The sequence below is a fragment of the Aquila chrysaetos genome, chromosome 7 (genome assembly GCF_900496995.4).
Source record: "Aquila chrysaetos chrysaetos chromosome 7, bAquChr1.4, whole genome shotgun sequence".
NCBI lineage: Eukaryota > Metazoa > Chordata > Aves > Accipitriformes > Accipitridae > Aquila > Aquila chrysaetos.
Window position 1 is genome coordinate 36,727,530 of NC_044010.1, and position 144,179 is coordinate 36,871,708.

At 42.7% G+C, this 144,179-nt stretch overlaps 1 long non-coding RNA gene across 5 annotated transcripts; it reads left to right on the forward strand.

Moving 5' to 3' along the window:
• The first annotated feature begins 1,696 nt into the window (after positions 1–1,696).
• Positions 1,697–88,876, forward strand: LOC115344084. Of its 5 annotated transcripts, XR_003924410.2 has the most exons (5): positions 2,664–2,747; positions 4,442–4,547; positions 5,338–5,423; positions 45,284–45,344; positions 87,272–88,876. It is a non-coding gene; the product is annotated as an uncharacterized LOC115344084 (long non-coding RNA). The 5 variants fall into 5 exon arrangements; XR_003924411.1 differs by lacking the exons at positions 2,664–2,747; positions 45,284–45,344; positions 87,272–88,876 and adding an exon at positions 1,697–1,728 and having other exon boundaries at positions 5,304–7,358; XR_003924409.1 differs by lacking the exons at positions 45,284–45,344; positions 87,272–88,876 and having other exon boundaries at positions 5,304–7,358.
• Positions 88,877–144,179: the final 55,303 nt, after the last annotated feature.

Sequence of the window (144,179 nt, forward strand, 5' to 3'; positions counted from 1 at the left end):
CTTTGTGTAAGACCTGGAAGGAGTGATGACTTTTTTTTGTAAAGGGAACAGCCTGTGCAGTGGACATGCTTCAGTGAAAAAGACAAGAACTTTCTGCTAGAATTTAGTACATTGGTAACTGTTATAGGAAAGACACCTGCAGACAAAACGTTTAGGGAGGATTTAGTGGAAAATGACTGAATTCTTCTAGACTGGAGGCATGTCAGCGTTGTCTCTATTGCTGATGTATTGTTTGAAGAGACAGAGTTGGACAAGCCAGTCCTTGAAGTCACTGGCAGACTTTGTTGTAGGTAACTACGGAATTTCAGAGTGGTATTTACCGGTCAGTAATTTTCAATATCTGCTGGTTACATTTAATCAAAATCCAGCTCAGGAGGCAAAACTGGAAAGCCTATCATTTTTTTTTTAATATGTCTCATGTATTATAAGCTCAAAGAGAAAGAGGATAAACATTCAATCTAGAGTTAAAATATTCCACCTAGAGATAAAACGTTCTTCATTACTTATTAGGTATAAAAGTTTGTGCTGTATGTCTAACAATTGCCTTTGTAAGCAGAGTTATGGCACCCAGATTTTCAGTGTTCACGTTGTCTTCCGAATTATTGCACCAGTGTGCCACTAGGTTGTTAGGTTTTTGGAGTGAAAGACCAGAACTGTTTTCTTGGTTGAAGTAAAGTCAAAACGCTTTTTCTAAATGCCTGTATCAGTTTTTATCCTCATCTCTACAGGTTCGTTTATGCTTTGAAAGCTTTGTTTGATTTTGATCTTTTTGCATTATGAATAGCTTGCAGATGTGCTTATATATAATTAATGTTTATTAATTTTGTGAAATTAAATTGTTTAAACTTCTTTGAGATAAGTACCTGTCTGTTGCTATTAAAAAAATGTGTCTTACAGTTGCTACTTTTACTACACTCAGACTTCTGGTTTACTATTCATTAAATATTCAGATAGTCTGGTGTCTCGCTTATGAGACGTAAGAAGAGGAACTGAAAATAGCCTTAACTGTGCAGAAGGCTAGACAAAGGCAAGTAATTTTATTTTTGTAGCTTACTTCTTAATATCGCTAGACTACAGCGTGATACCAGAGTTTGTAAGACAACTGCATGGATTTCTGGCTTACCTTGAAAAGGCTGGGTTCCAAAATATAGAATTATAATAAAATGTTTGGGAAAGCTAAAGATTGTCTTAGCCAGAGCGGAACCTATTACGGTGAAAAGAATGAATGTAACAGATTTTTATTATACAAATTTGAAAACAGTATCAGTTGGTACAACGCCGCATCAATGCACTCAACTCCTCCCAACCCTCTCTTCACTCGGTTGGACTACTGGATCGTGCTAGAGCATTCTTTCAATGTCAGTGTCACAGTGAAACGCATTTGAACAAAAAAGATACAAACCCAATAATTTAAATACATCATTTGTTTCCAAAATGCGAGTACATCGGGAAAAAGACGGAGGATGAGAGAACTATTGGTAGGGCATGGGCCGTTCTTCCGTTAGCGCAGGAGCTAGGACAGCAGGTACGCAACCCAAAGTTTAGCTGCAGCTTCAGTTGCAATACAGACGTTTTCCTGACACTTACGTATTTACCTGCTGCTTTTGCAAAATTTGTAAGCATTGCGAAACAAATTTTTAGGAGCCGACCACCTCCAGCTAGGTCATCCCTCACCGTCAGCTGTGAGAGAGCCATCAAGAACTGGGCTTCCAGCACGTTCCTGAGGATGTACGTTGTCTGTAACGGGCCAAGACCACGCGCTTATTTGGGTGCCAGGGGAAGGAGGCACTCGGAGCCCCCGAAGCGCCTTACAGACGCCTCCCTGCCAGGGGGAAGGCGGACATCTCCGGCCCTCGGGGGCTAGAAACGCGGGTGGGAGAGGGCCGCGGGTTGGCAGCCCACCCCACCCCACGAACGCCGCCGTTCTCGCCCCGAGGCGGGGCGGGCGCCGGCCGCCTCCCTTTTCCCCCGCGGCTCAGCGCGGCCCCCGGGCTTTCGCCGCTCGTTTCGGCGGGAGCCGCAGAGCCCCGGCGCTACCGGAGGCCGGGCCGGGCCGGGCCGGGCCGGGCCGCGCCGCTCCCCCACGCCCGGGGCCGATCGCGGTGAGGGGGGACGGGGGACGGCGGCGGGGCGCTGCCGGCGGGCGCGTGGGCGGCGCGTGGGCGGGCGGCTGCGTGGGCCGCGGCGGCGGGGCGCGGACAGGTGGGCTGGCTGGGGGGGGGGGGGGGGGGCGGTGCGATCGTGTGTGTGTGCAGGCGAGCGAGCGCGGCGGCGGGGGCGGGCCGGCCGTGGGCAGGCAGCGGCGCGGCTGCCGATCGGCGCTGCCCCCCGCGTGGCAGCGGCGGCGGCGGCGGGAGAGCCCCGGCCCCGCGATAAAAAGGGAAGGGGGCCGGGAGAGGCGGGAGGTGCGCGCCGTGCGGCGGGCACCGGCGGTAAACGTGCCCGGGAAGGAAGGAAGGAAGGAAGGAAAGAGGGAGGGAGCCGGAGAAGGAGCGGGAGGCTGTGCCGAGCGACGAGCCGCCTCCCTGCTGCCCGCCCTCCCGCAGGAATCCCGGGCGGGCGGCGCGGCACGGCGCGGCGGCACCCGGGACGCGCGGCTCCCCCTGGCTGCGCGGCGGCGGCGGGAGAGAGAGAGAGAGAGAGAGGGAGGGAGGGAGGGAGGGAAGGAGCCGCGCTGCTGAGGAGGAGCCGCCGCCGCCTCATCCTGCGGCACCGGCCGGCGGCGCGAAGGAGCCCGGCGAGCGCAGGTGGGTGGGCAGCGCCCGCTCCCCGCGGCGCCGGACCCTCGGGGTTTAGCGGTGACCCCACGCCGCCGCCTCCGGCACCGTCCCGGCGGGAGGCACCTCGGCCGGCGGCTCGGCGTGTGTGGTTGGGGTGGGAGGCGTCGCGGTGAGGGGGCTTCGTGGGGGTGGTGTGGGCGTGAGGGGCCTCTCCTGGGGCCGAGGGGTGGCCGGCGTGTGGGGCTGTGAGAGGCTTCGCGGGGCGGTGGGCGTGTGTGTGTGTGTGTGGGGGACCGCGGGCTTGTGTGGGACCGCGGGGTGCCGCGGCGGCTGCGGGGGGGGCGGCGGCGGCGGCGGGTGCCCGTGGGCGCCGCTAAGCGGGGCGGCGCCCGGCGCGCACCTGAGCGGCCGCAGCCGGGCTGGGGGGGCGGCGGGGTCCCGGGGGGGGGGGGGCCCCCGCGGCCGTGGGTGCCTTCCCCCGCGGCCGTGGGTGGCCGGCGGTGGCTGCGCCGTGGCAGGGCGAGAGGGTTACCTGGACGTGTGCTTCGGGGCGCAGGCACCCTCACCGGCGCTTGGGGGTTTATTTAGTAATTTTTTTTTTTTTTTTTTAAATTTATTTTAAGAGCAACTTGTTCTTGGAAAATCGCGTTTAATTTCGGTCTCTATTGCAGTTTGAGATGTCTGGTCGTGGCTGCGATTGCCGTTGACGTAGGGTAGTGCAGGGGTGCAGGTACCCGGGCAGCCGTAGTCACCCGTGCGCTCGCAGCGCCGTGCTGAAATGAGTTAGTTGCCGTCCGTTAATGACTTGAGAGCGTTTTTCCAGATAAGAGACGTAGTGGGAGCACTCGGGCGGCTGCTTCCAGGCATGGTAGGAGCAATTCTTAACTGGAAGAAGGGGGAGTGCATGCACACGCAAAAGCCAGCGTTCCCCCAGAGCTTGTACTCCGAAACTTCGTTATTCGGTGAAACCCCTGTTCTGAACACCAGAAAGCTTTGCTTTTTCCAGGAAGGCTTGAATTTTCTGTTTTATCATATTTTCAGGAAAGGATTAACGAGAGGGCTGTGGGTACTCTGCGTTTAGGTCTTACTTTGATGTAAATGGTTAATTCGGCAGAATCTGTGGCATATGGCTCGCAGTGCAGTAAGCCTGGAATAAATTGAGTGGTTTTCATTGCATAAAAAAGTTCAAGATCACTTCTAGTTCTATGAGATGTTCTTCCAAATATTAGCCTTTTTTTTGTATGCATTTCTTTACAACCTATGTAAGGTAACTAAGCTGGGCATGGAATTATCTCTCTGTAAAACTGTGTTCGTTTTTCAGATGGAAGAACAAATCCAGTTAAGTTTTGTATTTACCAAGTAACTAAGTGCAGATGTTTTTTGTATTCCCACTTCAGAAGTCACCTTGCTCTGTCAAGGTTATGATGTGTCCACTAAACAACACGGATACTATAAAAACCTGTAAAGCCCATAGCTGTCTTTAAGAGTTTTAAATGTTCTCTCGGGTTAAACTGAGTTGGGATTGGGGTTTTTCTTCCTTCCTGAAATTTATGAAAGTGAAAATTACAAATAACTCCGTTTGAGTATCTTAATATACCTTTTACAAAGGGGAATGCTTTAGAATGGTTGTATAGAAAAACAAGTGAGCTGAAACGTTATGGTAATAAGATTTGCAGCATAAAGTATGGCTAATTTCTCTAATTTCTCTTGTATGACTACAGGTGGCAGTGTAGAAGCCAAGAATAAAAATTGGCAGAAATTATATTCTGTGTACGAGAAAATGAAGAGTGTACTCATGACTAAGCACAGGAACCTGGAAAACCACAGGTATGTAAAGTGATTCATACAACTGTCTATGGTGCTCCCAGTATTTACTGTATTCTGATGTTCCTGGCTCAATGGGTATTTTTGGACTAATTATCACTTAATGTATTCACAGTAAGAGCCTAATCAAAATGTCATGGAAAAATCTATATTTGATTACTAAAAGGAGCAAAAATACTTTGAAGGCAGTAGGCAAGGAGAAGTGGGATTTTCCCACCTTTTTATGGTTTATTTTAACTATAAAGAATCAGAGCACCAAGTTGCATGAAGGTACTAATTTTTTTTTCCCTTTAAATAAGTATATTTCATATTGATGAACCTAGCAGTACTGACAGACCTGAATATACTTGAAATGGAGAAGCTTCAGATGCAATAGAAAGATTTGCGTGTCTGGATGGTTTGGATGTCTTATCAGTACTATTTTTATGAGTACTGAAGAATCGAAAGTATGAGGAGAATTGCAGAGATGTAATTAAGAAGATGGCATTTCAAGTAACTGTCCAGTGGTAATGCGTATATGGTATTGAGGGTTAAATCTTGTAAGATTTAAAAAAAAAAAAAAAAATAATTTTACAACACTATTTTCTATTTTTAAAAAAAAGCTAAAATTAAGCAGTACATAATAAGAGCTCATGATTACCTCTCATATTTCAAAGCAAAGGGAAATACTAGATTACCTTAGTAATTATTTTTTCTCATTAATTAGCAACGTTACAGTGAGGCAAAGCTTTTCTTGTATGTTCACATCAATGTGCACAGGCTGTAGAAATTAGTCCGTGGGTCTGCATTCCAGGACTCCTGGGAAGCCATGGAGGATGGGACAAACTCAGAGCTGGAGCTTGAGGATTTTTTAGAACTGATGAGTGGGAAGTTATCCTGGTAAGAAGTGTCAAAGTGGAATTATCACTGTTTATGAATATATTTATACTTTTGCATTTGGCTGTTCTTATTCTAGTCTAAGAAGACATTTTGTCTAAACCTTTAAGTTGATTCCGAGAGAACGTGGTTATACCACAAATGACAAAGTCACCTTGTGTTGGCTACCCTGCAGTAACTGGCCTTGGGCACAGTTTTAGTTGTCCCCAGTTGCAAAATAAGTTGCACACAGAATGATTTATTTCACTGTTAGAATGGGCTAAGAGCATACATCCCATTAGGTATAACCAACCAGCTGTCACCAATAAACTGTTAAATTACAGTAGCTTGGCATCTTGAGATTCTGGAATCCAAATCAAAATGATTTTTTTCTACCCACTGTTTAAAAAAAACATCCAGGAAACTATACTTCAGGTATAGCCTTGTGGGTGCCCCAGCCCTGAAGCTGTAAGCTTGCTGTAGAGAGGCTGTATCTCTCTTGGTGAATAGTAAGCCACTGATCTCTGAGTGGGGTTTGTAAGTCCCACCGAAATGCTTTCAAAATACAGCGTGCCTTGGATAGAGTACCCTGAAGAGCTATCACAGTTCTTAACTTCAATTTAAAAAAAAAAAAAAAAAAGTGAATAAGTCTAGATCTTCAGGGCTATTCTGCAGGGGAGAGCTCTTCTAACCATCTTTGCCTGGCCATCATGTTATTGCTTGTCACCTGTTACTTCTAAGAGGAGACCCACTCAGGTATAGGTGGGGAGAAAAAAGCATCAGCACTAATTTCTGTACAGCCCTGTAGGTTTTTTTTAATTATTATTTCTTATTGAGCGAAGGAGTTAAGTATACTTTAAAAACTTACATTAATAGCCCTGATAAAGTCAATTGAACTGTATGTAGTACGGGTCAGCTTATGCTTATGGCTTTGTTGAACATTGTTGAGTTCATTAGTTTGTGCTAACACATTTGGAACAGAAAATGAAAATGTCATTTGTCATTGGCACAAAATTTTAATGGGGTCTTCCATTACATCAAGTGTTCAAAATATTAAATAAAAGAAAAATGGTAACTAAGCAGTGTGATGCTCAAGAGTTCAATTTACAGACGCTTCTCTGTGCTAATTATGAAGTATTGACATAAATGAATGAAACTACTTGTTAAAGCGCCTTTTGCAGTGTATAGCAGTTATGTGTTCACAAGATGATTCATAACATTCAGCAATTTGTGATGAGTTTCCCTGCCATTACTGGAGATTACTAAGTATCTAATGTATTTGCACTACACTGGGTTACTTTAAATTAGATTTGATGGTGGAGAGGGAAGGAGAACCATTTTCTATCAACTGAAAAATCAGGCCTGTTTTATGAATTGGTTAGTATGGCATTTCTCTTTACTGTATAGTACAATTTATCCTTTACAATAAAATACAAATGTTTAATCATCTTGCCTATAAATACAGCAGTGACAGTGTGTGTGTGGGAAACCCTCAAGACTTCTTTTGTGTTGAAAGTTGTGTACATTATAACTAATAAAATACAGCAGACTTGCTGTAGCTGAAAGTAGAATTCATAGTAAGAAATCTAAATTTGGAATCTAAGTATGTAAGGTCCCATTTTGAATCAGCAAGTCTTGGTTATATGGAATGCTATTTGATTTGATGCAGGATGTATTTGTAAGTACAGCTCCCATTAACAGTGCAACAGATGCTACATCTTGGAAAAATGTCTTCCGCTTCTGCTTTGAACTGAAAGTTGTGGCTGGTTATGTGTTCTGTTGTCTTAAGAAAACTGTGTTTAAGGGCTTGCACAATCAGTCATTTCACACTATCATAAAGATGGCTGTAATCTGTTAGATTATAAAGCATGATTGCCTGGTAGTTATCGGAAATGTCTGTTAATGTAACCAGGGTTTTACACAAGAAAAAATAAACTTTCTCACTCCTTAGTACTTGTATAGGATTGTCTTGAAAGTGGTTTGTGGGAACCTGGAGAAATGTACTAAGCTCATGGATTAATGATGCTAAATGGAAGACAGAGAAAAGATTTTTTTTTTTTTTTTTTTTTTTAATTTATATTTATTTATTTTGTGAAACCTTAACAGGCACCAACCAACCATTCCGGTATCAAAGGCAGATTTTTAGAAAACCAATAGATCATCTATCAGGAGGATGAGGATGGTTTAAATCAAAGTCTCTGGAGGGGGAAGCACAAAGTGAAAACTTCAGATGGAATACACTGAGAGTAAAGCCTAGAACACAAGCAGTGTGTCTGAGGCCATTTGGCTTAGACACTTTGACTTCTCAGACTAGAGGTGCATACCAGATCTCCAGTTAGAAGAAAGTAGCATTTTCTTAGTCTCAACAGTATTAATACAGCTGTTAAACCAAAGGGATAGTTACGACATTGCAAGATGCCTATTGTAGATTGCTATAACTGAAGTGGACTCTTGTGAAAGTCACAACGTGCTGAGCGTATGTGTAAGGAAAGTATCTTTAATTAGCAAATGTGTAAAGTAAACCTCCAGTCAGGTAGTCCCACTGCTGTCTTACGGCGGGCTGCCACTGAGCTTTTATGAGAACTAAGTCCTAATGTAGGAGGACATCAAACCTGTAAAGGAGAAATCATCCTGAAATTATGTCCTGTAGACACGACCTTGCTCTCAGGTGATGGCCGAGTATCCTTTTGCTCTAAGAATGCCATTGCATGGTGCTCATTCTAGATGATAGAAGGACATCTCCTGCCATGGTGGAGTCGTGCTCCACTTAACTAAGTGGAGTGCAACTAACTGGATTTATGATGCTGGAAGGGAGCGTACAGTAACCTTCCAACTACATGCCAAGGTGGCTTACAACAAAAGGAGTCTAGACTATCTTTTAGTGCTGGAGAAGCTGGTGGAGAAGTGCTGGTGACATAGAAAGGCTACCAAAATAGTGCTGGACGCAACATCCTTAACCTAGATGGAAGGTTAAGAGTAAAGACCTCTGCAGCATGTCTGCACTGTAATCCCAATACCCTGTGTGAGGACAAGCAGAAAGGGCACACAGGTCAAGATGACACAGCCTCTGGGATTGAAGTCCATAGCATTGCTGTACATAGGACAGAAGTTGATGAAGGTCATGTAGAAAACAGGGAAGAGTGCCTGAATAAATCAGGTCCAATTTAGGAGCACAGAATAGGCAGTCAGACCGAAATAGAAGTGTTTCTATGCAAACGCTAGAAGACTAGAAGATAAGATGGAGGGACCGAATGCCTAGTTCTAACGTAAGTTATTGACAGTATAGGCCTACCACAGAGAAAGTAGCTAGCAGGACACCTGTTAGGGTTTCTATGGAAAGCCTGCTAAGAGGAACAGTAAAATGCTTGCAGCCAGTGTGGAGAGACTCAGAACAAATGCATATCCCCTAACAACTGCTTCTCTGACCCTTTAAAAAGATTTAAGAAAAAACAGTTAGCGTGGTTGAGCAGGCTGTAAGGAACAGAAAGATATCCTTCAAAACCAAAAAGGTGTGCAAAAAAAAAAAAAAAAGGTGACAATTGGGAAAATTAAACATAAAATACACAGTAAAACAAGTTAAAGCCTGATACATCCCTTGTAAAAGGCAGAGAAGCTTGTCATAAGTACTCTTTCAAAAACATCAGAAACAGGAAGGCCATTGGGCCAATAGATAACTAAGATCTAAAAGAGTTCAAAGAAGACTGCACTGTAGCTGACAGAGTATGAGATACTCGCATTCACTGTGCAGGAGCTCAGATTCCTGGACAAAATCTCTTCTCTGTGGGGAGAGAAGCACAAGGTCCTATTGAGGCACCTGTTCCAAATCAAAGTGATGCTGGGACATTTATTTTAGAACAAAATGATAAAAATGAGTTACAGCAAATTGCCAGCTCTGGATGCAGCCAAGACCTCTAGAAGATGTCTTGGTATAAAATCGCTGAACTGGTAACGGTGGTGTTTGACACCACAATACTGCTGTGTCAGCAATGAAGTTGAGGGTGCCAAAGGCGATGCCAATTTTTAAAAAGGCTTCCAGAAAGCCTGAAGGAAAGAACAGGACAAGTATGACTGGCATCCATACCAGCCAATTTGCTGGTAAATATAGTGAAGAAGAAAACTAAAGGATTTGTGGACAAATTTGGTATACCAGGAAAGAGTCAGAACAGCCTCACAGGTCTGGTAGAGGTCTTTGAAGACAATGTTGAGGTTGTGAGTAAGTGTGATCTAACTGATGCAGTGCACTTGGGTTTCAGAAAGTCTTTTGAGAACTACTCACCAAAGGTGCTGAGCAAAATGAAACTTCTGATATAAGAGGAAAGTTCTGTCCTAGACTGATAGTTGGTTAAAAGATGGGGTAGGAATAAATGACTTGTTTTCAAAGAGGGGACAGAGGTCACCAGTAGAGTTGTGCATGGATCTGCGCTAGGGATGACACTAGTCAGCGTATGCATTGGTGGTCTGGAAAGTGAGTGCAGAGTGATTCTAAGTTAATGAGGGTAGCAAAAATGAAAGCTAATTATGAAGAGCTAAAGAGGGATCTTGTGATGCTTAGTAACTGGGGATGAAGCTTGCTGCTGATACTATGAAGTAATGCGTGCAGGGAAGAACAATCCTGCTATTATTGAGATTGTAAACTATTAGCACCAAAGGAAGCGATGTTGTAGAGAGCTTACCGTGGTAAATCCAAGCATTGGCTAAGTGATTAGGACTGGTCAAAAAAAAAAAAAAAAGTTAGGGAAGAGTGGCCAACAGAACAGAAGTCTGCTATGCCAGTCTATAAACTGCCTGTGCTTTTGTCATGAGCTCTGGGTGCAGTTCTGATCCCCACATTTAAAGGAAAGGTGAGGGATCAAAAGGAGAGATAATAGAACTAGAAATGGGTGGCAGTGATGATAAAGAGCAATTAAATAAATTAAGAATCTTCAGCCTGGCAAAGAAATAGCTAAAGATGAAAATGATAAAAATCTATATAGGAGTGTAATGGAAAAAATGAACGGGGAACGCTCATTAACTGTGTCTTGTAGTACAAGACCCAGAGGGGATCAAATAAAATTATCAAGTGACAGATTAAGAACAAGTAAGAGGTTGTATTTTTTTCATAGTGCATAGTTTAACTGTGAGCCACTGTACTTACTAAAGGTTTATCTGGGTGTGGGCTTTCAGTGCCAAAGCATCACCTCTTGCTTAGAAGAACACAAAGCCCAGTCCCTGAAGGTTGGGGGGGATCCTGAGGTGCATCCCTGCAAGCTTTCTCTGTCCTAGTGCTCTTCTCCAGACCTCTGCTCTCAGCCTTTGCTAAAGACACAATATGGGGAGAGATGTATCTTTGATCTGACTGAATATGGCTATTAGTATTTAAAATAAAGACAAATTGCAGTCCCCTAAAGAAAATGCTGACTGTAAGGACTAAAGCTATATTAGACTTGAACTTGGAGAAAATAGGTTATTAAGAAAAAAGGATGATTTGACCGTTAGACGTGAAAATGGCATTTAAATATTAAAAGGATGTAGAAGTTATGAAACAAGAGTTATGTAGTCATCCAACCCAGTGACAAATTAAATTAAAGAGTCTCCCAGTGGTAAGGCTTATGAACTTGTGTCAATACAGCCAGCCATGAGGTGCAGAATCAGCGCAAACACAGTGCTACGCCCTCTAAGGAATTACGGGAATAGATTTTGGGGTACATGCAAAAGTTAACTCTAACGCAGGAAAGTTAGATTGCTTGGGTTCCTGTGGTCAGTGACAATAAATGGGCTTCTGCAGTGGGTGATACGGAGCACCCCAAGCCGGTTTCTGCTCTGAATTACCCTCTAGAGGAGGCTTTGTCTGTCCATGCTGGCTACAGACTGACAAGGGAGACAAAGATGACTGGCCTCCTTAAGTCAAAGTTGGCCTTTGAATATACTCATTCTGTATGTTAGCGTCAGACCTGATATTTCTAGAGGTTTTAGTAGGTCACTTTTTTTTTCCAGTGGTACTAAGATAAAAATATCTAGCAAGACAATACTAGCTAAACCCATTTTTAAAGATTTCATGAAGAAGTGCCTATTTCGTACTTAAAGTTCAGATTGTCCCACAAAGTTTTCTATACTTGCCTGACAAAGCTAAGAGCTGTATTAAAAATGAGACTAAAATACTTTTCTGTTTAAGGAAAAAAAAAAAGTAAAATCAAAGACTTTTCTGAAATAAAAAGATAAATCATACAAAAAGAGATCATATAGAGTTTTGTAAATTACAAAAGGTAGGCAATAGAGCCTGTTTGAAAGAAAGGGTTAATTATGTACCCCACCAAACACCCCCAACACACTGTTCTTTCTCAAGAATGGGAGAAAAACCAGTCCTCTCGTTAGCTTAGATATTTTGATCATCTCCTTGAGAAGTTTTTAGAGTTTTCCTATTTGTTCAACAATAGCAAAACATACTTATAAGAGTAATTTTTTTCAGTTTAATTTCCTCTAATGGAATATGATACCAAAGAAAAAGAAGTGTAAGAAAAATCTTGTTTTCCTCTTTATTTGGTAATTAATGTAGTTAGGTAATGAAGCTGAACCACTGGCAGCCTGACATTAAAGGAGATTTTGGTCAGCACAGGTGATAGTAAGTTTTAATTTTTTTTCTAAAAGCGATTTGGTACCAGACACCATGGAACAGAACTTCACTAGTAGTGTACTCAGAGGGTTAGACTTTCACATCTATTAAAACCATACTTAAAACCATAACACATGGTCTTAAATAGATAAGAAAATGCACCAGCCATAGCACACTTCTCAAGCAATATTTATTCCAGTGTTATCTCAGGAAGTGGACACTGCTGTATATTTTTTTTATTGAATGAAATTAGTTCTTTGGAAACTATTTCAGTTATAATTTTCTAATGCAAAATGTTCTGAGGAGACAGGTTGTATATTTCAGTATTATGAAACTTTTGCATATGTACCTTTTTTTTCCCCTTCTTTTTAATATCAGCTAGACTTGGTGTGTATCTCTCTTTGATTTGGGGACGGTGTCTGGCTCTGTAGTGACTCTCTAATGCCTTACAAATAGTTGATCGTATTTGTTATTTTTATCTGGCTGGTTCTTAGTGTGCCTGATAATTGACATGGTTGTGCAGTCTATAATAAAAATAATAATAATTCTGAAGTCAAAATGAAAGTCACATGTTGTCCTTGACTCAGATTTCAGTTATATGAAGTCTGTGTTGCTCACAAATAAAGTTGTAAATTCTTATAAAACCTTGGATAAAGTGGAAGCCAGAGCCCACAAAAAACTGCTTATCAGGTCTCTGCTGAGCCCAGTGGCCAGGTACAGACGTACTTCTGACATCAGCTCTTACAGCCTTGCGTCCTGCTGGCTCCTGAGAATGCAAAGAAATTGCAAGTCCTCTAATTTCAGAGACTGAAACTGTTGCTGATTGCTTTTTCTCCTTTTAGATATGCCTTCTTTTCTGTTTTTGTTTCTCTGTTTTTTCTTTGCTTCTCTGCGGTTTTATCTTTAATCACTACCCAATTACACAAATGTTATAGTTTGGGGGTTTTTTAAATTTTGACCTATCTCGGTGTTTTCTGAAACTTGTAAACATTGTCACCCTTGTTCCTTTACTCCACGCACAAATAATTTCTAGTTGGAATGAATATTTAACAGCGTATTAAAGATAGACACAACAGTGCTATCTCCATTGACCCAAATCTGGTCACTTTATGAAGTTTAAAGAAGCTTTTATTTTGCTTGTTCAGTCAGAACAAGCTGGACTACCTGAAGTGGTAGTGCGCTGCATGAGTTTTCTGATGGCAAATGCCTTGTGAGGGTTATTCAGTTTAACACATTTTACCTCAACAGATAAACATGCGTATGATCAATTACAGAGACTAAGCCAGTACTGGCAACTTCTTAAACCATGTTATCTCAAATGCTTGCAAATGTGGGCATTTGCATGTTAAATTAGGAATCTGTAAAGGTGTAAGATTTTGTCGGGTATGGTGAAGATGCTTTTGAACAGGAGAGTTCTGTTGAATGGCTTGTGAATTCTAAGACTGTAGCATAAGTAGCTCATAAACTCTGTTGCACGCTTGGTTTAATGTAAAATGTTCCTGGGAACATGGTTGTTAGAAAAAGCCAAAGACCAAAGAACTCAAGAATCTTCTGATTTCTCCAGATTAGTGCCAGTCATGGCTCCACTTGCTCTGTTTCTGTGGTCTGGTTCTTTGCTGTACAGTTTCTGCAGTGAGTGAGTGAAAGGCAAGGCTGCTCGCCCCACAGAGCTGCTAGCCTGAGGGTTAGGTTAGCATCTTCAGAGATGTGGGACTGGACTATGATTGTGCTGTAGTCACAAGTCTGTCCTGTCAGGAAAGTACCTGAGCTACTTACCCATCTTTCCCTTCAGGCCATTTGGAAAGAGTCCCGCTCATCTGCTGAAAGGATGAGCAGAAGTACCCGACCTTGGGAGATGGTTCTGGGTTCTGGATTGCACGTGGAAGTATGGCCCTAGCCTACAGCACGGGGTCCAGGCTAAGGCAGGATTTAAGATCAGTGTCTACACTTGGTTAGGCCTGGGTTGTTTCCAGTTTTGGCCGGGCACTCTGGTTTGTCCTTCTGAGACTTATCTGTTTCCACCGCCTAGATAAGGAGCCCATCTATCTACTGCAGGGTTCCGGCTTTACTTTGGGGACCAGTCTGCTATCAGCTAGGAGCAGTGGTGCATGGCTTGTATCGGAGCCTTTTATTTCACCTAGTGTTTGGACCAGCGTCAGCAAGGTGGAATTTCAAGGAGTTGCAGCATCCAGAGACAGTAGCTGTTCTGGGGCAATATGTTTTGCTCATCCTTTTTCATCAGCCTTACATTTTTTAACTTTTAACTCCCAAAGACTGGTGTTAATTCAAGTCTCTGTGCTGTGTCCAGCTAAAACTTGAGATCTGCTGAACATTGTCCAAATGATCTTGTGTAAATCCTTGTCTGTTGCTGCCTCCACTGCAGCAGTCATGTTTTGTTTTACTTCATCACTACAGATTGACTTGTAGATGGTGACTGAGAATGGTAAGGCTAAGAACAGAACTGTAACCTCCCTTTCTACTTGAACGTGGTCTATATCTGAATGTTACAAAAGGAAAAATGACTGGTTAGGTGCAATTTTGTGAATTTAAACAGATTATTTTTTAAAATACTGGGCAGTTGAGGGGAGAGGATCTGATAAAATCAGAGATGTATTTCACAACTCTGCCAAATGTAACCTTTTAACTATACATTTAGACTCCAACATGCAAAAGTTGGCCCATTCCAGCAGAGAGCCATTGAGTTTTTGCATGAAATAGGACATTATGACTAAGGTGGATGGAGATAAGTATGTAAATAAGACTCTTAGGGCTTGAAGTCTTGGTGATTTCTGTAAAGAGTTCTGTGGCATTTGCCCTGTGTATCTTTTTTTTTCTTTTCTTTTTTTTTTCCCCAGTGCTCTTAAAATTGTTAAATCAGGAGCAGTTTCTTTTGGATGAAATACACTGAAATACACAGCTCTATTATTGAGGGAATCTTCTATTTAAAATAGTAACTTTCAAGTTTGAGTTCCAGTATTGTCCTACAGAGCCAAAAAATAATTGCAAGAATTATTAAATTGCTGAATACGATGCAGCAGTGTGCCCAGGTGGCCAAGAAGGCCAACGGCATCCTGGCCTGTATCAGAAATAGTGTGGCCAGCAGGAGCAGGGAGGTGATCGTCCCCCTGTACTCGGCACTGGTGAGGCTGCACCTCGAATACTGTGTTCAGTTTTGGGCCCCTCGCTAGAAGAAAGACATTGAGGTGCTGGAGCGTGTCCAGAGAAGGGCAAACAAGTTGGTGAAGGGTCTAGAGCACAAGTCTTATGAGGAGCGGCTGAAGGAACTGGGGTTGTTTAGCCTGGAGAAAAGGAGGCTGAGGGGAGACCTTATCGCTCTCTACAACTACCTGAAGGGGGGTTGTAGCGAGTTGGGGTCGGTCTCTTCTCCCAAGTAACACGCAACAGGACGAGAGGAAATGGCCTCAAGTGGCGCCAGGGGAGGTTTCGGTTGTATATTAGGAAAAATTTCTTCACCGAAAGGGTTGTGAAGCACTGGAACAGGCTGCCCAGGGAAGTGGTTGAGTCACCATCCCTGGAGGTATTTAAAAGACCGTGTAGATGTGGTGCTTGGGGACATGGTTTAGTGGTGGACTTGGCAGCGCTAGGTTAACGGTTGGACTTAATGATCTTAGAGGTCTTTTCCAACCTAAACGATTCCATGGTTGTATGAATTTCTTGCAAAAAGATCTTGTGAATCTTTTCTTTCACAAAGTCTTTCAGTGAAAAGAAACACTATTTTTTTTAAAAAGTTTGAACCATCTTTTTTTTTTTTTTTGCATAGACAGACCTGGAAAATTTCAACCTAAAAAAGGATTGCTTTGCATTTGTTGGGCTGGGGCATGGGGGAGAGTGGTAGTAGTGCTTGTAATGAGCTTTGAAATTTTCAGAAGGTAGCAGTTGTTCCAAGAAGTCTGCTAGAGGTCCTTTGATTCAGCAGAACGTAGAAAGCTTATAGGAATTTGAAGCTAGATGGACTACTTACTTGCTTAAGTACTTTACTGAGCTGTTCATAAACTGTGACTGGTTAAATAATTACTTTCAGTTTGATTTCATTTTAATGATTCGAGTTAGAAGTAAGTTTTGTCCCACAGAAATTTCCTTTTGTTTTACTTCTCATTAAGTGATGTCTTGGAACATAGTGAAAAGCTGATGAAGCCTGTGGATGATACAAAGCTGGGAAGCTGGAAAATTCTTAGGGAGTTAAATCAAACTTAGCTGTGAGGCTTTTGGGGAGTGGTATGGTGTAAAAAATGAAGTTTTAGAAAGAAAAACATGTAGCTGTTATCAAAAGCACAGACATTAAATAACTTGGTGAGCAGTGGCACTCAGGCAAGAATTTTGAAGCTAGAAGTAGAGGTTAAGTTATTCAGTGGGAAAGAGGAACGTGTCCATCCTGTTCTTTACATTTAATGCAGTCAGAGGTTGTGACAAAAATTTATCAAAAGGTCTAGGGAATAAAAAACAAAAGGAAAAGGTGTAGCCCAGGCAAAAGACATAATGGCTGAATAACTAAACAGATATTATTTAAAAGGTCCATTTAATAGTCATTTTGTCAAATGAATCTTGTTACACGATTCCTATTTTTCTTCTGAATTTTGACCGCTACCTGCTCAGCGAGGTTTTTTTTCCTATTGTTCTTCAGTGGCCATGCTCTGTCAAAAGATGTCCATCTAATTGTCCACATTTGAACTGGGGAATATTTTATACAGAAGCGTATCAGAATTGATAAAAAGTTTTGTCTCTTAGACCAAATGTTTCTGAAATAGCACAGGACTTTCCTTGAGTGGCAGTTGCATGTTTTTTTGGTTATGTGATGAAAGAAACGCTGCTATCTTGTTATTAAAATTCGTAGATGTTTTTGTTCCTGCTCTAGTTGTCTCAAATGTTCTTTTACCTTTTCCATCTCCAGCCTGTATTACTGTAAGACCCTTACGAAGAAGCTTCTCTTCTCTTATTTTACAAGCTGGTTACATGGTTACCATTTAGTCACTAGGTTTTCCACTAACTCTACTGATGAAGACATTTGGCTTGCATGACACCTTGAAAATCTAGCACGTTTTTTCTATTCCAAGGCAGACAGTTTACTGTGATTTTTTTCTTTTCTTTTTTTTTTTTTTTACACTGAATGTTACTCTCTCAGGCTGGTCTTACTGAAATGTTCATTATAACAATCCTTTTCCTCCCCCTCTGATAAATCCATTTTATGCACCACTTTGTCAGGCTAGGCTTTTTTCCCGTCTTTTAGGCAGTGTTATTTTCTGCTGGAGTATTAGTTGAAGGGCATTAGCTTTGATGACTTTGGTGGGGCATTCACAAAGGCTATCTTTAGTCTAGTGGGAATACTGACTGTGTTTCCTCCCTGGCTAATGGAAAATGATTGGGGTTTCTAGGGCAATTCTGAGTTTCCAAGTTAGGCTTTTTTTCTGAATTGCCCTCCAGAGAAAGCCATGGCTTTTGCAGATGGTGCCAGCTGAAGTATCCCTTCTGCTGCTTCTGTAAGCAAAGGGCAGAGGCTCTTTTCTGACTCCTGTAGCTTGCCGTAAGGCTGGATTTGGTGGCCACTGGTGAAGAGCTAGATCTCCCTGCCCATGGTAGCTGGTTGTATTGGGAGAGGAGAAATAAGATGAATGATTGAGAATTACGCCTTTCTGTTAGTTTACAGGGCCTGGGTGTTTATGTTGGCTTAAACTGTGTACACTTGATACAAAATATACCCTACAAGTGTTTCGGTGCTTGAGTTGTGTTTCTTTTTTTAGTGACTGTTGGAAATTAGAGAATGCAAACAGTTTAGCTGGGATTTTCTCAGGGTGCCTCTCATATAATTGGGCTGCAATTACTTGGTGGCTGGTGTCATTGGCTTCATAATATAGTCATGAATTTTCGTCATAGTTCTAAAAAAAATCTGTCCTGTTTTGCCATGTAGAAAGCTTTATTTCTGTCTTACCTGAATTGAACAGATGTTTGAAGCTAGTACGTGGCTAAAATATTATGTGGTGCTGTTACAAAGTTGTCACTAATGAATTAATTTTAACTTAAGAAATTTAGTTCTTGTAGTATGTCCCCATGTCTGTTCTTTCTGGAAAAAGTTGAGACTTCTACGGAGACAAAGCTGTCTTTGAGACCTCAGAGGCCTTACTCCTTATCCTTTGATGCGTGGTTGCATGAGGTCTTCTTCCAGGCTATTATTAAATCAATAATTATTGTTTGCTACTAAGGATATACATGATGCTTCACAATGCATAGATTTTGGGACATTTAGAAGAAAATGGTGTCTCTGCTCTAAACCATCTTTTTGTATAACACAAAAGACACTAAACAGCAGTTGAAGCCTTTGCTGTGTGCTCTTTTGCGTTCTTTTAATTAACTATTTTCTCTTTCCTGTCATACCAGCTATTAGTCTTTCTAATCTCATTTAGAAAGTTTACCTCAAATGTATATGTTTGTGTATTTTGAAGCTAAATTTCAAGATCACATTTGTAATATTTGTTATTTGTATCTCCTGTAATTCATGTAGAAACCCATTGTTGAAACATAAATGATAGGTTGATTAACTGAATTGCATTTCTCAGTTTTTAATGTGAGTGGGTTTAGTATCTGCGCTTCTTGACCTTGCTATTCTTTTACAGATTCTGCAGCGCCCCCCCCCCCCCCCCCCCCCCACTTCTATGTGTATTTTCATTTTCTTTTTTATGTTTTCATTTTCTATGTTAATTTTTCTTCATGTACTGGGAGGGGATTGAGGGTGGCAGAAGTATGCGAAGATGTGCAGAAAACCATGGCCTTGTGAGGCATAGAATTAAATTGTTTATCTGATGTTAATAATTTGCTTAGTACTATACCTAAAATCTAAGTTTGAAAGAAGAATGTGGGGAATTCCTTTAAAAAGTGACACAAAAGCAGGAAAGAATGTTAACAGACAGTGATTAATTACTTTATTGCAAAAGGGGAGCTTTTTGTATCTCTTCTTGGTTTGAAATGAGTTGCCCTATGTCGAGAAGGTAGAGGCTGGCAGAAGACTTTCCTGTCTTACTAAGTTGTGAGATCAGGAAATAACTAAATTTACCACGGGGAGTTTACCTAACTAACCACAACCTTTTACTAATATGTTCACTTTGTCCTCACATACAAATTTTGAAATAAAAATGCCAGTATTCATGTGTCACTGATGGGAAGTAAAAGGCAATATTTTGGTCATAATTGATAGGAGGCGAGACTGACATTCACATGAATTTTCCCCAGTTACAGAATGAACACAAAATATTTCATAGAAATTAAATAATTTCTTAAAATTTCTGTCATGCTAACCTAGCATTTGGAAATGCTTGTGCTTTCCCACTCTTAATGCTTAGGCTTTAAAAGTGGTTTTCTTTAAATAGGAAATACATTATTCATTTAAAATGTTAAATATTTTCTTTAGTTTTCAGTCTTCAGCTTTAGCACAGCCCTCAGAGTCTTGTTTTTCAAGGCCAGAAAGATCCTTATGCTAACTTTTAAAAATTCCTGTATGCCAAAGGACACAGCGATGTGCCCAGCAAAGATTCTGCTGTGTTCAATGTCTTGTAAAAACTTAAGGGGATGACAGAGAATCCATCGCTTGGCCTGCTACTCTGTTCAAACAAATTATCCTCACTGATAATTTATGCAGACTTAAATCCTTAAGTCTCACTTGAAGACACTTAGTTTTTATCCCTTAAATTACTTGGGGCTTTTTCTATTTCTTCTCCACTTTTTTTAGCACTTCTGCGTACAGTTCCGATGTCTATGTATTCTAGCGTTGATCTCGCCATACATAAAAAAAGCCAGATTGGCAAGTTTATTTCTGTTAGGTGTCTAGGGATTGCCCTAATCCCTTTTTGCCATAACACTGCCTGCAAGTGATCTAACACCTCCATGAAAGTAGCTTCCGTCCAGGTTACAGTCCCAGGTTTCAGACATGCACCGACTTTCTGTGTTCTTAGAGGAGTATGACCTTGCATTTGCATTACAGTTTGCCTTTACTGTGTGTTATTTGTGTATGCAGCTGGGACTTTGGGGAGATACCAGGCCTGACTGGAGATAAGCCTGCTTATACAGGGTATCTGAGTTTTGTAGCACTCCTTTAGACCTGATTCTGCTGTGTGAGCCTTAAGAGTAAGAAACTAGTCCTAAACTGTGTCTTCTCTAACTCCTTGCGTTTTGTAGTTATTTAAAAATGAGTCGTCTACATGTGTGCTTACTCACATTTAACCACTTTGCAATTAAGTCAAACTGTACTTTCCTCTTACGTAGGGAAAAGCTAGAAAAATTTTACCTTTTTTTCCCTACAAACTCTAGGAGCTCTTGGGAACTCCCCTGTTCCCAGCTTGCCCCTTTGCAATCTGTTTCCATCTTTCTGTTAAGTTAGATTATTGGTTTTTTCCCTAAGCTAGAGGACACCCATACAGGCTGCTGTCACTTTGTTCTGTGATCTTGACCACCTGTGGTCACGTATCTGGGGTGCCTTTGTTAGAGGGTACAGGTAGTAGCCTGGCTGGTTGACTGCAAAAGCAGGTTTATCTGGAGACCGCGAAGGAATGAGAGCTGCAGTGCTTGGCATTCAGGCCCCGTTTTGCCTGATTGCTTGCAGTCATGTCTCCTGCCTGTGGGAGGGGGAGAGTTAAAATGCCTGTTTGACATTGCATGCCTTCCGTTCATATCTGATACTTAAGCTGTATTTTGGGTTGCTGTCCTATGAAGTAACTCCGTGGTGTCCAGTGCCTTGTACTAAAGCAAGGTTATGCTCTGTATTTATAAAATCATGTTCTGGAGCCTTTCAAAACCTGCTCAGAGCTGCTTACAAGTCAAATAACTCTATTCTAAAGTTCTGGTTTATTGAAATGACTTTGGAAATGTAATGTCACCTTAAATTAAAGCAGGCAGGCATCTCTTCCGCAGGTCCTTCACCTCCTGGTTGATCTTGGCAGATCTTTCTGAAATGCCTGTCTGGTAGTTTGTAACTAAACACAGGCAGACTAAACCAGGCCTTCCAAAGCTCGCTCTCTCGTATAAGTGGTCTAGTATGTCCCCCTGATTCTGTGTCATGGATAGTGGCAATGGTAGGTAAACAGGTACTGGAGACTCTTAGCTGTGCAATGTCCTAGAAGTCCTAGCAGAGCTGCCTGACAAATTTGGGAGGAGATGCAAACAGCATTTCTTCCCTTACAATGTAGTACGAAATGTTGGCTTTTGCATGAATAAAGTTGGAACTATTGATCTGTTTTGGACAACTGACAAGTTGGGATCATCACAGAGCTGTTCAGCTTCCCCCACACGTGCACTTTCTGTCCACTTAAACCCCTTTTTTTCAGCCTCTTACATGTTGCAATAATGATTGGCTTTGACAGCCACTAAGTATTCCTGGTGTGTGGTGGTTCCCCGTAACAAGTTATGCTCCCAGAAAAAGGACTGTAGAGCTTCAGCCTAAAGACTTTTTTCATACAAAAACATATTCTGTATTTCTATCCAATATAAACTAGACAAGGGCTGCTCAGCTGCTAAAGTCTATATGTGGCTTGACAGGACTGTTCATGTAATCCTCTTTCCCAAAGGCTTCTTCAATGCAGACTGTGGATTTGGAGATAGCAGCCTGTTACTGCCACTGTTTTCCCTACAGCCCCTCCGTTGTCACTCTGTGTATTGCTCCTCAGGAAACACTATGCCTGCATATGGGTTGTCACCACCAGCATAATTCGGTTCGCGTGGGTCCCTTCCTTATTTATGTGTGAGTTGTTGCTGGGGCTGCTTACAAGTGGCCTGAATTACCTAAGCAGTAATTGCCCATTCCTGGCAGTTGTCTTCCCATCCCAGAGAGTAGATGAGGCTACAGACTGTGTTGTGTAACGTATGTTCAGGAAGTCTGATGCTTCAAGGGAGCATCCAGGATTTGCAGAGACTGTGTTGTGCTCATGTGAATTTGTGCTGCTAAGATGTACAGAGCCTCCATGTGTGAATGAAGGGTGATGCTGTTGGGGTCTCACAAGATGTACGTGGGGCTGGGGCAGGAGGCATAGCATCATGGTGTTTGGCAGTGCCATGCCGTCACATCTCTTTGAGTGTGGAGATGAGTTTTGAGAGGCTGGGGGCACTGTCTGTGCTCCTCAGCTGGTCCAGTTTGTTAGGTGGCCATGAACACCAGTTCTTCAGGAATTGTTGGAAACTGGAGAATCAAGTTATAGTGGGAATACTGGGACTCCCTCATCTGTCCCCCAGAGATATGGAGTTGCTTACCCTAGCAAACCATTTTTTGGATGGGTGGGGGAATTCAGAATTTCCAAACGCTGCATTTGTGCTTTGTTTTCGCCCTTTGGGGAAAGGAAGCAGAGTTGCAAAGCAAGAAACTGATCTTGTCATTGGGAGCTGGGAAGGGACAAAGACAAATGCACAGCAGGGGTCCATCGTGCAGGGCATATTCAGGCAAAATGGCCCAGAGTGACATTAAGCAAGGCACAAGGTCTTAAAATCTGATGTGGCCTGGGATGGGAGCAGTACTGTCATGGTGTAGTGGGTCTTCCTCTTTTTACTGTGTAGTTTATTGGTGTGTATGCAGAAGACTGGGTCACATGCAAACGAAAAGGAGCAGTTACCTTTCTCAGCAACTGAAGGATGTGTAGATTGCCCAGCTATAGATAATTTCTAGAGGAGAGGGCAGTGGAAAAGGATGATAACAAACAACGGAGTGAGCATACGTGATCAACTCCTGCAGTGTCAAATCAACTTCAAAATAAAAGATGTGCACTTTGAGTTATGTTACTTTGAGTTCTTAAGACTTAAGTGTGCAGCATACTAGAGCTCAAAACTAAAAATGGAGTGGGGGTGTGAAAGCTCAGGCATAGTTGTGACTGAGGTGAGGTCCATCTACAGACTATTAAGGCCTCTGAAAGTGGAAAACCAGCTGCAGAGAGTTGAATGGGTTGCTTCAGGTAAAATTCTGTAGAATATATTTTAAAATAGTGAACATGTTGATATTTTTCTGGAAAAATGAAGAGTTTGTTTCAGAGCTGAGTGTTTAAATTCGTAGAAGGGGGGAATCACACTATTGTATATGTCATGAAAAATAGGGGAACAATGTAGATCTGGACTGCTATTCCCAGTAGGTCTTTTCTTTTTTTGTGTTCCCTAGTAAATGCTAAAAATATTTTCAATATCTTAACATCTGCATTGTTATGAAAAATGGCATGTCTTTGTTTTGTTTTCAGCTGTGTCATTCTTACATTACATTTTGTTCCATGTGCTTTCTTCAGCTGGGATGTGAAGTCATTTTCTTTTGTCAGTTGTAGGCCTAATTGCCCTGACTCCAGAACTGCACTGTGCACCACTTGGAAGAAGTTATTTCTTTTGTTCTGCCTCAAAAAAACCCAATCTGTATGTTGGGGAATATGGAGTTATTTGATTGTGAAAGCATCTTCTGTTTGGCAGAGAGGGGCAGAAAATAGGGTAAAAATAAAGGGAGCTAAGCCTTTTCAAAGGTAGAAAACATGAGGCTGAAGAAAGACTGGGTACGCAGGTGTATTTTGCATGCTACTATGTATTAGGACGTCTAATCTTAAATGCACCAGCGTGTCCCATTGACTTCAGCTGGCGGATGGGATGCATGGATAAGGTAGACCCTCTCGTGCTTGTCCATGCCCCTGGCAGGCTCCTAAGCACCGTGCAGCGGAGGAAGATGGGTGAGTGAAGGCTGGCTGCAGTTTGATTCATGTGTCAAGTAGAAGCAGCAAAACAGGCAAGAAATAGGGCCAAACTTGCTGTGAACACAAGAAAGGGAAATGTTAAGACAGACTGGTAATGAGGACAAGATGGCAGTAGGTGAGGGACAGCCAGGGGGATGTCATTAGCTGTTGTATGCTGCTGCTTTCCAGTACACTGCCTGGAACACAAGATTCCTGGGTTCTTCTTTCTCTCCTAGTCTGGGGCACTGCAAGAGATGATACCCACATGCTGGTTTTGGTTTCTTTGACTCAAGCAACAGAGCTGAGTGTTATTGCTCTTACTCTGTCTCTCTGGTGTGCGATTGTCAACAGGTTGCCACGAAAAAGGAATTTGACTGCCTGGTTTGAATCCCCCCCTCAATAAAGTTGAAGAAACTTTGCATGTACACAATGCACTTCAAAAGACATGTTAAGGGGGCAAAGCCAGGCTGCCAGAACTGGGAAAAACTGAAATCACAGTTGCACGCGTTACTTTAATTCTGCTTCCTTAGATGTATGTGTTGGTGCAAAATCTTCTAATAAATGGTAAGTATTGGGGTTTTTTTTCCCCAGAAGAAACACACCTGTGATGAAATGATGGTGTTTATGGGATAAATCAGTGGATGAGATAATCACAGATATTCCTGAGATGGTTTGCTTGCACAAAGCTGTAGCAGACATTCGGCTGTGCTATGCAGCCTTCTCTTCCCAGGGGTTCTTGCCACCTGCCTCTATCTGCAACTCCCCTCTTCTGGGCAACAGCACTCATGGCAACAAGAGCCTCTGGGACGTAACACATGTCTAGTGCCCTCCCTTCGAAAATCCCTAGAGGTAGGGGGTTCCCTTTTTTGTACCCTTGCAGGGAGCCAGCAGTTCCTGCCTTCATGCAAGCTTCCCATGTACTTCAAAGGAGGTGCTGGGCTGTGCGGGCAGCCTTCATTTATCATTTTGAAGTAGCCAGCATCCCACTAATGGTGTGTGTGCTATACTTTGGGAACATCTCATCTCTAAATTTCTTCTTGTCACAAGAGTGGGAAAGTGTGAATGACATAAGGCATTGGACAAGGACAGAGGAGGGTCTCATGGCTAAGACATCAGATAGTATGAGAGCGCTCTGAATTTTGGCACTGCTGCCTGTACCACAGAGTTCCTGCATGAAGCTGTCATTTTGTGGCCAACTGCTCAAATGCTGGTGCGTGTCTTGTTTTCTGGATTTCCAAATCAACTCCAGGAGCCACATGGTCATTCAAAGCCAAAGCCAGTTTTAGATGATTTGCTGTGAGGAATTCAATAAAAGGCTCAACCACTATGGAGTAATAGGGAGTGAGACTTAACTATTGAATAGATTACGTGAGACTGGAAGAATCAGACAGCCTGAGGTCTGGAATGGTCTAGTGTTTGAATTTGCAATTTCAGGTCAAACACAACTTACTGGGATTCCCTGCCTCCCCTCCCAATTTTTATATTCCCCAGAGTGATAAAGTGATTTAAGTGATGCGCTTAAATAGAAGTGATTGAAACAAAAAAGGCAATAGATGTGTCAGTTAATCTATAGCTCTTTTCTATATTAAGTTAGTTTTAAATAGCATTAAAGGCTTAGTTTAGCAAAGCACTTAGTAAGGCATCTAACTGCATATTTGAATTGAGGCCAGGATTGATAAACTTGGATACTGTGTGATAATACATTCTAATAGGAACACTGCATCCACAATGGTTAATGTGTATGTCCCAAACAGGGCTGTATCTTCCTTCTGCTGAGATTCAGGGTTGCAAGTTGGTTTCATTTCATTTCAAAAGCTGGTTTATTTGTGGGTTTGGTTCTCATGTTTCCAGGAAGAATGGGATACAAAGAAATTTTTTTGGAATTAATGGATTTATAAGCAAAGAATATCCTCTAATTTCCCCAAATACCTGCTATCTGTCACACAGCTCACTCTCATTTTGATTCCTTTAGCACTTCATTATTTTTTCCAGTGGTTATTGGATCATTTGCTGTCCCTGTATGAGATCCAGTTACAGCAGATTTCCCAAAAGAGGGTTCTGAGACTTCAGAAAACTGGAAAGGAAAAAACATCCTTTGAGTAGGGTAGCATTAAAACAATACTCATTCTTAATTTGTGGGGAAGCATTTAAATTGTGTCCGAAAGCTCAATGTAGTGAGGCCTTTACAATTAAAAATAAGACACTATTTGCTAGTTTTAAAGAATGCAAAAAGATTAAAGATAAGACTTTCACAACTTCCAAAAGATAGACCTCTGGGCAGTTATCCTCTTAAAAGAAGGGTTAAATATTAAAGGTCTCTCAAACACATGAATGAAGAACAAGAAAGGGAAACTTCATGCAAGGAATAAAGACTGCAGTTAAGGACCTATAGAAGAGGCACAAATATTAACAAAATTTTTGAAGTCTTGCTAAACTCCTGTCAGCCAGAACTATCATAAACAGAAACAGAATTAAAAGATACATTGTTTTCACCTGAGTTTCCAGTGGAGAACTATTGACTTCTTTTTAATTCCTGCAAAAGTTTTCAAAGTTACTTCTTGTGGCTGGGGGAGGAGCACCTTGGCCAAATGTTATTATTTAAAAATATTGTAAATCCTTCACAACTGTATAGGAAATAATAATATATTAAAAAAGTGTATTTTCCTTAGCCTTGTGGATTGAGTTATAATTTCAAAATTTAAAATTAATCTCAGTGGCTCTATTCCCTTTAAGTGTCTCTGTAAATCATACAATCATAGAATCATTTAGGTTGGAAAAGACCTTTAAGATCATTGAGTCCAACTGTCAGCCATGCCCACTAAACCATGTCCTGAAGTGCCTTGTCTACGTGCTTTTTGAATACCTCCAGGGATGGTGACTCAACCACTTCCCTGGGCAGCCTGTTCCAATGTCTGACAACCCTTTCAGTAAAGATTTTTTTCCTAATATCCAACCTAAACCTCCCCTGGCACAACTTGAGGCCATTTCGTCTCGTCCTGTCTCCAGCCACCTGACAGAAGAGACCAGCACCCACCTCACTACAACCCCCTTTCAGGTAGTTGTAGAGAGCGATAAGGTCTCCCCTCAGCCTCCTTTTCTCCAGGCTAAACAACCCCAGTTCCCTCAGCCGCTCCCCATAAGACTTGTGCTCTAGACCCTTCACCAGCTCGGTTGCCCTTCTCTGGACACGCTCCAGCACCTCAATGTCTGTCCGGTAGCGAGGGGCCCAAAACTGAACACGGCACTCGAGGTGCGGCCTCACCAGTGCCGAGTACAGGGGAACAATCACCTCCCTGCTCCTGCTGGCCACACTATTTCTGATACAGGCCAGGATGCCACTGGCCTTCTTGGCCACCTGGGCACACTGCTGGCTCATATTCAGTCAGCTGTTGACCAGCACCCCCAGGTCCTTTTTCCACGAGGCGGCTTTCCAGCCACTCTTCCCCAAGCCTGTAGCGCTGCATGGGGTTGTTGTGACCCAAGTGCAGGACCCAGCACTTGGCCTTGTTGAACCTCATACAGCTGGCCTCGGCCCATTGATCCAGCCTGTCCAGATCCCTCTGTAGAGCCTTCCTACCCTCAAGCAGATCGACCCTGCCTCCCAACTTGGTGTCATCCACAAACTTACTGAAGGTGCACTCGATCCCCTCATCCAGATCATTGATAAAGATATTAAACAGAACTGAGCCCAATACTGAGCCCTGGGGAACACCACTTGTGACTGGCCACCAACTGGATTTAACTCCATTCACCACAACCTTCTGGGCTTGTCCATCCAGCCAGTTTTTTACCCAGCAAAGAGTACACTTGTCTAAGCCATGAGCTGCCAGCTTCTCAAGCAGTATGCCATGAGAGACAGTGTCAAAGGCCTTTCTGAAGTCCAGGTAGACAACATCCACAGCCTTCCCCTCATTCACTAGGTGGGTCATCTGGTCATAGAAGGAGATCAGGTTGGTCAAGCAGAACCTGCCTTTCATGAACCCATGCTGTCTGGGCCTGATCCCCTGGTTGTCCTGCACATGCCATGTGAGCACACTCAAGATGAACTATTCCATAATCTTCCCCGATACTGAGGTCAGGCTGACAGTCCCCAGAGCCTCCCTCCGACCCTTCTTGTAAATAGGCATCACATTGGCAAGTCTCCTCCAGTCCTCTGGGACCTCCCCTGTTGACCAGGATTGCTGATAAATGATGGAGAGTGGCTTGGCAAGCTCCTCCGCCAGCTCCCTCAGTACTCTTGGATGGATCCCATCTGGTCCCATAGACTTGTGAGTGTCCAGACGGCATAGCAGGTCACTAACTATTTCCTCCTGGATTATAGGGGGGGTATATTCTGCTCTCTGTGCTTGCCTTCCAGCTCAGGGAGCAGAGTACCCTGAGGATAACTGGTCTCACTATTAAAGACTGAGGCAAAGAAGGCATTAAGTACCTCAGCCTTTTCCTCATCGCTGGTGGAAATGTTCCCCTCTGTATCCAATAAAGGATAGACATTCTCCTTGGCTCTCTTTTTAACGTGTTTGTGAAAACATTTTTTGTTGTCTCTTACAATAGTGGCCAGATTGAGTTCTAGCTGAGCTTTTGCCTTTCTAATTTCCTCTCTGCACGACCTAACAAAATCCCTATACTCTTCCTGAGTTGCCTGCCCTTTCTTCCAAAGATGGTAAACTCTCCTTTTTTTTCTTGTGTCCTAGCAAAAGTTCCTTGTTCAGCCAGGCTGGTCGTCTTCCTCGGCAGTTAGTCTTGTGGCGCATGGGAATAGCCTGGTCCTGAGCCATTAAGATTTCCTTCCTGAAGAATGTCCAGCCTTCCTGGACCCCTTTGCCCTTCAGGACTGACTCCCAAGGGACACTCTGAACCAGTGTCCTGAAAAGGCCAAAGTTTGCCCTCCGGAAGTCCGTAGTGGTGGTTTTGCTGACCACCTTCCTTGTCTCACCAAAAATTGAGAATTCTATCATTTCATGGTCGCTAATCAAATGAAGAGTCAACAAAATGCCACACATTTCCAGATGAGGATGGTGACTTCTAGAAAATAGTGTCTTTAGGTTATGAGAGAACTTAACCAAAATGTGTGCATTCAAAACAAAATAGCTTTTATAGCAAGGAAGACTATATTTGATTATTTTAGCATAAAATGTAATTGCACCTGTTGTTAATAGACCAATGAAGTTGACACATTCAGAAAATCGTTGATGGGAGAGAATGGCATTTCCCACTCCTCATAAAACTAAACAAAGCAACTAATGTTTGCTTTTTGTGATGCATTTGATCAACATGTTAAAAAACCATTATTTGAATTAGAATTTAATAAATCTATTGCCGCCTTCATTTATGGAAAAAGAAAATGAAGTTATCTCTTTTTTGCTTATAATTTGTGATCCCCGACTGAAGGATTCTGTCTGGAAATCCACAAATTGAGCATAACAGCTGTTAAAATACTCTGCTACTCTGATACTACAAAGTAGTATTTTACTGTACAGTGATAGGGCACTTTTCTACTCTGGTAGTTATAACAGTCTTAATTTTGAGGCTTTCTGGGGACAAAATTACCATTTCTTTTCTGTATTTCTGCTAATCTTTTAGTGATCATAGCTAAATCATAGGAAACAGTAATTTCAGATTTTCACCTTTTTCTTTAAAAAGCAAGCCTAAGTAAATTTTATGAAGAATACTCATAAATATATGTCTCTGCTAGGCAAATTACTAAAATAACAAAGTATAACTTCCTTTCGTCTTTTTTTGAGATGTTATCATAAAAGTAATCATATCACTTCATTTCCTTTCCGTTTCCAAATCTAGACTCTTGTTTTATTTTCTGTATGCATAAAGACCTACCTCCCTTTTTTTTTAAAAACAAACAGGCAATGATGATGTAAAGATCCTCCCCCCATCAGGAGCATGATCCTATATTGGCCCATCTGACTAGGGTATATTCCTCTAGTGTGTAGCCCCAATTGGCTTATAGTTGTAGAAGAATTGCATATGTATGGATAGATGATGTGTCCATGAATTAGAATATGCTTTAACCCGACAACATTTAAAACAATAGACATGGAAGGGTAGAATCATAGAATCATAGAATAATTTAGGTTGGAAAAGACCTTCAAGATCATCGAGTCCAACCATCAACCATGCCCACTAAACCATGCCCTGAAGTACGCCGTCTACGCGCTTTTTGAATACCTCCAGGGATGGTGACTCAACCACTTCCTTGGGCAGCCTGTTCCAATGTTTGACAACCCTCTCAGTAAAGAAATTTTTCCTAATATCTAACCTAAATCTCCCTTGCCTCAACTTGAGGCCATTTCCTCTTGTCCTATCGCCAGCCACCTGACAGAAGAGACCAGCACCCCCCTCACTACAACCCCCTTTCAGGCAGTTGTAGAGAGCGATAAGGTCTCCCCTCAGCCTCCTTTTCTCCAGGCTAAACCACCCCAGTTCCCTCAGCCGCTCCCCATAAGACTTGTGCTCCAGGCCCATCACCAACTTGGTTGCCCTTCTCTGGACAAGCTCCAGCACTTCAGTGTCTTCCCTGTAGTGAGGGGCCCAAAACTGAACACATTATTTGAGGTGCGGCCTCACCAGTGCTGACTACAGGGGAACAATCACCTCCCTGCTCCTGCTGGCCACACTATTTCTGATACAGGTAATCTGTAGTCTTCCCTCTACTTCCTGGAATAATTGTTCTATAATTATTTTTTTTTACCATCGTTTTCTTTTGTAGCATTTCAGACTCGAAAAAAGCTAGGTAGCTCATACTGGCTTAATGAGTAACCTTTCTTTTTTTGTTTTTATTTTTTGTCAGCTTTCATAAATGTATTAGGCCATTTGAATATTTGTTTGATATATATCCCATATGTTTTATATATGTGCGCATATATCTAAAAATATGTGGGGTGTGTGTATATATGTATAAAAAGTATATGGGGGTGTGTATACATATATACACACACATGTATATATGATACCTATCCAACTTCCTCTGGTTGTTTCTATCGTTATGACTGAGACAAAATGTTTTTTCTTCAATGGTAATGTGTCTCTCAGTAGGTGATTTGTAAATGCAGTTCTCCCATGTATCTAATTCCTCTTCTGGAACTACCCGTACACAGAACATACTAAGGGAATATTACTGGGTGATTCATACAAACAAAGAGCGGGGATAAAATTTTCACACAGAAGTCAATGGGAAAAGCCCTATTGACTCCAGCAGGATGTGTGGGGAGAGGATGCACAGTAATACACTAACATATTAAACCACCATTGCCCTCAAATGTACTTTGTGCTGCTTCACCACGATTTGCTGGCTGTACCTTACTATTCAGCTTATGAAAACTAACTCAATTAGTAGAAAAATTCAGATAAATTTCAAAATACATGAGTGCTTTTGTTGTGATTATTATGCAACAAGTTAAAATACTATTAAAAACGTGTTCAACAAAATCAACCTCTGTAAGGTTTAAGTGGGTTTTTTAGGACCTTGTTCTGTTGTGTGCTTTTACTTTTTTGGAAAAAAATATTTTTCTTTGGTTATAGATTCTACAGTAAAGTAGCAATCAAGAAGAACATTGATAGTCCACTCAGACTTGAGAAGCTTAATGGGATTACGTGATGAAGAGTGGTGAAATAATATAAGGAATCTGGGGCTGTTTGACTTGGGCTTGCTGTACTTCTGATGCACGTCATTCTACAAATAACTACTACACATGTAAGCCACACTAGTATGGCTGCTTACATGTGTAGCATTAAAAAGTTACGCACAGGACTAAGATCATCCCTCTGTAGCACAGTCATCAAATCCTTCGTTACGTACTGTGACTTCTGTGGGCTGTGTGAGTGCTTAGATGTCAAAATTAAAGCATATGTCTCAGGCCTTGCAGAATTGGTACTGCATTTATGAACCTGAAGTCCAACTGGTTGAGCATAGATGGTATAGCTGGTGTTCCTTTACATGACTGCAGTTAAAAATGGGGTAGGTTTGAAGCGTGAACCTAATGTTTTGTTGCGAGTTCAGTGAATAATACTGAGATATTACAAAGCTGCTTATTGCTTTTTATCTAAGGAAAGATTGCTGCATTGCTCTGTAGAAAATGATAAAACTAGAAGATAGCATCTAGAATATCAACACCTAGTATTTGTGGTATTAGAATATCATACATAGTAGTGTTATGATTTTAAATACTCAGTTTATTCAGAACTTGTGTATTAATCTTGTTTTGAAAATGTAAAGCTGCATATTTGGTAGTTTACAGATACGCTAATTTTGCTAAGAGCTGCCAAGAAGTAGTTGATGGTTTGGACCAAGTATTGCGATGGTTGCTATGTGCAAAAGCCTAGAACAAGCCAGCGGGAAATAATACCAGGGTGGGAAAGTATCGCTATGGTTACAGAGTATTTTCTTTAAAGGAGAGGTGGATAACGCAGCAAGAATCACTGAAACTTAGGTAATACTGTATTATACAAAAAGCGAAAAGACTGAAAGATAATAACTGTCTTGTGCTCTTAATGGCATTTTGTTAGTTTCCAGCAAAGAGGGATTTAATTAAAGTAGGGATAATTTGTGAAAGCTTTGTTAGAAAAATATACTTAGCTTTTATTTTTTAAAAGTGGAACTCCAGCACAATATCTGGCATATTTTGGCTCCGTCTCTTTGTTTTTTAAAACAAAAAGATTGTTTTTGTCAAGTGGATTAAGAGTTCTTTTAAAAAGGATAAAAGTGTAATTATACCCAAATAATTTAATTCATGTAAACTTTTAAGTCAGCTTTTCAGTACATTAAAAACTGGAAGATAGCTGCATTTTGCAAAAATACACATAATACAAAATGATTACAAAATACAATAAAAATTGTAAATAATAAAAACCTGCTTTAAATGGTGCTGTAAATCTGAACTGTAAAATTCATCTAGGAAACACCTTTTTTCACTTACAGACATCCTCTAGGATTTAGTTGTAGCCACCTCTGTTGGTTTGATCCTGCAAATCAGGAAGCAGAAGACCACTATACAGCTCAGAGTCTCCATTTTGATATTTGGGAAGATCCTCTCTTCTCCCCTGCCATGCTTATCAAGAGGTACGGTGTGAAGCATTTAGATGACGTGGTCTGGACTGTGCCCAGCTCACCCTGCCCCGCCAGCCGTTCAGAAATGCTCTGCTGGGAAAGGTGGGGCTGGGGACTGAGCAATCTGGTGGGAGAGACAGGACAGGTCTATGCTCTAGGACGAGGAAAAGGGAAACAGTAAAAAGTGGCGCTTTTTCTTCATGGCGACTGCGCTCTGTTTATCCGTCCCTCTCTAATAGCCATGCCTCTGAACACTGCATTGTTCAACTCCACTTTGAGGCCCATCGCTGCAGTTCATTTGAGTCTGGCTGATGGAACCAGATGTGCAAGGCAAAACTTCTGAGCTGCATAACTGTACTACTGGAGGTCTACTGACCCGGGCTAATGTGCCAGCTTCATTCCTTGTCTGTGCTGGAGGGCATGGAGCAGAATTGATTGTGCTGGGGGGTAGAGAATGGATAGATGCATAGATGGACAATATATCTGCTCACAGGAGCCTGCTCTGCTTTAGAGCATGACTCCACCACACCACATAAATTGTCCATGTCACATCTCTGCCTTGGGCACATTTTGTGGGAGGTAAGAAGGGGGAGGATTTAAATTGTTAGCTGAAATATGTTCAGCTATTTGTGACTGTTTTCTGTAGTTTTAGCACTGTTTTGCCTGTACTATGAGATAGGGATTTGAAACTTGGAAGTGAGGCAATGTCCTTTTACTTTGCTCTTGACAAGTATACCTGAACATGGAAATAACCTGCTGTACCCTGGCAATTACAACTGAGATCAAAGAACCTCTTTAAGATAATCTTGTAGCCTTGCCAGAAGAATCCTGACTTTTATGAGGTGGACACATAAGATGGACTGTGAAGTACAGAGTGGGGAAACAATGGTCCCGGTGGGCACTGAGTATACTGGGGCTGAACATCGTCTGTGTCAGAACACTGAGACAAGGGCCCTGAGGAGCCAAGTCCGGGACAAAGACCTGAGATGGGGAAGAATCAAGGGAAATGAGATCAACTGGGGAGATGAGGGGTGGCCACTTGGGCAGGAAAATAGGGAATTTAAGCAAGAAGTCCCAAGAGGGACATGAGAACTGGGATTTGGAAACCTGGTGGACTAGAGACTGGGATGAAATGAGGAACTGGAGACAGTGGGAGAGCATGATAATAGTGATGAGGGCCAGTGCTTGGAAGGTTAAGAGTGAATGAAGAACAACTCTGGTAGGGAAAAAAACAAAGGGTGTAAAAGCAGAAGACATCAAGGCTGAGGAAATGGGTCAAAAGTTGTGTGCAACTCAAGTACACTGCTCTCTGCTGTGAAGAGCCAAAGATTTCTGAGCATGGCCTACCGTATCTTCCTAGATGTTTTTTGTAGCTGACCCACTGTCAAAATGATGGCTTACATGGAAGACAGCATCTTACTGCTGTGGTTATTCCCTCCATTAGTACAAATGGTAGAGGCTGTAGTGTGGATCCAACTGTTCTGTGCTGTGGTCAGGCCGCTTTGCTATGAATATTTATTCTACATTTTTTTCCTAGGGCTTTAAAAAAATACTGAATAAAAATACATTGAATAATAAGGTAGTAAAATAATAAAATAGGTGCTAAAAAATTATCCAAGGTCAGAATTAATTTTGGCAATGCTGTCTTAGTTCACTGTAATTCTGATTATATAGCCATGGTAGAGGATCTAATTACATGTTCGCATAATATTTATTCCACAGGCCTTTCTTCCTGTACTCACTACTTCAGGTAGATTCGCATGGGGATTTGACAGCTATAGACTCTGAAAGATGTGTTGTGAATGAGAGAAGTTTGCAAAGAAAGAATGACTTAGGGGAAGGACAACTGAGTGTTGCCCAGGGACTCTGTTCCTGCCTCAGTCACAGAGGTTTGCGAGACATCCTCCGTCAAGTCCCTCACTGCTGTTGAAAAGCTGGTTTCCCTACTCAGAGTGTCTGTGACTGTGCTTGACTCTTGGCAGTGCTGAGCAGTCTTTTCCTTCAGTGAGGTCAGTGATAGCTGCATTTTGAAGGTCTCTGACTCCTGGCTGGACACAACTGACTCGGAGATGATTGCCCCTAGCCAAGAGCCATTGGAGGGTCTTGCTTTGGGGATGGCTGAGGTGGTTTTGAAGCAGCTGTTGAACCATTGAAGTATACAGCTCAGCCTGTTAAGGTCACCTAGGAGTGTTTCTCATTTTATTTGCTATAGCTTAAATTGGGTGACCATAGTCATCCAGGCCTTACTCTCTTTACACTTCAGTTCCCCAGGTGTGAAATGAAGATAATTCTTGTTCCTTTTTTCATAGGGAGATGGTGCTTATAAATATTATTGAAGCAATTTTCACAGTATACATATGGTGGTGATAAGCCCATGAAGAAATTTGCTCTGTCTCTCAAAGCTGGAGTTAAATAGGATACAGCAGGAAAGCCTATGGCCAAGTGGTGAATAGCAGAGTAAACTGAAATATAATTTTGCCCATTGAACAAACAGCTAATGATCCTGTGCACTGAATGGGATGGACCTGTACAAGAAAAAAAACCACTAGGTTTTGAACAATAACTGAAGACCGTTATCATGGTGTGTGCACATGTAAAGGAAGATGGACTTAAGGTTGCACAAGGGTCCTTCAGTCTGGCCCCATCTGCCTCTTGAGTGCTCAACTTCACACTGTTTAAGATAGCTTTTTGTGCATCATACATTTTTAGAAGTACTAGTATTTTACAGACCTGTATGCCCTTTTACTTTGTTAATGATTCCATAAAAACATTTAAGTAACTGGGAATACTAATTCAGCAATAAAGTTTACTTAAGATAATTTGTTAAAAAGAGTTCTAAAAAGCTGGTCACTTGGCAAGTCTGCGTGTACCTCCATCTGGCTAACAACCTGAAAGATTTAGAAAGTAATTGACATAATCTCTCTAAAAATCATGGGTTTCAATCCTATTGTTTAGGTGCAACGGACATTATATTTAATAAAACATAAGTGAATTTTACATTCTGTAGGACCTGAAAACTCCTCTTCCTTCTCTCTGTCATAGAATCATGGAGTAGTTTGGGTTGGAAGGGACCTTAAAGATCATCTAGTTCCAACCCCCCTGCCATGGGCAGGGACACCTTCCACTAGACCAGGTTGCTCAAAGCCCCATCCAACCTGGCCTTGAACGCTTCCAGGGATGGGGCATCCACAACTTCTCTGGGCAACCTGTTCCAGTGCCTCACCACCCTCACAGTAAAGAACTTCTTCCTTACATCTAATCTGTGTCTACCCTCTTTCAGTTTAAAGCCATTACCCCTCATCGTATCACTACATGCCCTTCCAAAAAGTCCTTCTCCAGCTTTCTTGTAGGCCCCAGCTAGGTACTGGAAGGCTGCTATATAAGGTCTCCCCAGAGCTTTCTCTTCTCCAGGCTGAACAACCCCGACTCTCTCAGCCTGTCCTCATAGGAGAGGTGCTCCAGCCCTCTGATCATCTTCATGGCCTTCCTCTGAACTTGCTCCAACAGGTCCATGTCCTTCCTCTGTTGGGGTCCTCAGAGCTGAACGCAGTACTCCAGGTGGGGTCTCACGAGAGTGGAGTAGAGGGGGAGAATCAGCTCCCTCGACCTGCTGGTCACGCTTGTTTTGATGCAGCCCAGGATACGGTTGGCTTTCTTGGCTGCAGGTGCACATTGCTGGGTCATGTTGAGCTTCTCGTCAACCAACACCCCCAAGTCCTTCTCCTCGGGGCTGCTCTCAATCCCTTCCACCCCCAGCCTGTATTGATACTGGGGGTTGCCCCGACCCATGTGCAGGACCTTGCACTTGGCCTTGTTGAACTTCATGAGGTTTGCACGGGCCCACCTCTCAAGCCTGCCAAGGTCCCTCTGCATGGCATCCCTTCCCTCCAGCGTGTCTACTGCACCACACAGCTTGGTGTCGTCGGCAAACTTGCTGAGGGTGCACTCAATTCCACTGTCCATGTCGCCAACAAAGATGTTAAACAGCACCGGTCCCAATACCGACCCCTGAGGAACGCCACTTGTCACTCGTCTCCACTTCAACATCAAGCTATTGACTGCAACTCTTTGAGTGTTGAGTGACCATCCAGCCAATTCCTTATCCACCAAGTGGTCTGTCTGTCAAATCTATGTCTCTCCAATTTAGAGACAAGGATGTTGTGTGGGACAGCATCAAATGCTTTGCACAAGTCCAGGTAGATGTTGTCAGTTCTGTTCTTCTGTCCTGTTCTTCCTCTACACCCTTGCTTGAAAGCTGGCTTTCATTCAGTTTGTCAAGGTCCTCTCCTTGCTTTTGTTTTCCTGTGATTCTCAAATTAAACAGGATTTGATTTAACTAGTGACATGCTATTGAAAATGTTAGGCTTCTAGCCATGAAAACTGTGAACAAGCTATTTGAATTTTAATTAATGCCTCACATTTGTAGAGGATAAGTTTTTGAAATAAGCTGTTGAAACTTTTTAGATGGAAAAAATTAATGACAGTTTCTCAAAGATAAGAGAACTTCAACTCTCATGTCTTTTTTTTTTAAAAAGACAACTTTCTTGGTATTATGTAACATGCTTTAATTTTTTTGATACAGCACCAATAAAAGCAAGTGTAGTTCTTGTGCAGAACATCACTGCTTTTTAATTATAGCATTAAATAGCTATAAGACAGCTTGGTCTAACAAGTCCAGGACTAGAGTGCCTGATTGCTGGTCATCAGTCTGTGTTTATGCTGTTAAGTTTTTGATGTCCTGAATAATCCTGGTAAGGTAACACTGAACAAGAATAATAGATAGGGAGCCCCTGAAATCCACCTTCTTCTCTTCTACTGGGAATTACTGCAGGACTTTTCATTTTGAGTATAATCATTGCTTGAGATTTCATAACAAGATACTAGTATGCTGAAAAATACTGTTCCTACAGACAAATGTAAGACAAATATTCTTCCTGGGTTTGTATACATGGAAGAAATACTCACTTGCATAGGAACAGTCCAGGTATGAGAGAGATATTTTTGTCCTCCTGTTTGTGTGCTTACGTGCAGCAGAATGATATTATTCACAGACATGTCACATAATAGCCATTAAGCCCCAAAAGGAGACTTTAAGGATATCCATTCATGCCACAATCACAAAATTAGTGTTGTATATCAAACAGTGGATCACAACACCAAAAGTCTGAAACTACAGCATGCTGTGATAACACTGCAAAAGAAATGATAGTAATCATTGGTACTGTGTCCCTTGATTGGCCTTTCTGAGGAAGCAGAATACATGCCAATATATTTGCACTGCTGCTAGTCCCTGTGGAGCCAGTTCAGAGCTACAATACCCCTGCGCCTCTCTGAGCCAAGTGATCGAGTTTGTCTTTTCCCTAGGCGTGTTGGTCTGGAGATGCTTTTCATTGTTTTAAAAAGTGTATTGATAATAAGAAATATTTGAAGATACCTTTCCCTCTTTTTTTTTTTTTTTTTTGTAATTAGAAAAATCATGGCTCTGTAAATATTTCAGAGCATAAAACAGGAATTGAAAATATGTAGGGCACTGGAAAAGATGCAAGGAAGATCCAAGCCCTGGCAATGTAATTATTTTTGTGTGATAGATTCTATGAAATTTCATCGGTAGTATGAGGCACAGGTATAGGACCCTGTTATGTTTTGGCTGATTTGCTTGTGCTGCCAGTAGATAGTAGATAGCCTTCACCAAAGGTTCTCGGTGAACTTTGTGCTATAGTTTGTCTCCCTTTTTATGTAGTGGTAAGATGGCCTAGATTTGCCTCCCTTCCTGGTTCAATTATAAGCAGCTTCTAGTTTATTGTTGAACACAACTGCTCTTACTTTGGGACAGACAACATATACACTTGTGTGAATAAAGAGATTTTGTTGTCTTTTATGAAGGAAGGATTACTGCAGTAAGGAGGAAAGGAGGAAGTTGGTTGCAAATTGGAGCACAAAGCTTGAGTCAACTGATTCTTCTTCCCTATCGCTCTCAACTTCTGTCTTCTCTGGACTGTTTTGTTGATAACAGGACAGAGGACTGAGTGTTGCTTTACACGCACGTCTCACCCAACTTATTTAACTATGTGCATGAAAAAGAGTCACGTTTGTCATTTGGGGTGCTTAGGGTGGGTTTCAGTTGCCTACACATCATTGTCTAGTGCTCTTCGAGGTGCTGCAGCATGTCCCAGGCCTTTGCATGGGGCATGCAGGTCTGGTGCAGATCCTGAGCCATTTGGAGGACCGGCTGCAGGAGGTCGGGGGAGACATGACACCGGAGACCTGGACGGGAGGAACTGAATCACACCCATAAAATCTGAAGAGAATTTGTTGTTACTGTTTTTGTATCAGTGAAGTTGTTTGTTTTGTAACTAGCTAGCCCATTTGGCAGTAGATGTCTGATAATGAGACCTAAAAGAAAACATTCTCGACTCTCCTTAGTAGTTAGTTTCTACTCTCCTTACTCTTCCTATGACAGTTTGACACTTCAGAGACTGCAATGGGATGCTACTAGTTCATCAGCCAAACTCAAAGTCAAAGAGAGTAAGTGCTCTTGCTGCTTCCGTTCTGTTTGAAAGCACCACGATAAATCCTACAAACAAATACCCGAACAAGTTTACTACTTTTAATTAGGTACATTTTTTAATTTTGTTGTTGTTGTTGTTCTCTATTCTAAGCCCAGTCTCCCAAAATGCTGGAAAAGTGTGGAAGTAAGAGGCAGAAAGTGTCAAGGTAACAAAAATGAACTGTCACTAAAATCTTAACACTTCTACTCCAGGGAATAACTCTGGTATTTGAGAGAGAGAAGGTGAAAGTAATGAGCCTAAGGGATTCCTCGTCAAGGAGGGAAGGAAAGTAAAACCTCTTTCATAAAGTCCAGCCTGTAGTTGAAAGTAAGAAACAATGGTGTTAATGAAAGCAGCGTGCACCTTAGTCAAAGCATGCAACTTTTCATAACTTTTTGAAAGACCTGTACCTCTGAAGGACCTACATAGGCAAGTGCAAAGTCCTGTACCTGGGGAGGAACAACCCCATGCACCAGTACATGCTGGGGCCTGCCTGGCTGGAAAGTAGCTTTGCAGAAAAGGCCCAGGGGTACTGGTGGACACCAAGCTGAACATGAGCCAGCAATGTGCCCTTGCCTTGAAAAAGGCTAATGGTATCCTGGGCTGCATTAGGAGGAGTGCTGCCAGCAAGTCAAAGGAGGTGATCCTTCCCCTCTACTCAGCCCTGATGAGGCCACCCCTGGAGTGCTGGGTCCAGTTCTGGGCTCCCCAGTACAAGAGAGACATGGACAGACTGGAGAGAGTCCATCAAAGGGCCACTAAGATGGTGAAGGGACTGGAGCATCTTTCCTATGAGCAAAGACAGAGCTAGGACTGCTCAGCCTGGAGATGAGAAGGTTCAGTGGGATCTCATAAATGTATGTAATTAGCTGAAGGGAAGAGGACAGATCCAGACTCTTTTTGGCGGTGCCCAGTGACAGGACCAGAGGCAGTGGGCACAAACCGAAACACAAGAGGCTCCATCTGAACATTAGGAATTACTTTTTCACTGTGAGGGTGACTGAGCACTGGCACAGGTTGTCCAGACAGCTATTCAAAAGCTGCCTGGACCCAATCCTGGGCAGTGTGCTCTAGATGGTCCTGCTTAAGCAGAGGGGTTGGACCAGATGACCTCCAGAGGTCCCATCCAACCTCAGCCATTCTGTGATCTTGTAGTTGTAGTGAGACGTCTCCTCTACAGTATTTCTTTAATAATAAAGAAGGTGGAAGTTGCCATTCTGCTGCCCTTCATTACTGTTGCGTCTGCCTCTACTTAGCTCTCAAAATGTCTTCTAAAAGTTATTTTTAATTTATAACATTAATTTATATTAACATCTAAAAGTTAGTCTTTTAAAAGCTATAGTTAGTAGTTCTGCTGTTCCTCTTTAGTACTGAAAGGCATGTGAATAGTTCCTGTATTTGTGCTGGGTTGCACAGTCTACATAACTGATGCTTGCTAATACCAGTAAACAGCTAGTATGGCAGAACACCACTGCTCTGTGGAACGTAAGTCTACTCAATTTATAGACTCTTAGAAACAGCTATGATTGGAGGCAAAACAAATATCAAAACTCTCTAAACATATTTAAGCTCCTAGATATAGATTGTATACATTGCCTGTCCAGAATTCTGGTATACAGCGATCAGACAGATTATTCTTGGATAGTTGGACAGTTCTTTTCCCTCTGATTTCTTTAAATTTTTCTTTTGCATTTGACTGTTACCTTACTATTACTTTGATGTGTATTTATATATAATTGCATTCATTCTTGCTTAGGGCCGCAATGTAGTTTTCAGACAGTTGTGCATACTGAACAATGTACCAATCTGTACTAAAGTCTCCTTTGGTACAATGCTACTCCTCTCCCTTCCCATCCAGCTTTCCTTGCTTGTCTAAATAGCAAAATGCTGATTAAGTTCCTTGCACTTGAAAATTTTGTTCTGCTTATGGACATTAAGACTTTTTTTTTTTTAATCTACCTCTAGGTAGAAGTAGTGGTAATCTTTCTCTTTTGACGCTTGTTTTCTCTGAAATAATTTATTTGATGCTATTTGTTCTCCAGAACACTTGTTTTTAGGTAGTGACTCGGTAGTCTGGATGTCCTGATGGAGGTTGCTGGTTTGGTGGACATACTCATGCTGGTTTACATCAACAGAGAATTTCTCCTGTAGCGTTGATTCAAGATAGATATTTTGAGGAAGATAAACTTGAAGTGTTCATAACATTTCTTCTTTCTTTAACTGCTTTTTTGGGTGCAATTTTTAAAAAGTGAACTCTCATGCCATCTTTGGAAGAGTTTTTGTAAGTATTTTGTGGTTTTTCCTCCTCTTTCTTCCTGCCACAAGTTATCAAACCATTAATGGTCATTTGTGCTGAAATAGTCTATTAGTTACAGTAAACCTGTTTGCTGTAAGCTGGGCTATATTAATTATATCTAACAGCCAAGTGTGGCGTTTTTTATATTTGTTTTGTAGTTCAATTCTCCCCACAGTTCCTTGGGGACTGCAAACTAAAAATATGTTTAACTGTACAGATTGTTCCTGTTGCTAAAGAGCATTTCCTTATTCCTGTAAGGACTTGCTGTGGGAGCTGCTCTGAGTTGACTGAAGGGCACATTTCTGGCAGAACAGAAGTCATCCATCTAATACCAGATCAGGAGAGCATCTTTCTCAAATAGATGCTATTGGAATCAAAAAAATGTTCTTTTAAGAATTAGAAGTTTGAAAGTCACAATCAGAAAAGTGGCTACCAAGGCTCTGCAAACAAGCCAACTGGTTTAAAAATAAAAAGCCCAGGAGCATCAATAAGTTGACCAGTGACAGTGTCTGGTCTTACAAAATTGCACGTAATGTTATCATTCCATCCATAACGTTCCACCTTGGGGACATGTTTTTGTACCTCAGTATTAATAGGCTTGCTACCACATAATTAGTGAATTTGTTGCAGTGAGAGCGTTGGAATAAGAATTGCATTTGAGTTCATCTCAATAGTGCAAGAGAGTAGGACACCTGAAAGCGACCCATGTATGTAAAGCTATTTAGGATGGCTTTTGCTCAACATTATAGAATGCTGTCCCTTTGGCAAAATGACTTAGAGATACAATTTCTTGAATTTTGCTGTTTTAAGAACTACGTGTTGGTTCAGATGAAATCTGAGAAGTTTATCGATGTTAGTGTACCAATTTTTAATGTCTTGAAAAGTTTGAAAATGTATATTACAAATAAATCTCTTTCCAGGCACAGTATGTGCTTTTTCTGCAGCACTGAAACATGAACAGATGTACTTTGCTATTCTAAACCAAATTCCTTGAAAAATGTTATTCAAAACCTAAGTTTGTAAATTCTTCTGGTGTAAAGTTGGATTAGTGGATCACATTGTTTCCCTATCCCTGCAGAAAATACCTGTGCACCACGGTTCATTTTGTTAGGTTAAAACTTGCAGGACTATTGAACCTTGTGATGCTTGTTAGTATAAAGCAAGGAAGTTAGCCTTTTTGTTGAGCACAGGACTGGTAACCAGGGGATGAAGCTCTGTTCTTGCCTCAGTCTCCAAGCCTTCCTGTATGACCTGGAGAAAATCACTTCATCTTCTTGAGGCTTTATGTTCTGCACCCTTAAACAGGAGAAAAGTTCTGCAAGCACTCACTAATGAGGCCTTTTAATTCCTGAGCATTGTCATGATGCTTTGGGATCCTGAAAAGGAAGGTACCAGATAAAGGCAAAGGACAGATGGCTATGTTCTTCCTTTTCAAGATTCAAAAGCGCAATTTGGAAAAGCCTCTTGAAGTTTGAAGTCCTGTTTCCTTAATATATCCATCATCAAACATAAATTCTTCTTTTTTTTTCTCTCTGGCTCACTTTTCAGCTTTCATTTCTTACTCCTCAAGAGAATCTCCTAAAACTGGTCCATGTATTTCTGCTAATTACTACTCTATGCCATTTTAGAAAAATGAAGAATAATTAATTAGTTAGAGGAACTGGGCAGTAAAAGGGGTAGCTTTTGGACAATTCATGAAATAGTCAGTGCCTTTTAATGGTAGGGTACTTCCTCTGCTCATGAATTATTCATTTTAATGCTTTTGTTATAATGGCGACAGTGTTCAGTCTCTGAGGCAGTTCTGGATAGCCTTCCTCTGCTGAAATACCGCACAGCAGCAGCTACCATTTGTTTTGTAAACTGATGCATCTAAGTCAATAACATAGTGAGTAAATGTATTTTCACGATCAAGAAAATGAGAAAAGGGGAAGAATAGCAATATTATAACTAAGAGGGTCTGTTTTGCTGAAGGGTTCAGTTTGTTTACTTTTCTGGGAACTATTTAGGGAAATAATTTAAAATATTTTTACAGATTATTGAGTTTAGCATTAGATGCAAATTATATCTATAATGAAAACAGACATTAGTGTCTCTGCTCTGTATAGCATTGTGCAATAAAAGGCAGTTTAAAAACACTCATTGTACATAAACACATCAAGTTTTTCTTAAAACTGATGTTTAAAGGTCTCTGAAACAGTTTTTTAAGATGAAATATAACATAACCACACAACCCACACAGAAAATGTATCTGAGTCATGTGCATACAGAAATAAAAGTTTCTTTCTGGTATGTAGTATCAGCCTTTCATTAAAGCATGGACTTTCCTAAAGAGAAATTCTGGTGCATACGGTTAAGGGTTGTCCTCTCTCTTCCCCCCCCGCCTCCCTACACTTCTCTGACGCTGACTTAAGCCCCTGAGTCTCGCAGGGTGCATTAGGGACGGTCCCCATGCAGAGCGGGGAATTCAGGGCTGGGGACTCCGTGGTACTGGTCTCAGCGGACAGAAACATGTGCTCCAGTGCAGTGCGCTCGCTCTCTCTGATGTGATTTGAAAAGGGGTGTTTTCTCCTAAGTCATATATGTATGCCTAAAATGCCTTCAAGCAATAGAGAAGTGCGTGTGGGGGACGGAAGCAGTGAGCAGATAGATGAGCGATTAGGTCATTTGGATTAGGACGGAGGGTTTTTTACACTGAACTCTCTTCTCCTTCCTTGCTGATCAGATTCTCCGCATACACGGAGGGTTGAAACTGCGTAAGTAGCGAAAAGAAAACTCCATAGATGGATATAGTTGCAGAACTATAAGGAGCATTGAAGAAGAGAAAAGTTTGAATTGAAAGTATATGTGGTTTCGGGGAATCTGAATCATGCAGTATTACTTTCACTTTTTCTAGGCTTGTATTTCCTATGAACAAACCATTGGGGAGATAGAAGTTCTGATTTAGATAATGTCTTGCAGTCTTTGGAATAACACATTCTGCTGGAGGGGGAGTCCTTTCGGCAAAGGTCGCGTTCCATGAGCGGAGAGCTTTCCCCGCTGCCCACAGTCACATTGTTTCAGCCGGGAATGTCAACTTTGGGCCTTTTCCTGCAAATTTTTCATATATTTAGGTGGCTACCCCGCGTCAAATGGAAGCACTGATAGGAACCCCTCCTTTCCTTTTTCCTGCAGCTCTGCTCAGACCATTCTCTGTTAGCATGGTAGTGGTACAAAGTGTGTGGTCTTTCAGCTCTGACTAATGCATTTTGTGCTGTGTGACTGAAAATGCCTCGTAGTCTGCCAGGGCTGACTGAGGGTTGTGGAATGTGGTGCCTTTTCTCTGTCTCTCTCTGATTTTTTTTTCTTTTTTTTCTTTTTTTTTTTCAGTAGAAGTGTGTAGGCAGCTTGTTGAGAAACCTCGAGATGCAGGGGAAATGCTTGTACGTTGTGGAATGCGGCTTCCCCTGGGAGACCCCAGCCGGGCGGGCAGTGAATGAGCAAAGTGGAAGAATGAGAAAGGGAGGAGGTTGGAGGCAGGGACAGATAGGAAAGAGTGAGAGAGGAGGAAGGAAGGAGGTGGAAACGGAGGGGCCCGTTTCCCTTTTTCTGAAGCAATGACAGCTGGTTCTGTCCTGCCTCACATGACAAAGTGCTGTGGAGAGGAGTATTTAAGCTGGAAGCCAGCAAGCAAGGGTGGTCAGCTGATTTGATTTTATTTTTTTTCCAGGCTTTAGTCAGGTGATCGCTGATGACTAGTCAGCCCACCAAGAAGGGACTTCAGCACACAGGTAAGAGAGAAGCTGTGCTATACTCTTACGTGCAACTGGGGGGTCCGGGGGGGGGGGGGAGGTAAACAGCCCTAACATTGTTTGAATAGTTTAAAAGAAATATTCCTGACTTCCTTGGGTGTGTAACACTGATTGTCTCTTTCAATGCTGCTACTTTTGCTATTCAGTCTTGTTCTCGTGTTTTTGTTTTTTTTAAAAAAATCTGTCTTTAATTAGAAGCTTTATTGGGAAAAAAAAAGACCAATTGTGTGTTGCTAAATATAGTCCTGGGTATTGCATGAATGTTGCGTTCTGTTACTTTTTGAATAAAATAACTTTCCATAATGCAAGTGTGTCAAACTCATATTTAGAGGGGAATTCCCAAATACTTAAACTATGAGTCATAAAAAGTTAAAGGACCAGTACAACAGTTCAGGATAAAAACTCCGTTCAGCCTTGGGTAGCTGCTTTTGTATGTGTTGGTAGTTAAATATGTCTTAAAAAAAACCCCAGAGATGTGCAAAAGCCGAAGTAGTTATAACTCTGCTGACCATAACCCAAAACATACGTAGCAGAGGCTAAACAGATGACTGGCGAGGAGGACTGTTGGAGCAATCTCAGTTTCATGCATCTTTTCTTTCATTGTTTGTATCTAAGAACCTGGTGAAAGAGTCTTCTCACATGATGAGGGTGCTTCAAAAGGCTCTGACTCCCTGATTCCTTTTATATAATGTTTTAGAAAGAAAACAAAGCAGAAAACCAGTAGTAAGTGCACTTACTGTAAGTGAAAAATTACAAAATAAAAATACCTTGTGAGTGTGACATGTAAAAGTGGTTTTCAGCTGGTTGTATGCCTGACTATTGTGCCACACTCCCTTCACTTTAAATGTAACTGTGTAATGTGTTCTTCCTTACCATTGCTTCTCTTTAATAAAAGATCTCAGATACTCTCCGAAATTTTGAAGGACTCGTATTAAAAGATGCGTTCAAGATTTTTTAAGATGAAAAAGACAGACAAGTGTTCCCAGCTCCCACCTGTAGCTCTGGAAAACTCCTCATGGTCTAGGGTTGAAGAAGACTTTTATTTCAAAAAGCCATCATACAAATTTCCATATTTTACTGGTAACCTTATTCCTGTCTACTATTTTGCAGTACTTAAATAAAAACTATTTGAGACATACTTTTTCTTATCAGTATAGGCAGTGTTTCATAAGATGCTGGTGCTCTACACAAGAGGGATAAAGATGCCTGACTTTCCAGTTACTTTTAATCTTGTGATGTTTCTCTTATTGTTAAAAATGTCTCTACTCATGACAAGCTGGCTGTGGGATGTTGGTATTGTCTTATAACACCAGCTGATGCTTAGACGCTCAGACACACTGATGTTTAATCTGGGGTAAGGAGACCCTGGCATGGGGTAGTGGGATAGGTGGAGGACTGTTTCTGTTGACTTCAGCGGACCTTGATCACACGCAAGCCTGAGGGAACACCCAGCTTCGAGTGCCAGACTGGGAGGATAATTGCAAGGAGCATGGGAAGAATCAAAGAGGTTTATAGTGGTAACAGTGTATTTACAAAGAGGGATAAGAGCTGTAAAGTTGGCTTTCATACTAGATCATGGCGCAGAGAGCATTCTTCGGTTTCAAATACTCTTTGGCAGTAGTTCTCTACTGAAGGATTTCAAGACATATTTTTCCCTTTTTATGGGATGGGAGGAGGAGAGGTTTCATGAGGTGAGGAAAGATTAGTGAAGTGAAACAGTGTCAGGCAATAATGACTCTGGTTAGCAGAGATTGCTCTGAAGAGGCTGGTCTACTTGCCATGAGGGCCAACAGTGAGGCACTTGGTCTTCAGTGATCCCCTTCTCAATGAGAATTGGGAATTGCATAGGCTTGGGGCTCTGGCGAAATTAGGTATCAAGTCTGAAAGTACCCCAAGTTCCTATAAGCCATTCCACAATGGCTTGGTCTTAAGCAAGGTGATCTTTTATGAATGGATGCAAATCTTACGTTTCGTGCAGTTGCCCGTAGGGGAATTCCTGGCAGGTGGGCTTGTCCGGGCTGCGTGCTGCAGAAGTGCTGTCGGTGCACGCATATACACAAGACAGCTCATATTCTCATATATGGACGCTACTGTGGCATGAGAGAGGATTGAATGTGTAAAACTGGAATGGGTAAATATAAAACTATTTCAGAGAGTACTGATTTCTTTTCCTCGTTTTTTTCATCTAGTGCTTTTTTGTTGCTACTGTTGTGGGGTTTTTTTTAATCTATGGGGTTTCTTTAATTTATTGATTGTCTATGAGCACTAGCATCTGTAAACTCCTGGCAAGGTAGCCTGTCTAGTTCAAATATGTCTCTAAGATAGGAAATACTTTAATTTCAGGTATATTTCTTCCTTTTCCTTTGTGTTTTTAACATGTTTGCACTTGAGGAGAGGGGTTTGTTTGAAATATTTCAAGTGCAGTTCCTAGATTTCCACTTATTGATGGGAGAATATCTTTTTCAAATAAATTCTGATTTGTGATCACGTTAGGTCACGTTTATTTAACCCTGGCATTGCCTAATGATCATGATTGCCTTGAAGCTAAGTAGGAAAAAATAAATAACTTGCCTGCAAATGAGGAACTGATTCAGTGTATATGGCATTAGAAAGGATAACATCTGCAGTACTTAATTTTCCTTAGAGTCGTGGAAGAAGAATTAAGAGTTCAACAGCTGTACTGAGTAAACTTGCAAGAGCATGAGCTCTTAACACCTTTATATAGAGATGCTTACTTTCATAAATAAAATCAGTTTGTCAAGAAAAATCTCAATAAAGAATAGCTGAATCACATTATTTCAATGAAGTATTTATTATAATGAGGTGTTTTACTATATATTTTCTCATAGTTTGTTTTTATTAACTTTGGAGAGTGAAGCCCACAGACTGGGTTTTGTTTGGGTTTTTTTTTTTTTTTATTACTAGATAAAGGGCAGACCCTGCTGTTACTCATTTTAGTAAGATCTCTCTACATGTCTTTCAGGGCTTAATTTGACACCAAAACAGTCATTCCTTAAGTGTTCTATTTCAATCGGACAGTGTTTTAGTTGTTTAAGACCAAACCTCTTCTTTCCCCTCTTTCCTAGTTACGAGCAGACTTCTGAGCGCAGACATCAGAAATCTGGAATAGGATTTTCCACTTCTGAGGAACTAAGCAGCTTAGACCTTTTTGGTATTATTCACACGAATCTCTTAAGACTTGAGTCGCCTACTAAAACTCAAACAACCTCGTGAAATTTTACTATCGCCAGGCAAAATCCTCCTTGTGTCTTTAAGATCCTCTTAGACGTATTATTTGATCGTTTATTGGGCTGTTTTAATTTTAAAGTAGTCCGAAGGCTTACTGCTTTAAGCCGGCGTTATTACGGCAAACCGAGCGGGGCGATTACGGGCTTTCCCCGGTGGCCCTGAGGCTCTCGCAGCAGCAGCAGCAGCAGCAGCAGCAGCAGCAGCAGCAGCAGCAGCACTCGCCCTCGCCCTCGCCGTAGCCCGGGGCTCGCAGCCGCGGCGGGGGGGCGGCCGCCCGGCGGAGGGCCGGCGGTACTGCACCGCACCGCACCGCCCCGCACCGCCCGGGGCTGGGGCTCGGCCCCGGGGTGTCCCCCCCGCTCCCTCCGCCGGCAGTTTCCCTAAGTCGGTGGATTTACAACTGGAGAGTCATGTGCTGGGCTTCGTGCCGGTTTCCCCCCGCCCCGAAAATGAAAAAAAAAAAAAAAAAAAAAAAAAAAGAGAGGCTGTTTAGAGGCAGCTCTAGCAAAGTTCGGCATTCCTCTAGTTTCTCACTTTTCCCTGATGTATTATGCATGTTTGCTGTATTAGTGCAGATTACACGATACCATATCCTGCAAGGGGTGATTAATAGTGTGCAGAGACACACTGGAAAAAATCCACCTCGATGAAAACTGATATTATTCCAAAACGATGAAAGAAGACTCTTAAGAAGTCTCCATTTACTGAAATGTGACATTACTGTCAGATTTAGTCTTGATGCAAAAGCATACCAGCAGAATCATCTTTAATATGGCTGGACAACTGGGAAATGCCGTTCGTTAAGTTCCCAGAATCTGTTGGACTATAACAAAATGTTAGAAATACCTAAAGCTTCCTAAATCAGGTGTTGCATGTTAGTACCTAACATCAATATACGTGAGCTATTTCCCAAAGCAATTTTGCTTTCCCTTTTAGCAGTTGAGAAGAAAAAAAAAATTCTCTTACGACTATATGCATTGATAGAAGTAATAAGCTTCTAAAATAGTCATGAGCTCTGACACTTAATCGCTCTTTCTGACGAATGATTATTCAGAACTGAAAGTCTTGCCACAACACACTTACATTTCAATTGAAAGCTGTCATTGCAGCACATGCTCTAAACCTCAGTTACATGGGCTGAATACCCAGGCAGTTTACAGTGGGAAAGGAATAAGCAAGAAACTATATTTGACATTAAAATGTCTCTGTACTTTTGGAGCATCCTAAGAAGAAAGTGAATACTCTATAAAACGCAAGAGCTAGATGTAGGGAACTGCTTGCATGGGGCTTGTCACTGGCAGCTTGCCATTTTTCCCCCCTGCCACCACATGTACCACTTTGACCAGCGATAGCAGATCGCACTGTGCAGAAGCTGATGAGATAGGTTTTTCTGCGCCTGAACACAGAAGGTGCTATACCAAGCATCATAAATGTCCCATATTATAAAATTACTAAAGTCAAGGAAGTACGAAAAGAGTTAGTAAGTGATGCTAATGATGCGCAAAATTCTTTAGCAAAATTAGGGCTCAGTACTTGCTTACAGAAAGCAAAATAAGACTGAAGTGAAGAAAAAAATGCTGCAATTTAAATGAAGAAAACTGGAGCTTGATAAGTTTGGTTTTTTCCCCTGTTCATTCAGATCATAGCTAGCTTTATGGTGAATCACCTTTTCTGAGGAATTTATTTGTGTTTGTGCTTTTTTAAAAACAGTGTTATGATTTGTCATTTATAAGAGAAGAATACGGGTAAGCCCCAAAATGGTGACCTGCAGCTGAGGTTGGCAATCATTTACATCTTAACAAGAGGAATCAGAGAATCCACGTTAGGGGTGCTTTCCCAAGGGCTGTATTCCAAGCTCTTCAGTATTACTGTATGTTCTGAAGCTCATGTTTAGTTTGTTATTCAATCAAAATTCATACCAACAGAAGCAGCATATTATGACAAGTTAATATAGTTTGTACTGTGGAGTGCCACTGCTCAAGATGTTGTTTTCCTAAGGATTTTTTTTTTTCCTTAAAAATATAGAGGCCTCTTTTTATTGCACATCTTCTCTTCTGTCATACTAATAGAAGCTCAAGATGCGCTTTTCCCAATGTTTTCTCCTCATTTATGTAATTATTAAATATCTGAGTGTGCACTGCACGATAGAAAACTTTTAATCCTCTAACCTCTACTTTTCGTCTGTGATACAAACTCATTGCTCTTTTCCAAATAAGACTGCCCGCTGCTTTGGAGCTGCTGGGTAGGAATTGCTGCTCTTCGGAGCGGGGTATACAGTCTTGTTCTCTCTAAACCTACAGGAAGTTTGCTCGTGAGGAGAGGCCAGATCTGAAGTGTTGTAATAAACCTTGCAAATAGGCAATTGTGGTTTTAATTGTATTTTAATCCATGCATGCTCAAATTGTACAGTTGGTTCTGAGCAATGGCTACACGGGATCTCTTACGGACCGCTCCGTATGAAAAGTTTATAGGATTGTGTATTTTTCCGAAGAATATTGAAGAAATTCATTTCAGTGGTTCACTGAATTTAACGGGTCTCCTATCGGATGAATTCTTTGCTGAGTGCTGTTGCGAGAACTCCGAAGGTGTAATGAAACAGACTTCCCCATAGCCCAACCTGCTCATCTTCTCACTGAATTCCTCTTCCTTTGAAGAAGAACGAGCCGCAGAGTTGCAGCTTTTCCACTGAAGGTTTTGCACTGCGGACGGTTGTCGTGCAAACCGTTGTCGGATACGTGCTAAAGCTGAGCCTTCTCCTTACTTGAAGACAGAGCTCTTTTCAGAACTTCTCATCAGTCTCCACAAAACGCTTTGTAGCTACCGACGTAAATGTTTCCTGAGAACAGGGGGGGAATCCCCCCCCCAAAAAAAACCCTGTCCGGCTGGAAAAAAGAGTTTAGCCCAGCGAGCGAACACGGGAATTTACTGGGTGGGGGTGGTGGCTGTTGCCTGTTTCGGGGTTCGTCCCGCGAGAGCCTTCAAGGCAGCAGGCCCTCGCCCTGCACCAAACCCCCGCGGAGGGAACCGCCGCGCTGCCCCCGGCCCCCCGCCAGCGGGGCAGCCCCGGCGCGGGGGGGCCCCGCGGGTCGCACCGGCGGCGGGGCCGGGCCCGGGCCCGGGCCCGGGGCCGGGGGCGGTCGGGGAAGCGGCGGCTGGGCGCGGCGGCCCCCTCACAGGATGCCGGGGGGCAGCGGGGGCGGGAGGGCGGGCGGCGGGCCCGCAGGGCAGCCCCGCTTTCCGCCGCCCGGCAGCGGCGGGTCGGTGGGGCAGGGCGGATTTTCAGGATGCTGGGTGCGCGGGGTGCGTGGGCAGCGGCGGCTGTGACACGGCGGTGGGTGGGGATTACAGCATTTCATCTGCTTTTCCTCTGACACCTTTTAAAGATACAGCCCACGATGCTTTTCGGGCGGGGGTCGTGCCGAGCGCTGCCGGAGTCGTCTCGCAGTCGAGCTCGAAACGTAGAGCTCGCCTTGGCTGCAAAAACAGGAGTCGTTCTGGGCAAAGTCTAAAGGTTCTCCGCATTAACCCGCCACCCCCCCCAGCTCCCGTGCAGGAGTGGAGCATTTCTTTGGTCAGATGCTTTTGATTTCCCATTAACTTCATACAAATTTATGTAAAAGCACTTTCTGGAAGCAGAGCCTTCTAAGTGACATCTTGGGGTAAGAATTGTCCTCGCTAGACTCGGCCAAGGTGGAGAAAGATGTGTTTCTCTCCCTCTTGATTTTGTTCGCTCTTCTTCTGTCTCGCTGCAGCCCCAAATGTATTCTGTGTTCAGTATTTTTGCAAGCATTTGGCTCGCAAGTGGTGAACAGCTTGTTGTTACTGGTGCCTGCTTCCCCCTGAAGCACACAGCATTTTTTTAATTTAAAGGAATAACAAGAGTTTGCCTCTAACTAGCAGAAAACATTTGCCTATTTAAAGTTCTCCTTCCAGTTATGAAAGTGCAAAATAATAGTAATTGCCTACTCCTCACTCTTTTTGTTCTGTAAAAAGCTTAGAAGCTGTTATAGATGAAATACTTGTCAATTTATTCGGTATTAGTACTGCTTGGGTTTGAGAAAATACAGGTAAAGAGTGGGTTACAGTGCTCACGTTATTTTGTTTGCCCTTTTTATTAGGATTATTCTTCAAGTAATAATGTCCAGTTAGTCAGCTACTGGGTGGACAGGCTGAATAGCGTCCAACTTTATAAATGTTAATGCACATTATGACCAGCCTTGAGTAATAATGGATGACAGTATAACATTCAGTCAGAGAGGACGCCTGAACCGTTCCAGTATGACTCTGCTATGTACTTTTGGGGAGGACATACACGTTTCTCAAAAATAGGGAAGAATCTGGTAAATGCAAAAAGCTGCTGGGGGAATGCAGCTTTGTTTTTCCAAGGAAAACAACAGGCAGAGTCTTCAGAGATGGCTTCTCCTCCTAATTAAGTATCTCAATATGTGTGATACCAAACCTTCATTTTGAGATTTGGTGGCTTTCTGCTTCTGAAAAATCTTACCCTTAGTATTCAGCCATTTTGTAACCATTACCTTATTCAAAAATTGAGCCCTGCTATGGATCTTAAACTAGAAAAAGAAAAGTGAAGCAGTTGTGGATTGATACTTACAAAAGTGAATGAGGCAGCAGCAATCCTCTAATCTTGTAGCTGTTGAGTTAGTATGAATGATACTTGTCATACATCCCTGTAAGTATGAACTGACATTTGTTTATTCCTTGCTAATTTAAGCACGAGCATTGTCTCGTAAAATTGTTTAATCCTTAGTGGAAAAATATAGGCACTTTATCAACCAGTGATGAGAATGAGAATTCTTCTGCTCTTTATTTTTTAATATAATTATATAACACGTACATCTGACATTTGGAAACTTTAACTGAAATTAGTCTCTCTTAAATATGTTTGTCACTTAAGATTTAAATGGGCTCCAGTATATTTGTTTCATGTAGTGGAGGAGGAGGGGAAGTAACATTTGAAAGTTATCACCGCTTGCCTGGAAGTATACAAATGCTACCATATGTCCGGAGGTTTTACATCATTTATTAAGATGAGAAAATAACCTAATCGTTTGTACGTTGAATAAGACTAAAAGGAAAAAATCTAAAAATGAAGTAGTATTTCTCTGAGAAGAGTGTTGTGCAGTCCATTCAGTGTCTGAGAGTTAAGAGCGATTGGCATTGGCTCGAGACACAATATTGCAAAAGAGCAATACATCAGGTATTTTTAAGCTGCTGTATGAACAGGAATACTTTAATGTACCAGCACCACTTGTCTTTCAGACTTGACTGAGCAGACGTATTTTAAAATAAGTTTATTATAGTATATTTTTAATCTCACCTGCTTCCAAGAATGTTTGTTTGTGGCGGCATGTAAGTGGTTAGCTCTCCCGGACTTAAATGCAGGACAGTTGGAGCTTGCAGGAAATCAAAAGATTCCTGGGCATGGGGTATATATATTCTTGCCAAGCTTTGCTGCATCTGTGTCGCGGGAGCACTGCTGTGGGGCAGGAAGGTGGAAGCAGAGCTCTTGATCTACCTAAATGTGCAACCTTTCTTTATGTGTATGTTTTGAATATGTAGCCAGCACGTCCTTCATGCCCACTGGTGTGGGTGAGCACCGAGTGTTGGTACTGCATGTGCAGCGATGCCTGGAGTTGGCTTTGGGAGGGATTTAACTGAAGGATTTCCCTTGTGAAAGAGAGTGATTTGGGCGTTGGGGGCAGGGGGTGTTCAATAACAGAACTGATGATGTCCCTAGCATGAAGGAAAGAAGGTACGCTGGTCGCTCTTCATCTGCTTTTGAAGGGTTTAGTGGCTGTTTGCATGTGTTTTCCCAGTGGAGGCCTGTGAATGAGATCTTTAGGCAGTTGAGCAAACAGGGAGCTTAAAGAACTTTGATGAGAAGTTACCAAGGTGGCACTTTTGGGAGTACTGGCCGGACAAACGCTTCACAGATTGTACAGAGTTCCCAGTGGCTTAAGGAATGATTCAGGTTTGTCAGTTTAATTGCAGTAATGGTTGTGGCATGGCTCCCTTTAAAAAGGGGGTGGGTGCATAAGAGAAAGGAAATATTAGGGGTATGGAAGCAGGGAAGTCATCCTTGCAAACCTGTTAGTTACTCCTGGAGCATTCTGTTTTTTGTCTTTAGTTGCTGCTCTGCTGTTCATGCTCTCTCCTACATGCAGACGCATCCTGTGCTGGTCCTTCCTCTCCAGCTACAGGTTGATAGGATTTCCACAGGAGTGTTTCACAATTGTCCCTGGGGGGGGGGGGGGATGGGATGATAATCGGACAAGGGATGTTATCTTCCAGTGCCATATTTGCCAAGGTTGTCCCTGAGAAAACCAGTAAGGAAGGACCCCGCCAACCCAACCTTCCCTACAATGGTGATTGCAGAGTCGATAGCATGAGGATAAGGCAATCTCTGCTCTTTCTCCAAGCCCTTCCTAGCCAGATCTCCAGAAGATTTCCCTTAGGACAAGATAGCTGGCTTAGAGCAGAAGATTTAGTATTGCTGGAGTGCTTTTTGTCTGGAAGGGCATATTTCTGTTGGCCTTTTCCGCATGTGTGTGGAGTAGCTCTTCAAGATGTCATTTGTGGTCATTTTTTGCTAGCGGAGAGGGTCTACCAGAGCAGGTTTTCAGCCATAGTCGTGTGTCATAGCAGTCAAGGTATAAAATGGGGAGACGTACCCAGAGCTGGCTGTTCAGGCAGATAACAGTAGGCCAGTATTGTCCCTCCTGAAGCACCTGATTGCTGGGCAGGTCTGGGTCACCTGGCAATTCTGGTTTTGATTCTTGGTTGGCAGCATCTGCAAAAGGGTCTAGGCTACTTGTGGAAGCTAAGAACCATGGATTGGGAAACTAAGCGTCTCAGCTCTGTGCTGGAGGAGGCTAGCTGTGGCTTGGATTAAGGCTGTACATCTCTCTCTTCTAGGTGGAGTGTGGTTGGGAGTTCTCCGAGCCAAGCTCACCACATTTTGTTGCAACTTCTTGCAGGGATGATTATGCTGGCTCTTTTGAATACTTATGTGACACATAGAGGTTGGAGAGAGTGGTATTATAGACCAGGCTCTGCTTCACTGCCTTGTAAGGTATGTGTTGGCAGTTTTGGTCAACATCTTTCAGGGACAGTCTGTGATGCGCAGCTGTCTAGACTGCCTCTGGTGCGCCCTGTGGGGAGGAACCAGTTGGATCCTTGACTTTCTATCTGTCTTCCAGTTGGGGCACTCTCAAAATGCCTCTGATTGTGTATGGTGAAGGAATTCAGCCTCGACAGAGTTGCTGGTAGCATGTTAACAGGGTGGTGAAAATGCAGCCCTGCTTGGCAGGACATGACTGTTCTTAGTTCACTGGTCATAGAGAACAACACTCTGCCGCTCTGCAGTTACTCTTCAGTGCAATCTCCTTGCAGTCCAAGATGCGCTGTTGTATGAGTGAACTGATGAATTACTTTGGAGGAGCTATAACCTTCCCTCCTAACCCTGCAAATTCTGCATGCAGGAAGGGGATTCCCTTCTGAATTCCCTGTCAGCTGAGCCCCATACACAGGGCAAGAGCGCTGGTCCCCAAGACTTGAATATGACCCCATTCTCAGAGGGGCTCCAGAATTACCTGCTGCAGTAAGTCGAAGGATGGATGAAGAGGAGGACAGGAAACCTGCTGTTATTTTTGATGTGACACAAAGCTCTTCCTCACTAGTTTTTGGCAAGTGAGAACACTGTGTAGATCTGGAAATAAAATTTATTTAAATTGTCCTAAATAAAAACAACATGCTTGTTTTTAATAACAGCATTTTGATCTAGCATCCAATATTGAGCCAAATTGGAAATTTATCTTTTAGGAAGAAGTCCTACCTCAGCATCTCTCCCTTTCCTATTGCTCTTTTTTTTTTTTTTTCAGTGGGAAAATCTTTTGAATTCTAGGTTTTTTGAGAAGTATAGAATACATTTTTTATCCATGCACTCCACACAGAAGTACTGGTGTGTTGTCAAAGTCGTATGGAGATTGTTCATCCCAATGAAGTAACTACGAGATACCCGTACATTTCACTTGACTCCAGATATGGAGGAATTCCATCTTGGCCGAGCAATACAGCATTTCTCAACCTCTGGGGCAAAGGAATTTTGTAAGGTGTTTTTTGGTTTTCCCTCAGTAATAGAACTTGATTTGTTTGAACTTTAATAGTTGGGATAGAAAAGGGCAACTGGCTACATCCCATTTTTCAGCTTAGAGAACTTATATGGAATTACTGTTTGTGAATTTTAAGTGATATTTAGATTGTTAAAGAACAAAGGGATTAAATTACATGATTTGAATCCTCTGAAGTTTTTCTAAAGATCTGAGTATTGTTTGGTTTCAGTACGCTTGCTTTAGTGTGTTGGTTAGAGCTCTTCATAAACAAAATACAAACATTATCTTTATTACTCACAGTGCTGCTGCATACTTGCGGTTTAGGTTTTGCCAACTATTTGCAATGTATAGCCACAGAGTCTGTCTGGGTGGCATAAACAAAAACAAAGTCGGTCTGTTCCTATCAGGACTTGTTTTTTCAATTAGGCGCATTAGTGTATCATTAGGTAGAGAGGTAAGAGTATGCCTGTGTGTGCGACTCTTCTCTAGTCTGAAGTGGCAAAAAACCACATCAGAATAGATTTACATGCATCTTATTAGCTGTAAGCACCCACAGCATGATTAATGTTCTACAAGAGAGACAGACAAGACTGTCTCAGCCCCAAGAAGCTTACAGTCCGATACTGATAAGACTTGCCTTGTAATTTAGGAGGTGTGAAATTAATTTTGTGTTTATTAGTATTGTGGCCCTCCTCTGGATGTAATTCTGGGTGCAGAAGCCATTGTACGCATATGAATTAGCCTGCAGAGGCTTCACTAATCCATGCAAATCAAACACCTCCTGTTAACTGTGTTTAAAGTGCAAGATCAGAATTGCCTCTCGTCCATGTTAAGACCTCTCCTGGAACATGTCTTAAAACAAATTTCAAATAACAGATTTCAGGAATCACATGTTAATTTAAATGCTCACATGGGTATCCATTCTGAACTCACCAAAAATCATAGTCCTGGACTGCCTTTTAAAGTTAATAGGGCAGGGGAAAAAAAAAAAAAATTGCAGCGGAGGGCAAGCAATAATATGTACCCAAGGCTGTACTGTCCCTATGAGTTTTGAAGGAAAAAAGCTCTGTGTTTTATTATGTGTTTAGTGGTGTATTATGTTCTTGACAACTGCAACTTCCTCACAATCATCCCCCCCCCATAGTTTTCCTTCATAGATTTAGAGAAACAAAATATATAATCATGGAGAAATATTTGCGCTTTGTTTTTGATCATGTTCCCATCCCATGCTTCAAATTGTATTTGCAAGTGTTGGCATTTTCAAATGGAATTTCCCATCAGTTTTTCTTGAACTGTTTCAGCAATTCTAGAAATGTACAGGATGTGTGACTTTTGAAAGCAAAACAGAATTTCAGTTTTCAATAGCTACTTTCAGAAATATCTCTTAAGCCATTGAAGTAAATAAGTATTAGTAATGTATGTACATTGAGTTTGCAGGGGGTTTTCTACCAAAATCTGTGGTGTTTAGATAAATCCCTAAAGATTTTGCCAAGCGCATAAATATATTTTTTGCTGTACTTGGATAAAAATTACTCTCTACCCTTGATCTGTTTTTGTAGCCAAAGTGGCTAGATAACAGGCTCTCTTTTGATTTTGATACTGAGGCAGTTGAGAAGAGCAGGTAGCAAAGATACTTTCTAGCAACTAGTTTAAAGCCTCATAGCTAAAACATACAAAATTATATTATATATGATAATAATACTATTCAAAACGTGATTGGTATCTGGGATCGGAGCGTGAGAGCTTTCTGCTTAGTGTCTGGGAATGTTACTGCTCTGAGCTATATTGATACAGAGTGATTTTTTTGCCAAAGAAAAGTGTTCTTTTCCTTTCTGAAGCTATCTGTCTACCACCTGCAAGAAATGGCAGCTATTTGCTATGGAAAGCTGGGAATTAACTTTACCAAGGGGTGTGTATCATATGGAGGGCAGTTAGCAGTCCTACTAGGCTCTGCCATTGTATGCCAAAATAAGGAGGAGGAGCGTTTGAGGAGTTTGGTTTATGCACAGTAGTTGAGAAATAATTTAACCAGAAATGTAAAAAGAACCCCACCACCTGTGGTAATCTATGCTGTTGTGTCATAAATAAATATGACCACACATATGGTAAAGATGCTGGTTTATCCTTCAATAAGAGATATTCAGCATCTTCTCTGGCTAACTTCTGGCAACTTGTGTTTTATTTCTACTTGAAGCTCATTCTTCATTGCAAGTAAAAGCTACAATTAGGGAACATCAGTGATTTTTGTCTTGAGGAAAGTGAGGGAGAATTGACCTTCCTTGAGATTGTGAATATAAAGAAAAAATTTCTTACATGCTTATTATACCACCACACCAGTAAGCACTCTCAAAATACTGGTGGCAACAGCATGGCACTGATGTCTTTGCAGGAGAATTTCTATTGCTATGTTTTGAGGGATTTTGAAGGTTTGTCGGAGAGTTTCTATTGCTGTGTTTCACAGAGAGATTACAGTCTAATAATCCTTCGGTCCTGGGTGGTTTATTGCAAAGCAGTCTTCTGAGTTATTTTGTTCCTCCTCGCATGTGTCCCGCGTGTGAGGTAAGAGTGAGATGCTTTTAAGGCTCTGATAATCCGCGTGAGACATGTTCGAATATGCCTCTCACCCAGCACTGATAAGTTGGCTGGGCTTTCGTACTACCTGGCAACTGACAGAGGCTTGGATGAAACTGGGTACTGAGCGATACTGACAAAAGGGAGGGACAACTTCCACAAGGCAGCAAGGAAGTTGCCTGGCCAGCAAACTTAATGTGTGAGACGATCAAAGGGGGCCTTCCAGCAGGAGAGTTGAGGGAATTCGCACGTGCTGTTGGCCATGAAACTTTTTGACCACCCGTGGGCAGACCGTCTGTCCGCCGGGTCTCTAAAGCGCCCCTTTAGTTTTGGTTTTTAAGTGGTAGATTGTTCTTGAAGACCGCCAGGAGACATCACCAGGAGCGAAGCTGGCTCGCACGTTGGCGTGAACATCAACGGGGTGGCGTGGGCTGGCAGCAGGCAGGAGCCCCAGCCACCGCTCCTGCCGGAGCCCGTGACCTTCGGCCGGTGCGAGAGCGGGGTGAGGGTAAGACCTCGCTCCAGAGCGGGTGTTGGCTTCCTGTTCACAGGCCAGTTTGAATGGGGATTGTAAAACACATGCACGCACACGTTATTCCTTCTGGGGCTTGGCTCAGGTTACCCAAGAGATCTTCCATTTTCTTCTTTCCCCCACATACGCCACTGGAAAGTCACAGCAGCCGCAGAGGTCTCCGCAGAAGTTTTCTGTCTGTCTGGGAATCGCGTCTTTAAGGCTCGTGGTTCAGCCGACTTCCCGAACATGCTGTATACCAGTCCTTTCTACGGAGATTTTTGCTGGGCACGTGCAAGAGAATTACTATGGGAAAGATCTGGAGTTGTTTAGGGGGAGGAATTGATTCCAAATGATGTCTTGCTGTAGCTTTATTGTGTTTTTCAGACAGTGAATTAAATACCGTTTTCTCCATACTTGGAACTTGGAGGTCAAAGACTCACTACCTTTTTAGTTATCAAAATTGGTGGTTTCTTACCTAGTACAAAAATACATATGTCCTTGGTTGTCTATCTAGCTAATAATTAATCATGCATGGGTTTGTTTCCAAGTACCTATGTTGGCCTCTTTAGAAAGAGGTTTTATGTTCTGAGCCCCTTACGGTTTTCCCAGTATCGCATACTTAAATGGCTATTCCAAAGTGCAAAAAGTCCAGTGTCTAACACACACTTTTCCACGACTTTATCTCACTCCTACAGGAAGAGACAAAGGGATATTGAGTGGTTTTCTGTTTGCATTTTTCATTAAATAGGTTGTCTTTATTAGAATGCCTAATAAAGCATCTGTGCTAAAGTGGTAAAGCATGCACTCCGTGGACTTTCATCCTCAAGCTAGCCCTGACTGATGAGATTACATGTAGTCTAATATCTACTTTTCATTATTAGCAGCAGTTCTTTTGCCACTGGAGCAAAAGGGCATCTAACAGATTAAGCAGGATTTGATTTAAAGATGCTAATCTTTTCCTCTTACAGTAGGAAAAAATAAAAAGGAAGAGGAAAGTAATTGAAAGGTTTTAATTCCTGAGAGTTTTTTAAATGGACTATATTGATTAACAAAATTGCTGCATCTATGGCAGAAACTTTTTAGAAGGTGGCAGTAATTCTAATTAATTTTTGGTCTGTGCCACATATTTGATGATAGCTCTGATTCATGCTATTATATTCTCTCTTCCTTCACCCACAGCAAAACAAATTTAATTTGATTCATACCCTTAAGAAAAAAAAAAACACGCAAAATTACTCACATGGTTATGATTCAGCTCTTGGCATAAAACCCTGTCCTCCTCCATCCTCCCCTTCTCCCACCCAAACCACCCCCACCCTCACCCACTGTATATTTATGTCACTGTAGTCTGAAAAAGTTGAGTAGCTCTTTAAAAACAGAGCAAATGAAATCCTTTTTCAAGCTGCTGTGTTACTTATGTTGATACGAGTCTAATAAGACTTCCTTTTCACAAGTGGTATGGAGGCAGCAGCAGTACTCTGTTTTTCATGTTACTTTAACAGACAACAGTACGGTATTAGTCTTGAGACGTGCTTGCTTTTAGCAGTTTAGCAAAGCTACAGCAAGCGATGCTAAAATTGCTCAAGTTCTTGTCTTTGTGAGTCTGTCTTTCAAAAAAAAAAAAGATTTTTGAGGAAACCATATATAGGGATTCTTGTTGAAATGGAGTACCAGAAAAGCTTATCTTAATATTATTTTTGTCTTTTTCTTAATTAGTCTTAATGATCTCACTTTTAGACCTTAACAAGCTTTTCCCCAAGAAGAGATAGCAGTGTGTCCTGCTTCCTACAGCTTGTGTCAGATGTCTCTTTGTATGGGTGATGGCAATCTTCTGTCTTCACCTACCACTGGAAGTATGAATGTTACGGCTCTGCTCACCATTGTATCTGACAAGCCCTGGTTCCTAAGAGCTGAAGGCTGAACACAGCTCAAGTTCTGTGATCAGACACTAGAAGCATTCAAAGGAGATGTTCTATACATGAAAAAGAGATGTTTACAGAGATCTGGTATGTAGAGGTGATGCAGTCCAACAATCTCAGTGGAAATCAGCAGCAGCTCAGTGCCTCTGAAAGTTGACACGTGTGTTTATGTATATAACCCTGAGCACAGAGGACTTCATGCGCACTGATGCTATGAATCACTCACAATAGGTACCACAACTTGTGTAAGTCGGTGGGAAAGTGTACTTTTAACCAAGCACGCTAACGCAGCCCTTCCACTCTTACTAAAAGAGACAAATAGGTGGTAGCTTAAGGGTAGAAATCAAAGAGAGAAAAAAGATCCTCAGAGCTTAGATCACTTGTTTACCCAGAAAAGATTAACTTATTAACTTACTAGTTAAATGATGCATGTTTCATTAGCTCTGTGCTTACAAGCTTTACTTTTTCAATAAAGGCAAGAGATAACTCAAGAAAAGGAAAGGGGATCTATAGGGGAGAAAATAGAAAATTCATTTCTTCCTCCTCTCCCTAACACCCTATGCTTCCGTGTACGTACTATAAGGAAACTATGGATATACCCACACATGTCCATGGTCTGTGACTGTGTACCTAGTTCACACGTCCCAGTGATGCTGGGTGCTTCCCTGTGGGCTGGGCTCTTCCCCTCCGGCAGAGGAGGGCCTTCAGTGCAATTAGCATTAAGGGTGGTGTCTGTTTACTGTGGAGCTCACTCCCTCCTCAGGGAAGCATGAAGGACAGAGCATCTGCTCTTTTCTCCAGTCCTGAAGTGACTTCCATACTTTGAGTCCTGGTCACAATGTACTGTCATGAATAAACTTGACCTGGAGAGGGAACGGTGGTCTGCCCGCATGGTCTCTTTGTGGCCTTTTCCTCTCCTTCTCCTGCATCTTTGCTTTATGCAAGATGGGAACTGTCTAGCTTGGGCTGTCTAACTCCATATGGAACAGGAGTTCCTAAGGTGTGGTAGGTGGTGGCTTTTGGCAGCACTGTGGGGTGCTGAAACCTCGACTGGATCAGGCCCCCTTACCTGTGTCATCAACTGGATGGCCCCTGTGTCCGATACCAATGATGAGCATCTTAAAAGGAATCAGGCAATTTACCCCTTGTGTTTGGACCAAGACACAAAGGTGAGAAAGTCAAAAGGGAAAAATAGGGAAACTTCCCTATTGGGAGAGGAGAATTGCTGAGTACAGCAGGAAACAGGCTCTGCTGGAACAATAAAGAAAAACAGGTCTCCTGAGGAAATAGTCAACAGAGTAAACCGTAGGAGAATAGGTGGGCACTTTTGTCTGTGAGGATGCGTGGAGTGCGCTGAAGAGAACAGTGCCTTGCCTCTCACATTCCTCGTTCTCTCCCTTCCTGCTCTAATCGTGTTTCTGTGTTAAAATGAAGTACCCCTCTCGCAGAAAGTACAACAGACAGAATCCAGCTGAACTTCAGTCATGTTTGCATAGCCAAATTGCTGAAATTAGACCATCACTGCCAGCAATTCAGTGATGCACCTTTCTGCGTTTCTTTTCTGCAGTAGGACAAAAGTCTCAGCCTCTGACCCTAATCCCTCTAACAAAAGTTAAAAGGCTATCACCATAAAATATACTGACTTTACCAAAAAAGTCTTTCTCAACAATGAGGTCAACAACAAAAGCACACCTCGCCCCATTAGGCACCAGCTGCTATCATTTTTTAATGTTATGTTTTAGCCACATAGAAGGTGACTGCAGATCATCCAGCTCGGCATTAGGTTGGAGTGAGAGGCACAGCGTGCTCCAGGAGATGCAGCGTGGGACAGGGAGCCAAGAGCTCCTTAGGTGCAACTTGGTTCCTGATAGAAACTTCTGTGGCGTTGGTCAAGTCATTTGGCCTCTCTTTTCTCATTTTTCAAAGGAGACTAAGGTCTACCATTTCACAGGGATATTATGAGAATTTACCTTCAGATGTACTTCTGAGATATTTATAATGGTTAATCAGCTTTTCCATTATGGAGTACTTATGTTATTTGGCTGGCTTCAGCCATACGAATTCACACAAATGCTATACATAGAATACTTTGGTGGAATATTTTGTGTTTGGCTCATCTGAGTCACAGTTTCCATTCAAAAAGAACAGTGAAATAATTTGATTGCTTTAATCTAAATTATTTTCATGAAGAACCTCATTATAAAAGCTTTGGGAAGAACTCAGAGATGAAGTGTGATAAAATCATTAGGCTTAAATATCAGAGTCGAAGGCAGATATGACTGCTGTCTACCAACGAGCTGCAGAATGGAAGAATGGGGGCATTTGTGGTATAGCACAGGAAAAGGAAAAGCACTGTTCTAGCAAAGAGAGGACAATGCTGATCATTTGATGTTGTGCCAACAGCTGGCCCTGAATAAGTTTAAGATGGAAATTTTGAAAAAAAAAAAAAAAAAAAAAGGTCCAAATCATCAGAAGCGACTTCTGGAACAACCTTCCAATTGCAGGAGCGGAGGAGAAGCTGCAGCTGTTTTTCAAGAAAGAGATATGGTCACGTTCAAAAAATCATCAGAGAGGTGTTGGCCAGTTTGCTTTCCAGTCCCTAATTTCTTCAGCTACACCTGTTGTCCTAGGTCTTTTCTTCAATTCTGTTATCTATCATTAAACTTCCAGTAAGAGTGGGCAGTTCGTCTCCCATTTTTTATGTTAATGGAAAGCCCATGGCCATTTTGAGAGAGATTTCCTCACTGTCCCTCAAGAAGATGGAACATGTAACTCACCATAAGCTAATCTGACTATCTGTTACTTAAAATCATTTACTGGCTTAATGGTCATGACAGGATAAAGACTAAAATTTTGAAGTATTCTGATATCTGTTATTCTAATCAAATCACTTTAATCAAAGATAAAAAATACCACCTGAAGGTTAAACCGTATGATCATTTTCTTAAAAAAAAAAATTGCAATAGATGAAAACCCGATACTGAGTTTTATATGCATACAGTGCAAGTGTGAAATTTTTATTAGGTCATCTGCCTTTAATTAAACATAACGTTTTTTTGTTATCCTCATGCTATTCTAGGATAGGATGTTTTTGTCATTTTATGGTTTCACTGGGCTATGGAATATTCCAAACAATTTGAAAATGTGGTTAGATTAGTTTTCCCTTGGGTTTGACCTCAGTAAACTTATCTCGCAGTAAAACTAGATTTCTTTGTCTTGATTGCGTTTATTACCTCAAGCCGGTTGTTGTGTGTTTAATTAATGTAATGTGAAAAGGGGGGAGATTGGGTGTTTTCTGTTCGGTTGGGGTTTTTTTCCCCCTACCCCCGAGAGCAACTTTGAGTCATTCCTCCAAGAGGTCCTACTCTCCGTTGCTAAAGAGGGCTGTTGTTCTGTGGAACAGGAGGGTGGGGGAGAGGCGATTTGAGTCATCTCGACTGGTTTGTCCTGGCATACGTTTCCTGCCCATAAATTGGGATTGGCAAGGCTTGTCAGCGGCAGGCAGCCCCGCCGTTGTTCCGGTTGTGCCTCGGATGGCGTTCGCTGCGCCCGTGTGATGTTCGTGGCCACACGTGTTTCTTTAGGGTAGGAAAATGGAGAAGAAGCGCGGCTCGGTGGCCTGTCCCAGGCAGGCGCCGAAGGCGCTCGGAGGTGTCGGCCTGCGTTGCTGGAGGGTTTGTGGGCAGGTGAGGCTTTCGGTATTGCTTTTAAGCGAGAGTCTGTTTCTTACATGCTATTCATCTCTTCTCGCGGCGATTCCTCAAAATAAAAACGTAAAGCGTTAGTTAGCATGGGCGCATTTTTCTGGCACGGAGAGCCGGTAATGGCTAATTGTTCAGCGCCTTTCCATAATTCCCTTTTTTATCGACTCGCGTGATCGGCTGCACGCAAAAGTTTTTCGGAGCGGTGCCGGCGCACCGCTCACCACCAGCCTTTGCTTTGCAAGCCATTTCCAGCTTATCCTTGAAAACACTTCGATAGATTTAACAAACGGGGCTTCTTTCCGCGGTGAGGCGGGAGGTGCTGGTTTTCGCTTACCCCCCCCCCCCCCCCCCCCCCCCCCAGTCCACCCAGCGCCTTGGCAGGGGGAAGAGAGCGAGGCGATGGCCGCGATGGCTGTGTAAACCCAACCTCGGGGGCGAGGATTAGCGTAATGTGCGCCAGACATTCCTCCCGCGGAGATGCTGGCCGGTGCTGAATGCGGCCGTGTCTGTGTGAGGCGAGGGAGTTTCCTGCTTTAAATCACCAGCAGGCTCCGGCTGGGCGTTCCCGCTCCCGCTCGCTGCCCTTTTTTCCTTCCCCCTCAATGAGTGTCCTTTGTGTAACCCCGCTAATTCAGAAAATTCTCCGCGGTAATTGGAACTGCCCCGTCACGTGGCTGCCGCCCGCCGATTGGCCGACCTTAATTGGCGGGTCGCTATAAGAGCGGCGTGCGGCGGCGGCGGGCGCGCAGCCCCGCTCCGCTCCGCTCCCCTCACGGCCCGGCCTGGCCCGCAGCCCCGCTCCCTTCTCTCGCCGCAGCCGCCGGTTGCGGGCTCCGCCGGAGGGCCGCGGGGCTCTGCCCGCCGCCCCGGCAGCGCGGCCGCCCCTCGGCGGGGCTGGCCCGGCGGGGCTCGGGGCGCACGGGAGCCGCCTGTCATCAGGAAGCGCCGCTCGGCACGGCACGGGTGAGTGAGGAGCGGCTGCGCCCGCTTCGTGGGGGGATCGGCGGGCGGGCGGGCGGCGTTACCGGGCTCTGTACCGCGGCCGTGAGCTCCCGGCTATAGGCGAGGCGGTGAGCGCGGGCTGGGAAGGGAGCGCACCTGGGGCGGGGGGGGGGGTGTCGGGGGTCTCCCCGCTCTCCCTCCCCCCTTTTCTCCCCCCTCCCCTCCTCTTCTCCCCCCCTCTTCGTGGAGGGGGAAGTTTTTTTTCGGATGTTTCTCGGAACCCTGTCTGGCTAAAAGGAGCTCTAGCACGTGTGTGGCCGCGACTTCCTCGTCGTGGCTGAACTTCTTTCGCCTTCCGTGGAAGGTGCGAGCGTGGATCGGTGGTGTTCAGGTGTGAGCTGTAACGAGCGAAATGTCTGCCGTGTGCCGGGGTCCGCGCTCCTGCCGAAAGGGGAAGGCTGGAGCGGCAGGCTGGGCGAAGTTTGCTTAGCTATTGTTTTTTGTGCGTGGAAACTGAAGTGACTTTAAACCACTAGCTAGGCAAAATCGCTTGCTCTCTGCATGTTAAAACTAGATACAACTTCCCACGTGCCTGTTACTTAATATCCTCCTAAGTATTTAGAAAAAAATGTAATATAGTTCAGAGGCATTATTCTCTTCAAGGCAGACATGTAGTGTTACATGTGTCTCTCGAATATTCAGAATGTTGGTTTTTACTCCTGAATATAGTGTGATGCTAGAAACTCTAAAGAAACCAAGTTACTGTCCGGGTGCATATGAAAATGTTTCTTTCCATTTTATTGAAATACGGTATATTAATTGTTACAGTGAAAACTGCCTGCAAGTCAGATGGGAAACAGTAGTGCCTGTAATATATTGTAGACCTTGCCTATTGGTCGGTAAAGAGTGGATGTATTATGTGGAAATGGTAACTTACGTTTCAAATCTGCTGTGAACTTGGTGAGCTTTATTTTTTACTTTCTTTTTGAGCTGTAATAGTTACAGGTTAAAAGGTGTTATCCAGAGCATGCCCTTATCGGTTGGTCCTGATGCATAAAACACTGGTTTTCTTATTTTTAAATCTCTTGCTTTCATCTGTCTCCCACATGAAGATTTCTCCAAAAAGGAAAAAAAGAAACTAGCTAGAGTTGAGATTACATTTCTGTTATGAAGCTTGTCTTAATTGTTCAAAGGCCTTTCTCTCTTTCCTAATACAATTTTCGGAAGCTCTTTGAACAATGCTGTATATAAAAATAGAGCTCAAGGTTGTTGTGTAGCTAAATTTATTGCAAAAATGAGTAGGAAATGTCTAATAAGAGAAGCAATAAAAAGAATAGATTTTGAGATAAGCATGTCTTCTAGAGGCACTGTGCCTCTGCAAATCAGGAAGACTGTAACCCAACTTCTGCTGTCAGAGTCTCCTCCTTAGCTCAGGTGTGGCTGGATACCACCTAAGGAAAATGCTCTGTTCTCAGGCTTGAGCAAAAGGCTCTGAGGTTCTGTGATTGGGGTGGGCCTGGGGAGCAGCTCCCTGCAGCTGGGTACGTTTTTACTTATAGATTTACCAATTAAAATTCCAGAGGAAGAATTCATAAGGTTAGCATTCTTGCCAGAGGTCCCCCTGCTCCCTTCCCCCCACTCTCCTGAAAATAAAAAGCACATACTACTCTGCTTAAATAGTCAAAGCTCGAAAAAATGTAACTGGGGTCTATTTGTTGTCCATTAAGAAAATGATCAGCTACCTCCCACTGGGTTTCACTCACCTGTTTTGAAATACTTGTATGAGGTGAAGACTGACTGATTTAAGCATAAACTGAAATTTTGGGAATTAAATAAACATGTTCCAGTCTAATTCTGTTTAGATCATGTCTGTTACTTGTATTTTGGTTTGTGTCATACTGTTGACTGTTCCAGTTTATTCATTAAAAAAAAAAACCCTTACGTTTTGTAGTATATGATCTCATGCAAAACCACATTTTATGTTCATTCTGTTAGTATGTTTTTGCTGTCTGATTTTTGTGAGCATATATAATGAAAATATTTGTTCTAAAAAGAAAACACTTGGAATTACAAAATACTGGGGGGTAATCTGAAATTAAAACTGCTACAAGTAAATTTTGCTGTGTGTCATGATGACTGTTTTTATTAATGATTGCAAGTGGTGGTGTTTGATATAGAGAAGGGCAGACATGAGATATGCATAAAACTAGCTTTTTTTATGGTGACAATTGTAGTCTGCATCGGCTGGCATCTTAGATGCTGAAAGGGTTATGTGGCTGGCTCACTTCTGTCCCTGGTTTATTCAGTTGTTTAGTAGCACTTCAGCAGTGGATGGATTCTGTAAAATATTTTGATTGTGTGGATGGCAAGACGGTGTGTATGTGTGGAGATGCTTGCCTGTGTGATACAACAGTGCTGAACAGTGTTACACAGAATTGTCGGATAACGGCAAATTCTGGACTCCTTATTAATTTTGATGTTCTTGGACAATGTGCTGGTGCATGCCACACTTCTCTACTGTGTCACACATACATGCACCCACCTCCTGGACACAGATAGCTTTTTCTGACCAAATGGGTTTTTGAGTGAGGGAGATCAGAAATCATTATAATAGCTACAGTGACCTATGGAAACTTCCAATGCATGGTGTGTGCCCCCCCCCCCCCCCCAGCATCTTGAACTGGTTAGATTACATAGGTCATTTCAATGTCTGAATAGATCCCCCCCTCCCCAAAATGTGGCAGTGGGGGATTGCTTTTGGTAGTACTATGATTCACCACCTCTTAGAATGTTACTCTTTCCCCTGCCCAGGAATTGTTTTTTTGGGTTAGCTGTTAAACCTCTAGATACCTTTAACTTAGGGAAAGCTTTTAATAAGCAAGGATGCTTGTTTCCAATCTTTGAAGATATGTTGCATTTGTTATATAGTAAAGGGAAGGAGGAGTTGCCCCTTGGTTTACTTATCTTGACTGCAGTTCTCTGAGCAGTAAGGGTTTTTTCCCTTTATATTCTAATTGAAAACTGGATTCTTTATGTGGAAGCCATTCTATATAAACACAGAAACATTTTGTTCACTTATCTGTAACTTTAGTACTGCAGATAGTTCTTCTGCACCTATAGCTGTTAGAAATGCAGTGTAATATGACTGAAGTAGTTTTCTTGGGGGATGATCAGGTTATGTCTGAATTGATTTGTTCTTACAAATTACTTCTCGCAGCAAGAGCTGAAGTGTTGAACTGATGTTACTTGTTTCCTTGGGATTTGTGAGAAAGGAAACACCTTTCAAAATACGTGTGTAAGAGATGTAGCACTTGTATAGGCTTGTGATAGGCTGTTAATATTGCTTTAAACATCTTATTGAAAATCCTCAGCACCAAAAAAAAAGTTAAACCTAAGCTACTGGATGGGTAGACTGAGGTGGAGTGTATATCTAAATACTCCTGTCTCCTGCGCACATGATAAATGTAATTATAGTGGCTTCAGTTCATAATGCCAAAACATCATTATCCACTCATTTCTGTGAATATCTTGTATTGCTCATAAAGGCTGATGAGGAGTAACATTTAAATAAGTGATCTACTGGTACAAATAGCAGTATCTTAGAAATTCAACAGTCGCAGGACAGAAAATCTGTTTTTATGGCTCAGATGGGTGAAGCAAAGTTTAAGAATGAATTGACTCCAGAAACTTTACAGAGTTGCTGCATGGCTTTGAAGTTGATGATGGAGTGATGACCTACAAATAGAAGGTATGAAAAGGAAAGAACTGTATAGTGCATAAGAGGTTCTCTGGATGATCATCCTGCCCAAAGGGTTAGGCTAACTGTTCTTAAGCAAATCCTGATAGCTGTGTTTCTGACATGTTCTTAAAGATAACTGACACAGGCATATAGTGCAATTCCCTGCAGAAAAGCTTGCCTTCTGTAGCCTTGCCTAACAATAAAGATGCTGCCTAACCTGACTACTCCTAGTGATAAATTTGAACTGCAACTAGTTGCCCAGGAACAACAGTTTAAACCTCCTTTTCAAGCTGATATGCTTGTGCACTGTTATATTCCCCTCACTGTCTCAAAGAATCAGATCATCTTGTTGCCTAAATAGAGCTTGGGACTGGTTGTGGCTTACAGGAGAGCACTGTCTGTAATCTAGAAATTATTCTGTTTCTACAGAGTCTGATTTCTTTTTCAAGGTGAAAATTTTCATCTTCGACTATAGTATACAACGTTGCTGGATAACAAGCATCTAAGTTTAGGGAAGAAGTACACTCTATTGGCACAGCTCGTACTATGTATTATAGGATGGGGTATTGAACTAGGGAAACTGATGATCTGACAGAACTATTGCCTAGAAACACTGAGCAGGCAGCATGTTTCTCAAATGGAAATACTTTTTGTATACCCCTGTTCAGATTCTCCCCTACTCCTAATATGTGCTTTATTGGTCTGTTAGAGCACATGATGGTTGATCTGTTCTAATGTTCACTCAAGAAATAAAATAAGTTTTATAGGCCAGAGTAGTTCTGTTGCAGGTTTTGCTGCTGTCTTGCTGATCACACTCAGAAGCCATGCTTTTACCCTAGTGTCATATGCACATAACTTAAAACATTTGGCTTTGTCCTGATATCCAGCCATGCCAAACTCTTATTAGTGCATGCATCCATGTTGATAACTTCTGGCTGTCTCCAAAGATCTTGTCAATGAGGGAGGGGGGAAAAAAAAAAACCCCCTGCATTTTGAATATGTGAATGCTTGTGTTACAACAATACATGCTTGCTTTTAGTACTAGACAGTAATGCAGGTCTCCCAGTGAATCTGCAGATTGGACTTATTCTCTACATAATGAGAAGATAAAATCAACAGCTTGAAGAAAAAAAATTGTTGGCCTTTTAATGGTCATTCTAAACTCCATCTTCACAACTATATGCCTTATACATGTGCAAGTAGCTTTCTGCAGACTTTTGGGGTTCTTGCACATTGGCTTGTGCTATTGAAAAGTTATGCTCTGTAGTTATTAAGTGATGAGATTTATCTGTTTCATAATCATCTTGAACCAGATGTTTCACTTTTCTTCACCATCAGAAATATCTACTATAAATAGGTGCATAGTGCTGTGCAGTTTTGTAGCTGTCTTGGTTGTGGTGAAACTGTGTTTATAAATCAGTGCTCATTTTAAGAGCAACATCTGGTCTAAATTTTGCAGCCAGCTGTTCACACCTTAAGGAAAACGTCACAGGTCTGGATGACTTGTGAATAATTAAGTATTTGTATTTTACTAATCTTTTGCTGGCCTTGCCCAACAAGTGTGTGGTTGGGCAATAAACATGAAATGGTTTCTATTAGCAAATGCTGTCTGTATCTTCACTGAAAATACTTGGAGTAGTTGTGGTTTTGAGGGGCCTGTTTTGCTTTGTCTTTTTAATTTGTACTGGGGGGAACAGACATTAAACAAAACACTGAATAATACCATTGAAAATATTTAAAAGAACAGACTTACACTTCTATAACATTTGTACACAATCTCACTTTATATTTTGGGCTTAGTTAAAAGGTATGATACTGTGATAAGGAAGGTTTGGCATTTGGAGGTGTGCTTTACAGAATGGTGTTTGAATGCTTTGAATGGGACATGATCATGTGAATATGAACATATGATAACATTCCTGGGTTTGTATAAAAGCAGGAGGTATTTGCCAGTATCCACCTGCAAGCACAAAGGGGAAGTTTGTGTGCTAGCAAATTGGAAATTAAAAGAATTGAGAATTTGGTCTCTTTTTGAGGTATTTCCTTAAATTAGTTAATACATGGAAAGATAAATTTTCAGGCAAATCTTGCAAGTTGGAAAAGTTCTAACCAAGTTCACTAGTTAGTAAAATGACAACCTTTGCATGGGGGAGATCCTCAAGTAGCATCAACAAATATTTAACTCTTCAAACCTATGGCCTTATTTAAGCTTCCAGATGAATTCAGGAGAGTTGTAATATGTAAATACTCATCATTAATGGCTACATTTGTAGTACCACTAATCATTTAGTGCATAATTCTTCCTAAATCAGTTGAGTGTGTCTCTTCAAAAGCTTGTGGGTATTTCTTTAGGTGCTTGATAAAGCACTGACTTCTCAATAAGTAAGTGATAGTAATAGTGTTCTGCTGGATACTGTTTGGGCTTTGAGTATGTGTGCTAGTAGTGATCAATTTGCACTGTAGTTACTAATGAGCCTCAAAAATGAAGTCTGCACTTGATGTAGTCCCTAGTGAATGAAAAAAAATTGAGATTATCGTCAATAATTGGCGCTTCCAATTTATGTCTAACAATAGCAAACCCAGCCTTCTGGATGCCAGCTCCCTAAATGGGCAGGTATTTTGTCATACAAAATGACATGTAGGCAAAGTGCCTGATGTGTCTGGTGGGGTTGGGTGGGTGGTAGCTGAAGTAGACATGCTGCAGCACTGGCTTCTGCAGCTGAGCTGGAGCCCTGGCTGGGAGAGATCTGTCCCTCTGCCGAAATTCCTCAGGGGAGGAAGGAGTGGATGGGAGGCCTCCCTCCCCACAAGCAGCTGTGGAATGAGAATGAAATCCAATGTTTATTCTTTCTTCCGGAAACTATAGGAAATGTAGCACACTCACGTAAGTTGCATAGTAGTACTTGCAGTTGCAATAGGGAGAGCCTGAGTAGGACACAAGGAGAGTGAGGTGTTAGAAACTCTGATGCTCTTGGAGAGGAAAAACTGCAGTATGGGCTACAAAAGTATTAAACTGCTTTACCAGGGAACTGCCCTGGTCCTTGCTTGGGGGAATTTTTCTTCTGGTTTCTGAGCATCCTTAAAAGGTTTTTGACCTTTGGTTAGTAGGTGCCAGCTAAACAGTGCTGCAATGCAGTGTCGTTAACGCTTGGGAGTAATTGTTAGTGCAAGTAGACAAGAGGATGTGCCTTGTGGCTGGGGTGAGGAACTGGAAGTCAAGTGACTGGCTTGTTTCCACTCTGCTGCTGGTCTGCTGCCTAGTGTAGGCAATCTTTTGGTGGAAGTTGTCTGTGATTTACTTGTCCCTTTTTCTTTTAAGGGAGTTGTTCACTTGAATGCTACTAGTTGTCCTGTCTCCTTCACTGTTGTCAGGTGCAGTAGTCCAGCTTTACTTTGTGATGCTTGGATGTCTGAGAGGTTGAAATGACTGATGATATCCAAGCTTTCCATCTTCATATATATAGAACATAAAAATGCTACCCTTGGTCAAACAGGTGCAGCATGAGCTTGACTCTTAATAGTGGCACTGCTGTAGCTGGGTGATCACCTGCCTCTCTGGAACTGCTTAGAAACTGTTAGTTGAGGAATATCAAACAGGTCTCACTAAGACCTTCTGTTATGCAGTAGCTGGAGAAGGCAAAAATCTCACTTCACATCCAGAAAACCAAAGCGCTTCCTCACAACTGGTTCATGGCTGCAGGAAGAATGAACCTCTGGGACTCTGAAATCCATACACAACCTTAGGGAAAGGACAGTGATGTCAGGATGATGCTCAAAGTTGCAACTGCCTAGCTGGTTTTGTTCACTCATTTTCAGTAGGCAGAACGATGGGGAGTAATGGTTCACTTGTGAATGTGAAAGGCAATGTCTTGTCTTCTAGTAGTTATTAGTAATAGCAGCAAGGTTATTGTAGGAGATACCTTTATGTAATAAAAACTGAAATGTACCACTTGTTTCTTACACCACAAAAGAAACCTCTTATGACTTACCTATCTAGATTTCTCTTTCTTGGAAATGATGTATTTTAGTAGCACTGTTATATAGCAAAAATTCCTCTGAAAAAGATAAGTGGATCATATACTAGAAAATGAGTACAGAAGGTGGCATTATATTTGAATAAGAAATGTCTAATTGCCTCTTAACTGTGAAGTACCATGGCATGTCTTGCTCTCCTGTTAGGCACAGAACACATCTGCTAGATTATCTGATCTGGTAGGGAAGGGGAAAAAAGCTGTATTGACAAGCTGAGTGCTGTATTTTCCCCAGGAGTTTCTGCCTGAAGAGGTGCATGTTGTAGCCAGAATGCCCCATGAATAATGTGTAACTTCAGAGATTATGACTGGTTTGGTTTCAACACCTTCAATATACTTTTGCTGCCTGATAAATTGGCCTACTGGAACTTTCTAACTTCTTGGCTGAGGTTAAGAGCATGTAATTCTGTGGTGGAGGAGCAGTATGCAATTCAATACCACATAAGTGAACGTCAATTAAAAAGTGCCTAGATATGGGCAGGGAAGCTTAGTCAAATAAAATATTCCTTTAGGGGAAAAAAAAAAAAAAACAAACCACCAGAACAAAACACTTGTACATTGTAGATAAAGCTGCTTCTTTGTGACAGCCTGGAGAGCCAAAACCATTGGCAAAACTACTCCTGGGATGTCAGGTTAACCTTTTTTTAAAGGGTTGCATTCAGAAGCCCGGATAGATATGAGCAGCAGAGGTTCTAATGGATATCCTGAGCAGCATAGTTCTGTAGTCAGACCAAAGGCATTTGGAAGGTCCTGGAATCCGGCATTTACCTTCCCTAATTTGTTTGGTGCAGAGTTGCTTCTTTGGTATCTTGTGCTTGTAAGTGCAATTTTTATGGAATTTAGGAGATATGTCTTATGCTTTGGGGATGTGCTGATAATCAAAAATTGTTAAAGGAACTTGCTTAGCAGACACCTCGATTTAAAAACAACACACCCACTTCATTGTGATGCTATTCAGGGAAATGATTCAGTGCAGTTTCGGTGGGTTTAAACAATGGCTTAGTGGCACACCTATTTTGTAGAAAGCTGACTTTTAAATGGGATGCCTGTTTTCTGCGAGTCTATACATAGCTAACAGCCGCAAGGTGATACTTCGTAGTATACATGTCCTGTACAGAGCCTCCTTCATTGCATACTATTTTCCAATGCACTGAAGATTGCCAAGTGAATCGGAAATATTGGAATGATTTGTTGGATCTTTCAAGTTTCACTTTCAGAACTGTTTTATCTTGTAGTAAAACATAACTATGGATGAGCTGATTCACACACAGTATGTACAGTCAAGTCCATTTGAAATAGTACACTTGGGTTTTTTTTCCACTCTACACAGAGTTTCTCATAGCATGCTAGCTCATTTATCTTTATCTCTTTGTTCATGGCCAGTTTGAGTTGCAAATAGTAAAATACACTGCGGAGAGCTCATGGTCTTGAGCTCAGCTCACAGTCTTCAGTTCTGTACATAAATTTGTGTTCAGAAACGGAAATAGTAGAGCTGACACTGACAGTGAGTGGCAGGCTGTAGTGATAAAGATGCGTTGTGAGCACACCTTCATGCAGAGTGCTGGCATGTCAATACAAAAATCCCTAACTGAAGTCTCTCAAATACAATGTGAATTTTGACTGCTTTATTCCTGCCCACGTGCATCTCCGGCACACATCTGAGAGTGACTGTGCAGTGGATGGGTACTGTACAAATGAGTCAGTTCCTGTTCCTTTGGCTGAAGCTTCGTTAGGAGTTCTCAAAAAAGTATTTCAGAATGTGGATGTGGTCAACATAGTCATTTTCCAGGCATCTTAAAGGAAACCCACATCAACTGTGAAAGTGAACTTTGAACTCCTCTGTCCTGCCACTAACAGAACTCTCGAGCAGTGCTGGATGGGAATGCTTGTTTGCTTCGGTCTGTTTTCCCTCATAGTTTGCACTTCTTGCCCTTAAGATGAAGTGCCTGGTTATTCTTCAGGAGAATTTCCAATGATGTGTCTGTGTATGACTGATTCATTACTCCACTGGTGGTATGTCAGCTAGACATTGTAGTTAGAAACAGCTTCTGACAAATTTTAGGCCACATTTAATTGTTCAGCACATGTAAGTAATACTGAAACCAGTTAAACCCACTAGAACCTGTAGTGTTATTTCCCAGTTGTTATGGCAAGATGCGGTACAAAACACTTGTGCTGCACCTCCTAGGATTTAATATATAGCTTTAGCTAAATTCTCTTGAAGGCATCAGTTATTAAAAGGGGGTTTCTCTTTTTGAGATGTCAGGTGGATTACTTTCACTGAAAATGTTTGTCTTGTACTCTGAATCTTTGCCTCTTTAGAATGGCTTAGTTTTAAACAACTTTACTATAGTCTTCCTGACTTTTGCAGTGGATTTTTTGTACATGTACTACTTGTGATTATGTACACATTATACAAGCTGGGAATATACCAGGATCTAGGCCTGAATGGCATTATCTCCAAAGTGACTGTTTTAATACACTTCCTCTAGTTTATTGATATGTGCAACTCTGCCACCTAATTGTTATCTTGTGCTGATGTTTGTATTCATAAAGTGCCCTGGATTTCCCCATTGGTTACCCAGTGATGCTGCATGAGGCATTCTGCCAACAAAAGGGAGATGTTTCCCCTGGGAGCCTTTAGAAGGCTACTGCAGCGGAATGGTGAAGCAAGCCTCCAAATGGCAACATAAACTTCATTTAGAAGAAAATGCTACTACACAGATGATGGGAAAATGTTTTGAATGTGTGTTGGAAAATGTAACTCCCAGGTCTCTTATCTGGAAACCTGTGCACTATATACAGTGCTAACTATGCTATATAGTTAGAAAACAATTAGAGTGGAAAAGCTGTGTTATCAGTAACTCTAAAGGTTGTAAATGAGTGACTCTGCTTTATTAGTAAGGTGTTCAGCTTTCCTTACAGTCTTTGACAGGAAAAAGGAATTTTTTCATGCCTTAATTTGCATGTTCACAGCAGTATTTGTGAATCTCTCATGGGCAGAGAGACAAAAAGAATTAAGGCTTAGTCTGAAGCTGATCATGCTGTTAGACATAGAAGGGAAAGTCAAGAGTGCCTGTTGGCCTTGCTGCCTATCAGAATTGTTCATGTGCATGTTTTTGTTTGGGCTTCCTCCCTCACCTTTAGAAAAGAGTGAGGATTAATGAGACTGGCTATTTGATAGTGGTTCCTGTGTTACTGCTGTGCATTACAAAATATCAGGCGTATCTAGACTTTACCAAATGGTTTATCAGGACAAATCTACCTGGTGTTTTTAAAATATGCTTTAATAATAGTTACAATTTTAAACTGCTATTATACTACAAAGACATCTTTCCTTTTTATTCTTTTCATCTGATATTAAGTATATGAAAGTATACCGTGTGAGATCTGAATTTAATATGGCCACATTTAAGTTTTCTTAATGTCATCTTGACCTGTAACAGGAATCTAGTTCTAAAGGTTTTGCTTCAAAGATTAAATTTAATTGCAGTAATGGATCCGACACATTCCTGACTGTTGTGCGGTTTATTTTGCAGTGAATGTAACTTCCCTTCTTCAGGTAACCTTGCTGTTAGACTACTGTGAATGAATATAGAACTCCTTGCCACTTGTCTTCTGTGCTTATTACAGAGATTGCTACTGATTTTTTTTTTTTAAATAAAATGTGTACTGATGTACTTACATCAGTATGTCTTGCAGCTGTAGGGAGATGGAGACCACCTCACTCATCAAGCCATATCTGTTCTGAAGTGCAATCTTAATTCACAATACTGATGCAAATGCACATGTGAAATGGTTGGTCTGTATCCTCTGCTAATTCATACTTACTCTAAGTTCATTTTGAGTTCTGGGCTTTTGAAATGTTTATAGTGTTCAGATGTACAATAAGTTTTTGGTTTGCTTGGTCAGCCTCACTGTCCTGCTTGGATGCTTGGTCTTTAAAATTCTACCTTTAGAGTATACTCTGCCATCATTTCTTCATGGTGTATCTTTGGTAATGAAAAACCCTTTTCAGTAGGAAGTTGCTGAGTTGGAGTAGGCCTGATTCAAAAAGGCTTTCTTGTTTACTCTAGTGTACTGTGGATAATGCAGTACTTGAATACCTTAAATACTTGGAATAAAAAAGCAAACAATCCCACAGAACTTGTAAAACTTCCCAGAGGAATACTTAGGACTTGCTCATGCTCTGCAGTGGTATTCTTAGGAATAGGTAATACTTGCATTTAAGACAAGCTGTCCTATTAAGCAGCTGAATTTAACAATGACTAGTGAGTGGGTGTTGCAGTAAATCAAACTGGATTAAATGGTCAGGTATAGCCTATGTTTCTATAACATGGCCTGTAGTCACGGTCTGTTTTGAGTAGTTTAAGCATGTATTAGGAACTGGGAATAATGGCTTCTCAGCAGAGCTTTCCACTTGGAGACTGAAATCCTTCTGTGTATCGTGGGCACTTCCATGTACCCTTGAAGTAGTGCTTATTTGAACCAGGTCATGAGAAGCTCCAGTTAAGATCTGCTGTTGTAATGCAGTGTTCATAACTCACCAAGAAGAGCTTCTCAAACTGCAGAATGAGTTTAATCACTGTCCACTACACACTGTAGTGCAGTGTTAATCTCAAAGTTTTGGTAGGAGATATTGCTTAATATACAGTTCAAAACTGGGACAACCTTGTGATTCGTGTAGTCTACTGTTCTGTCATAACCTGAACCTATTAGCAATCCATTCAAGATTAAATATTACTGATATTTCATACTATTTGGGATTTCCCTTCAAGAGTCCTTTTTCAAACCCACTGGTATGTTAGTCCTTATTCTTTTCTCAGTATTGTGAATTCCTATTACCATAGTTGCTGCCTGCCCTGAATAAATTTGCCTTCTTCACTCTAAGATCACCTTAGCAAAGGACAATACTGCTTCCTATTTTTTTGTTGTGGATATATTTTTGAATCTCTGACTATTCCTGAGATTCTTGAGGTATCTTGTCCCAGTGAATTGGATACTCAAATGAGCTACTCTTTTGGTTCCTTCCAGTTACATTTTACACAAAAACAGTCCTTGGCTAATTTTTGTGTTTTTCTTGGAGATGGTCTAAAAACAGTTCATGTTATGGAAAAACTAGAGGATAATCTTGGCAAGATTCTGAGTGGGTAAAACAGCCTGGAGATTTTATCTACCATGGGAGAAGATGCTTCTCCAGCTGGTGCTGCCTCTATTCTGTTTCATGGTAGTTATCACTTGCACAAAATATTTCCGCAAGTTCAATCTTCTCTTCCAGGTTCCGTATTTCCCTCTTTGAGAAAGGGATGAAGTAAAAGTTAAATCGTCATACTACAATGTGGTCACGTATACTTTTTGACCTATTAAGTTTGTGGCTTTATGGTTTTTCTGCAGTATCCCATTTATCTCCCTCTTCTAGTATTACATTGCTAAAATCTGTGAAAGTCATCTTTGTATGTTACAAATAGCCTTTAATTTATCAGCAACAATAGTAGTACTGTCTGCATCTCTAGCATCCTTGAGACTTACCCCAGACTTTTGTGCCTTTTTACCTTAGTTAATGTGACACTTTCTAAAAACTTACCGTTTAGCGGTCAGTATGTACAGAGTGCTTTTGCACTGATGGATGCAGCTACTTCTTTTGCCTGCCTCTTAATTATCTGTATGATGTCAAGCACAAGGGGCCTTATTAAATAAGTCAGCTGATGGCCCATGTAGTACAGTCCTAGATCCAAATAGGTCTTTCTGCTTAAATACTCAAAGAAGGTAAAGTAGTAGACAGCCATCTCTCTCCCCTGCTACTGTGCTTGTTTGTCCATGTTTACCTAATCTCATCACTCCAGTGCAAGTGTGCATATGTGTCTGTATATTTATGTATGGGGAGGAGATCTTCATTTAAATGGTTGTTCCAGTAAGGCACAATCTTTTTGTTTCCCTATGGACTCTTGGTCCTGTGTGTATTTTAAAACTCCTCTACTGGTTAACTTGTAAAGCTAGATCTGTGTGACTTCTTCTACAATATGCCTAGGAGTACCAATTTGGAGTAAGAAATTTAGCATCTTTAAAAGCACTGATGCCAGTGTCCCTTACACATCACTATTTCTGCTTTCTCTTAAGTTAAATATAGAATATCGCCAATCAAGAGCTGTGTGAATTGGTGTCTGTAACCCGTGTGTGACTTGCTGGTGTGTAGTGCTTCATATGGATTTAATATCAGTAAATATTAGCACTGGTTCTGTAGAATAGACATCTATTTTGGGAAGCTTCTTAATACATTGTACCTGTTGCTCTTCTACTGGGTGTTTTTCTCTTTACCATTGATGGTCTAAAGGAAGCAAAGTCATGTGAGCTGTGGGATAAACATGCATTTAGGTCTCTGTGGCATAGTAGCATGCTGTTGTCATGTGATAATCTTCAGACAAAATAAAATGTGTCCCTGGCTTTCAGATTTCTCTTGTGAAGATTTCTTAACACTTAAAGAATTATGATCCTTATTTTTTGTTGTGAGGCGCTTCATCTTCTAAATAATTTGGAGAACACTTACCTAGAATACCTATTCTAATTTAATTTCAAATTTTCTGAAGACCTTAACTGCATCTGTACTGTAATCTGGGAGTTATGTTCATATTTCCAGGCTTCTCAGAGCTTTAATGTTCCCTAATGATTTTTTTAGATGTCCACCTTAACACTACTTAAGATGTATGTTCTAGTTGTAGACTCTGCATCTTCTTAATTTATATGTGGATAATGTAACACTCAGACCTTCCTAATGTGTAACTTGCCCCTTGTGTTTCCAGAGTAAAGTTTGCTGCTGGATAAGATAACAGGTGTGACATGTTGTGTGGACTTGTTCTCCTTTTTTGTTGAGATGGTTCTAGCATTTACCAGGGGAAGGTGGCTGTCATCTCACTCCATGTCTCAGAGTGAGAAAGTGAGTCCCTCTGAGCCATAAGGCAAAACAATGCCCAAACCATGTCTGTAGTCCAGGATCCCCATCCTACAGGCTTACAACTAATTGATTTAAAACTCTTATCTAGGTAGTTATTGTATCTTCTTTCCTCAGCTTACCCAGGTCTGCTTGGGTGGCAGAGTTATTTTCGTTATAGAATAGTAAGGTGATCAGAAACAGTTTAAGTTTACAGCATAAATGTAGTAAACTTCATATTGCATTTGTTTGAAAGTGGGTTGGGGGAGATGTTTATCTCTCCCAGCTGAGTTCACTTCACAGGAAGGCAATTAGGAGGAGAGGGTGGGGAAAAGGACAGTAAATTAATTTATATTCACCACCCTCTTATTGCCTATTAGGGTGTGATACAGGACCAGGTGGCTTTGTAGCATCATCTCTAACTGAATAATCAAGTGCCTTATATTGCAAAGTTTAAGTAACATATGAATGCTGTTCTCCTCTGAAGTAAGTACTAACTGCACTTGGAAGGGTAATTATCTTTAAAGTAAGTCCTGGAGGAGTATACGGGAGGATCACTGTCAGGGCTGGGAATTAGTCTTAGGAATTGTTGCCACTTGGCTTGTTAACCAACTTCTGGATCAAACTTGTCATCCCTGGCTTGCTTTCAGTTATTCACTAGGTGGCCATTTCACATTGATATTTTCTTTCCCTGATAATTCTCTGCACATAGGTATCCAGCATGAATAAATGACAGTGTTACTAAAGATGAGGGCCCCTATTTTCCACACAGACTGGGTTACTATGCAAGCTTGAACTGCATGGTAGCTTGAATTGAATTGCATAGTAAGGACATAGTAGGGCTTTCAGAGCCCAGCCATCAAAGATTATGTGCTGTAGGGGTATTGAGAGAGGCTTATTTGAGTAACTTCAGCCAGCATCAGAATTTAGTAGTACTTAGTCTTAATCTCAGCTGAATCATATCTGCACTAAAAATACAGTATTTTTTGCTTAACCCATTTAGTTTCTACTCATGTTTTGGTTAGATTGTTAGTCAAATTATTAGTATTTGGCATACTGGGTGTGTGCTGTTGCAAGGTGCATGCATGCTGTTTAGAAAAAGTTAAGCTAGCTAAAGATTTGACAAAAGAATTCTCTGACATTTGAATCTTGCCTAGCATCTCTGCTACAGCAATGTTAATATGCTGTGAGCACCAACCACTTGCCTCTTAAATGGCTGGGTGGGCCTCTTTCATATATGTGCCATACCCTGATGTATGCCCGTAATATCTGTGTGCAGCAAGTCTGGCAAACCTATCGTACAGGCATGGGGGCTGCCAACAGTCTGTCTCATGCCCTGTGTAGGTCTGGGTTAAAAAGAGGAGCCCAGGAGTGCACAGTTTGGGGGGGGGTGTGGTTTCTCACTTTCCCTTGTCACCTCTTTTCTACTTTGGCAATCTTCTGCACTGTAACCCTGCCTTATGCATAGGAACACTGGGTTTGTGTCCACACAAGCAGATCTAACTGTAGGTGTTTCTGTAATACCATTAGTGTGCAGAAAGCTACCTTCCATATGTCTTGTAAAAAGAACTGAGCTGGAATCCTCTGGCAAGGTGTTTAACACTGCGGACCTAAACAGAAACTTCAGTAGCACTGTTTGCTGTCTGTATAAAAAATTACCTTACTGCTTGTGAAATTGTGATTTGGTGGGTAAGTTAATTCAGTTTCTCATATTATATTACTATCCAATGGACAGTTACAATGCACTGGGGTATAAGCACTTACTAACAATAGCTAACAACTGAATGCTACTCACTTGCAGAACAGTGTGGTCCTGATGCAGGCATTACAGAAAGGAGGTTCTATAATTTCGTAGCATACAGAAGCCTCTAGCTTAGGAACCTTAACTCATGCATGTACCCTTCCATGGAAGCTTTGTGCCACTCTTCAAAGTTGTAGGCTCAGTTATTCATTATTCCATCAACTTCTGTGAACAGTTTGCTTAACTCCATATCAAACCTGTTTTATTTATGCCTGTATAACTTATTTTGAGTTGATCTGTAGGGGGCTTTTTGCATGCTAGAATAAATAATTATTTACAGCATCCTTTATGGGTTTTTACAACTATGCCAGTTTCTTATGTATTTGTATGAAATCCTTCAAAGACTGTGAAGTCAACTCAAAAATAGGTCCTGGTTAAAGGTAACTGTGTTTGCATTTATCAGCAATTAAGTTTTAAAAACAAGCTAGCTAGTTGGCCTCTGGGAATGCAAGTGGTTTTGCCTTTAGGAAGTTGTTTTAGAAGACTGTGCCAACTTTATACCTCCCTAGGCTTGCTCATTCTAGTGTTCTCTGGCAAAGCAATTTAAAAAATGGCTTGGGCAGGATTTTCGTAAATCTATTCAGCCCAATCAGAAGCTTCACTTAATGGAGCAATGTATAAATAGTGCGGAGAGTCAAGTGACCATCAGCTGGTCTGAATGGGTTTGACCACTACAGTCACAGGGTCTGAGGTATGCAGGAGCTGGAATCACTGAAAACATGCTTTGCTGCAGAGATATCCTGGCCCTGGTGTAATTACGTAACTGCAGAGGAATTCATGTGTGTAAGAATGTGTTTTAATTAGACACCTGTATTTAATGTTGGTTTCACCTTCTGTATTATTACTGTGGGCTTTTAAAAAAGTTACCGCCTCGGTTAACTTTCCCATTTCATTAAGTAGTGTGTATTGCAGTGCATAGCTGAACTCCACAATTATGCATTTCCTTTATAAAAAGTGTATGCCTACTTGGTTGAAACAATGCACTGATCTGTTTTACTGAATTCAGAACTTAAGACATAATGGCTCTTTGCCTAAGTTCATATTAGGTAATTAGAAGCTCTTGGCATGCTTGGTAAATACTGAAATTCCTTTGTATTGTGCATTAAGCATGGAGAAATATTTCTTCAATTGCAGTGCCAGTGCACTGAAATTAAGTGTTTTGGCTGTCCCTGGTGATGGCTTTATTAAATCTTGGTGAAACTGTCAGCTCTGAACTTACAGAGCTGCTGGCTTGCTTTCTGTTGGGGAAGTTACTGAAGCCAACATCCAGGTAATGACTTCTTTATTGAAAGCATGCCCCTGCCCGAGTTATAAATATCACAATATGGATTCTAAGCAAACTGGTAAAATGGCACCTGTTTCTTTGTGTTCAGTTCACTTGAAACCTGTGGCAGTGCTGTCCAGAAGAAAAAACTCTTACCAAATTCAGTAACTTCATGGAAAGAACTATTGTTCAAACCCAAGTAATTGGCGTTTCCCTTCTTCCTTCCCCACCTTCCTTGGTCTTTATGCTGAATAGCTTTTCCCTGTTTTCATTACAGATTTTAATGCTTGTCAGTGCCAGCCCTATCCTTATAGTGTATTAGCCCATAATATGACTGACTCTCACAGCAAAGCTGGTTGATGAGGACCTGTTTGTTCTCTTTCCTGTCAACTCAACAGCTAGGACTTTGATTAAAAAACTGAGTTATTGGCTTTATTCAAACTGGAAAAACTACAGTGGTGTATGTATCAGTTACCTTTCTTGCCTTGATTGATCTACATAAAGGTCATTCAATCATATTAAGTGTATCTTGATTCAGCAAGTAAAGGTAGGAGTCTGTTAGGAGGTGATTCACAAGTGTCCTAGTCACCTGTCTTTTTATTTGATGCACAACATGCATCCAGTAGGTTTTTTCTAATTTTTACTTGATGTGGTGATGCGCTTAGTTGCTTCTTGCATTTTTGGCAATAAACCTTCATATTAGTGCAGTTCACCAGTGTCAAAAGCTTCACCTAGAGGTTTTATAGATGACAGATGGTGGGGGTTTTCTCAGTAACTTGGTATTTCTTGCTTTCATGAAGCAGTAAGGCTCCTGTCTGCACAAATATCAAACTCAGGCACGGCTCAACTGGATCTGAGGAGCCATGGCCCAGGCTTATGGTACAGCTTGAGACTTCATGTTATGGATGCATGAAGAGCTCCTGCATCTCTGAGGTGTTCCCAAACCACCTCCCTTTCCTTTCCTGCGAGAGCCCTGAACTTGAAGTGATGAACCCTTTGTCTTCTGGGGGCTTTGACCTTTTCCTGTGGTGGGTGCACATGCATGGCCCACTGCTTCAGTGCTCTGGGGGTCTTAAATGCTGCTTGGTGGCTGCCTCCCAGCATAGCCTGCCCTTAGAGGGAGGGTGGTGTCTGGGTTCGAAGCTCTGTTCCTCCCCTTGCTTCACTTGCTCCTCTTACAGATGCAAGGGGCCTGGCTAAAACTCACAAATGACTGAATAGTTGATGATAAATCAGAAGTGTTTTCATTAAAATAAAAATTCTTAATTTAAAAAAAATAACATTTGTAACACCAAGAGTCTTGTAAATCTGCTGTCTGAGCCTCTTGGCCTCTCCTTGAAGACACAGTGACTGCTTTCTCTGGCTTATTCCAGATCCTGCTTGACCAAGGATCAGAGGGGAGATATTCCCTCTGACTTCCCTGAGTGGCCACAAGCCAGAAGTGCCTGTGGTGGAAAAGCTCTGTCCTGGCATGGGATAGGGTAGGATGGCCCTTTCCTCCTGCATGCTGCTGGGCCCTAACTGGGAGGGAAGCTGGGAGTGTTGCTTGTTCTGAGGTCGGGGATAGCTAGCCCTAGGCTGGAGCATGGTGGCAATACAGTAGAGGGTTATGTTGGCTTCTCTTGAGGACAACTGAAGCCAGGGAAGTGTAGAAGTGTTGCCTACAAAAGGAGGAAGAAGCAGGCAGGTTGCAGTAAATGAAAATCACTGAGGTGAGTTCTCCAGCAGAGAAACGCCAGTATTTGTTTCCCAGCTTCAGGGCTGCTGCTCTCATGCTTCAGTGTTACGTACTTATTCCTGGCAAACTTCTGTCAGTTGTGCAAGCTCCAGAGGTTAGCATCGGTACTGTATAGGGATTAAATAATGTTGATTCATGCTTAATAAATGATGTTTGTGAAACTGCATTGTGGAAAAGTTCAGTGGTGTATGCATGCACCTCTTGTGCTTCTCTTACAATGGGGGCATAACAGCAACCACTCTTCCAGAAATATTTGATAGCAAGCTGTTCCAGTTATTTCCTTTCCAATAGACCAGTCTTTAATCACTGATATTATTGTTATAATCTAGTCAAACATTTGTGGTAAAACTGCTCTAAAAAATTACATGATTAAAAATACATAAAAATGCTCTTGCAGTCACTTATGGTTCTGTGTTTATAAAACCACTTGTCAGGCCAGTGACAGTGTTAAAATACTCTGTCACTGAAGTTGAAAGTCTTACCAGTTCCCAAATAAATGTTTTATTTAAACAAATACTTGAAATACTTAATGAGCAGTTCTAGCTTGATAGCCATTTTATGTCTTTACTGGCTTAATTCTTGTAATGTAAAAATCTTAACGCTTACTCAAAGACTTCAAGGAGTTACCTAGAGTATATTTTGGTTACCATTGGAAGGCCAAGCTAGGCATGTATCCACTGGGATCTTTCTCAGATGTGCTGCATTATGCTATAGTGGCTCCTGAGCTGGTAGAAAGGAGCTGGGATTCCTTCATTTGACACCAGAGATGAAAGGATTTCAAATTGCCATGAACGGGAGTTTTTATGCAAAGACTCAAAATGCTGCACTGATTTCTAATAGAAGTTAACTCTAAGCAGCTCCCCTCCTGCTCTCTGCTAAATTATGTAGGAATTGTACTTTTTTTTTTCACTGCAATGTGGGATACATTTCCCCATTTCAGGATTACCTCTGTGCCTTTAAGTTTACTTTTATTTACTGAATGCCCTTTCTGACAGGGTAAGAACAGCCTGGTTTTGAATAATTCACGGCTTCTTGTAGAATATTGTCGGAGGATTGAAGAGAAGCTTAGGGTGACTTTGGTTCTGCTATTATTCTACTTCATATTTGTGAGCATTTCTTATCTGTTTTTGGGAGAAGGTCTTTACTAATACATGGGAATGAGAGGTTATTTCAGAATAAAGATATAGAACACTGAGTACTTGTTAATTATAAAAGCTAATGACTGCATACCTGAGGTGACTGTTCTGGCAACACACTTTTCTATTTACTATCTACAAGAAATCTGTGTAATACCAACTGTAGGAAATTCTTTAAGAAGGCTTATCTACAGAACTGTTTCATATACTGATTTCTTTTTTTTTCTAATTGTTTCTGCAGGTCCTGTCGGATTAATGCTGTGGATCGGTCAACCCAGAACCTGTAGTTGCCCATCAATCGCTCAGTAGTCAGTGTAGATTCTGTCTTTACAATCAGCAGCTACATCTGGCTACTGGGTCTCTGATGACATCTCATATCTTCTATCTAGACTTTTTATTGGATTTTTATCTTCTCTCCTGGGTGCAGAGCAAGTTCACAGTGCTAACAAGTTAACTTCTGAGGTGTGGCCCCACCTGAGGTGTTGGATCTACTTCACAGTGGGAATCAGATTAAATACCTGGATGTTGTTTATTGGAAAGCAACAGTCTTTTCTGTAGCCTAGTCTTGGGGCTTGTAGTAATCAAAACTGATGAGAGTATTTGCAAATTTGAGCTAAGAAGAAGGTAGTTGAAATTCACTCTTTTCAATGAAGAATCTTTAACCTCTTCTGCAAAGGATAGGTATTGAAACAGTCACCTTGGCTGATTGCATGACTACTATGCATTAGGGGAGGAAATGTACTGTGAACTGTGGTGTGCACAGCTGTTTTTATCGGTTGTATGGGAAGACTGTCCAGGTTTGGGGCATGAACCTGGCATACAATGTAGATTTCTGTGTTTGTTAAGCAACAGCTACATTGTCTGCTGGGTTTCCAGCTGCCTGGAAATACAAAGTGGAGGGTTATCTACACTTTTTTTTTTTGGTCTAGTTACCTCCCTTGTATCTCTGAGGAAGACAATGCAATTGATGTCCAATTGCTGCCTCCCCCTCTGTTCTCACACAAGGGATCCAGCTGGTGTCAACTAGAGCTCTGAGCCAGGTTAGGTCTGAAACTAGTTAAGAAAAAAGCTGTTCAAGGGATTGAAGTGTTACCTGAGCATGAGTAGCTGTCAGGCAGAAGTTAATGCCTGCTACCTATGTAACAATTAGTTTGCCTTGGTAATGGTGCTTCACTTTTTATTTTTTTTTTAAACTTCAGTTAGAGAGCTATATATGTGTGTGCTGTACAGTTAGGGAAATCTTTTTGGAGAAGAGAGTAGTGGGGAGTTATTTATAGGTTTGACTTTTTTAAAACATGTGCTGCACATAGCATGGCTTATACACAGAAGGTGCCTAGAAATAATTGGGGAGGAATAAGATAATGTCTTCAGTGCTGATACCAGCTGGATGTCTTGTTTCTTGAGCAGCACCAAAACTATTGCACTTCATTTGTGCACTGTATCCAGCCACGCAGTGACAAAACCAGCAGCTTCAATTTGAGAAGAGTAAGCCTGGAATAGCAGGGGATTGTTGTCCTTTCAGACCTGGACTACAGTCACAGTAGTAAATGGGGAAGCTTGTAGAGCAAAAGTCTGTACTGTTAACCTTTCATTGGCAAGCTCCGTGCCATTTGCACTTTCACCATGGATATCAGGAGAGTCATGATGGTCACTCAAAGGGTGAAGGAATGTATGATTTGGCTAAGCTTGTCTGTCTGTTGGACTATACATGGATGGTTTTAGATCAGCTGGCATCCAGAACCCTTCTTCTTGAAGGGCAATGCTTCAGGAGGCAGAAGGGTTCTTAAGTGAGTGCTGCTGTTAAAAACTCTGCTTTTGTTAAAACAAATAAAACTTCTTATGCAAAGAACTGTGTATCTTTTCCTGTTTACTGTATCAAACTAGGTTTGTACCAAGTCTTCTAGGACCTAGGGAGTATAAAGCTATTCATTATTATGTCCCGTGTAGACAGCCCCCCAGTACTTGCATCAGCCTGACTATGCTCAAGAAATACATTCACTTACGCATTCCTACATTAAGTAAAAATATACAGACAATTGCCTACAGCCAATAGTTGGTGCAAATAATCACTCCCCCTTGAAATTAACTGTGGATTGTCTATATAGCTTTGAAAGCTACTTATTAAGGTTGAACAAGTGTTTGTCCTTTGCTTTATATGTTGTTTTCCTTAATGCCAGTCTGTTGGCATCTAGGTCTCTGACTTTGCAAAACTGGTAAAGACTTAGATATAACTGAGTCTTTTTCTTAAATTAACTGGCACTTTCTCAGTGCTGTTACTGATGTTTCATTCCATATAGCCTCCTGAGTCTTGACCAGCATATGCACAATAGTCATAAAATGGCAATATATTATTCTCTGCAATATTTCTGTGGCTCATTTAGCTTCCACAGTATTAAGATATCAGCAGTTTTTATAGCATTGCTTTGTTCCTGTGTTTATAGATCTTCAACTGGGCTTTTAAGGATTCATGTCAGAATAAAGTATGTCTATGCCAACTGTTTATATGGCAAGCACCATAAAGCAATTCAAAAGCAGATCAACCTGATGCTTAGCATCAAGCCCCTCTCCTATTCGGTTTCACTTCCCCACTGTTTCAGTTAAACTTATGATGTTGAAATCCCCTTTGTGGGCAGGTACTTCTGGTTCCTCTTGGTTTTCTGTCATGCTACTTGCTTTTGTATACAGACACCTTTAAAAAAAAAAAGCACACACCCTCCTCTTTTACCTTATTCTGAAGTTCTTGCTTTATTTTCAGTGTCTAGCGTAGCTAATGGAAGTATGTAAAAGTGGTTACTCTTCCTACTGTGATACTTATTTTTTAGTTCTTTGTTCCTTTTCTTCTATATGGATTTCAGTGAAACTGGTATAAATAAATGCTATCCTTTCCTCTCCCCTACTGAGGGTACCATTACTGCTCCTGATGAAACTGCTGCTAACAGCAGCCTGAAGTCCTGCCTCAGCTTCAATAGAAGAAACTGGATCCTGTGACATGCCATTTTCCATGTGTTCAACCTTAGTGGGGTTCTCAGAGTTTCCATTTTCTTTGAGCTTTCACTCCCAACAGTAACCTTGGCTGTATTTTTATGATGCTTCTTACACTGTGATGCTCATGAGGGTGAGGACTGACTAGTGTGTGTGCTGTTTCTCAGAAAGGAAAGTGAGACCAAGGCTCTTGCCTGGCCAGAGCGGTCCCTCTCATCACACAGCATCTCTGAAGCCAGGTCAAGGCAGTAAATGGTGAGAACACGACTGCTAAATTACTCAGCTATATCCCTTCTCCCCAAGGCAGAGCTTGAAGTTTGACATTCAGACTTGGTTGGGGTTTTTTTTTTCTGCACAATTCATCAAGCAAATAATGGGAACTAAGACAACAGTGGCAGTTGGATCTGTTTGGACTGGTAGATTGGAGGAGATCACAGCACTTTCATAATTTTGTATTTTCTGTTGTGTCTCAGTTTATGTGATACCTTCCCACACTGATATTTCTTCCAGTCCTCTGACTCTTTTAGAATTTACTTGAATATCTATTTAAATCTTAATACCAGGAAGAACAATATTTTTACTTTCTGGCTCCTGATAACTACTAGGAAAGCCTCACTGCCTACTATTTCTCTATTCTGTGATGAATAGCTCTGTGAACTCTAAGCTTTATTTTTGTGGCTATGTTTATTCTTTCTATGCAAATCAAGATTCAAAGAACTGAAAGGATGCATCTAGTCTGACTTCGATGCACTTACAGCATGTGCTGCCATATCAGTACATAGTAGTAACAAATACATTCTGTAAGTTCTTTCAAAAAAAGCTGGAGTCATTAAGTTTCTAAAATGGCAATAACAAATTTAAAACCTCAGGTCGGGGGGAGAGACACACCAAAAAAACCAAAACCAGGCTTTAAATAGAACAGAATGGTGAATGGGTTGCTTTAATGGCCCAAAAGTGTGAACAGTCACTCCTAATGGGATTGTCCATTGGGCAGGTGGCTTGTAATTAAACTATGGAAACAATCTGTTATTTGGGACCTCTGTTGCTGTCCTGAATAACTGGGTAGATTCTGTGTCTTGCACACAACTGCTTTCTGGGGCTGTTTGGTTGATGGGGGCTGCCTGGGCTGTGGCTGTCTTCCCAGCTCTGCTCTGCACAAAGGAATTCCATAAGGAGCTACCTGTGGAAGGTCAGGGCAGAAGGAAGGTGTTGAGGGTTTTGGAGCAGTCTTTTGGAAACCTTCCAGCAGGCACCTTTTCTTTCCCTCAGCATGAGCAAGCACTTTTCCAAAGGCATAAGCACACCTGCGACTCCTCACCAGAAGTACCCTCTTAACAATGTTACTTTGGTGTCTGACTTGAATGATGTTGGTGTGCTTGTGCATTTTTACTCTGTAAATACTCGTTTGAGTTGACAGTGAAAATTGGTCTTCTGAAGTGGTGTTTCAGGCAAGACGGACGGCCCTGGGACCTCTGTATTGTATCTATCTGGGCTTTTCACACAGGGTCATAACACAAGTCCTGTAGCATAGAAGTGCTTAGACACAGTGCTACAGCACTTGTAGACTCTGTCTGCCATGGGGTTGTGTGTACTGTCACATGCTGGTTTTTACAATAAACTGAAAAACTAGACCTTGTTTGTTGGTGTATGCAAAACAAAGCTCCACTAAAGAAGTATTGAGCTTAAGTGGTCCTTGGCATTGGAGAGCCCCACAACTTCTGAATCTATCCTGTCTGTGGCTAGCCAGCTGCTCATAAAAGCACTTAACCAAAATTGTAAAAAGTCTTGAGATCCAGTTCAATATTGACATTTTTTCTCTTGCTATGTGGCTTACAGCTTCTAGTGGTAGCTCAAAGAAGATGCTGAATTGTTTCAGAAGACAAGATGACTGCTCTTAATTTTAAGGAAGTGGCACACCATTGCTCAGCTAATAGGATAGTGGCTGTCTGTGTGTACAGCAGCAAGTTTTAGTTTGAAGGCTTTGAAGAACAGTTGCTGCTCCTACACATTAACAAAGTTTATCCTTTTAAGTTGGTAATTTTTCTAGCTACTCTTGAAGTTTTGTTCTGTAGGTTGCTAAGTAACACCCGCACATACTCAATCTTCCATGTGCTCTGAATGCCAGTCTTCCATGCAAAACACCTTTCCAAAATTAGTGTCTGTCAAGCTCCTGAAAGGTAGTGGTGCTGTGATTCAAGTCAATCATGTTGCCTGCTGTAGGTGTTAATTCTCCCATCTAAAGACTCTTGCAGAATCACTAATATGGTGAATCTCTGATTCTTTTTAGCTACAAGAAAGCAGTATCTTCTGAAACACACACTAACTCTGGAAGGAGAAGTAAATTGCAGGGGGGCACACCTATAATATCAATTCGTTCATTATGGTGATAATATCTCTCTTTAAAGCTTAGTTTTATTTAAAGTGCAGAGTTCTGAAGGGACCTGGGATGAATCATTAGGTAGGTAGTTTTCCTGTGCCCCAAGGGTGGCCAACCAGTACCTGAATGGGTAAGTGCTGAGGGTTTTAGGGAGGGGCAAGCATTGGGAAGATGTGAGGGGAAGAGTTGATGGAGTATAGGAAACTTTCCCTTTCTTTTAATCTGTTTTATCTCATAGAAGGAAGGATTTATCCCTTCCGTTCCCCCACCTCTAGAAATTCAGTATACTGTTCCACTAGACGTACGTGCTATACCAGACACTTTGGGTATTTTTGTTCCTCTGTTTGCCTGTGCTTGTTGCCTGGTTGTTTTGTATAATCCAGGCAGGTGAGCTGTGCCTCTTTCGAGAAGAGTATCAGTAGCTGAACCAGGGCATCCTGTATGCTGAGACCAGGAGCTGCCGTTACTTTCCTTGAGTGTACTTTCTCTGTTTCACGAAGTTCACTTGGGCGATACACGCACAGAAGAGTCTGTCTCGTAGACTTACGCAGAGCACTGAGATAACTGGATAATTGCAGTCTCTGCAAAATATCCACATAAAAGACATTAAAATTACAGCAGCACAGCCAAGAATACCTCAACTTTGTAGCTTCAGCCTTTCCAATAAGCAAAAAATGAATGAACATAAAAGTAAACAAACCTGCCACTACCTTTTGTCTTCTTCTGTAAGCCTAGGCAACTGCTGCAAAGCATGGTGGTGGTGTTTGTCATGGTTACTACAGAACTGACTTATGAGCTGTAGGATTAGGAATTGCGACAACCCTCCCTGATATCTCCCTCTATTTACTTATAGATAGATTAGCTAGATAGATAAAGATGTGAAAGTAAGTTGTACCCATTGTTGAATGGCCTGTCTGCGTGCTTTGCATGAAGGTTCTCGATCCTTTCTGCTACACGGTTAATCCTGGGTCTGACAGCTTCCTGAGGGGTATGACTTTGCTGCTGATAGAGGTTTAGCTGCTCTCAGCTATCGCTACAGCTTATGCCGGCGTGCTGCCTCACACGTTTTGGGTGCTCTTTTGTGCAGAGTTCGCTCGCTTGCTAAATGGAGCTATCAGCTTTTAGGCTAAAGCACATGAAGTTCTTAAACTAAACTAGCACAGGCACTTAATCACACTTGGTTAACAGCCTGTGGCTTACCTGACACAGTAAGAGAGACATAACTGAAGTCCTGGGATGGTCACTGTGTGTGGCAGCAACATGGAAGTCACTGGAGCTTCCCAAACAATAAAGGATGTTAATCATGCAGTGTGCATCCCATTGGTCTTGTCATCAGTCCCCTGAAACTTTCATGCCATTCTCAAAGCTAGTGGTACCCCATTTTTTTTCCTCACCTATGGTGGTTAATGATGAAAAAAGGATTTGAGGTACTGGTTAGAAGGTATTTCAGAAGCCAAATTTTGACAGCAGATTTTCACCTCAAGTGAACTTTCTGGTAATGTAGAAAGACATGGATTTACATGGTGGAATAGGCTGCCAAGCTTCTGGGTTTCTTTGTGTTTAATAGTGTTACAAAAAACAAAACCCTTCCAGTGGCCAAACTCCATTCAGTTCTCCCCTAACAACAAGGACAGCGTGATTTAATGTGCTCTCTTAGATCCAAACTTCTGGTGTGTTGCAGGACCACAAAAGAAAGTTGCTGTCCAGAATACATGTTCTAAGTATGGGGGATTTTCATCTGTCCTGTAGTGTCCCTGTTTTGTGGATGGGGAGTTGAAGCACAGTGGAATTTAGGGCCAGCCTTTCCCCACCCCTCTCCAAGTGAAAATCAGGTTTGAACAGAAGTCTCTGAAATGCTGTGTCTCGAGTGGCTTCTCAGCCCTGAGGGAAGGAAGGCACTTGTACAAAGCCTGCAGAGAACTGAAAGTGAGTTTGTTGTCTATATTTAAGAGAAGTTGGAAGGCAGAGGAGAGGATCTGGGTTTTGGAAGGCTTTGGAGGCTGATCAGAAGAGCTCTTGCCTTTACTGCCACAGCCTATATAAATTAGAACATAGCCTGAGGAAGTGGGAGACCCAAATTTATTACCTGCAGATTGCTCTGACCCCTAAGTTTTAGACTGCTGGGCAGCAGAGAGATGCATTCCTTTGTTAAAGTAACGTTGCTCTCCTGCAAAGAAATGGAAGTTCATACATCCAAAGAGTAGAAACACAACTGTGATTTGGTGGTCAAAGCATACATGACTGAAATAGAGGGTGGCACGAGGTAGAAAACCTGCTGCCCAAGACTGCTAGGCATGTTGCATTAAAGAGCTATTGAATGCAGCAGCCCTAGGAGCAGGATTGTTGCAGTGGTGTTTTGCTTCTCAAGGACTTCCTCCTAACAGTACATTTTGTTTTCATCTCTGTTGAAGGATGAGATGAGCTTGGTCCCCGTGTTTGTAATGAGAGAAGGCATAGGACTGGAATCTTTCTTTCCTTCTGCTTCCTCATGGTCCTCTGAACTTTGCTACTCCCTGCCCCAGAACAACCAAAGTGGGTGTATGCCCCCCCCCCCAAAAAAAAAAAATTTGGAGATAACGAGATTGAACCCGAAAATTATCAGGTTTTAGGTTTTTAGTCAGTTAAAAAACCGTAAGTCAACAAGAATATTAATTTTGTCAGTTTCTTATGCACCACGGAGCCTTGAGAAAAAGTAATAGAAAGTTCTGAACTCAGCAGATAATGCTGCAGGATGTTCTTAGACGCAGCCGATGCTTTGGCTGCCCATAACTGGGACCCCAGGAACTCTAGGTGGAGTTTAATAGGGCCTGTTGTACAAAGGCAGGCACCTCTATAGGTATTCATGATGTGCAAGTACTACCAGAACAAGAATATAAACTCCCTCAGAAAGGGATTTAACCACAGATAGAGACTTCCTTGAATGCTGTGTTGACATTCATTGTTTATCTGTTCAGACTAGTCATATTTGGAAACACTGTTCTATTCTGACATATGACTTTTCCCAGGAGCAGCAAGGCTCACAACGAAGATTTCACAATAAAGAAAATTCTGTTCCTCTTTGTGGGAATGTTATAGTAAAGCCATGACAACTCATTTGGCAGAAGATTGTTTTGTTTTCAGCAAGGATTCCCCCTCCTCCCCGATCCCTACACATTTTTGATGTGTTTCCATGTGTTGGGGTTTTGGTTTTGGGTTTTGACGCATTTTTTTTTTTCCAGGAAGGTGGGGGTGGATCATTTTACGTTTAGCCTCCCAGCCATCCACTTGGAAACCATGCAATAGGTATGAAGAACCCGAGTCCAGGCTTGTGTGTTTCGGTGTCACCACGAGCAGTGGAGTTGCTCCTATTTTATGAGCATGTGAACAAGTTCAGCGTCAGGCCCTTAGGACCTGCTCAGCTGGTACGGCACTGAAGTTGCACATCCTGCTCCTGGCGAAATGGGCGTCATGGTGTGAAATATTGAGAGGTGACACAAACGCATAGGCAATAGCTTAAATACAAGGTAGCAATTGCAAACCTGCATGAGTGGAAAGGTTGACGTATCTGCAGTCACTAGTGAGGCCAGTAAAGTTCAGGCACCAGTATCATTCCCTGGCTTAGTGCCGATGGCATGTTAGTGCAGGGTATATTTGGAAGTCAGTGGTACTTCTGGAGGTTGCAGTTCATGTGTCTAATCTTTTTGGACTTTTTTTTTTAACTGCAGTGCATACTTTTGAAGTGGAAATTATTTTTACCCTATTACACCAGATCTTTTTCCAAAGTACCAAGCCAATTAACCAGATTACAGCAAGTTGCACTAGGGATGGCAGCCTAACAGCTGAAAAGTCATTAGGCTTTTTTGTAACCTTCCCTGGAGCTAACGTGGATATTTTGAGCAGAATAACGCATATGGTGAAATCTGGTCTTCACTGTAGTTCTTGGAAATTTTCTCCATGATCACAGTTTGCACCCACCTAAAACTCCCAAGTTATAAAGAGGGTGACATTTTCTTGCTTTAGTGTTTACTGCCCCATCCAAATACTCTCACCATGCGTTTTGGAGCTGGAAGCACAGGGTTCTACTTTCGAAGAAAAAAGGAGAAAGACAGGAGGTTTTCAAAGATGTGACTTTGTGAGGATAGCAAATAAAACCACGGTGTTATCGCCAACACTTCCGAAGAATTTCTGAAGAAGCTGGTAGGCCAGCCTTAGTCTGAATGTGTTTGCTGCATGTTGCTGAAACTATAGTTCAGGTTATGTTGCTGTTACTATTATAAACCCTAGGAAGTGGGTGTTTATAAGTGCAGTCAACATTCCCTCTGAGCAAAAAACTGGCCTTAAAAGGGAGTTGTCCCAACAGCAAGAAGGATTATTTAAAGAAAAAGAAAATGATAAATTTTTGCTGTTCAGAGAAAAAAAAAGGAAGCAAAACCAAGGATGGAATATTAAGCATTGCCCACACACAAACATTTTTTTTCTTTTCTTTCACGGCTTTTATCCAAAAGATACTCAGTACAGCCAGTGATCATTTGTCATGGAAAATGAGTGAATTGCCTTCTCTGCATATTTAATTACGTGGCTTTGTTTAATTAGGAAAAATTACAGTAGCACATCAGCAGAAATGCATTGTCACCGGTAGCATTATAGTATTCTACTGCTCATAGTCACTCAAGTCAAGGACAGGCTCTTAATATTTCATTTGCACCTCTGTTTTGTTCAGTAGCTCCCTAACGTTTTGCTACTGCACCAGAGAGAGATGGTAGTGAGTACGCCCAGGGGATACCCACCCAACCTGCCGCGCCGGGAGAGAGGGACGCTGGCTCGTGGCTGGCGTGGAAGGCAGGAGGGAGGTGGGCATGGACAGTCCTAGAACTGTAGGAGCCCAGTGAGACAGCTGCCTCCAAAAATAGGTAACCACCAAGCAAGGTTTACTAAGTCACGGTTTTCACATTGGCATGGACTACAAAACAAGCCGTAACATAACAGGGACTTGTAGTCCACCTAAACCCTGCTTCAGACCTGGCTTTAATTAACATCATTAATAAATCACATGCTTTCCAGACATCTCCAGTTTCCATGACATTTCTCTACTTTCAGGTCTGACACTTTCTGCCCCTTCTAATCTTTCTTTTGTGCCTTCCCCACACAGGGATACTCTTAAGGCACGCACTTATTGTCATCAGACAGAAAGTGAAGCTGCCGCTGGGATTTCTCATTCATGACTGGAATTTCTCTTTCCCTCCCCAGACGCTGTTTATAGCAAGATGCTGGCACTTTCTGTATGCTTCTCCTGGGTTCCTTGACAAATTGGGTGCTTTCAGAAAAATCAAGTGCAGTGCTCCAATTGCATGGATGTGGGTGTGCACATATTTATCCATCCAGCTACCACTAATGCACATGTACTGTGTGACAGGATGAAGCTGAGGAACATCTGCCCAGGACAGCTAGCACTCAAGTCCTGTATAGTACGTGCCTTAAAATCCCAGCACCTGTACTCCTCTTAACATAAGAACTTCCCTCAAGTGAAACTTTTAAAGAAAAACATGCTTTGAGCCCTTGGGATTGTGAAGCACGAACAAGCCTTTTTTCATTCTGAGACGTGAAACAAAAAAAACCCCTTCAGACTAGAACAACTTATTTAAAAATGTATTGAGAAGCATGGGGAGGCAAAGAAATGAGACAAGATTTTTGCAAATATTGCTGCGATGTTGAAGGGCTGCAGTCAGACCGTTTGTACTGCACAGTATGAAATGCATACAGGGCTCCTCGTGGCTGCGGTGGCAAATCAGTCCTTCATACCCTACCTCCTGCCATTTCAAATTGTGTTTGCATCCAAATTGCTTAGGTTGTGTTTGCCGGTGAAACTTTTTTCCCCAAAAAAGAGGAAAGCTATGGCAGTCTGTGCTCACCAAGGAGAGTAGAGCATTCTGCAGGGCCAGCTCCAGCACCACGCCAAAACTATAGCGGGGTCTCATATCTCAGCCTTATTGTGGCCTTGTTGTGCTGTGGCTGCAGTTCACCGTGCAGGATGGTTCTAGCAGACAGGACAAAACCAAGGTGAAATGCACCCAGGGTTACATAGCTGACCTAGGTAAACCGCTGCAGTTAAAGCCAATTTGATGTGGCATTTCACCGTGCCGTCTTTGTATCACGGAGCTACCTGGCTAGAGAGTGATGCTGTTGGAGCTTTTGGATCAGTCTGAAAGAGCAAGAAACAGCCTTTGTGCCTGTGCACTGAGGTTTCTCACTAGGTTGTTTTCAGTTTTATAAACTCTTTTTTTGGGTTGTGCTAGTCTGCCCTTCACAACAGGTCATCATGTTTGTTGTTTGCCCAAAACTGTGAGGGTAGGTAGTGGGAAGCCAAAGGATATCACTGAACGGAGAAAAAGCCACAGGCAAGAAATGCAGAGAAATGTAGAGCTCTGAGAATATTTTCTCCACTGAATATTCAAAGAGGGGACATTAAGGTGGAGAGTTCTGGGGGAGGACTGCAAATTTCCTGTAGTAACTCACAAGGGGTGAGGCTGGAACTGCTACATCGTTTTTGCTCTTTTATGATCAATTGTGATGTAAATGCTGATGGCTGCTTAACAGGCAAAACAAAGTAGGGAAATGATGAGTCATATGTACTCGTAGCTTGTCTGAACAAGTAATGTGCAAGTCAAGTTTCATTTAAATGCGGCAGAACTTTCCCCCAAGGATTGTGTTCACAAGGCAGGGCAGCGGGAGGCTGACAGGGGCTTTGGATCGGCATCTGTGGACCCCTCAAGCAGATAATTTTCATGATACTGAGGCTATCCAGGTTCAGCACTGTTTGTCCTAGAGATACTGAAATTCACGTGACAGTAGCCTTCACTGGAATATGTTGTGAAACATGGGTGGAATTTTTTCTGTTGCTTTTCAAGGGCATGATCATATTTCTCCTGATGTGGGAGAACATATCTTCCCTATCGAGAGAAAGCTTCTACAGCTCTCCAGCAGTTGGGAAGAACTGGCTGGCTGCCCTTTCCATCTGAGAGGTTTAAAGACAACTCAGTCTGTCTACCTTCACACCAAGTTACCTCAGGAGGCTTTCCACTCCAGCAACTGCAGCTCAAATGGCAGAAGCACCCTTAACATTTGCCTTTTCAAAGCATCATCTAAATTATTTCCCTGTTGATTATCTTACATGCTATTGCAATATTTTTTTGTTTGTTTCCTTTAGTAAAAAGATTTTCTTCAGCAGCAGAGTACTTTCATTCTCCACAAAAGGAGAGCGAGCTGTACTGGCAATTAAGGACACAGCACTCGTTAGGAAGTTGGTAGCACAACTCCCAGTGACTTCAGCACACCCAGGAATGAAACCCAAAGCACATGCAAATCACTGCAGGTATCTGTAGTGCAGTAGCGTGATCCTAAACTGTAACATCCACGGCAAGCATACCCATCTGTAGCTCAGAAATACTGTCCTTTTCCCGGCAGCTGTTCCGAAGGCTGATGTGAAGCCCGGTCCAAGGTGCCTGCTGTCAGCTGCTGGGATGTTATTGAAATAAGTATATGGGAAACAAGTCATGGTTGTTCAAACCAGCCAGAAATTGGGGGAAACCAATTTCAGAAACCAAGGTGCTGTGCGTATATATAGCAAAGGCACAATCCTTTGAAATTGTGCAGTGAAAAGGATACAGTTAGGAACATACTGCAAAGGGAACAAGAACATAGTTTTGCAGTTTTGAAAACTACTTTTTGAATAAGTAATCCAGTTCCCAATTCAGAACTAAAATAGCCTTCCTGTTAGTGCAGTGCTGCAGTCTGTCACAGTTGGCAACGAGAGTTTTCCCTTTTGGTCGACTCTGGGTTTAAGTAATAATAAGAATATGCCTGAAGTGCAGATTCTCTTCGCAAAAGGCCTTTTTTGCACGTGATTTATTAAAGGGCTGCCCCATCATTTCAACATTGTACAGTTACATGTTTTTGTAAATGCCACCTAATATGAGGTGCCATTTGAAACATGAGTGCGTTTTCTACCTAAGTTTTGGTAAATGTATCTTGGGTGTCTGCTCTCACTCCCAGAAAGCCATTTGGTACTTAATCACCTGGCTAATTAAAGGTCTGATTTAGATCTTTCTTACAACTGGTGACATAAATCAGTAGGAGCATTACTGACTTCAGGCTTTTATTTACTTCTGATTATATTAGTAATGAAAACTTTAATATTACTTAATGAAAGCAGATGCCAGGTAAAGCAGTGGGAAATGTCCTATTATTCAGTTAATAGGGCTTCAGTGAGTCAGTCAAAGGCTGCCGCTCCTGGAACAATTTAGAAAAAGTTGATTGAGGAACCCAGGGAGGTTTGGATGGACCCAGTGTCGCTGAGCAAGCACGTACAGTCAGCCAGCACCGGACAGCAAAACGCTGGGGCACATGAGTGGCAGGGAGGAGCTCTAAACCACATCTGGAGATTTCTGCGAGCAGGCATCTCGTGAGACAGAACTGCAGTGTCGACTGTGCTACGAGAGACGGGTTTTGAAAGGAGCGGGAATGACCAAAAGTGCAGCTGATCCCAAGGTGAACCAGGAGCAGTGCAGCAAGGAATCTCAGCCATCAGCGTGTCTGAAATAAATAGAAAAGTTCTCAGGAAAAATTGCAGAGATCAATGTCCAAGCAATCCTGTGCATGATGTATGAGTTGCTTATGAAGGAAACCAATTCTTTTGCTGAATTCAGCCAGACGTATGAAACAATCCATCAGATTTGGAATGAGCTGTTGGATTGATTAAACACAAATGTAATTAGCTCTTTCTCTTTTGCTTGATGCTTATCATTTAAAATGATGAGGAAGCAGGAGAGAGCTCTGTTGAAAAACTACTGTATTACACTTGTGAAAAATGCATGGTTGTTCTGTTTATAGACTGCTCCGTAGCTGTAATCTTGAGAAACCAATAAGGAACTTTACCATCAGCGAAGTTAAATAAGAACAACCTAGTCATTGTGCCTTAGCAGTTTGCTTATTGCTGTAAAAACACAAAGTGCTAGTATTTATTTGTAAAGGATCTAGAGTGCACTACGGGCTCCTGTGACTAAAGGAGCTGTCCTCCAGTGTAATTTAAACTTCCTTGCTCATTCGTAACCACAACCACAAGGTTAAACTGACCTTCTCTGTTCTTCTGAGTTTCATCCCTGAAAAATGCACTGAACTCCCACCCCTGCCAAAACTAAGGATGTTCCCTTCACATCATTTTTAAGGCCAATACAGAACCCTGTCCCAGGTATGTGACTAAGTCTTAGTCATGTAAACAGAAGTTTTTCATTTTGAATGAGCCAGTGTGTGTCCTTCCTTCTCTCACCATATGACAGATTTCTCTCTTGAAAACTATATCCTAGTGGTATGAAAATTAACATATCAGCCTCAATCCTTCTCGATGACACTGCAAACACCCAAACCAAAAGAATGAAAAGCTTGAAGGAGATACAGTGTTCTCAGACCACTACAACAGAGAAGTAAAACATTGTATGAGATGTCAGAGCAGGCCTCGTGAAGGGAGCCAAGAGCTCCAAAGAGAAGGCTCTGTCCTCTCTGCTCCTTGAGTGTCCGGGATCTTCCAGTGTGCTCTCCCCCTGGGAAATACCAATTCAGGAGCATCTGACCCAGTGCAGAATGTTTGACTGTGATAGGCAGTAAAGAAAGTTGTTTAGAGACGCTCAGAAAATGAGATTTTAAATTTGGGATTTGGCAAGCACTGCTCTGACTTCTTACTCTTGAAACACTCTGCTGTGGGACTAGCATCAGAGGTTCACTAGTAAGTCAGTCCAGTGGCATCCAATTCCCAAATAACAGGATTGAGTTGCAACCCAAAGTTAGGTACTGACGGAGACTAAGCCCTGAATAAAAGTTAAATGTATGCATATACACATGCATGTGTATCCGCAGAGAAAAAGCTACTCTACTGGCTGCACTGACACGTCTCATCTAATGGCTGTCATACAGAAAGGGGAAACATACTCGTGACAAACAGGCACATATTAGTTATTTTCAGGCCCCGTGATGTCATACTTTTTTTCAGGCACTATCCCACTAAGTTTCTCTTTCTTGAGTTTCTTTTTCCTCTAGAAGAAAAAGAAACTTAGCAAGTGCTGCAAAGCACAGTCAATCAATGCCTGGATTGTGTCCAACTTACTCAAGTACATGAGAATGCATGGGAGAAATGGGTTGATTATTAAAAAGTCAAGCCTTATAGAAAGTAAAGGAAAAATATCAGCAGCTATTTTAGATGTTCTTCTTACTTACTCTCAGTCCTTTAACCTGGTTGTTTAAAGGCATGTTAAACTAAGTGTGAAATGTAGTTATCAGTTCCATTACACTGCCAATTTAGCGTCAATAGGAAATTCTTTGTATCAGAGACAAGATCTTCATGGGTTTTTTAAAATAATCTGCAGCAAAAGCATAATCCATGACCATTCAGAGTGGTGAAGAAATTTTTACAAAATCGAGAAGGAAACTTGAAATGCCAAATACCTATGTTAGTGAGCTCTGGTCTATGACTTACAGTTAAAACATCTGAACGTAAATGGTAATGAAATGGTTTTGAAATATCCCCAAGCACCTCTGTGTCCTTAGAAGATGCTGCATATATGTCACTCAGTATAGGAGAGCACAAAAAGTGTCCACAGCACCAACCTTACCCCATTCTGCTAGACTTGTTCTCTTAACATGAGCAATATGATTGTTTTTCATTCCTTGTCTTTCTGGTGCCAATTTCATAGTTAAAGCAATTAAGGCTACACCAGGTGGGACAGCAGGGACCATGTGAAAAACATAGTCTAGCTATGGGTGATGCAATAGGTCCATTTATCAGCTTCAGCCTTGGTATCAAAGGGGACTGATAAGGCAGAAGACAAATCATGGTCCTGCATCTGCCCTTCTCAGCTGTGAGCTCACAGCTGAACTTTTGTCCACATTTAGAGAATCCAGCTCCTCTTGGCAATTTCTCATTCTTGCTCCACCCGGCCCCTTGCCTGCTAAGGTGTTATTGCAGTGTGCACCAGCAGCTAGCTACCCCAAGTTCCAAAGCATCAAGATGAGGCCATGCAGGCTTCAGCACAGGCTGCCACCAGAGTATAATGATGAGAACTTGCATTTTTATTGTGAACAGTGTATTAAATGCCCATGCTAGTACATCCTCACTGCTGCTGTTACCAGTGCTCGTTAGCATAGATGTGCTATCCCTACATTTTACTATGTAAATAGATTCTTTCCACATCTCCCTTCCTCCCACTGGCCCTTCCATATCACAGTAGGATTTTGTCACACTCTTAACGTATTTTTTTCCCCATCCCCACGTTTTTCTTTGAAAGCGCTCATTGCAGGGAGCGGTGGTGCTGAAGCCTGGTGTGACACCATCTGTTTAGCAATCCCAGCCTGGTTTCCAATAGTCCACCTGAAATGGATGGTTACTCCCGGGCTTTCCTTCTGCTGGAGCGCTGGCTGAGCGAGCCACCTTGCTTCTTGCTGGTGTCAACACCACAGCCTCCCTGAGCACATCAGTAGGGAGAAAGTTTTATTTCACAGCCAACACTTGCAGAGTTTCTATCAACTTCTACGGAGCCAGGTTTTCACCCAGGATATCCCTGCTTCCCCCGCAAAGTATTGCATGAGCACACACGTAATCCCAAGGTGGGTGGTAGGATTGGTTACTGCAGGACCCCTCTATGGCCACACCAGCTTTCTCCAGGCCCAAGCCAGACCGCGTGCACTGCAATGATGGAGCCAAGTCTTGCGTACCATGGGCTAGGGCAGCAACAGCAGAGAAAACTTTGCAGCTGGATGTAGCCCTCCTGTTAGTGGGACGGGGGATGGAAGACGAGGGCTACGCAGCTGCTGCGACAACATGTGCCCCAGGAAGCGTGCGACGCGTAGAGTAGTGCTGGGAGCGAGAGCTCCTCAGTTATTCAGCCCACGCAGCGTAAAATAAACCCTAGGGACATATAATACGGCCTTTGCTAGGAAAGGAAAGGAAAAGATCAAGAACAACAAAACCCCCATATGCTGAATATCTCCTACAGATTCCCCCCCAGCCTGGCAAAGTGCAGTGCCAAACTGACCCACTAACTACATCCAAACAAATCTGCAAGCGCTGGGCACCAATTCATTCTGAAAAGTGAGTGCTCCTGGTTTAGGACCAAATATCCTTCTTTCCCGTTAATGCTCTGTTGTTGGCTCCATCTTTTGCCATCATACACCATGAAAAGCGAGCAGGAAAAAATAGATCTCAAGGAAAAGTTAATAGCACGATATGCTAATTAGCAAGTGTTCCTCAGAGTGTTAGCCCCACATAATAACTACTGACCCATTTGGGTATATTTTCAAATGCTCTTTCCTTTTTGGTGTTGGCTTGTTCTGCAGCTTCGGATTAAGCAGTTGCCTTAAAGCCTTCATTTTAAAGCATGCGTTGCACTCACCCATCTGGCAACTTTATGTTGTATAATACAAGGGAGTGCACAGTATGTGGCATAAATTACAGACAAGAAGAATGCAACAGCACAGCATGTAGGGTAAATTAAAGCAAGCATTCTTCATGGCCCATAGCAGAGAAGGACAGAACAATTTTGCATCATAAATACAGGAAAAACATGTGTTTTAAAATGAGAATTTAAAAAAAATAAATAAAAAAGATATGCCCTCGGAGGCAGGCAGCTTGTTCCTAGTGGCAGCAGCAACCATGCAAGACCACATAAAGGAATAAAGAAAGGGGTAATGCTAGATAACAAGAGGTAACAGATTGCAGTAGGAGGACAAAGAAAGAAACCAAATGCTGAGATGGAGCAAGCCCCAGTGGACTTTTAAAAACAAGAGCGCAAATTGAAAATGAAAGGAGCAGAAAGCACACACAGCTCTGAGGATGGAAACCATTCTCGTCGGTTTTTGTGGTATGAATGTATGTAATGCACACCGTTTGTTAGTAACATAGCACTTAACGTCAAAGGGTTCATAAATGGTATCTACTGACCATGGTCTGGTGAACTCAGCATAGCTCCAGGAGCCAGGAGTTTCTGCTCTGAAGATCCAGAAATGCTGGCCATCCTATGCCACCGTCCAGCCTCTGTACCATCATGTGGACACATACATACGCGTGTGCGCGTGTGTGTGCATGCACACATGCATATATAGGGGAGAAGGAGTGGGACAAATTGGGCTCCTGAGCAAACTCTGCTTGCTAGCAAGCACTAGAGCAGTCACTCTGTGCCTGTCCTGTCCAGTCCTGGATATCCTACTTGTTGTTGTAGGCAAAGGGCTGATCCTGGCTGCAGGATCCTTCCTAGAGTGCTTTGCTGTTACCAGGCGGTTAGGACAGGTGAGGTTTGCAGCACCCCAGAGCAAGGGGCACGGTGCAGAGAGCGATGTGGTGGCATGGAGCTGTGACACTGCACGCTGCTTTCTCCTACTCAGCACCGAGCTTGCAGAGATGGGACAGGTGCCACCTCCTCACATGTGAATTTCCATGGCAGCTTACGCCAACCTAGGGCAGGGCTTTTGCTCTTCCACTGTCCTGCCGTGGCCCTTCCCTCGTGCCAGCATCCGTGCTCATATCGCTGCACTGTGAGTCGCTTCAGGGAGCTGATTCTGCTAAAGTAACCTTACCAAAAAAAAGGTGATCCTACTCTTCTCCTTGCTGGGATGCAGTTACTCAAGCCATGAGCCGGCTTAAGCCACCAAACGGGCGATCGGAGGTCTGGATTGGAGGTGTGGGACCGTGGCAACTTCAGTTTAGATGAGGTTAAGCTACCATGGAACGGTACTCTGGCTCTGTTTTCCTTTCCCACCCTGAGTTGTTTTTGTCAATTTAGAGTATGTTTTTCTCAAGGCAGGGAGTGTTTCCCATTATGTGTTTGTGCATTGCCTAGCAAGTTGGAACCCTGATCTGAGGTGGAAACTTGAGGCCCCACCATAGTACAAATAATAAATGTAACAAAGTGAAGAACAGATGCATTCACATATGGTGTATTATAATTCAGACAAATAAAAATTCTTATGGTGTATGTTAAAATCATTCTATATGTGTCACAGTTAGCATAAAAACTGAAAACAAAAACAAAACCGTGAAGAGTCAAGGCATCTAAGAGTACATACCCTACTTCTGCATCCACAAATACAGATTCCTCTGTGCCCAGTCCTCATTGCCAAGGAAATGATCATGCAACAGTGTCCTGTAACTTTAGCGTTGCCCTGGTTGTGCTGTCATTTTTTTTTTTTTTTAACATTAATTTCAGAATTTCTTTCCAGCCTAAGCAAGCATCCCCCTGGCCTTCCGGCCCCTTGACTGCACATACACGCATATGGGGCTGTACATAAAATGTCTACAACGTCTTCATTTTGCATCATCCCCGAAGAGCACACCATTTTTGTCTGTTTGATAATGTGGTCCTTAATGGCAGCATCATCCCAGGGCAGTTCAGGTTTCATTCCCACTGGACCGGGAGTAGGGATCATCATTGTGACAGAGGGTAGTTTTTCCTACTCTGTGCTGGCATTGGTAATACTAGCAGCCACAGCTATTTGCAAAGAGGAAAGTTATTTGTGGCAATCTCTGGAATACAGAATTATTTAACTCTTTTGGAAGAGGAACCTTCAGATAAAAGAAAGAATGAATTTTTAGACAGTTACAGCCACATGGTAATCCTAAGATGAATTATATAAGATGTCAGGATCTCATAGGCTGACAGAGATGGAAAAAAATTCTTAAAGCATGTCTTTAATAATTTTTTTTAAAATCACACTAATTCATACTTTGCTATGTCAATTTTCAGGAAATTCATTCTGTATATAACAAGTAAATGCTGTAAATTTTGGAAGGTTGCTTTATATGCTTCAAAAATAATTAAATTGTTTAATTCCTGTTCTAAGCACCAAATTCACATCAGGCTATAAAGTCACAAGCTTTGCCTCCATGATAATTAACATTCATAAATATAGACTTAACAAGGCTGCCTTTCAAAAGGATGATGCATTTCAGGAATACAAATTTACATATACAAACTGGATACACCAAACCCAGAACTTCTGACTTCTTGATACTAAGGTTTACCAATTTGCATCCTTGCACTAATCAATGAAGCACTAAGAAAAAAAGCAGTTTGGACAATTGCCAAAAGTACATCACAAGGAAGCATAAATCAAGGCACTAGTCCCCTATGCCAAGCATTCATTAGTAACTAATGTTAAATTGAAGTGAACCTTTTTACAAGCAAGAAAAATAGGCAATCCTGGAAATTGTTTTACTAGCAGCTCTTTATCCCCCTTTTCCTTTCCTTGGCAGCTAGAGGAAACACAGTCCAAGCAACACATTTGGCACCAAAGATCTTATATAGTTTCTACTTCATTAATGGATTTGAAAAATGTGCAGAAAATAATATGCATAGATAAGATACATAGTGCCAAGCAAAAGTCATCACTCCCCACCAGCTGTTGCCCAGAAGCAGTACATTTATTTAATAGGTATTTGTGATTGCCTTCTTTAGACACAAAAATTAACATTTCTACATCAGTCTCAGCTATCTGCTTGAGAAATCCATTCTAGCACTTAGATGTCAAGCACTGATCGTACAGAGGATCACAAGTAGTGCTTGGACTTAAGTGCTGGTGCTAGCAACTTGACGATAAGATAGAGCTGAAAAACATCTAGTATTTCTTCATTCAAACCAAACTGGTTCTTGCCAATACGGTGAAAATCTGTGGGATTAAGTAGTTGAAGAATAGGGCCAGACTCTCTCTAGCCAGTGTATGAACTCAAAAGTTTATTTAGGTTGGTGGAGCTGTGCCAGTTTACAACAGCTAAGTATATGATCCCCACAATCTTTTCTCCTTTTAAAACAGTCAGAATTAACCAAGATAAACTCTTCGGTCCTAAGCTACTGGTTGCCTGAGGAAATATTTTGAAAGGATTCTTGCCCAAAGCATGAACATCTCAAAAACTAACTTCTGGGCACACATTTGATGTATTATTAGAATTGCTGAATATCCTATATAATATGAGCATGTCCTGCATCCTACATGAAAAAAAAACATGTAGCCTGCAACTTTCTGGTACTTTTGCAACAGCTGCTCACTTTTCCAGCAAAGCAGTTCGCATGCACTATTGGAAGTGCTAGCATGCTATGCTAGATTTATTTTTCCTGGATTCTAGCATGTAAAACCTGGCAACTTTACCTCGGCAAAGGACTGCAGGTTCACCAAAGCCTGCAGTCTGTCTGAGCCTTAGCTCTGCTTAATGTGGGGAACACCCTGGTCAGCACCTTGGGCCTCTGTGGTCTCTACCGGCACCATGTCAGTACAAATAACCGTGAACAGCTCACTGAAGGCCAGCAGAAATCAACCTCCTTGCTTCAGAGGCATTCCTTACGGAGAACAGACTTGATCAGGCCTGCCCAATATCACCTTCTCCCTCTGTCTCCCACAGCGAATAGTGGGATGGATTAGTGAGAGGCCAGGGAGGAAAAAAAGCAGATCATAGCCTACTCTGCAAATCACTGGCCCAGCTACTCTTTCCATGTTATAGAACAGAGTAAGGCAATGGACGTGTGGCCAAGGGGAACACCAAAAGAGATGTACTTCTGAGACACAGCTCCTGATTTAGGTCCCTGCTTTCCTCTCCAGCAACACATACTCAATAGCATGGAGGGTGCTGGTGGTACTCTCTTACGCTGCTTAGTTCCTCCAGAACCATACATCTGCTCTGCCTTTCTTCTCTGCACAACTCCATTCTCTTTTCTTCATGTCTCCCTGCACTGCTGTTTGGACATCCTTACTCTTGCAGTGAAGACCATCACCATCCACTTGTTACTCCCTACTCTGATTTTCTCACAACCATCTTTCTACAGTGAGAAGAACATGGTGTCTTATGGGCTCCAGCTCCCATCCAGCTGGCTTTATCCTTCTAAAATTCTTTTTCTCTAACGATCTTAGCTTCCCCCCTCTAATCCTGGAGCCCTTTTTTGGACTCAGCATTAATCACCATGAAAAAAAGCAACAACAAAACTTCCTCCAACCCTTTTCTTCCATTTGTACACGGTCGGCAGAGTTGCTCAGTGCTTGGGATCTGGTTCATTTGGTGAACTCCTAGTGAGTCACCAGGCGTACATGCCGCAACCCTCTGAAGGCATCTTAGCCACGTGCTGACCTGCTCCAGCCCTGCGTAGCTGGTGGGGTCTCGGGGGACTGCAGCAGATGAGTCCGCAGTCAAGGAGTCTGGTGATGGCTAGGAGGAGCCGTGGTTTGGCGGGAGCTTCTTCCCTGAGGATCCTTGGGTGGCAGCAGCCGGCTGGGCACCGAGCAGCCACGCTGGCCCTGGGGTCGCACTCCGTTTTACATCTGCGAGTGAGCAAGGGCAGAGTCAGTCTGTCTGCGAGCAGGAGAGCAAGAGCCTGAACGCGTGCATGTGGAGAGGGCAGGGGGAGAAAGGGGGTGTGTATGGGGAGGAGCTGTTTGAAAAAAGAGCTCGTAACCATGGTTATGTGTTCGTACACATGTGGATCTGTAGGAGAAGAGAGAGACCAGCTTGTACGCTAGGAGTGATAGAAAAGTTTTCTGATTTTGATTTCGACAGTTTCTCTGAAGATAGCTCGCTGCTTCTTGAGCAGTTCACAGAGTAGCTGAATTATTTCTTTTCCAGGGTAGCACGTTGAGAAAAGCCTTTCTGTGAATTTTTATGGTATTTTTCTACTCGCTGTGGTATTCACAGATGTTAAGGGAGGTGGGAGCGAACAGGCCCTCTAAATCCATAATCACTCTATGCAGTTACATTAATGAATGTCACCATTGATAAGTACTGTATGTTATATAATCAACCAAGCATTACCCAAACACAGAGAATTTTTATGTGACCCATCAGAGCTATAAGGAGACATTTTGGTGCCGGGAGTATGTCCTCCACTCCCCACTCCCGCTAGCACTTTCCCAGCTCCAAAGCTCCTTCTGGCCGCCGCTGCTGCCTGCAGGTCCTCGTCTTGGGTTGTAACCACAGCGACAAGAGCTGCTACCGGTCTGTTGCATTTCCCCCGGTTCAAAGTACCCCCTTCACCCCGCTGTGCCACTCCTGTCCATGCAAGCCTTGCACCCTCCTGTAAACTGAGTCTTTCCTCTCCTGGGAACGAGTCCTTGGTCTTGTGTTGCAGCCTATCCGACTTGAACAAGTTCTTTTTGCATGTGCTTATTGTGTGACAATAGACATCTGAAGTATCTTCCAAAGATGAACAATCAGCCTCTTCCACTGCAATCAAGGGGAGATTTGCCAACAGCTGTACAAAAATTGGGCTCAAACCCTCATCTGAAAGACAGATGAATAAAAAATGCAACAGACAGTGCTGCTGAAAATAGATAATTTCTAATTCCCACAGCTCTCTCTTTGTGGTTTCAAATAAGCCTTTCTACATTAAGACTACAGTTTTCAAACCAACAAAATTAAAAAACCAAATGTTCTTTCTGAGTGTTGTTTCAATTACGTTTCCATGAGTGTACATACGTTTGATGTGTGAATTTTCCCATTAGATTCAGATTACTTTGGTTTGGACACCATTGATGAGGCATACCCTGTACAGTGGCAGTGGGATTAGACCTCTCATTTTTACATCTGAGGGGCCAAAGGAAATGAGTCAGCAAATTGGCAAGGTCCTGTCTGATTGCAAAACTGCTGAGCATTATCAGTCTTTGGGATTCAATACCTATCCCCATGCCTTGCAGCTCCAGATCATTCTGCTAAACGTTCATGGTTCCAGGGTCATGAATAAGCAGGTAACTGTTATTATGTATGCTACTCCAGCACAGGGCTTTTTGCATGGCCTATATATGCATTTTAAAGACTGACTGTTAGTCATTATTAAGAATATTTATTACTCCTGTGATCGAATCAGCTGCTGCCCAGAAGCATTAAATTCATGTAATAGATTGATGTTACTAGCGGCTTTTGAGTTAAAGCAGACGCCACAAAGATTGTCCTGGCCACAAAGAAGCTTGTGGAGGAAATCAGAAAAAGATAACTTGGAGGGGTAAGATTTGGGGTAGCCTTTCAAGAAGCAGGAAATCATCTTCTTTTCAGGGTAGAACTTAAGCCATTCATGAAAAGGACTCTATGTTCGCGCTACCTGTGGCTGGACTCGATGGTTCAGGAGTTTTCTTCCACTTCTGTGTTCCCTGACTTCCACCTTAGGTGTGCTTTAAGCCTACTTTGTGCAGCAGGGAACCCGAAACAGGCCAAGATGGACTAAGCATTTATTTTGCTGCTTTTCTTCATGCTCGCCTCTAACGTTCTTCATCTGCTATGGGCAGGAAGCATGAACCATGTTGAAAAAATGAAACGTCAATACAGAAATAATACCGTTTCTCAGGGACAATGTAAAGAGCAGGAATACAAACTTAAGTCTCAACAGCAATGAGTGTTCCTAAATTAGTCTTGGGAAAGTGCATTTCATCTAGACAAAATGTATGAAAAGTTACAGATTTTAGTATTATTTACTCCTCTCCCATGTTAAGTACGTACTGCTTTGCTGACTATGGAATATGGCTAGGTAAGGAAGGTAAGTTTGCTCTAAGGAAGTCACAGTAATTGCCCCTGTACTTCCATTCAGCCACCCTCCCGTTTTTGATGTCCAACCCCTCCCATTATATTATGGCTAAATGAGGTTGGAAATCCATTCCTATGGGATTTTGCTACTGATTTGGGTTGGAACAGGATTTCATCCCAGGAATGCCCACAGACTGGCGACTAATAATGACTAGACAGCCTGTGCATCTGGGGCTTTCACCTACCCTGGCTCTGAGGGAGTTAAAAATTTGTATACAAAGAAACAAAAAGAGCTGCTTAATATTTGATTTCCAGTGCAAGTCATCATATACCATATGGTAAGGTATTTATCCCAACTACTTGTTGTTCAGTAAATCATAGGGGTTTGCAGGGGGTGGGGTGGGGAAGGAAGGGGGTTGTTGTTTTGATCTTAAAGTTCTGTGCGGCAAACTGTCTCTGTAAATTGCTGTCATCGCAATGGCTGTGAACCAGTCTGCTGTGTAAGTCTGATTGGAACAAGCCACCAGAAGCACTGCCCTTTTTCCTCCCCCTCCCCACACCCTTGGTGGGCAGATGGCAAACGCGATCGTCCTTCAGAGCTGGGCTGGATGCTGGGACCTTTCATGCACAGCACTGCCTTACCTGATTTGCAAGCAGACAAGACCTGTCAAACCAGGCACAGGAAAGAAAGACAGACAGCTAATACTAGCGTTTTCAACTTTGTTACTACTTTCAGTGGTGAAAAGCAAGCTCGCCTCGCAATAGTTGGGCAACTCAAGTTGCCAGAAAGGCAAATATCCAACATACACCCACTGGCCACCTCTACGGGGCTTTATGTTGTTGTTTGTCATTTATTTCTGTGGCTGGTACTAATTTTCAGTTTGTCATCCTTTGACTCATAGAAATCCTTCCTCTTCAAAAAGGATGCATCTCCCTGTTGACCACGGAAAAAATGTGGCATGCAATTCAATCCTTTCCTGATAGCACCGGAGACAAGGAGAGGGCAAGTTAGAACACCGTGATGAGGAAGTTCTGTCATTTCCAGAAGGAAGCATGATTCACCGTGCAGAGCATTTTTGGGAGCCTGAATCAGAGCTGTCGAGGAAGTCAGTTCTTGGACAGTTTAATATTTAGTTTAACTATGACTTTACCGGTGAAATGTGTGCCTCTCCTCACAGCCAGTGGGTACGGCAAGATCAGATTACGTGCCGCCGAGGAGCAGGCAAGAAGATGGCCAAGGAAGTGGCTTTCAAATGTTTTGGATAAAATGAGAAGTACCGCAGAAAATCTGTCCTTAAATGTCATTGCAAAGCAGAGTTTTTCTAAAGCAGATTTAAGGGAGAAATATTTTCTCACACTTTTCCCGAGCACAGTGCAGGCAGTGGGAGGGACCTGCAGGGTGGCCATAAGGAGCCTGCAAGGGGAGGGCCATGCAGCGAGCTGCAGCCGGGCTCCTTCCCAAAAGGTCTGGAATTAGCACACTAGTGAAGAGATGGCTTCATTAGTCATGGCACAGACCTGCTAAGTAAAGCTATCCACAGAAAGAGTGAGTTATGTGTTAGCTGCCAACAGGCTGCAGGATAAATTCAAGTTGTTTTTAATCGCCTACTGTACCCTAAAAGGATCACGATTTGATTAACGTAGTGTCCCCCCCTCCACCGCCCGCACACACCCCCTCATACACACATGCCCTATTGCAGGAAACAAGATTAGACTGGAGTGTCTTCCCCTGCTCTTTTGCCTCCCCACCTTCATTTCTCCCCCACAGGAAAGACAAAGACTTATTGGCAAAGAGCTATACATCTGGGAAGGGTCCTCAGTTCAGGAACTTGGCATATTCTTGGTCTACCACAGGTCTGAATTGCTGTCTGTTTCGGAGCAGGCGGCCAGCTACGCCTTTTCTCCCCAAACGTAGTTTAATAAAGTGGGGGGAGAGAAGACAATCTATGTTGTTATACGTGATGATTAGCAGACTGTTTGTGTCTCCGGGGGCACATGTATATCACTGGGGTCGAGCAGAGGGAACCGGCTGTTAAGATATTTACTGTACAGACGTATACACAAGCACCCAAAGCATAGTGCTGGAGGGCGGTGTTTATGGCCTGTACATTTAAATAAATAGAAACCATCCTTCATACTCGCTCTTTGCACTCTGCTGCACAGGGATTTACATTTCTGGCCTCATGGATAAGGAAAGACTGAGTATCAGGGAGAGGCAGAATTCCTATAGGATGTGAGAGGAGAATGGGATACACGGAGCATGCCTACGCATCCCTCGAAGACGTCAGTCTATCTGGGAGCCAAAAGGTAAGGGAGTGGGTTTGCTGACTATGACACACGGTGGGAGGAGATCCGAGACACAAAGGAGTCATGGGTGTGAACCAGGAAACAAGCCCGTGCCCACCCAGCTTTTTTGTTTGCTTGAGGAGGATGTAAAATATGCTTACACCAGTTGTGCTCCAGCTCCAGCGCTAATTGTTAACAATAAAAGGTCACCAGAAAACAATTGCTGGGAACCAGAATTACACAAGGGGCCTGGGTAATGTGATCACTCCTTCGCGGGAGAATGCCACCCTGCCAGGGAGCGGGGTACGGGGCGATCCTCGGGAGGGACTCGCCAGGTCAGTCGAGGAAGGGAGGTGCGCGCTTGTGTCAGTCAGACCTCCCCCCGCCAGCTCCCTGCTCCCAGATGGACACGCACGCACCAGGCAGTCTCTTTCAAGCTTATTTAGCCCTTATTTTAGGGAATTTAAATGTGAGGTGAAGTGCTCTTCTTTTCCCTGTTATCCTGGGAGGAAAATATTGGCTTCGACTTCCCTTCCTACGGCAGAGTTAGGGCTTTGAGGGGGAGTGCCAGGAGGTTTGCATGGCAGGAACGAGGACTGCCGTCTGGGGGAGGGCTGGCGTGAACTGGAAGGCTGCTAGCATAGACCAAGGGAAAAAGAGGGAGGTACCTTTTGAAGTATCTTACTCCCTCCCAAAATACATCCATGCTTCATGGGTGTGAGTACTGCTCAGGAAGAAATTTCTAAGCTAGCATTAAATTCATCTGCATGAGCATCAGTAACACCAGCAAGGGCTGAAAAATCCTGCCAGCATGCTGGGTAAGTACTTTGGCAATCCATCCCAGGCCAGCTCTGTGCTGTTGCAGCCCTCTGGTCTACTTGCATATGTCTACTTGTGTGGTCAGCACACCATGGGCCGCTCTCTGGGCATCTTGCTACTTTAACCTTCAGGACTTAGCAAAATTAAAGGATGTCTGAACCCATGAGAGATGCTTTTAGGCCATGTCCATGCTGAGGAACAGGCTGACTGTCGGCCAGAGGCTGAATCCAGGCCATTCAGCAGTCAGTAGCAGGTACAGCTACAAAAATGCTAACTGTGTGTGGAGGTGGAGGCGTTCTGGAGCACCCTGTGACTGGGCAGCCTCAGACCCTGCCTGTCCTGCCTTCACTCCAGGTCCACACAAGTGCGACTATTCCTAGATGGTCCAAAGACAGTTATTCACCTTTTCCTATACCTTGCCCTCTGAGAAGTTGTATGTGTATTTAGCCCACCTTTACCTGAAGTCCTGGCCCCGAGCTTTCTGTAGCTGCCTCCAAGCAAAACAGCGCAACTTTTCTGCCCTCACAAACACTCCCCTCAGCCACCACAAACTCCCTCCCAGCCCTTCATATAGAACTCCCGCAACCAGATTGTATAGCCAGGGAGAGAGAACATGGTTCATGGGACAGATACATGTGAAAAGCAGTCATTAGGGGACAGTACACAACTGTTTTCCCTTCCTCTAGTGACTGCGCATGCCTGCTTCCCCCGGTGCAATTTTGAAGCTGTTCTCTTTGGTGATGGGGCTCAAGTCTATTAAAAAAAAGCCACTGCCAAAAACCAGTTTCCCAAAAACTCCATCAAGTCTAGAGACAGTGGTAAGGATGCAATGCTTTGCAAAGACAAGAACAGATGACCAAGTAGCTTCTCTGTAGATATTCTGTACTCATAAGTTTCTCAGGAAAGCCACAGGATTAGCATGCAGTATAGCAAGATGGGGGTAATAAGCTCTCAGGCAGCTGAAGGACACTGTGAGAGAGGTTAGATGATTTATGCGAGGAGAACTTGCTGAATTCTCAATCCTTCCCACATGCAGTTCCCTCACGTGAAGGATTTTGCTCTCTGCAGACAAGGAGAGCTCAATGACTGCCAAGGCACATCATCTTGTCCTGTGTGGCTGTGAGGTCTGGGAGCAAAAAAGGGAAGCAAGATTAGTTTGGGGCCAGGCTTTCACTGAAACACCATCATTATAAAAAGTGGAGGCAAGAGGCCTATAGTTCCCTTTGAAGGGGTGCCATGTATATGCTAGAAGCTGCTGGAGCATGCCTGGGGTTGTGCAGATGCTATATGCAGGTCATACAGTCTGGGGGCTGTGGTGTGCCCAGTACCAGTGCTAGAAAAGAAATTCAAGGGCCAGAAGACTCTAGGTGACACTGATATTTTGACTGTCTATGAATCTGGCCCCTTTGGATTCGGTGAGGTCACAGCACATAAGAAAGACACAGATAATCTGGGGAGGGTCCAGAGCATTGCAGCAATCACCACAGCTACAACAAACATTACCTGTGGGGGGAAGACTGGACAAACTGTATTTGCTTACTGTAAAGAAAAGGAGATGGGAGGCGATACTGCGAATGTCTTTAAATATCTAAAGGGTTACTGCAAATATAGCAGAAGGATATGTCTGTGTTAGCCTGTGGTGAGCTGGAGAGGTAGGGAGAGGCTTAAACTGGAATAGGGAGGATTCTTATTAGATACCAAGGGAAAAAAACCCAACCTTTGTCTTACTAAGATTATGAAGCCCTGTAATGGATTGCTTGGAGAAATTCTGGAGTCTCCAGCACTGGATGCCTTTAAGAGTAGGAAAACAGCAACCAGGAAGGACAAGGACGTAGCTGATGCTACTACCACAGATAACCTCCTGAGTTCCTTCCAGGTAGTAAGCAAGTAAGTACTACAGTGAAGGAGAGGAAAAAACTATTTTCCAAGTTGTCCCTCATTCATCCCCGTTTCCGCCTGTATCACTTTTCATTCCAAATGCATTAAAATGTGCAAAATCATTCCTCTGTTAACATATGACTGTATAGTAAAACCCATGAGTTACGAAAGAGTAGGTCTTGTGAAAACAGAGGATATGAAAAATTTGTACTTTTATTATGGTTACCAAATCCTTCTTTTTCATAGAGCAGGTCTGATTTTGTTCACTTGCTCTTAGCAGGCAGAATTAATGGTTACTGTTTTCTGTAAAATAGAGATTCCATTACTGAAAAAAATCATTTTACAGCACTCAGTGTTCAGCCTATAAAGTTTAAAAGCTGTATGAGGAGTTTTACATTTTGAAACGTTTACTTTTTGGTGAGCTATAAAGATGAGTCTTAATGCCCAGATTTCTGAATCAATAAAAATGCTCAAATGTCTTTGACAGCAGGATAGTGAAACTAAAGCCAAAATGCCACTAAACAAAAGATAAAATCTTGGATGAAATGCCCTAGCCTTTACTGGCATTTGTGAGAAGTGCTGCCTCCTCATATAGAGATACGAGCAAAAAGTGACTCCTGCCACCACGTCTTACCAATGGGTACGCTGAGCGAAACAGGCCCTAAATAGGCCAGTTAAAGTAGTGCAGTGTTTGCTGCGTGCACTGGGGCTTTCAGCACATACTTTTGATGAGAAGATCTTTATGACAGTAAGTGTAGATACTTATTGTTATACTTAAGGTTGAATTCCAGCTTTTGTCCAAATCCTAACTCCTTCTTCTCTCTGCTACATTTTTAGCTGCTCAAAACTTTTGTCCCATTTGCTGTTATCACTTCTGTGGTAAAAGAAACCGTGTTAGATTGAATAACCTTTTTCTTTTTTAATTATTTGGATAACCATTAGCTGTAATTTGAAATGCAGCCCTAGCATAGCTCAGAACTAACAAACTATACACCCTAGAGGGATCTGAAAGAGACCTGTGAAACAAAATCAGGCCTCATGTGACAAGTGGATCTGTAAGAGTCCACCTTTTATGGGCTCACAGTCCAAGGTTGCAATAGAGCTCTCAGTGAGTAATCTAAAATTGGAAGAAAAAAACTCCAGGGTTCAGAATGTTAAAATAATTAATGTCCTGGAAAGTACTGATGTGACTGTGGATTTGAAATCTCACATTTTCTTGTCCCAAGAAGGGCATGTGCATGTGTGCGCTCTGATGACCCTTAGGTTTGGTCCAAAGAAAGGATGCCCCATTCTGATGGTGTTCATAGATCCTGCAGTCTCAGGTACCTTCATGTCAGGGAACTAAGGGGACAAATTATTTGAAGCATGATGATTAAACATGGCTTGAAATCATGGTGGAGGAATGTAGACCTGTTCAGGTTTGGCTTTTCAGTTGTTTTTTTTCCTGCTATGACTAGGTAGTATAGTGTGTGCTTACCAAAAGCAGCCCTAGCCTTCAAGCACCGTGACTGAAGAAAAGCCCTTTCAGTACCTGCAGAGCTAGACTTTCAGCAAAAGGCAGCCGTCCCCCACACAGCAGAGGCGTCAGCGAGAGCCTCTCAGCCGGGGCTATGCTGAACCAGGCCCCATTTAGAAAAAAATCATTCCTGACATGTGAAGTTTTCTGATATCATACAGACCCTGAAATATAGTCCTAGCTTTCCATGGGACGGGATTTCAGGAGCCTGAAGGAATATAAATTGCTAGATTGGTAGCAACCACGGTCTACACTGTAAGCAGTTATTGTAAGATTAGTGTCTTTGCTCGGAAGGGTGGTGGGGGGGGTAGGGATTGCAATATTTGTCTAACATATAAATGTGTGTAGGCACCTATATCTCAGTGTTACCTGTAAGTGGAAAGCAGCCTAACCAAATTCCCTTCCTCAGGGCATAGCTTGCCAAGTGTACTGCCTGTCCCATCACGTGTACAAATCTTCATCGTCAAACAAGAACTTTCTCTGGCTGGAAAGCAGTAACTTGTAATGCAAAGCATGCCAGCGTATGTCAGCAGTATTACTCCCCTGGCACTGCTCCTCCCTGTTAATTGTAGAGTAGAAAACATTCTTCTTCAGGCTTTTCCTCCAACTACCCCAGTGCGAGAGCCAGAAACCGTGGACATTTGTGTGGAGGGAATTTGGCAGCTGAAACGCGTGGAAGCCTGGCTCTGGCATGAGCATTTCCAAGAGCAGCATCTGGACCCCTGGTTAACTTCCTGACTGATCTCCTGCCTCAGACAGGACGCCAACCACGATAAGTGCACCAAACATAAGGGGGAGGGCTGGGCAGAGGCTTGGACATTTCTTACAGTTTTAAAAATAGCAGAGCAAATCCAAAGCACATTGGCAGAAAGCATGTAACTTCAAAACTCAACTGGAAAGTGCCTCCTCCTGATGACTGTCTTGCAGATTATTCCCTGGGTTGATTTTCTGCCTGTCCCAGCAGCAAAGCCACAGCTGCAACCTCACTTACAGAAATGGGTGAATTCGGAGCTCAAACATGAGTACATTTCTCGTGCATAGTGAACAGCTTCTTGGCTCGATTTACAGAGGCATCTGTGTCAAAACTACTGTGATGTTTGCAAAGTCCATCAGCGTTTTGATTGTATGGGGGGAGACAGTAGTTTTGCATGTGCCATTTTCCTTGTTTCCTCCATTAGAAGAAACCTTATACTGGCTTTCCAAAACAAAAGGAAAAAAAGGTCCTGTTTGGGTTACCTCCCAGCTGTGCATACGTATGCGTACATATGTGTGCGTATGTGTGCACATCTATATGCATAGGATATATATATATATATATCCTATATGCATAGGATATATTCACCCTTCAGTGGTGAATGGGAATTTAGCCTGTGCTGACTCATAGGCTACAGATGACTGCAAAGTTATTAGGTTCTTCTTTCACCCAAACAAATCCAGCTTCCTGAGTGTTTGACTCATTCATTGGTAGGTGTTAGACTAAAACATAGTTTAACATTGCTACCTGTCCATCGACCTACCTAGAGATAACTCTGTGTAGAAGGAGAAGCCAAAACACCAAAGCAAAGTGTCTAAAGCAGGTAGCGGTATGTTTTCCAGTACCCTACTCCTGCACAGGGCTTGTACATCCCAACCCGTGCCCAGCTTTCACCACCACGGCATGTGACAAGTGTGACAAGGCTTCTGTAACTTCTCCGGGACCAGAGACAGTCACTTTTCCTGCACACCAATACCCTATACATACACACATGAAAACATGCAAGTGCTTGCAAATTTTATAAACATCATCCAGCACACCCTTTATACAAAAATCACCCACTTCTTTGTTGATTCACCATTTCTCTTTTCATAACAGGGAAGACTAACGCTTCCTGAATAATAAATACAAAGTATTTTGCAAGTGGGAAATAAATGGCATCAGATAAAAACTCTTGGTTGATTTCTCTTGTCCTTCTGCTGCTCTTTCTTTCCATTACCATTTTTACCCTATCATTATTTTCTAAATGTGCAGAGAAGAACAGAAGAATAACAAAACCCAAATGCTGTTATCTGAGATGTACATTGCATCCTGAGACTCCTCAGCACAAGTACAAACAAAGTTGATTTCCTACCATGACAAGGTGGCAAGGAAGTGGGCCAGAGGAGGAAAATTATCTTTTTACAAAGACAACCTTGTCAAAGACAACTTTTTTACCAGACATAAACTCAGGGAGTTAAAAAACTTTTTAAAAAAATGGTCAGGTGCAGGGTAGAAGGATAAAGTTAGGACTTAAAAGCATTCCTCCAAAATGTGGCAAATAGATTCTGAATTCTGATCATGTCTGGATCGTCAGCAGGTGACTAATTCATCTGCAGTATGGAAAGAAGACTTTTTAACACCGTCTGTACATAGGACATACCACTGCTTAGAGGAAACACTGGCATACTTCAGTCACTAGGCAATTCTCATCAGGCCATGAAGGTATGTTAGTCATGCTTTTATTAACAAAGTTTTTGATGCTTCTGCTTTGCAGTAAGCAGCGAAGCCTTTGTATCTCAGAGAGACACTCCCCCTTAGAGATGTCGTGCAAAGAGTGAGACTGTAATATCTTAAATTTTGTTCCAGGTTTGTCTGATAAGTGGGCGGCAATAGTTAGAGGCCAATTTGTGCTTTTCCATCACACTGTCTAGACATATTTGCAAGCACTGCTTTGCCTGAAAGAGGAAAGGGTATATCATATATTACACAATAATGGTTTATTTTTACTTGTAATGCATTAAGAGGCTGTTTTCAATCAGAAACCATTTGATATGAGGGTATGTTCTGGACAATAAATGGAAAAAGTGGAGCATATCCTTTTTTTTTTCTTTTTTCACACAGCAGACAATACCCATACTTTCCATATAGACAGGAAATGGCTTAGGTTTATATATAGAAATACAGTATATTTTATATGCATACATAATGTATTGATTTATTTTAAAACTATCACTGTATAATTGGTTGAAGCTGCAAAATTGATACACACCTATGTAAATACTTTAGTACAGCCCAGAGAAGACAAACCTGGAAACTTCAAGAGAGATTCCTTCCCATCAGACTCTGAAGACATGACATGCATGGTGCGAGGGTCATGTGCCACTCCGCAGTTGCTCAGAGCCACCGTATCTGCTCTGTTCGGCATCTGTGTGTCGTAACTTATGGTCCCACTTGGCTCCCCACAATATCTTCTCAAAGGTGCGTATCTTCTCACCTCCTCTTCATCCCACCACTCCTAACGGGCTACCAGTTCTTTGTTCTTACTGGCACTGCAACCAGCAGGGCTGGGGCTGGGGCAGGGGCTGGGGCCCAATTTGTCTTAGGGCTGCAGGGGTCCCCAGCCCCATACCTCCCATACCCCCTGGCTACCTGGTACCTCTTTTGGCTAGGGCTGTCCACTGCCACCTTCTTTCCTGGGACCTGGAGAAGGTGCCCTGCATTGCTTAGGAGTGGGACATCTCCATAGCAGAGCAGTTTTCTGCAGGGCCACATACTGTCTGTGGGCATGCTTTCCCCAGTGGAGGGACACATAAAATCACTTTCATGGGAGGGTGACAGTTCCCAGGCGGCAGCTCTGGTTTTGGTTTTTTTGTTCCCCCCCCCCATCTTTTCTTTCCCTGCACCTGCAGTTTCCTGAGGACACGGATGTTGGCACGGTGGTGAGCTGCTCCTGGCTTGCTGGAGTCCAGGCCACTTAAGCAGTTAAAGGACATCTGCTTTACCAGTACTGTTCTGCAGTTTAGCAGAGCTAAATCACTTTTTGACTCTAGCTTCTTGCAGAAAATATTTGGATTGTTTTAAGATGATTTGCCACTAAGCTAAGACACCGGAGGTTAGGAAGGCTGGGAGTTTCGTGTTTAAAACTATGTTCATTTCAAATTGGATGAATTCCTGCTCACCAGACTATGATCCACAGTCAGGCATTATGGTCAGATTATTTAATACATTAGCAAAAGTGAATTTGACGGACACAGTCACCAGCTGGACTGTGATCTGATAAGGCTGTCTCAGAGAAGACACAGTAATGGGTCAGAACAAATATATTTGTTTCTTTCAGACACTGTAAACAGATCTGTGTTTAATTTATTCTAAAGGGCTTTTTTTTCCTGTGCTACCAACACGTAATCTTTCACTTGACTTAATATGTGTTGGATTTTGTTTGTTTGCTTGTTTTTACGTATGCTAAAACTCTTAATGGAATTCTTCAGTCTTGTATTTCATTTCATGCAGATAAACTTCTCCAGTGTTTCTTTTTAGATTTCTTAAGCCCCACGTGGTCTTCTTGCTCTTTTTAATACATTTTTTTCCCAGCTGTTTTTTAATGAAAGAAGTACAGTGAGACTACTAGGCTACTTCCAATTGCAACCATTAATGGCCATGGTAGGCAAAGATTCACAAATCCTGTTACAGATAAGAAAATAAATCTCTCTACCACGAAGCTGTGGCATAAGGACTGAAATACTCTCTAAGCCATAAAAGTTGAACTTGGAGTGAGGAGAACTCCAGCCGTCACCTTGCATATTTCATTTGTTACAGGCCATCTGTGTGCATCATCAGGGATCTCAGGAAAATATTACTCAGCTGTCTTTTATCTCTGTCTAGTCTAGCTAGAGCGTGGGTAGCAGAACACAAAGAAAAAAGTTCCTAACTTCAGTCTGATGATAAAAGATGCTGGTAAGCTAATAGAAGCTAATGTTTTGTATTGATTAATAATACAGGGCTATAACCCGCTGAATCTGCTGCAGATGGAGCATAGTTTAGAAAACAAATAATGAGTTTCTTCCTTCCTAATAAGCTCTTTATTACTTGTTGAAGTGGAATGTGAGAGTAGAAAGTAAAGCTCAGGTATCAAAAAAAAGTGGTGATGACGGGTTGAGGGGGGTCACTTGTGAAAACAGTGGAAATCAAATCAATTAGGCTTGTCAGCTGGAAAACATCATGGGGAATTAACACTTGTTTGTCTGGATTCCTGCAGCCTGAACAAAAGCGCACAAAAAATGTATTCAGGTAACAAAGGAAGTGCTGTATGAAAATTGTGGTTTAACTAGAAGAAAAAAAAGCATTATGTAAGACTTACATCCACTGACAAATGAAATAAGTAAATAGGATAAACCTTTAAAAACAACCATACGCTTTTAACCTTCAGAAGCAAATGCATCTGCACAGCAACAAGGGACAGAGGTAAAGGTACCACCTCTGTCAACTTTAGGGCTCATAAAGAGTAGAACCTGGCAGGGCGCTGCTGAGGGTAGTGAGATTTTGCCTGGTTGCCGTGAAACTGAAATTACAGCTGGTGGCATAAATTGAAAAGGCATGCAAAAAATCCGGGGAATATTTGGATCGTGGGGCTACAAAGGAGGGAAACCTTGGGGGCAGAGGCATTCAGGAGTCTTTGGATCTCAACCTCATTTCTGGTTTATTTTGTTTTCTCTCACTTCAAGGTTGAACTATACTGAAAGGCCCTTCCCTCTACTGCAAAACAGTCATCTTTTTTTTTTTTCATATCGCACTCCAGGAGAGCAAAGATGGTGCCAGGGCAGCTACAACCACAGCTTCTACTGGATCAGTGCCTGACTGAGGAAAGCAGGAATTCAGAACTACGGTCTCCAAGGCCTCTGACTAAACTCATTAAAACTTGGACACAAATATTAAGCGGTGAGATGCATTGGCCCCAATCCCTTCTCCTCCCCTGACTCTGGCAGACACCGGGGAGTGCCCCCCAGTCCCTGCCCCTGGGGCTGCCAGAGGGGTGACTGCCCCGGGAACAAGGCAGGGATGCTCTCCTGCATCAACCTGGACTAGGCAGAGCAGAGACCTGGTTACCAAAGCCAGGGGGCTTGAGGTTGGTTACCTGCACACAAACTCAAGCCCCAGGCTGCCAGATAGGCTGATTTCATGGGTGCTTTTTATCACTGGTTAATTCATGTACATTCTTCTGAAAGACCCCAAAGACCCAAGAAATACTGGAGGAATAAGCAATAGGATCAAAATGTTTGAACAACTTTCACTTATACGAAAAGAGAAAGTGCTAGTGAATTATTTCTTTATCTTTTAAATTTGTATCTACCGTTACTGATTTGTAAGTGCGTGCTGTTTTTTGATGTGAAGTGGCTGAGGTAGCATTCAAAGTCTGACTGGATTCTAGAATAACAAAAGCAGTTGTTCTTCCCCTGTTCTTGTGTTTTATATACTGACTACACATACACATTCTTGGCACACACTACAGTTTTTACAGTGCACAATTTTTAATGGAATTAGAAAAAGAAACAATTTCAAATGACAGGAATAAATTAAAGGAATGGCTTGAAGGTACAATCACAAATGGCTTAGTACTTTACATTCAGTGGGAAGTACCTCGGGAAAAACATTTCTTCTGCCTGTCTAGCAGCTTTTGAATCACTCTGTTCAGAGTTTCAAGTGTCATGGCCATCTCTAGCTGTAGTTTGAATTATTAGTATGACTGTGTATAAACTTTTTTTTTTTGGCTATACTTGGGTGAAATAATAGAAGAGAGAAGTGTTGTTTAACAACTTCTGTGTTATTCCAGCCATCAAAAAACCCTGGTCACCCCTGCTTTCACATATTTTATTTTATTTTACAGTGAAGTTGGAATATTAAGTCAACTAACTTACACATTTCCATGCAAGTAAAATATAACAAAGCAAGGGCTAAATTGTGGCCCTTTACAGATCAGTGGTAGGGAAGGTGTGGAAAGCTATTTGGAGCTCCCCCGCTCACCCCTGTTAACACATGCATGTTTCCTTAAGGAAGTGGTGATTACACCTTGTTGTTGGCAGTGCAAAGCTTAGTAAATCTTTACATTTTCACTATGGAAGAAGGGAATTTCCTCTTACCTCTGTGGGCAGCCAGCCAGCTAAAGGTGATGGGAAATACATGACATCCTGTTCTGCCTACCTTTCATCTTTCCTGTTCACAGACACATTTTGAGCCTGACATGCAGGTGTAATTAAAAACAGGTTGATGCCACGCACAGCTCAGCAGATGCACGCAAAATTAGTACCTGCTGTGAATCCAAGTACATTGGCTTTTATGAAACAGCCAGGCATTTGCAAATTGTCTCTTGTAACTGCAATAATATCAACATAAGAATAAAATGGATCGTGTGGCTTTTACTAACATGGATCGGCTCAATGGCTAGCAGTTTTCTCAGTAGTACTCAAAGTAATGTAATGCTAACTATTCATGCTGCTGTTTTTCAGAAAAGTTAATAGTATTGCACTGGTGCATTTCACACTTTAAAACCCCCCTCTTTTCCTACGTTTCCTGGGCATGCTGCTCATGTAGGCAGCAATGCAGCATCTGCATTCTCCAGCTGGCCACTGCTGTGTGCTGGGGCTGGAAAGGGCTGGTGCGCCGGTCATTCTCCTTTGCCATGGTCTATAAAAGATGTCTCTGCCGAGGATGCAGCTCTCCAGCCTGCTCACTGGAGGCTCATACTTGGCGTGCCTAATGCAGCTGCCATACCTTCTCTTCCCTAAGGGAGCCAAAATAGGAGAGGGAGATGCAGGCAGGAGGTACCTGCTCTGCAAGCTACCTTGCCTGCCCTGCCGCGAGCAATGAGAGGCTGTTGCCAGGAGGGGATTCTAGGTGGGGACACACGCCAGAAGTGGCAGAGAGCAGAGGCTGGGGCCATAAAATTTGATGGCATCAGAGCTTTCAACTGCAGTACTTCACATACATGCCACACTGGCTCCTCCCTGGCAACTGGCACCAAGAAAAACACAGTTAAAAAAAGATCAATCTCTTGTCATCTGCCTCACCAGCAGTTCAGGCAGGTTTTGTTGCTTTCAACACTGGGGCAATGTTGGCTACTAAAATTCTCTCCGCTTCAGTTTAGTGATCCCAGACCATGAGTAGGAGCAGTCATTCACCTCAGATGAGTGTAGCATCATAAATCTGTTCAGCTGCACATTTTAGCTCTGTGGTGTCAGACAGGCATAATTAGAGCTCCAGAGTCCAAGTGCCACCACACTAGTCTTACAGCAGTGCAATTGCCCACGCTTTACGTGAGTCATCTGGTGGGAGAGGAGAATTAGGCCCAACATGTCTGGGCTGAAGCAATGATTTAATCAAACTGCTCCTTGCAGCTCTGACAAGTGTCTTTTTATGGTTCATGGTGTTTAGTTTGAAGTTGCCAGTTGGAATTTTTCACACCTGTGGTTTATTTAAGCCCTTATTCTGCTGTAGCTCTAACATTTAAGACAATAAATGTGTCCTGTAGAGCTGTGAAGTATTAGGTGAGGGAGACGTTTATGTGCAGGTGACGAGAATGAATGAATGATACATGCAATGCTACATTTGCTATTACTTTCCACATACAGACAACTGCTGCCCACGACCTCCCAACTCAGAAAACTGCTGTTAAATGCAGTGAGGAGCACCTGGCTGAGTCCTCAAAGCACTCAGACTGTGTGCTCTGGCTATTCATGCAAGTAAAATTTTCATACCGTATATAAATATTCCCAAGAATGATGACATGGGCTGATTGTTTTCATCAGGAACATTTAATGAGAGAAAAGGAATGACCCCAATTTAATGCCATCACACCTGAGATCAAAATCTACTTAACGGAGAGGAAATTGGAAAATATTTACAGAACAAAAATTCCAAAAATAAATAGGAAGTCCCCACTGGAAAAAAAAGGCAGGCAATGCAAACAGATCAGACTGTAGGAGGACATTGCCGTACTTGAAAAGTGGAGTTTCAAAGTAACCCCAAATCATTTCAGACAGTGGAGACGGTACAGTGGGTTTATCAAGACTTTAATCTACAGGTAAGCAGAAAAGGAATTTTTTTAAGCATTAGAAATTATTGGAGTTTGTTAATCATTCATTTTCAAAACTCCTTGCTTCTTCCAGAAGTTTAAAGTTAACCAAAGAATAAGCAATTGTATCTATTTGAATTACCTTGCTTCAGACACAGTAGAGCTTCCATTGTCAGGGGCAGCAAGAGCCTAACATTTCCAACTTCCATTCTCAGCTGTAACAATTCAAACCGATTATTCAAAAAAAAAAAAAAAAAAAAAAAAAGAAAAGGAAAAGAAGCAACATAATATACATTATCTTGTTATAGCATCTTCTTTCAAGGCATTTTATTCAGAACAGCTGTGGTCCCTACCACTTTCCATCAGTGTCCCACTCATCTCACTTGCACTATCAAGATAAATACTTTTTTAGATGCACGTGGTTGGACCTTGCATTTAAACAGGCTGTAATCTCCATGGCCGGAGATGCCATGAATAATTGAAATACCACAGAATAAATAGTTTCACTAACCATGTTTTGCCTTAAATAATCAGAGCATCTGGTAGATCCACATACATTTAATTAATTTGCTGTTTGTTTGCTCCATTGCATAATTAACTATTTAATTTCATTGCCCTCTGGATTTGCTCACTAATTAATTATCCCTTGCTAATTCATCGATCAGCTGCTTGTGCCTCGTCTTACTTTTCTAGCCACCATGTTTACCTTCTACTTTATTGTATCACCCCTCTTCCCTTTCCTATATCTTCCCAATTTCCATTCCTCTTTCCTTCCTTTCTCTGCTGTCGTACACTCGCCTGCCTCAGCAGTGAGCCAGCCCAGTCCCCGTCGGGGCACAACAGCCACCCCCAGGCACAGCGGACATGGCCGGGCTCCGCATTCAGGTCTTGGAGAGAGTGGGGACCTCACTGACAGGGCAAAAGCTATTTCAAGTGTAACGATCCCAGGAGACAGTACTATCCTGGTTAAAATTAGTTCATTTCCAGTTATTAAAGCAAACATAGCTGTACTGGGGAGACATGATTTAGGACAAATGCAGCTTGCAGTTGTTTGAAATGGGAAGGATTTAATGACTCAGGGACTTGCTGTCCCTAAGACAGAAACTGCTCACTGGCTGATGTCTTTCTTAAACTTACTGTTAACGTTTCGTGGCATCCTGCAGGTTGCTGAGAACAGTGCTATATGCACAATATAACCAAAAATAATCTAGGAAATTAGATCCTATGGGTACACCCAAATCTTTACAGTCTTAAATAAATAACTAATGCCTAGAATACAGATTTTTTTCCTCTCCACTAAGAACTGGTGTGCTCCTTGTCCAATCCGGGCTTACTTAATTCTCCCAGAAGTCTTTAAAGCTACTTCTACTAAGCATTTTGGATATTTTTTTCTCGGAAACTGCTTTTGTGAACTTGCACTGTCTGCTGCAACCCGTTCAGTCAGTGAGGTTTAGGAGTGCGATGGTGACTTTGAATTCAATCTTCTAATGTTAGACTCTCATTATCTAAGTATAGCCAATACATTTTATTTCTGTGAAAGCTTGTTTGGATTTCCGTCTGCTCCACTCTCTTCTGGTTTAGATTTCTCGTCTGAATGCTGTCCAGAATCCGGTGCTTACGCTACCATTCACCATATCACTTTTTGCTAATTGCTCCCATATTCGGAGAAGTCACGTGTGCCAAATTGCTGAATTGTGACTGCACTTTCAGGCAGCTACTAGCACCTCCCCAAAGAGGCAATTAAAACTCCAAACAGTGCAGGGGCAGGAAAATTGCCTGTGAGAGGCTCTGGGGGTCATCCAGCATTCCTTCAAAAATGTCTTTTTTGTGTGTTTGACCTTTCCAAAAGAGGGAATATTTTTATTGCTAAATTTTTGTCTGTCTTTCAGCAGACTGAAAGGTTGTTTCAGATGATCATTACTTGAGATGATCAGGCAATGTTCACTTTGACTGATGGCACAAGAGTGGCAATTCTGCCCTGACATTGGTTTGGTGAAAGACTGAAGTAGGGTCTTCATTTCACGCACATGAGAAACACCGCTGACGTTGGCAGGACTGTGTACAGCTTTGGAGATAAGTATGTAACTGCATGTCTTGATGAATTAAACGATTTTCCTTGAGATTGCTCCTGCAGGTTGATATCACTCTTGGAAAGGGGGCTTAGGCAACTAGACCACAGAGGCTCTGAAACACAGAGCAAAGCGAGGCCTAGTTACTGCTAAAATCTAGTCCTAATTATGGACCCTGCTTTCACAAAACATCGACAGGATAGAGCTTTTTATTGCTATTACCAAATAGAAGGAACAAAATCCCTTAATTCAGTATTCTAGGTAACAACAGGTGAACGTAGCAGGATGAAGGCTGGTGACATTTCTGGAAACACAAAGAACCTCCTGTGACTGAAGGAGCATCATTAAAAGTAGTAAGAACGGTGTTTTCAAAATTAGTTCAAACTATTGGGTCACACAGGAATTCATTTTGCTTATATATAACAGAGGAACTGGTGGGAAGAAAGAGGAAGAAAAGCTTTCTGCCTTGTGCTGATGAGAATCACAGAATAACTCCACGTCCAGTCCTGCATGCCCTCGGTGCTCTGGGGAAAGTGTCTCTGAGCCCCAGAGCACCCAGACTGGGTCGTGTTTCCCCTCACCCTCCAGAGGAGCCTCCTCTTGCTTCAGAGGGAGCCTAGACACTGAAAGTTAAGATGTTCATCTGCCTTAAATGTCCACCAAAAGCATCTCCATACGAAGTTTCACTCACTTTACACCTGGACACATGTTTTTGGACATGTGTCTTCCATTTGAAAACCAGAAGGCTGAAAAATGCTTCTGGGTCTTTGGAGGGAGAAAGGGGAGGGAAGGGACGGAGGATGCAGCTTTTCCAACATCAGGATCCTTCAACCAGTCCTGCAGCGGGGTCAAGTATCTCTTTCTTTCTCAAGCGCTCATTTTTATGCTGCATTATATTTACTCAGGCACCTTCCTACACACAGGCAGCAGCTCAGGCCTGGCAGCAGCTGCATCTAAGACAAATTGTTCAGTGCTGGGTAAAGAGCACAATAAAACCCCAACAGCTCTTGGTACTCTAGTTTGCACCATGGCAAAATAAGTGTATCCATTGACCCGGGAGGTGGGACCGGCAATAAAAAATCTCCAAAAAGATGAAGAAAACCATCAGGAAAAAAAGGGAAAGGCTGTTTTTCAGCCAAGTATTCCACTTCTCTATTTTGAAAAGAGGGAGGACCGCACGAGCACTCAGCGACTGATGAGAAAGGTGAGGTGCTTCGGAGGTCAGGTCGTCCTACGGCAGCAGAAATGCCCCCGCTCGCCAGGCGCCAGCCAGCAGGTGCAGGCCGAGCGGAGGCGTCCCCCCTTGGCGGGCCGCCGAAATCCCCAAAGAGGAGGACAGGCCGAGCTGAAGTGAAGAAGCACGGGTGTGCGGTCGCTCTGGCATGGCGGGGCCTGTCCCAGACTGTCCATGGCACCGCTGCCTGAGCGCAGCCCCGAGGCAGCGGGGAGGGATTAGTTATACCCGAGGTCCGCGCATCGTTCTCGGAGGGCTTAGAAATAACACCTTTTGCAGATTCAGCTCAAGTTTGCCAAATACTTGAGATACTTCTTTGCCTCCGGGACCGGTTCGCCGGTGACAGGATCAAGAGGAGCAGGAGTGTTTGCGCACCCCCGCTCCGAAACGGGGGCAACACGGTGTGCCCGCCGGGAGCTGTTGCTGCCGCGGCCGATCCCTTTCGCCTCCGCCTCCGCCGGCCCCGCGGAGGAAATGTCGAGGAGCGAGGAACAAGTGCGGATTTGTCTGGTTCAGTGGCTTTGAGACAGCACCTGGCAACGTAGCGCGGAGACAGACGCGAGCCTTCAAAAAAAGTTGGCTCTGGCCCACGGCGAGCGCCGAGCCCTGCCGGGCAGAGGGTCCAGGCAGTGGGTAGTTTCCTGAACGGACGTTTCTGGCGTAAGGGGAACCTGGCTGAAAACAGTTCTGTTTTAAATAGCCTAAAGATACATTTGCCGGGTGAAATAATTCCAGAGAGGGTTGTTTCCAGCCCCTTTGTGCGGGGAGGCCTGTCACGCAAGCAGAGGGTGACGCTGTGTGTCGTTCCTCCCTGGTTTCTGACAGATTTCTTTCCCGCCTCTTTGCCCTGACTCTTCCCTGTCCCCCGGTCATCGGTCCCGTGTCTGACTCGCTTTTCCCCTCCTCTCCCTGCGGATTCCTTCCTCTTCTGCTACTTTGTACCAGCAAATCAAGGCAGGTGAATTTCTGAACTTTTTGGGAGAAAACGGCCACTGGCACCACGCCAGGGACCTCCCTCACCTCTGGCTGCACTCGATCCCCGTCAAGTCTCTGGTGGTGGTGGGGGGGGGGGCGGGGAGCAGCCAAGTGAAATGGTTCAAGCTGTGAGACATTTTCTGTTTACGTTTCAGGCCAAACCTCTTGGATTTAGACCAGAATGGCCACTTTTGTGGAGGCTGATATATCTGTGGAGAGAAGGAAAGTAGTGCGTATCCCGGTCATGCTGTTTTCCCAGGGAAAACAATAATGCGAGGTAATGCCTTTTCTGCTGCAGGCTGCGCACTGTCCTGCTTGACTGGAGCAATGGCTGGGAAAGCTGACATTGTACCGTAAATAAGGAGCAGCTCTTGGGTGCAAAACGTCACCTCTGTACAAATGCCACGCTGCTTCAGATTTTCCTTTTGGGGGGGCAGATTACTCAGAAGGAAGTAGCAAGGCAAGCCCGGTGTCATGTGGAATAGCTGAAATTCCTCAAGTTCCTTTTTGCCAGGATTTCAAGCTGTGAAAGACACATGATCTCCACTGCTCGAGCCTATAACTGAGGATTTTCCCCAACAAAGATGAATAGGTAGCTGTACAATTTTTTTTTTTTTTTTTTTTTTTTACGTCTGCCAAAAACCATAGTAGATTCTGAGTTAAATTGTTATTAGGGCCTGCATTTGGAAGCAGTAACCTCAGATGGGGTTTATCAAAAGGAATATATTACTCCTTATCCTCAGGAACTGATCTGGCCTACAATCACTTCTAGAGAAAGATACAATTAATTCAAATTCTGGATCCTTTTCTACCATTCACATTGTCACAGCACCCCTTGAAACTAGGGGTTGAGGTCCAGTGGCCTCAAACTCCTTATTGCTGTATTTTGTTTCAGCCAGGGGCCAGTAACAAGCTGTATCTATATATCTCTCTTGTATGTCTGTAGCAGGAGCTGCTGTCTGTTTTCGTGTTAATAGGTAACAAAGTTTAAGTACTGAACAGCTTTGTGCTGAGATTTGCTGATTCATCAGAAGTAGATGGGATAGGCGAAGGGAGAAGCTTTACACCTTGCTACATCAGTGATTTGCTAATCGTCCAGCCCAGTCAGTCAGAGGGCACCTTGTTAACTGAAGAGGCATTGCCATTTGGGGACAGAAGAGGGCTGTCAATAATCTGTGGAAAGGGGTGTTGAAACTGCCTCTTAAATAAAGTTAGAGATCAACAGCCTTCAAGGAGGGGGTAAGAGGATTTGAATTTGAAAAAAAAAAAACTGTAGGAGGCACCAAAGGAACACGGTGTAAACAAAGGTTAGCATGTTTTACCCAGAAGGCCCTATGACTCTGATCTCCTTGAAAGAAAACTAAGTGTAATTTGCTTTCATTTGTCTGTCACACATGGCTTTATAAACCTTTGCAAGTCTTGTTATCTCTTCCAGATTTTTTTTCAAGTAAGTATCTTTATTGAACTTAAGATCAGAGTTAATTTCCAGATAATTTCCAGATAACTAGCTAACAAAGGCATTTCATGTAGAAATCCTTCTCACTGTGTGTCTGGAGCACCCATACAAAGAGCCAACACTGCTGCGAGTTTCTCTGCAGTATCCAAGGTCTCCACTTTGTATGCCTCTGCTTCCCAAGCCAGCTTGAGGGCTGATAGTGCAGGAACAAGGGGAAGAAATATTTCCTGGTGACCCTGTGCTAACCCAGAAAGACTACAGGGCAGTAAGGAATATGCTTCTATCTACAGAAAGTTAGCCACAGTTTTCACTTGAGGCCAGGATTTTACCCGTGGTCTGTCAAGCTCTTGTCTGGCTTGTGGACTGAGTGCTTTTGGAGCACATTTGCCCAGCGTGAATGACCAAGTCAGCAATATGCTGCTGCCAGCTCAGCCATGGCAGCTGCCTGGGAATGCAGGCTGAGCTGCTTGCCTGTGTAAAAATAGGACAGGTAAAAGCAAAAGGTACTATGATGCTAACACAGCTTATTTCACTTTTACCCGTAGCTTTGAATGCAGCCAATTACTGCTAGTGAAAAGCAACTTTTTATCACCTCCATTTGACTTTTTTTTTTTTTCCCTTCTAATGCAGATATCTACAGCTTTGTGTTATTGCCTTAATTCTGGAGATGAGAAAGGAGAACAGAGAAGGAATGTCACTTGTCCCTGATGATACAGCCATTGTCAGACCCATGAGGGGTGCTCTGAAATGCCTTGCTCTTAGTCTTGTTCTCATTCCTCTGGGTTACAAAGACGTGACAGATACAGTACATGTTCTGTTCTTACACTCTGCACAGCAAAATCAGACAATTAGGAAGAGTCTTTGAACATGAAAACTGAAGGCTGAATAATCCAGACATGTACTTTCTGCTGTTTTCTTTATTTTTTAATGAAAAAAATGTTTATTTAAACTCTGAGATAAATCCTGTCTATCTGCCACCAGGTTAAATCTGATTTGATTTCCTCAATTCTTCTCTGTAAAGGCTTTTTTTCCTCTCCTTGTATTACATTGGATAACAGTAGAATTACCATCGCATAATGTTAGTCTAAAAATACATGTACCATTATTATTATCAAATAGAGATAAGTGTGCGTTGCCAAGTAAAAAGAAATCTGTGAAATATAATGCCATGTACAAGTATCTTTGTCTTGATCTTCCAGAACATGAAGGATAGACATGGGCTGCCAGATACTCAGTTCTGATGGATAAGTGCAACTGTGGTTTCCATAGCTATGCAAGGTTTTCTATAGCACCCATCACCATGGTATCTAAGCATCTGTTGCTGCTGCTGAACACTTTAGTCTACGGTGTACTGAAGAGAATTAACTGAAATAAATAAACAGAAGGTCCTTGAGCCTGGCCATCCATAGTGTGGAGTGACTTGGGCCAGGTTCACTTTTCAGAAGAGATTGTTAGTTTGTCTTTTCACAAATCCCCAGTTGCTAAGCTTCTTGTTTTGGTGATACCTTACAGTAAGGGCATCTCTTGTGCTGTGGTTCAGGCTCAGCTTCCACATGCCTGGGCACACAGCTCTTCAGGACATGACCACTGGGCACAATGGAGACCACACACAAGATCCTCAGCCATGCACCAAGCCAAGCTGCTCCATTCATTCTCACTGGCTTCTTCAGGACCTGTGGATCCCAAGATCATGCCCACTTCTTTTGCTATATGCCAGACAAGTTTTCTGGCAGAGAGTGGCCATGAGAAGAGACTTCTTCCTCTGAGAGGATGATCATTCTGCTTAAAGGGAGGCAAACCTCACTGTCTTTGGACATGTTGGAGCAATGCAATGTCAATGAAATACTTGTAAAATGATAAAGGAAAGTATCAAAGCTCAGACAGACCCACCATGCAAAGCCACTGGAAATGCACACATACAATTTTGTGTCTGCCATTAGTTTTAGAGGTTTCGTTTTCTGGTCTTTCTAGCTGAAGACCTCTTATGCAATTGTCAGGCTTTCATCCTGTCTGCACTACAGGAGGTCTAGTCTTGGGAACTCTAGTTTCCCTATGCAGTTGAGATGCCTCTTTGAAGATTTATTCAGGTTTTTCTTTTGTCCAGAAGATTTCCTTTATCTTTAATTGGGGAGGTTTAGGTCTTCCTTTTACCAGACCATTGTTTGTCCTCTCCATTTTAGCAACACAAATATTTCTTGGGGATGGTCTGATGCAGTTTTTATTGGCTCAAATATTAAATAATTGGTGTGCTATCTCATCCTTGGCTATACTCTGTGATGATGCAGATGCTCCCTGTACTTGGAAAGCAGTATCTGAACTCAGAGCAAAAATCTTCCTTTAATGCAATCCGTACGTTGTATAAGAACATGTACATTGTCAACCCTACTTTATGCATTCATATAAAGAGAATCATGGGTGCAAGCTTATAACTCAGCTTTGCCTGAGACCAGATACAAAAGTAACTAATAATTTTGTGGCAGTAAGAGCGCCTGAAGTAACCTGGTCCATTAAAGGTGATTTAATACACCTCTGCATGAAGATGCCGGGGTCAGTTCTTGGAAGGTGTACAGGCCTGTCTGCACATCACTGTCTTTGTACAGCATTGGGACAGAGGTAAGAAGCCCTTCCTCAGGTCACAATTTCACAGATGCTTTCAGACTACATAGATCAGCACTGCCACTAATGAAGCAGTCCCACTGACCCCCAGCACTCTTCCTTCCCCCACACTCTCCTTTTGCTTCAGCTGGCACGAACCTTTGCACCAAAGCGGTTCGGAGAAGTGACAAGGTCAAAACTAACTCATATAGACACCTCATTTTAAACCTGCCTGATGCCCCGCTCCAGTTCATGGCACAACACTTGTGCTTAAGGAAGGAGATGGCATTAGGCAAAAACCCCACAGCTGGGACTGGAAAGCATCACTTCTCCTGACAGGAGCCCTGGCTAATTCCTCGTTTAAGGAAATTGTGAAATTGTGGCATTAAGGAAGGGTTAACTAGTTTGTGAGTGCTGAAACAGGTAGGGTACTGACCCCACTCATTGCTGAGCCAGGTCAGGTGTTTCCTCATTAAACTCTGTTGTGTGAATCCATCTTCCTGTGGATCTGTCACATAACCTGTCTTGAGTCCCAGTGCTCCAGTTTTTTCATCCATGGTTCACAAATTAGCTGCAGGACTTCAGGGGACAGTTCCTTAACCAGCCCTTTTAGAAGGACGTCCATTTTAGTGGGGGTAAATTACAGCAGGCATTTGTAGTACCCGTTTTTTTAGCTGACCTATTTCCTCTAGTTTTCTCCGTACATTGTCACTGGTTAAATAAAGCCTCACTAGGAGAGCTGGCCCCTCTTTCTGATTGCAATATTCAATTTTTTATTCATGGGTTCCTTTACTGTTTTCTGCAGTTCCTAAAAAATCTGGCTGAATTTGGCGCAGGGAAGGGCAATCTAAAATGCTCCCTCTTAGTCTGCACTAACAAATATTATAAAAATCAGATTCTAAAACTTCCTATAAACTCAGATGTTTTGAGAAAAGCCTGGAGCCTCTGCTCATAGTCGAGTGGGTGGGTGTCCTGCAAGAGCAGCAATTACTGTACAATAAACCAGTCAACGTGTCTTGTGTAATTAGCACGAGTCTTTATTATAGGAATATCTATGGTGCTGACAGATCAGGCCAAGAAAGCCACCCTTCTCCATACACACACATGCACGCATGAGCAGACATGAGGGCTAAGAGGGTGCACCAAAATAGCACCCCTCAGCTCCAGCTGAAATCGTGCTCCCTTTTCTTTCACTGAGCACCCACCACAAGGCTGGAAATGGCTGGCTTTGTGAGACAAATGGAAAGGGGACCCAAGAAACAGCTTCCCTTTCCCACCCTCTGTCTGCCCCACCGCGGACCGGAGACCGAAGGGCTGCACCAGCCGCGGGCTGTGAGCGGGCGGCTGCCGCCCATGTCCGAGCTCTCCCTGTGCCGCTTCAGCACTTGCACAGAGCTGTTGATAGCAGCAGTGTCCTCTCCACGCGTGTACATAGTACTCACATCCCCTGGTTTGCTAATGGGAGGGGGCAGACTCGCTATTTGCCACTTGAAATCTCACTTGAAACTTGAAAATAAAATGAGGAGGGGAGAGAGAGAGACAGTAATACAAATTGGCATTTAAATTTGTCAGTCAGATCTGCAAAGATTCACTACCTTGGATTTTTGCTGTATCACTCCCTAGTTATGCTCTTTCAATGCCTCTGTCCTGCTTCCTTCTGCAGGTTTTGCAACAGCCTCCTGTACACATGCTGCCTTGCAGAGCACCACAGATAATTTTCTGGTTTTTATTAGCTTTCCGAAAACACATGGAGCTGAGCTCCTTCACTTCAGCCCCCTTAAAGTTTAATAGGGTGTCTATTGTAAAGCTAACTTTTTCATTCATTTGCTCATACAGGGAATATTTCCTTTGAACAGCAGGCATGTTCTGCTAGAAAAATCCCTTTGGGAAAATATGAAGCTTTGAGAAATGTTCTGTCCTCCCTCAAAGAGGTCCCTTCTGAACACAGACAACTTCTACTGCTATTTAACTATCAGTAACCCCCCCCTGCTGTACCAGTATCTGCTGAAGTACTGAGATCTGCAGCAATCCGTAACTTCCAGTGAAATGTAAGCAATTAACCTGATTTTAATGTTACGCAGGTATGTTACCAACAGTCATCTGTAATTCTTTAACATTCTTCTCAGTGTAAATCACCTTGGAGGCAGGCAGCCCCTTTTCTAAGGAATTTCAACAAATGCTGAGTTAAAAGCCAAGGAGCAGAGAAATAACTTTTAAAAGGAAACTATACCTCAAGATTTTTCCCTAAAAAAACCCAAAAACCAAAAACCAAAATACCAAGGCAAAAGCCTTCATTTTAATTTAATTCAAAGTGCCCAAGAGAAAGATTCCAAAGAAAATCTTTACGGGATATATTTCAGCTAACTAAATTTCTTAAGATTGCACATAATTAACCAAATATTTCTGCAGAGTTGAAGTTTGAAACACATTTTTACGTTTGGACCCAAATGTTTCAGTTGCTCGGAGACCACATAGGTGCATGGGATGCAAGTGGGTGCTGGCTGAGAGCAAAGGACAAAAGCTTCTCCTTCATTTACTTTCCAAAGCCAAAATTCAGGCTTCTGCATTTAAGATCAAACCCCAAAAAGCATTATCCTACATGTTTGCACTTTCCCATGTATGATGCCACCAGTGCACATGATTTCCCACTGTATGCACTGTTCCTCTCCCGTTGAAGCTATCCCCGAGGACTTCTCTTGCAATGGGAACGGAGTAGGCCAAGCTCTATTTTCAGTGTCACCCTGGCAACCGCTTTCCCCTCCATCTGGATGTCACATCAAAGAGATGTTCCTGCCCCCTCTCAGGTTTAACATGAGCCTTACAACTGCTGGGGAGGTCTCATGGCCCCAGACCTGGAGATTGGAGAATATCTTTCCCCATACCTCCCTTTTGAAACTGTTGAGTATTTAGCTTTCACACAAAGAAAACCAAGAAAGTATGTCCTAGTTATATTTTAAAAAATCAGAAATCAATAGGATTACATTTTTCTTTTGTGATTCTGAGTTTATCTGTGGATACCAGGATGCCTGAGGTTAGCAGTACTGCCCACAATTTAGCCCAGAAATTTGAATTTGTATTTCTGCAGCAGATAAGTGAAATAATAGACTTTCCATATATTTTACTGGAGCACCTATAAGGAAGACATACTGCCTAGCCAGCACAAATATCCAGGGTAGTGGGATGGAAGTTTAATCTTCCTCCCCCTCACCTCCCCACGGGAGGCTGGGCAGGTCGCCCAAAGCAGTGCCTGCTCACCCCCCTTGCCCCAGTCAGCCCTGATCACTTCTGCTCCTCCAGCTTTAGGCAACCCACCCTCACCGTGCTCCAGTGCTGAGGATCCTCAGCCCTCACTTCTCATGCACACGTGGCAGCAGCAGCAATAACATCTCTGCAGGCGGGTGAGAAGAGAGGGATTTCCACTGGCATTTTATTTCATATTTATTTTATTCCACTTTATTTTTGTGTCACTTATGCTTTAGAAGTCTCAATCTCAGAGTATCCCTTGGTTATAGAGTTACCCAAGCTGGAACTTCACGTAAGGTCATTCAAAATACCAGGACTAATCCTGGGTCAATCAAAATCAGAAGCAAGACCTTCACTTGTAATTTTTTTCTGCAGCCAGAGCTGCACAGTGCAGAGACAGAGAGGACAACATATGGCCTCTTCCTGAGGCAAATATAACAGCTGTCCATTGCGCATGCCTTAAAGCACTTTCCACCCAAGCTCCTCACAGCGTTTTGACCTGGTTAAGTATTATAATGCCCATTTTAAAAACAGGGAACCTGTGGCCCATGGGGCTTCCTACAGCCACACAAATTGTCTAAGATACACTCAAGACTGCAAGGAAATATAATATGCCTTCAGCTTTGGCTCTTCCTTCCATTGGTTGTTCTTTATTGCATACCAGAAAGAAAAAATAGAAAAAAAAAAAAAAAGGACGAAAAATGGGACCATAACTTAGGGAAAGCAGTTATTCTCCCACAACATCAATGAAATGCTCCCGCAGTTCATCACTGGGTCCACAGCTTCCCATCTGCCACTACTGGTAGAGGAAACCAGTAACTATTCGAAACTTTAAGAAGCTACGCAATGCCAGAGGTGAGAAAGCAGCACGGATGTTTCTTGCTGCCTATTAAGGATGGTGACAGGAGAGAAAAGTTCTTCTCTTTTGATCCACTGTGGTCTCTGCCCAAGTTGCCAGTGCCTGGGAAAGAAAAACTGATACCCAGCTTCCACACATTCACCACCGTTACTCCAGATCTCTGAAGCTGCTTTTGCCCATACTGAGACACGCAGAAGTGGGCCAAAAGCAAGGTGGGTAGAAGGAGGATGTCTCAGATACCCCAGTGTAACTGGGAGGTGCCCAGCTGGTGGTGACTGGTGCTAATGGTGAGCAGGTGAGGGAGCCCGTGCTGTGAAGTCCTACTTCTGTGCTCCTTGTTAGGGGCAGTGTTTTAGGCCACCAAAACAGATAAGCCTTATTACAGGTGGATCTAGAAGCCTGATCAACATCCAAGCTTTCCATGACCATGGAGGAGTCTCATCTCCCACTCAGTCACGGAGTTTGAATGTGGGTAGCTACCAGATCAGCTAAAAGTGCTGTTCTAGACCAAAACTTTACTTCTGTCTCATGTCTTGCCAAAAAAAAAAGACAAAATCACATTTTAGAGAATTAATTCACAGACAGATTACTACAAACCACTACTGAAGCCAATAGAATTTGAATGGAAGAGGAGATAAAAAGGCAGCATCGTCTTCAAATTATTGAAAAAGTCCTAAGTCCACAAAGAAATTGTCCCCTTAAAATGATATTCAAGTCGAATGGCAAAAAAACCCCAAAACAACCTTCCCTGTAAGCTCATTAATACAGTTGCTCCAGATTAACGCTGATATAACTGAAATCTGCATCCCACCCACGTAAGAAATCTGTAATTAGCAGGTGGGAGATCACACACGGTTCTGTGGAAAATTTATATATATTTAAGAAAAAAAAAAATCAGCAATGGAACAGAGCTAGTTGATTTCCCATTCTTGGTTTATTCCCAATAGTACTTTTGCAAAGTTGTGGGTTTTTTCCTCCTCCAGGCAGATTTTGGTTGTGCGAAGCAGCACAACTTCCCCTGGAGTACACTGCAAAACAGCAGCGGCTGCCTGCCACAAGCTGCTGGTCTGCGGGTCGCTGCGCCTCCCCGAGCTCTGCGGCAGCGGGAGCAAGAGTGAGCATCATCCAAAGTAAGATGTGCCACCCCTTTACGTGGCTTTAGTGCTGGAGGTGGACAATGTGTGGAGGGACTGAGGAAGGCCATTTTCTTTTGAGCAGAGGCAGCTGGAAGCAGGCACTGAACGGAGAGGATGTTTCTGAAGTGCTGTGGTCCCACAAAACCCACTGAACATCTCACAGTACCAGGATTCCACGGAATTTAAGAAGAGGAAAATAAGTAGAAAAACAGAGCAACTAAAAGGTCTATCAGATCTGACACTCTACAAATATGGGAGACAACTGGGAGAAATGTAAACCATACTTCACTCCATGTCTGTAAGCAATGAGTGCTAGTGAAAAAGGACACAGGTCTTGCTCCTGGCAGTAACTGGGTCTGATACCTTTGAAGTGTTTAACAGTTTACAGTTTCCTCAGGCAGAGGAGGATAGCAGAAATTTAGCAATCCTGTACTCCCATCACAATGAAACATGTAAGACGTTTGTAACACGAAGGCACAAGAATGAAGGAGAAGAGGCTACTGATCTATTGACTAATCTTGTAACATGGGCTGGAGCGGGAACTGCGATTTAAACATGCAAAAAAACCCCCAACTTCAAGGATGGCTGGGAGATCCAACGTCACCTTCAGGAGAGGGTGTCCAGCAGCAGAGCTGCCGGGGACTGCAGATGGGAAGGACAATGTTCTGCTGACAGATCTGTGCTCAAGGAGCTGCAACACCAGCACGGCTGTGTGGCTCAAAGGCACTCAACAGCTCAGCGTCAGATGGTCCTCAACACAGCACAGGCTGTTAGTAGGTGTAGTGACTGGGCTGGCCATAAGGGTCTCTAACTGCCTATATTAAAACCATATATATATGGTGTGTTATGCGTTCAGTTTTAGCTAGGGAATAAAAATGAATGGTTGGGTATTTTTCCTGTGAGGGGCTTGATTTCAGGGACAGGGAGCCTGAATGAGGTTGCAGAAGCCAGTCAAGCACTCACACGCTTCTTGCATCTCTCATTCTCTGTGGGCTCTGCTCCCCCTTCCTCCTCAAGACGGGGTGCACCTTGCAATTTGGGAAACATTGCTGTAGGATAGAAACTGGAAGGTAGGCGAGGAGCTGGAGGCTGTTACAGGGAGTGTTTTAGTTTGACAGGGTAGGAAAAAATGGAGCAATCTGCAGTAATGACAAGGGAAAGTTTTGTTTTGTTTCGTTTGTTTTGTTTTGCTTTTTACTCTGTGCAACTCTTTTGCTGTTTCGTTCAATTCCCAACCTCTCCCTCTCCGGTATTGCTCCATCCCTCCTCAGCCATCCCCTTATGCCTCCTACTCACACGTTCGTTAAGGATTAATTATTTCCCTTACACCCATCCTTGCCAACCCTGGCCTTCCCCCCATGCTCAGAGCTTTCCCAAGCTCCTTCACCTCTGCACAACCCAGCTTCTGCTCACTTAGAAATCCCCTGTTCGAGAGCAAACAAACTTCTATCCAGCAAGCCGGGACCATTTCTTCTTCCCCTTTCCAGGGCAAACCACCATCCCAGCTTTGGAGCCAGACCCTCCCTTGATATTGACACCGGGTACATACTGCCACATCACCCAGAAAGCCTCACATCCCCACCACCTGGGCTCAGAAACCCCTTTATTTCTTGTGGTAGCCCTGGAAAATTGAAGGAAGCAGCAGGAAACCCTATGACCAGCCTCTACCAGGTCAGTCTGACCTAGGCAGAAGCTGATGCCCTCTGCGCTTGGGCAGCCCAAGGGCTCACGGGGATGCCTGTAGCCAGGGGACGCAGCCAAGCTGCCCCAAAGCAGCGTGGCCACCCGAGCTGCCACGCTGGTAGTCCCCAGCACTGAGCATACAGCAGCTTACAGGATAACCCCCCCCCAACCCAGCCCACACCAACGCCCGGAGTTTGGATAGCTGCAGTTCTGGCTTGATCGCCGGGGCTTAGTCCATCACCTGTAATGAACAAACTGCAGTGCAGCTACATAAAATATAGCTCGTGTGTAGGGGAAGGCTGGAGGCAGGAGAGGGGAAGACACAAATCATTCAGGCACAGAGAGGAAGAGATAATGAGGAAAGTAGGTATTTATAATTTTTTCCCCTGCAAGAACACCTACACCTTACCCACAACAGGAGTGTCAAACACTCATATTGGCTAGAACCTGGGGTTTTGGGAGGTGGGATTTTTGTCTGGTTTTTTTCCCTTTTAAAGAAAGTGTTACTCCACCTCACTAGCTGAAACTTAAGGAGCCTCCTGAGAAAGGGGTAGCCCCTCCGCTGCCACCCAGTATGAATACGTTCATTTAAAGACAAAACAAATGTGTTTGCCTTTGAAATGACGCTGCTAGTTGGAAGAGCTGTTTGCATTTAAAATGGTATGACTGCATAAAGTGCGAAAGGTGTATATACAACGCAGACTAGCGAAGCAGACTCTTTTCTCCTTATTAGGGGGATTATTTTTTTTTTCCCACTGTTCAGAGCCACGCGTCACCGGGAAAGTAGGTACCGATAGCGTTCTTCCTTTGCGTCCTGAAACGCGGGCGGGTGTTTGCCTAAACATGCAAGCACAGAAGCAAGACTTGTGTATTTTGTATAGGAAGCTGCTTTTGTTTGCTGCCAGTAGGATACACAATGTGCTCTCTACAGGGGATCAAGATGTAGGGCTGTACAAACACCAAGCAGCAATACCTTACATAACTGGCCCTGGGGGAGAGTTATGTGTCATGAGGAGAAACAGTTTTGCCAGGAAAGGTAAAACACAAGAGGCGATGTAGTATTCATGGAAGAAAACAAGAGGCTGGTGGAAAAAAAACAATGAACTATCTGTGCAGATTATCACCAGGCAGACCGCTCTGAGGAAAACAGCCGCGGAGCTATGATTGCAGATTCACAGTTGATTCACCGCTTATTGCAGTGACTGCATCCATAACCCTTCCCTCGTGGGGGATTTGGCCTGTCTGCCAGCACCAGGCAGGCAGGATAGCTCGTCCGACTCTTGCCGTGCTGCTCAGGTCCCTCGGTGGACACCAGCCTCTCCTGGGTGGGGTTAAAGCAAAGGGATGCTGCAGCGGTCCTCGAGCCAGGACTAGCTCTGTGGTGGGAGAAAAGGTCTATGGCTGCGTGGTTTGGGGGAAAGGGGGTTACTGTGAGGCTGGTGGGGGACCCAGGGGTGAGCGTGCTGTCCCCTGGGTCAAGCACTGGGTCAGGAAGGACCAGAGATGCTTGGGGACCTGCTAATGCACCCCTGCTCCTCTGGATGGGGCATGAGGACTAAGCAGGGCGGGCTGTCCCCAGAGGAATGGTCAGGACCTCTGTGCTCCTGTGAAAACCACCAAGGACCTCCATGTACAAAATAACCCCATAATGGCATGACACAGTCTATGGTTTGCACATGGATGAATAGACAGGTCCCCCACAGATGGCTTGGCATGGGAAAGGGAAACCCTCT